Consider the following 124404-nt stretch of genomic DNA (forward strand, 5'->3'; position numbering starts at 1 on the left):
TATACTCGTGAAGTTTATGAATTATATCAATTTAAATCTTAAACTAATATCTGTGTTCGTTTGAACTCGGAACTTTGAAAGTTTTATCCATTTAAACTCTAAACTAATAGTTGTATCAATTTAAACCTTGAACTTTCATGTGTATATCAATTTAAACCCCTCAAATTTTATAAGTGTGTTTAAGTAAAACATAATAGAGAGTTTAAATTGATATACATTTATACAAATTCAAAGCCTAAGTTGATACACTTGAAAAAGTTGAAGTCTAAATTGATATAATTATTAGTTTGGGGTTTATATCGATACAACTTTAAGTTTAGAGTTTAAATTTTAAATTGATACAAACTTCGAGGTTCATGGATATAAATTGAATTTTTTCCTATTGATTTTTTAATCTCTCTTAATCATACTTGTCATCATAATCTCTAACATTTGAACGTGAATTCAGTCATGTATTCCTACATAACTTAGGGTAAACATAGTATAAGTTTGTTTTTATTTACTCGTCTTTCTCTGTATTCTCCACTTATACTGAGGATACTATGCTCTTTCCATATCAATTATTAATCATAAGAACATAACAAGTGCAAGATGTTAATATAATTACTAATAAAAATGATGTCCTCAACAAATATTCGGATTCAAGAGAAAAAAATGGGAATCCATTCATTTATGAGCTTGATGATCTTGGGTGAATCAAAATAACCTCTAAATAGGGATTAGACCCTCTTTTAGACTCAAGATGCTATATTATTCGCCTTCTTTTATGTGAACTCCAGCCACTCAAAAGCCCCAAATGTTTATGATCACAAACAATTTAGCCAATACTTCGTAACCATGTCATATCAAAATTGAGTTTCCAACAACTAACAGTCGGTAGGGCTCCAACGATGATGAAAGGGAAAGACAAAGAAGTCATCGCACCAATCGAACTACCCAACTCAACCATACACAACTTCAACAAGCTTTTGATTTCATTATGAAAGCTTCACAAACACCATAGGATAATTAGCATATTATCAATCTCATCTCTCAAACAAAAACCTCACTATAGGTCCTAATAATGTGGTTGAGACATTCAACCCCTACCCATACTAAACAAACTAACATAAGACGACATAAACAAGACTCAAATAATTTGAGAGAACTCACACTTGACTTGTAGTTTCTGCGTTTAAGCATTGTAAAAAGGACAAAGAGAGTTAGTAATAATTCATTGAAAGTAAATTATAAACTATGAAGATAAGATTGTTAAAGATTAGTGTTTGAGTCTTGGTTTGACCCTAGCCCCATACAAAGCCTTCCAACCCTTGAAAGGCTCTACAAAGTTAGAAGAAGATGGATCAAATATCTCACACTACTCTAAGCCTAGTTGATAAACACTTGTAACGGAAAATTATCATCTTTTTATAAAATTGTGAAAAGATCTCATCTTCACAAAGTTTTAAGCGTGTTAGGATATTACTAATATCAGCACCATACTTATGGAAAAATAGACCTTTAATAAGATAAAATTAACACAATGATTGTATATTTAACAATGGAAGAGATTCGACGTTTTAAACATTATTCATGTAAATTGACGTAACAATTAATGTGTAAAAACTTATTATCTATCTTATTTATTTTGTAATGAAATAAATATTAACGACTAACTTAATTTTTCTAATTTTTGCACACCACCATGACACATCATTTATTTTAACAAAAAACTAATTGTCTTAGTACAAATGCCAAAATTCAAAGATAAAAAAAAAAAAAAAAAGATCAAAACGCAAGCTTGGTGACAATTGAGTTGGATAGTTGCACCCTTTCTACGGATTCGTTGATTGTATATTCATATCGAGTCAACTAATTCTAATCAATCTAATTATATCGAGTCAACTAATTCTAATCAATCTAATTAATAGTGATAGCTTTAGGCTAGTTCTAACTTAGCCTTTCTCGGTTGTATGAAGATGGAAGACTAACCTCACTCGCTGGCTCTTCTTGTCTTCCTATTATGGGCTTCTCCAACTCAGCACCCTAGAAATAGCTTCTAAGTACCCCATTTAGTTAACACTTCTGCTTTTCCAAACTGTATAATAATAGCTTGACTCACCTTAGTTTTTGAAGTTTATAGATGTTACTCTTCTAACGCCAAGGCACATAATTCAAACGTTTGTATTAAACTCGTGTTGACATTTTTATAGATTTTGTTAGAAACATTTTACATATTTTTTTAAGAAAAAAATTCATTAAATTAAAAGCCGCCAAGCATATTACAATCAACCGTAACGTTCTTGAACTGAATAAGAATATGGGAAACTCAATTATCTTAGACATATTTTTTCATGGCCTGTCTTGTTAAAGAATGGGTCACCCAATTTTCCCATTACAACTAAGGATAATGTAGCAATTGTGAAACCCGTTTTTTAACTTGAAAGTTTTGGCTAAGTGTTTAGATTTAGGCGTTTTGTGTGGTCTTTGCGAGGAAAGGTGGATTTCTCTGCGAAGAATGTTTCACAAGGAAATTTCTGAAGGGGTTAGGCCATAAGAAGGTTGCGTTTAAGGTAGTTGGTAAAGTGGACTTTTAAAATGTAATTGTAACTACGCGTTAGGGGTGTTTGCAAGAAAGGTTGGGCGAGTAAGGTTCTTCGCATAATGAAGTTTGGTGAGAATAAGTAAGAAAAGTTCGAAGGAATTTCTTAAGTGTGATTAATGGCCACGTGTGGAATTCAAGCTAAGTATGATTAAGGACACATCTTAAGTTTACACGTGCTCCATTAAGAAGCAGGAACTGACAATCTGAGAAGAGTTTAAATATGACTAAGTTGGTTTAAGACCTCAGTCATTTGTTTTGGTAATTTTTTTAAAGAGAAAAACTAAAGTGTTGAAGTGATGTTGGTTTAGCTACGTGAGAAGAGGCTTACGAGAAGAAGAATGACTTCTTTAGTAAAGTTTGTGAGTGATTTTCTTAAATTCTTTCATGTTAAAATCTTTCTTGTGATTCCTCTTTACTATTCTGAAAGATGATTTCAAATAAGAAAGTGTTTCCAAAGGAATTTCTCTAAAAGACTTATATGTTTTCAAGCATAATTTATGATGTTTAAAATTTGAATTTGATGACTATGATTTTAGTATATTTGGTTTTCAAACCATTAGTTGTTTCCTTGAGATGATGCTAACTTTTATATGCACATAAATAGTCAAGGGCACTATGGGGCGTACGAGGCTACATGGTGATAAAAAGTTGGCTTATGCGTTGAAAAGAGCGTATAAAGCTCAGTGGCCTGAGCAACAAGGACGAATCTGTATACTCTTGGATGTTGAAGAACTCAGTAGTCTAAACGCGAAGTTAGTTGACCTAGCGTAAAGAGTGATTCGGGATCCTTGGCGAAATGAATGATTGTTAACTAATGTATGTTTATTTGAGATGATTTAGTTATGCGAAAAGATGTGTTATGCGAAATGATATAATTATATGATTTGATATGATAACTTGTTCTATTGAACTGTTTTGCAAAATGATATTTATGCAAATGTATTGCAAAAAAGATTTCATAAAACCTCACTTAAGTCTTTTAGATTTATTCTTTAAAATTTATCTTCCAGAACTTAGGCATTGAGACCAAGAGGAGAGGGAAGTTTGGACTTATGAGGCAAAAAAGAGCTACTAGACGTTTAGTTATAAACTTAAATGTATTATTTGTATTTTGGTTTAAGTATTGTATCGGTATATTCTTCTACTAAAACACCCTTGTTGGTAATAAAAGTTAAAGTTTGTTTTATCTTTTCCACGTTAAGTTCATATTGCCTAAAGTACTTTTGTTAAGTTAATTAGTGTTTTGGCGATTAAGTTAAGTCAAGAAAGTTAAGACGGGTGTCTTTAGCATATAACCGCGTCAAGGATACTTAAGTCTCACGAGACAAGCAAGCAGGTTTGCTGGACGAGGTGTAACAACAATCATCTTTAATGGAGAATTTATGTAACATATCAATAATCTCATCTAAAATTCCTCTCCAAATAGAAGAACTACCAAGCTTGTTTGGATGAATGAATTTGATTAAAATTGGAGAATCACATTCAACTCAAATATTATTCAGACCCAACTCAAAAGAGATATGAAGCCCATATAACAAGGCAAAGCTTCTCCATGCCAAAACCTCCAAATTCCATGGCCTTCACCACCTTACCCTGCGAATCATGAAGAACTTCGCCCAACCTCTTTCCCTTACTATTAGATTTAGAAGCATCCATGTTCAATTTGTACTCCCAAACTTTTGAAGGCCTTTAATGTTCAGAAACCAATACGACTCTTCCCACTACCAATGCAATCGCACATCTGTCAAAACCCATCGAACTTGGTTGTTGTTGCATAGAATTGGAAATTGGCAATTATCCTAGCACCTCCTCCGCACACAGTTCTGTCGATCTCACCTTGTAGCCCCAATTCAAGAGAGTATATATGGTCTGTCTACATCCTCCAACAACCTACTAAAAAACCTTGTCATCTCCTCCTTCACAACCCACTCAAAAACCTTGCCATCTCCTCCTTCGACATCCTAGCCACATCGCAACAAACCTTCTGGATAAGCAAACTCTCGACTCAGATAACAAAAGGTTAGGGAGAATCAACTTCCAAATGGTCTTCGTCTGTTTACATTCAAATTAACAGGTATGTTCAATAGATTCCTTCTCTCTTCTATAACACACACCATTTCATGTTAGAAGCATTTTTATAGTTTCGACATGAAGAGGAGTAAATAAACATTTCCATTATCTCATACAAAATTCATGAAATATAGAAAATAAGCAACAAAATCGTATAAATATAATATAAATAATAAATATTTTAATTTGTGTAAGAATCATACAATATTTATTATTAATTGAAATATTTTACTTATATCTTTTTAAATATCTATTAACATTCATTTTTTAGGTTTTTTTAAATATAACAATTTAGTAAAATATTTAGGTTGCAACAACAAGGGAAGGGAAGGGAAGACTCAATTATGTGTAATTACAAGAAAGTCCTTTCTTTAAATGAAAACATGGATTATTATCCAAATTATAGATATATTTCTCTCAATTTGAGTGATAGTGATCTATCACTTTCTTATTCAAAACTATCACAACTGTATATCAAGTTTTTTTAAATTCTTATCTTACATGATATGCTTGCTTGCAGATGGATGAAGTTGAAGATGGTTTGAAAATAATTGGAACCACAAATTTAGAAACACAAAGACGCAATTGTTAGCTAAGGTTTTAATCTTTTTGAAACTATAATCTATGATTATCTATTTAGGATAGCGTGTGGCCGTCTATACCTGTATAGGATAGACATCGATAGTCCTATATTTCTATCTATCTAGGATATATAGAGATAGTAGTCTATAATTGTTTATCTAGGATAAAAAAATTGATAGTCTTCTATCACTATTTTATACTAAATTACTGTACAAATTTTTAAAAATTCCAATTTCCATTATATGCTTGAAGATAGAAGAAATTGAAGTTGAAGAAGATGAAAAAGGTGAAATAGAAGAAGAAAAAAAAGAGGAACATAGGTAGAACTTTACCTCGCGTATTTGACGTTTTATAGATAGGAGGTAATGTTTTGAAGACATCATATTCAACTCTCCAATCCAAATGAACTTGAAGGGGTGGATGAAGTTTGATATTTGTAAATTAACCTTAATAATTTTATGGATTTTAAATTGAGATAGGGACATTTTGATGGACTTTGAAGCTTTTAAACCTCAATTAAACCTACTCCAAAATTCAATTTGTATTTATTTATTTATTTATGTTTTTAAGAACACACTTTTCAAAATCTACACAATTTGGGAAAACCCCATTCCATTGAGAACTACGTCACCGGGGGACAAAGCTCATCGACTCACCGCCGAGACACAGAGATAGCCTTCTCCTCTCCTCCTCCACTTTTCCCTTCCGTTCTTTCAAACTCTAAATCGGACCTCTCTTCTCCTTCCTTCTTCAATCTCTCAACTTGCTTCTCACCAATGGTAATATTCTCATTTTCATTTCCTTCTTTCTTCACTTTCTTTAGATCCAACTTCAGTTTTCTCACTCTTCTTCCATGTTTTTACTTTGAATCCCTTCTTCCATGTTTTTACTTTGAATCCATTGCCTCTCTTACCCAATCATTTTTTACTGCATGTTGCTGTCAATTGTTTTGTGCACTACTTTGAGAGTTTACTTCCTTCTTGAATATTCATATAGTTGTCTTTTTCTTTGCCGTGTTATAGCACTTGGGCCGATCTTCATTTTCCTTCGTCTTTTGATTCCTGGGTGTTTGGTTTCTAGAATTGGAAAGTTTTTGTGTTATTTTAATTTGAAAATGGCCGGATAATTTTAGAAAAGAAAATGTTGAAAGATGTAGAATCTAGTTCAGCAACTATACATTTGCAGTTATAAAATTTCCATTCAAGACAAATTTTTTAGCTCTTCTCTTTTAAGTTCAACCAGCAACCTTAGTTGGACTTCCACCTAAGGAAGTGACAAATCAATTTTTTTCTATTATTGTTGGAAAGTTAGCATCAGTTTTGTAGCAAATAAGTGTGAATTCCTCCTTTCGACAATGTCTTGATTATGAAGTACTGATTGCAACTTAGCAATGTAGGAGTTGTTTTACCACTTTCCCAGTTACCCCAATTTGCCAATAATATGGTATTCTCAAATGTCATAACCACCCTCTGAGAATGCTGACATGGGAGATCCTTGATTTAGTTGGAATGACTTTATGTTTCAAAGTCCATACCTATCCTCCTGCAAATTTGGCATTCAGTCCAACTACCAGGAATAAAAAGACAAGTCAACTCAGAAACTGTCATTTTATCTGTTTTCTAGTGAAAATCACAAGAGCCAACCTCTTCATTCCAACAATAAGCCACTGAACTCATTTGAAAGTGAAGTGGTGGTTGGCAGAATTAGGGAGTTAGAGATTTAGTCAATGTAGGTTGTGGACCAGTTGTGATGTTTTCTAGACGCTAAGCTAGTATTGTAATTTTGGTAACTAGACCACTGAATCTCGATAGTTTCATATTGTAATTTCACTAAGATATCAATAAACATAGACACTATATCAGTGTTCTATCAAATTGATCTTAGAGCAATTTGATAGAACCTTTTTAGGAGCCATTCTAGAACCTTGTCTTGTTGGCAGCTTGATCAATGAAACCAATGTGCTTTTAAGTGAAAAAGCATTTATCCATGTTCACACGATGGAACTTAGTTTATTCATAACTTTGACATCCCTTAAAGAGTGGGATCTTAGTTATGATATTTTCAATGTAGAATCTGTTGAGGTCCTTGTGGAACACCCCGTAGATTTTGATGTCCCTTAAAGACTAGTGTGGGGCATTGGGTTCGGCCAAAAGGAATAGCTAGGAATTGGAATGATCTGAACTTTCATCCTTTTCTACTTTTCTCACTTTGATAATTTTGGTAACTAGATAGTAGATCTAACTTGACGAAATAATCATACTACGTCTAAAAATGTCAAAAAGGGTTGTGGAGTGTACTTGCTTCAGGATTTGATCGTCAATACATATTTTGAGGCCCCCATCCTTTTTCTTCTAGAGTAGGATTTGGCTGGAGGCATCTGTTTTTCCTTTTGGAAGGACAGAGGGCCTGTGTACAGCCTTGACTAAACCTTGCAAGCAGCTCGTCTTTTTGTCAGTCTGCATGACATAATAGTATTTTCACTCTTTAGGTTGTTAAGGATCGTTGGGTGATTCTATGGTTGCTGGTAGTTGTTACTAAACATTTTATGAATGTCATTTTCATAAAACCACATTAAAGTAATCCATTTATATTATAACAAAGTTAGCACCTTCATTTTAGGTTCCTTACTGGCCATTCACCTCTTTTGTTATTCCGACAAGGCAACAATGGCGCTAAGGCCTTCAATTTCAGAACTTACATTAGCATGTATGATGTATCTTTCTCAAACTTAAAGCCTAGTTGATGGGTCTCTGCTTCAATAAGGAAGTTGTGGGTTGTCATCAGTATCACCTACTAAATTGATCTTAGTGCCCTTTTCAAAGTTCTTGTGCCCCCTGACATAAAAATACGGGAATCATCTCTATGGGAAAATCTTAGCCCCATTAATTTTCACATGTAGAGCTGATAAAATCTTGATTTTTCCATCCTTGCTGCTGCATGTATGTTAGGGGCAACCTAGTAACTTAGAAACAAGAAACAGCCAGTGATATTCACAAGTAGTGTTGAAGATGAATTTAGAGTTGTCTCCTGGAGATGTGAAGCGACATAAAGAAAAATGTGCACTGAAATAAAAATAAGTCGAAAGGAACCAGTGATGACTTTGTTTTATAACCAAGCTATCATAGTTATAGATAACGGTCCCAACATCATTACTGATTGAAATAAGGTTGAGACAGATCATCACCTGATGAAGGTTTAGAGATTGAAGTAAAGTTTCATTTCCCTCATCTACATGCCCACTTGCCCACAAAGATGTAGATTGTAGATATCTTGACCATCTCTGCCAAGGATATTTGTTGATGATTTGAAGGCCAGGCTAGGTTTTAACTGACGTGAGTGATACATCCTTTTTCACCTTGAACCCAACATCTTATCTTTTTACTGTTTTTTTTATAAGAAACAGATATATTCATAGAACAAAAGAGAAACAACCTAAGGGTAAGGGACAACAGGGCCCTCCCCCAAAAAAACTAAAGAATAAGGGCCTTTCAATTGTTTAAAATTCATAGAAATGCTGTAATTACAAAAGTGTTTGGTGTAGTTCGTATTCCACCAAGAAGTTGTGTGTTGCAACACAGTCCAAAAAGAATGAAAAGAATTATGTCTTAAAATTTACTGTTATCTTTGTATTTATCCATCCTTTTATTCTCCCCTTATATACTCTAGTGTAATATAGATGTTTACTTTTTTTTTTTCTTTTATTCATTCCTTAAAAATTTTAGGCTGTTGGGCTTTCTTTTCTTATGCACACAGATAGCTTTTCTTTAAGTTTGGGCAGTGCACTTTGGTTCATTGGATAAATAATAAAAATAAAATACAAAAATACAAAAAAAAAGAAAAACAAATAAAAACAAAACAAAAACTTAAGCAAATCCTTGACCCTAAATTCTAAGCCCTAAACCATTGTTTATATATGTGGATACACTTGGGTTTGTGATTCCAAGGTTTAAAAAGCACATCTTCAATTGACTTTCTGGTCACACTCGGAGAGGAAAAGTAAGAGTTCCATGAATCAACATTGTTAAATATGTGGGTTGGGGTATATGTTTAAAGAGAATGGATGATGTTCTGGGAACAAAAATGTTCATTGAGAGGAAATATTTCATACGGTTAAGCTCTGTGTGGCTTCCTGGTCTGCTCTTTCCAAAGATTTTTGCAACTGCTTGTTTTATTAGATGGTTTCTTGTTGGAGAGTTTTCTTGTTAGTATTATTCAGATTATGTTTACACTTTAGATGCTGCTCTCATTACTTTGGGACTTTTGGAATGATTCACAACTCATGGAGTCTTTTATCCTACCACATTACATCTGCAGAAAACTCATTTTTCAACCATGGAAATCTCAATTTTCATCAATAAATTGATTGTTCTCATTGGCACTCTCACATCCCGAAAAAAAAATGGACTCTTTTTTCTTCATTGCTCCTATCGTACTGTGTATAAAATGGAGACTTCTCCAAGTTGTTGAAAGTCTATTGATTTTCTGTTTTAAATGACGGGCAATTTTTTGTATTTCTGTTTAATGTAGGCCTTGTTAAACAGAACACTGAAGGATGCATGAAATGCAAGCTCATTGGCATGTGATCTTTCATGGACAACTCGGTAAGATACACAGATGTTAATTGTTATGCTCATTTTCTTTGTCTTCAATTATTCACTTCATTTATAAGAGGCGCATCTGGACATCCCATGACTGAACACCATACGATACTTGGCCTTTCCCTTTCCGCGCAACAACTCTTTGATTCAAATCTTTTCAACAGTTAATTACAGTTTAGCTTCTAAGATGTGGTTTTCCTGTAATATTGCACATTTCGTTTACTGTAATTCCTCTCTCCTGCAGAATCATAAAGGTAGATCACACTGCCAGGTTGGTGACCGATCGACCAGTGACGTTGTTGTGAGGCTTAGAACAAAAGATGGTCGAGATGAATGGTTATATTGTCACTCTCATATCCTAACTGCACAGAGCAAGTATTTTGCTGATCGTCTTTCAGAGAAATGGCCAACATGCCAGATTCTCGACTCACGAAACTGTGTTGAGGTCTTTTGTCTAGAATCAACCTTCGATTACCATGTAAATCTTCTGCGTCTTCTCTATGTCATCACAGATATCCCAACTGATGACTTATGGAATGATGTTCGAACTGCTCTTGGCATCCTTGGTGTGGCTTTCCAGCTTGAGTGCAAAACTATTATTAGTGCTTGTGTGAATTACTTGGAAGCAGTACCATGGGAGGAGGATGAGGAGGAGGAAATTTTGAAGGTTATACCTCATATGGGACCAGAAGCTGAGCCAATTCTTGCTCGTCTTCAGCCGGTCAATTCATCTCTTGTTAGACAGATATTTCTTTCCGCTCTTCGATTGGCTACATCATCTCCCTTTTCTAACATAAATGATCTCAAGCCTTCGGCTCAGGAACAACTTGAGTACATGCTAACTGAAGATGATGATGCTCCACTATTGATGGCTGATGCTGAAATAAAATTGGAGATAAATGAATGTGTGAAGAGCCTAATACAAACTTTTAACAATCTTCTAGACATTATACTTGATCCTTTACATTTGGATGGGAAGGCAAGGAACGTGCAAGTTTTAGTTTTTTGTTTGACAGATTTAGCTTGGACATGTCGGATTTTGAGAAGATTAGAAACTATGAAAGACTTCGTCTCTAATTGGGTTGATGCATCAGATAAGATTGTCCAGGTTGTTGAGCAAACGAGTGTAGCATCAGAAATTATTGATACAAGAATAGGGATTATTGAAGTGGTGGCAAAGGTGTTAGAGGCAATTAAGCATGGCTCAGTGATTCTCCAAACTTCAAAACGGCTTCACATGGTTAAGGTTTGGCTTCCTTTCGTAAGGACAACCAGGTCCTTGATCGATAGTCTTGCAAACAATGGCGTTGATGATCTGAAACTCAAGATTGACAGTGATATTTGGGAGTTGCTAGAGTCAGCATTTGTTTCAATCATCCTTGCATTGCCATCAGGGGAGCAAGCAGAGATTATAACCGAATGGTTACAGAACCAACATGTTATTCGTTATCCTGATCTAACAGAGGCATTTGAAGTGTGGTGTTATAGGTCAAAAGTGGCGAAGAGGAGGCTATCCCTGGTGGGGGATAACCCTGGCACAACAACGGCAAGCTTCCAGCCCTCGGCTTGAACTCGAGTGGTTTGTAATTATATTGTGAATCATCCTTCAACCCACAGTTGTTAGAGCATGGGTTATTTTGTGCAGGTTTCTAGGCTAGCCTCCCCTTTTGTTTTATTGTAAAATTTTAGTGTTAGCTGTTGCAAATAGCAAGTTGGAGGCATTGTGCATTTGTCAAATTGAAAAAGGAGAGAGAAATTAAAAAGATGGGGGGGAAAGTGGCTATGAAGAAGTCAGCCAGCTTCATTTAGCCACTAATATCGAAGTGTATTTATGGTGTAGCTCTCACTAAAAGGTGTAATTCTATTTTGTAGTTTGGGTGGCAATTCTGTTGGGTAATGGTAATGGTAATGGTAATGGTAATGGTAATGGTAATGGTAATGGTAATGGTAATGGTAATGGTAATGGTAATGGCTGATCCTTTGACTCTCGGTTTCTAATGATTTAGAATCTTCCTTACGGAATCAAATGCTATTTAACAGCTGGAAACTCATGTTCAAATGCTATTTAACTGCTGGAAACTCATGTATGAGAGTTGGCCCAACTGCTCTCTAGTTGTGACCAATCCAAAGTATTCAAGATAAAAATATATATATATATATAACCGTGAGAATGATAAAATACTAAATAACAAATTGGAAAATAACAAATTCTCAGAATATTAAGATTTATATCAACATTGTTTGTTTTTTACCTTTTTTTAAACCAATTTATTCCTTTATAGATATAGTGTGTATAGTGTAAAAATTGAGGCATAACATCGTAGGTTCACGAATACAGTATATTTGCAAATAACATTAAGTTTTTAATTAAATATGATATTTTCAAACTTAAATATGATATTTTCGATAAGATTACACCAACATCCTCTTATTTCTATAATTCATAGTACATATCTCATACCCTCAAATAATGACTAAGATTAAGATAATTTCAGCTGTTTTTGTTTAATTATATTTCATAATAATTTATTAAATATAATAATTTATTCGAATTTTTTTAAACGATCATATCCCTAAAATGATGACAAACATAAATTCTAACATTTTCATATTATTTATAAAAAAAATTGAATTTAAATACCTTCTTAATAACCATTTCATTAGTTTTTGGTATTCTTTCATAACAGGAAAATATTTTATTAGTTTTAATTTGTTTTGTTAATTTTTAAATTTATTTATTTATTAACAAGAAATTAATGAGTTATTTAATCTAAAATATTTTATTGAGCTCCTTACAAATATTTTTATGGCTAGTAAATAAATATATTTTATTAACCTAACTTGAAAATATTTGTTTGGAAAATATAAATTTGAATATATTTAATTTGTTCCATTAATTTTATTGTTTATTTTTTCTTAATTTAACAAAATCTATTTATCGGTAAAATTGACCAGGTTTGACTACATTTGAATGTCTGAACTGAACGCGCACGATTTGAAAAAGATATGAAACGGTTGCAGAAATTATGTGGAGGTTTGATGATGATAGGTGTTAATTGTGTGTTGGTAGTTTGATTTTAGTTACAGGGTATTTATGGTTTCTTGAATAGTTATATTTATGATTCAATTTTTTCACTTAGTAGGGGCATTTAAGGCATTGTTCTAGCAATTTCGATTTTGCTATTTTATCAATTTAAATAAAAATTTATCATTTATCCAAAGTAAACCTTCTATTTTGCTATTATTCTTCTTAGTCCAAAAATGAATCATATCAGTTCAATATGTAAGGGTCAACTCAATCCAACCAAAAAAATCCAAGTCGGGTCGAATTGGGTTGACAGGTTGGTTTTTTTTTTCATCTCTCCATAATTTAGATAAATTTTCATATTATTTTTCAATATACATGGTGAATAAATTGTCATTCAAAGTGCAATATGTCATATATGTGTTATACGTTTAAATTCAAATTCTACAATATCCATTCAATAGGAGGTTTACTTTTAGATTTTATGTTTATATGTTCTATACATAATCGGGTTGAGTCGAGTCAACCCAATCCTTTACTTGCACAACCTGGCTACTCGACTCAATTTTTTTCTTTAATTTTCTAACTCAATCCAACCCAATCCAACCTTATGGTTTAAGTTGATTAATCTGCAGGGTTGGTCTCTGTTTGGGTTACTGACTTTTTTTAACACTCCTAATTACTTGTTTACATTTTATAAAATAAGATGAACAAAGGTCTTGTAAATGGATGAGATTGAATATCAATTTCTAGAGTTGAGGAAGAATTACAAATTCTTGTGATTCGGTATGCTTATCATTTTGGAAACAAAAATGCTCACAAAGATAACTCTACAAACCATATTTCAGGTAATCCTACTTTCTTGATGGTTTAAGACAGATTATATTAGGGTTACTTCAGTGTAAACACATGCAGTAGTTTGTCAATGTTGGCAACGAGAGTAATTAACTGACATGGTTAACTAGTAGAGAAGGGTTAGTTCCATTTGAAAAAGAAAGGAGTGATTTGGGTGCAAATGAAAGTTTACTGTTATGATGATTATTATTTTCTTGAAAGAATTAACAAAGGAAGGTGGTTTCCTTGGTTATTTACTTTATAAAATGACAGGGTATATAGAAAGAGTGGGATTTCATGGCCATGGTTTTTGACCCACAAAGAAAAGCAGAGAAAGAAAAGTAAAGAGGCCACTAAAAGTAGTACCACTACCCAACTTGATGTATTGTTGGCTAATAGTTTTTTGGGTTTTGGAAGAAATGTGGTGAAAGGGGAGAAGAAAGTGTTCTTTGAGATGGATATGAAGATAAGAAGAGGAATAGATGGATATAAAATAAATTGGGTGATTGTTTACATTTTAGAATGAGTCCCACGTGAAGAGAGAAAATCAAACTCACTTAGTACCAAAAGTTTAGATATAATATGCACACAGGAGTTATTGACTAGGTGTGAAGAAAAGTACAGTGTTTATGAAACCCTACCCAAATTGAAAAGTACTTTAAAGTTACCAATTCGTAATAAGATTTGATGTAATCGTCATAAATTTTTTTTGATAGATCAATCATAGTGGGTCTTATTCACAAACGTAATTATACTACTTTTGAACTTTGTCAAATTTATTGTTATTGTTATTGTTATGGTACCTTTACCTCTATGGGTCAAATCGTAACGGCATCAGTAACAATAATAGCAAATGTGTTATAATACATAGATTTTTTTCTCTAAGACGTAACAAGATGACATAATTTTTGGATGCAATTTGATTGATTTGCTCGCTGTTCAAATTATATTTCTTGATTACGAATTTCCAATCGGACCACATATTTCAATACGAATACGGAACTATAGCAAACACTAATGAATGCAAAGAAAAGAATCCACTTCTAAATTATCTTTCATTTATTACGATACATCCTTCCTAAACGTTTCCTAAATAGATTCAAGTAGATTCATAGGTAAGCTTTTTTAGTTAAGATGGGTGGTTGATATTATCTTATTTTTCATATGTGAGTTATTTTAAATTTATTAAAGCCATTCATATATTAATTTAATATGTCGTTAAGAGTGGTTTTAACCATTTTAGAATCACTTTCAAACTACATTTTCATAAGTTCTTCTTGATCGATCTTCATTTTGTTTTAGTTATATAACATTTGAGTTAGGAGCAATGTCCCCAACCTTATATATTATTCATTAATTTTACTAATGAGTTATTAGTACTTATTTTTAGCTATTTCAGTTTCAATTAATCAATCCACACTTAAGTCTAATTTTCATGTGTATGAGTAAAGTTAAGTAAGTTGGTGAATGTTTAAATATAGTCTTCACAAAGAACTTTTTTCTTTGGTTAATATTTTAGATAAATAAGATTAGTTGAGAATAAGATTGATTGAACATTGGCATCTGAAATTGAAACAATACTAATGTTTGTTTCAAATGAATTTCATTAATAATTAATGTTGAGTTTATTGATTTGGTTTTGGTATGATTTTTCTCTACAATTTATTTATTTGATTAGATTGTGATTGAGATTAATTTAAGAACAAGTCAAATCTATTTGATTTCATGATGTTTTCTTGAACCAATATCCTTTTAGATTTGAATGGATTTTTTTTCTATTAAAATATACAGACATTATTTAAACTAAAATAATAAATAATTTCATACAAGAAAAGAGTTTGCAATAATTTTATATGGTTAGGTTGTTGAGTAAAACACACATTTTATTAATTGTTGATGTGCCCCATAGATATAGTGCAACATGCCTTTTGCCATCAAACTTCTTCTACCTGACTTGATCATGATTGGTCTTAAAGAGAATTAAACTATAGTCCCTATCTACTTTTTTTTCTTCTACCACTTTTGGTTTTATCAAATTTAAGGCGATGTTTTTTCACCCTCACTAGTACTTAACTATTGCAAAACTAAGTTTCATTTGGCTCATACACATGACTCGTAAACTATTCTTCTTCATTCACGACTTTAATCAACTTACTCTTCTTTAAGCCAAGTTTTTCAAGCTCAATCCTACGTGTGCCTACCAATTTAATGGTTGGGTTGCTAATATTTATCAAATTTAGTTTTCCAACTCGAGGTTTCTTTCTTTCTTTTTTTCTTTATCCATCCATCAAAGAGTTTGAGAATGATGGAAAATGAGACACGAGCAACGAACAAAATCAATTATATCCTAACTGTATCTAATATTATTAGAAATTAACATGTATTACTACCCTAATTAAAATGAAATTAGAGCTTAAAATCTCCACTTGATCTCAAACTGGACCAACACTAGTGTTGATCCACTATTATTCAGCCTTAGAATCAGGTTGTGGGTTATGATGAGTGAAGGATTTAAGAGAGGGAGATGAAAATTGGATTAGGGTTGCGAGAATTTAGGTGAGTTTTTCACTTTTTAATTTTAAAGACAAACTAAAAAATGTAATTTTTTTTTTTTCAAATTTGAAAAATAAGCCTTTAAATAGACAAGACATGCAACTATAGCATATGTAAACTCACCAAAGTCCAATACCTCATATTTCACTAATCCTTAATGAAATTTATTGAGCTAGGTGTTTACATCTCATATAGTCACTTATCTCATTAAGAGTTAGTTGGATTATTTCACTAACTTTAGTGAAACGACAAAATGGTCATTTGATCATTTAAGCCAAAATCAAACTTTGACTTTTACCATTTTTTTTTGACATAATTAATTCCAACCTTCCGATCATGAATTCTTATTCATTTTTTCAAAATTCAAATCACATTTGAATATAAACTCAGTCAAAGTTGGACTTTTTATAGTTAAAAGTCAACCATTTGACTTTCTACAATTTTTATCATTTTCATCACTTTTTAGCTTCTGAATATGAATACATATTCTTTTTTTTATATATATATATATTTAAATCATATTTAGATATAAAGATCTATCTTTAAACTAATAATCAACCACTATATCACATATACTTGTCCGTTTCTCTTTTCTTACTTAATTTGAACTAATCCAACATATTCTTATAAGTGAATTCCATATGGCACTAGTAGAAAAATGGTCTACGACGACAGTTATTTACTGTCGCGAACAAAATCCATGACAGTTATTTTCAATCATAGAAGCGGGAGTCATGGAAAGTCCTTCCATGACAGTTTTCAAAAACTGTCGCAATAACTTATTTCATGACATAAAATAAATGTCGTTAGTTAGCATTCTACGACATCAAATAACTGTCATATTTTATTATATGATAATAAATAACTATCATCATTTTTGTATTAACGACAGTTAAATAAATGTCGCGAATTCGTTTATTGTGACATGTTTTAAATGTCATGGATTTGTCAATCGCGACAGTTTTTTTTTAAAGAAATGTCATTATTTTGCTATTGACGACATTTTTTTTCTGTCAAAGATAGGACAATCGTGACAATTAATTTTGTAAAAAAAACTGTCATTGTTTTGGTATTCACAACAATTAATAATTCATATATTACGACATGTTTTTTCTGTTGCAAATTACTCGATTACTACAATTTTTTTCTGTTCTCTTTGCCACTCCGTCATTACACGAACCATTTGAATGACAATAATGTAGCCGACAATGACAATTTTGAATTTATAATATTGACACCCATATAGAAAAAAATAGCCGACACTTTAATATATATACGCTATAATACAATTTATAATATTCGTACATTTCCAATCAACTTCCAACAATTTACAAGTACGGAATCCTAGCCCTTAATCAAAAAATATTTTAAATTGCATCAGAATACATATAACAAGATTTTCTGCTAAAACATAAACGACCAACCGAGAATGTTCGTCTCTGAAAGTGTTCTTTGAAAGTAAACTCATGAAGTTGTCGATTCCAGTTGAACCTACAAAGACAACATGAATATAAGCATCCATTATAGGACAAGAGAGTAAAACTCGCTTCATTTTTTTTTTTTAAATATGACTTAGGATTCAAATGTGTTTTCAAGGAAGGTGAAAAGTTCACCAAAAAGTTGTGATAAAAGAAGAACAAAAGGTATAGATATAGAAATATAGTCACGAGAAGACACAAGAGTATACATGGAAAGAGGAAAGAAAACATAGAAGAGTAAACATGGGACGATGATGAAAGAAAACATAAAAGAGTAATCACGGGAAGAGGAAAGAAAACATAGAAGCTACCCGAGGTTTTCAGAATTGAAAAGAATCATGGGGGAAGGGGAGAAAAAGGTTGCTTATGCATACAAAAATTGCATAAGAACTGTCCTAACAATCACCTAGTCATTCCACAAAGAATTATCTCACAAAACTTCCTACCAAACAATCCACAAGTGAAGAATGGTGAAAAACTACAATAATGAATGGTAGCAAACAAACATATCAACTAAACTAACGATATGCCAAGAGAACTCTAAATGAAAGAAATGAAGATTTCACAATTAACTTTAACTTAGCTGAATGTCAAGCCAAGAAGATTGTAGCCAAGATTCTTAATTAGTAAGGATTTACATCAAATCATCATTACATAATTCCATGAACAAATGGAGGAATGAGTTAAAAGCATTGATAAAATTTGTTGAGTGAAGAAAGAGTTTTTAAGCACCAATATGCATCCTAGCCCAACAAATAGTGGTATTTGCTAATAACAACCTAATGAATTCCTCCCCCTGCATCCCAGCCCAGCCATAGAAATTTTATCTCAGCAAATTTAATCCAAATAAATACCTGGTTGAATATTATTGGTAGAATTGGAAGGTAGAATTCAGTAACAAATTAAACAAGTTAATGAGCGAAAAACAAAAATCCGAGAATTATTTGAGAAAATCGTACCTGATACGACCATCTGCATCGAAAAAAAAAATATCAAAATCCTACATGAAAAATTTAACAAAAAAGATATACCTCCAACTAAAATGTTGTATGATTCTCTATTGAACTAAAAAGTCTCAGCTGAAGCATATCTAACCTATAAATTCAGGAAAACAACATAACAATTAAATCATAAAACCCAAAGAACACATAAATTACTACAAAAAAAAAAAAAAATCAGCATAAGCAAAAATATTGATGACAGAAGGAATGACTACAAACAATGAACTATGCATGCTTTACTCTCACATGTGCAAGAAAGAATAATTGATGCCACACATAAAGTCAAAGAATTACAAGTTAATTAAATTTCTAAAACGACATGTCGTGGAGGAGATACAAGTGGTTGTTTTGACATGACATAGAGAAATCAACAACACTGGTGTGGTTAAGAATCACGAGTCAATTCATCTGAATCTGAATCACTAGCATTATAGTCTATCGCAATCAATGTTAGCTTATGAAATTAGCAAGATATGTTGAAAGAGGATGGATAAGATAAGGAAAAGACATTAACAAATAAGAGATTTATATTGTAACAATCAACCTGGATGTTTATCACTAACTTTCCAGACCGACGATCGACTTCTTGATGCTTTTGTCATCTGAATTCTTCCCCAAAATCAAAATACATCAAAATACACTTGACACCTTTAAAATTAGCTTGCTGTAAAATAGAGTAATACAAAAGAAACAGGAAAAAAAAAGAAAGCAATGTCACAACCACATATTACTATACAAGTACAAACAATAGAAATAATGAAACTTTGGTTAAATACGTTCATATTGTGGGTAAAATCAAAGCATTTGAAGAGAGGAGAAGAAAATGGCAGTGGAAAGGAGGGGGGAGATTATCTGAGAAGTAGAATGGGGAAAAATCTGAAAACACGCTTATACCATAATATAAGGCATTGTATATTCATATTTGAAAACACCAAAAAGTCCAGTCCTATAACAGTTCTCAAATGTACACTTCACAGTTCCACATTTGTTTCTATATTTTTTTTTATAGAATATGAAAGCTAACCTAAACAGTAAAATGTAAAGAGCAGGATAGAAAATGTGGAAGCTTTAAGAGCCCATTCAATAACATTTGCCTTTTTATTCTTCTGTTCTAAAAGACTCCTCCAGTTGACACTGATTTTTCTCTACTTTCGAATTAATTTCAACTCTAAGATTTTTTAATAATATCTCATATAAGCAAGCACAAAGCAAACACAAACAGTATTTATCAACTAAATTTCTAAAAAAAAAAAAAACAACAAATTGAGGAATTGAGGAACATGACTAAGAAGTAAAGTAGAGGAAAAGTAGAATACGTTGGAGGTTACGCCAAGATTGGAATAACGGTGCTTCCATTACCACAACCCAACCTTCAAAACTTTACAATACTTCTTACAAGAAACCAGTTCACGGAGGAATTCCTTCAACAAATACTGCCTTTCCTGAACCCCAAATATAAAATACTCAAATCACAACCAAACTAAGAGAAACAACAAAGTTAGGTTGCTACGAATACAAAAATGTTCAAATACTAAGGAATACATACCTATAATTATCAATAATCACTTCCCTCTATCCTTCAATCAAAGCAACTCAATAGCAACCATAAACAAAATATCAATAGAAAAATCAAAAGTACTAAAATTCACTTGGAAAATGCATAGACAAACAAAAAGACCCTACACACCATCAAAGTTTAAGATCTCACATTTTATTTTTCATTCTTTTTTTCTCAAAGCTTCAGCCCATAGCCATGACATCTCCTTTGGCCTTGATTTCCTAATTCGAACGAACAAAAATCAATCAAAAATCAACCAAATGCTTCATTGAGGCATTTCATCAAACACATTGTAAGCTACCAAAATGTTTCATCACCAACCTACACAAATTCTTGAAAACAAAAGAAAATAATTTTAAAGATTGCAAAGAAATCGGCACTAGCCATGACATCTCTTTTGGAAATGAGGATAAGATCTTACCGGCGAAACAATCCAATGAAATTGGGGATAAACTGAAACTCACGAAACAATCATCATATGGAGACAACGAAGAACTTCATAGAGAGAGAGAGAGAGAAAGAGATAAGGAAGAGAAGCTTACCGGCGGAGGGGAGGGGTGACGACCGACGCCCACGATTTGAAGCTTCGGGTTGATTGGAGAGGTTTGGAGAAGACGGGGGTGGTGGCGACGGGTTGGTGGTGGCGACGAGTTGGTGGAGAAGGTTTCGACGGACGGGCAGGAGGGGGGTGGTGGTGGCGACGGGACTTCAGACGGTCAGAATTGGGAGAAAGCCGACGGGACTTCACGCGGATATGAGGAAGAAATTGGGGGAAATTTGGGGGAAAGTTAGGGCACGCGGATGGGAGGAAGAATTTGGGGAAAATTTTGGGGAATTTGGGTTTTTTTAAAAATATAAATATGTAAATTTAATTTTTTAAATATAAAATAATAACTTTTTTAACCCTAACATTCTATGACATTAAATAACTGTCGCGAAAAGTGTTTTCCGAAAAATTCCGTCTTTTCCCGCCAAAAACGCGAAATTTTCTATTTTGTGACAGTTTTTTTTTTTTTCCATTCATTTTTTGAGATATATAACTGTCATAGTAGACAGGTTTTCTTCTAGTGTGGGCTTGTAGAGGAACCTAATGAACCTTATAGATAATGAACTCCAACAATTCAAGATTAACTTACTAAACTCTTTTAGACTGAGATAATCAACATTTGTTAACTAACATAAGTCATTTCACTAAAGTTTTGTAGTTGCAGTCCTCTTACTATAGATATATTAATGTCCATCTGATATAACCATGATTAGTAAGCTAATCCTTCAAAGGTTATTTGTAACCTTGGTTGAATCAAAATATCGTTTTACACCCGAATTAATCTTGCTCCTTAGGTCCCACTAATCCACTATTGAACAATTGATTTTTAAAGTTCAACCTATAAAACTAAATCCCTTTCGAGCTAATGAAAGGGTGGGGCCCTTTGTTCAAGACCGGTATTCAGTCCTTAAGGGAACAACCTATCTACTAACCCTAAAGTGGGTAGGAGCAAATTCCGTCTTGCACCCTATGTGTCCCTAGCTATTCACTCGGTCTTATCCTTGAAATTTTTGTGGTTATAGTTTTATATAAACTCTTTACATAGAATGTCTTCCATTTTATTTCCCAACATGAACGATTCAAGATCACATTGTTTGTACTAACTACAAAGCGAGTTGCATCCATAGTGTCACTAGAATAAGACATCAAATCTTATTCATATACTATAGACCGCTTAGGCTATATACTTGCACTTGATTCACGTTTATGTCTCTACATAAAGTTTAAGTCTAAACTAGATAGTTTCATAACCTTAGTTTATATATAAGAATAAAAATCTGATTTTTTTTTTATTAAAAGTGAAATGATCCAATAATAATACATACAAATCCTAACTATATCCATAAATAAATACATTAACCGTAGTTGAATTATGAATGAATGATTTACACAAAGCATATGTACAAATTTTCAAAATATACAATTCAATATCAACGAACTCAACTATTATATGCACTTAGAAACAAGTAAAGAGAAGAAAAGAAAACGCTAATAACGTTATTGTGGATAAGCTGATCGCAAAGTCGAAGGCAAACACGAGGAATTCCGCCATGTCCGACCATGAAGCTTCAAAATCTCTTTAGCTTTCTCCTTCGCTTTCACTCCGGCCCCCACCACCTGAAGCACAAAACAAAGCTTCGTCACAACACCAATCCGCACCATTTCCTGAACCACGCTTTGACTCCCCGAGAATTTCGCAACAGACCACAAGATCCCAACCGCTTTCTCACTTCCAACCGACGAAACTCTCAGAATCTTCTTCGACACCACGGCGATCCCCGCCGCGTGATTCAACAGCTCCGCCCTGCCATCGGCACAGCTGCAAAGCAGATCCAGCAGTACGAGAATCATTTCGCACAAACGCTTATTCTCGGATGAATCGAGATCGAGGAGGAGATCGATCAGAACCGGAACCGCACCGGCTTGAACCGCCTTTACTCTGTTTCTGAAACTAGAAGAGACGGCGATTAGCAATTTCAATGCCGATTTGGAGGCTTGTTTGGATATCTGATCTTTGAGGATTTGGATGATTTCGGTGAAGAAATCGGCGGTGAGATTTTGAATTTGAATCTGATCTGCGACTTGGAACATTGAATTAAGAAGCATTACTGAATATGATCTAGAGGAATAGCTTCGGTTTTGTAAGATTTTGGTTAAAGTGGAGACGAAGATGCCGCCATTGTTGGAGAGGAGAAATTTTAGAGAGGATTCGGAGACTTGGAGTTTGTGAAGAATGAGCAAAGCCTCATCGGCTGAATTTGCGGACATGTCGTCAAACGCGTAATCTGCATCATCAAATAAGCATAAATTAAATAACCAATATTATTAAATTCTCATACCTTATATATATTATACATTATAAGGACACATTTATTATTGGCAATGAGGGGTATGCAAAATAAGAAACTTTAAATTTGTTTTGAGTTTTGAATATTACCTTCTAAGCCATACTCCATGTTGGTGGTAGAATTATTACACACAACCCCAGCCAAGAACTCCACAACTCCAGCAGATTCCATGCAACGTTTATTACTTTCATTTGCCGTAGCAATAGATCGAAGGCGACAAAGAGAATTCTTTTGAGAGAATGGAGATAAGTTAGCATGGGCAAGAATCCGAACGACTTGCTCCCGGTCGACTGGGGGCTTCGGCGTGGGTATCCTCTCTACGCCTTTAGAAGCATTGAGAGTGCACCAAGCTTGAATGACTCGTCTTAAGGTATGGTTGGGAGTGATGTGGAAGTGGGATAAAACTATGTGTGAGACGGGGCATGTGTTGTGTTTGTGAGAAAGCAACCATTTCTCGATGCTTTCACGGTCGTAGGTTATGCCAGAGGCGACTGTAACGGGATCTTTCATGATTTGGAAGGAGATGGGACAGAGAAAATAGGGAGGAGGGTCAAGTACTTGATCTAATTCTGCCATTGAGGAAGAAAAAAGTTGTAAGAGAGGGAGAGATGAGAGAAAAGAGTTGTTGGGAAGTTGTAAAAGTGTTAGGTTTTGAAATGAAGAGAGGATGTTGGGTTTGGTTGCTTAATTTATATTGTTTTCCAAATTGGGTCGGCCATTATATATTCAAAGAAAGAGAGAAAGTCAAAAATGGAAAAAAGAAAGAAATGAGAGAGAAGCAGACTTTTTTGTTGTTGAAGTTTTGAATATGAAAAAAATAGTATTGCGGCTCAAACTTATCTAATACTTATACCCTATGTTTTGGTCAAATTTTAGAATGAGATACACATGTCACAAATCACGTGATGATATTACCTAACCTATATACAAATGCCAAAATTCTCAACAATACTACAATTTTTCTATCCAACTATCTCTCTTCACACTACAATATCTCTTCATCTTCCTTCTTTTTTTAAAAGCATATTCATATATCAACACTTTTCATAATACTACTCTACTACTAAACCTTTTCTATTTCTTTTATGCCTCAAAATAATCATTTCTCCTTAATCCATTTCACACAAATTCTCAACAAAAATTTGAACACTAAATTTCATTTATAATTTACGCAAAATTATATTACAAACACGTCTCAATTTGTTTTTTTTATTTATTTATTTCTATTATTGTTCCTTATCAAAAAGTTATGATTATTAATACTTGAGACATATTTTAATAGACATATATTAAAAAAGTATTGAGAGTTGGAAATTTCATTGGTTTACATTTATTTTCCGGTGGACTTTGGCACAAGTTATTTAGAATTGGACAATTCCGGTGGTGGAAAGAGACGGCGGCGGAGAAAAAGGATAATGTAAATGACGCATTCCGTAGGTTTTATTTATTTATTTTTGTATTAATGTATTGTATTATTATTATTATTATTATTATTATTACAATTTTGTTAAAGCTGCCTTATTTTCCCAATTCCAGAAAAACTGATAATATAAATTGTCAACGAAAGGGAGTTTTGAATGATTGAATCTCATTATTATTTCACTTCTTTTCCTAAAAAAAAAATAAATAAATAAAAGGCTTTGTGATGTATGAACCAATCAAAACCCATATAAAAAAAATGTCTTTCCACATCACAAGAACACAAGTGGAGGACATGATCATAATCATGGAGAAATGCATTTGTATCAATTTCTACCCCTCTTATTTTCTAGTAACATAATCATCAACAATGTCTATTTTACCATAATCTCTCATGTGGTTCTTTCATATTCCATTTGGTTTAATTTAAACCAATAATCAAAATCAATATTTCAAACCAAGTATATCAAAATCTACTCAAATCTTCAAATGTAACGTACACATATACAATACTCTATATTAATTCTATAAAAGGTCTTTGCACATAGTTATAAATTAATAATTAATAAGTAAAGGGAGAAAAGGAGAAAATAAGGATGATATTCTATAGTTTGTTAAACAAATAAATGCATCAATTACCCATTTTTTTAAAAAAAATATTTTTTCACACATATATATATATATGATATTTTTTTTATATGAACCTTGTAATATATATTTTAGTCGAGAGGTGCGTAAGCTAACTCGAACATTCACGCATATTAAAAATAAAATTAAAAAGTTTTGTGTTAGCTAATAATTTTAGTCTCATGATGTCGAGATAATTTTTTTAATAAAATACTTGAGAAACAGATTAGAACATTTGAACATTTTAAGACAATTAAAACAATGTCAATGCCACGAAGTCAAGATGAATTTGAACATTCTAAGACTAAGCAATTTATATTTATTTTGGCCTCTATACTTTAGAAATTGGGAATTAGATCGTTGACGTATTCAACACTTTCAGTTTCACACGATCCAACTAATAAATAATTAGTTGAAATATTAGGCCTTCTTTAATAACCATTTGGTTTTTTAATTTGTTTCTCGTGAAAAGATGGCACAGTTTATTTTTTTTTATGGAAACTGTTAAAAGTTTGTTTCGAAAATACCCTTAAACTATTGAAAAGTTTTAAAAGTACCATTGAGCTTAAAAAAAGTTGAGAAAAAAAAAATACTTTCATTGATCCAAATTTTACACCATTTTTCTCATTAATAAAAATTAAAATCAAAATTTTAAGTTAAAACCATAGTTTTAAATTTATTTATTGCTAAAATACAATGATAAATCACGAAAATAATCAATCTCACTAGTTATGGTTGTAATTAACATACAGTTAATTGTCAAATTAAAAAATGTATTTGACTATTCACGTGAACTTTGTTTTTACTTTACTAGTTATTCTTTTAAGTATGTGTTAAGGAGAATATTTTTTAAACTTAGTGAGATTTTGTGGAATTTTATGTATTATATTTATATTAGTGTTATTTTCATGCTTTTTTTTTTTTTGTGATTCGCGGATTTTTCTAGGATGTAATGAAAATATCAATTCACCCACGCTCTTTGTATAGAATCCATGAAAAATGTGAAAATATCGATAGAAGTATTAATATATTGATGGAAATTTAAAACTATAGTTTTAATTAAAAATTTTTGTTTTTATTTTGAGTGCCGAAAAAATTTGATGTATAAGAATTAATGAAAATATTTTTAAATTTTTTTTTATAAATTTAAGGATATTTATGAAAAATTTTAAGAGTATTTTTTAAACAAAACTTTAACTATTCCCATCCAAAATTACCGGTAAGAATATTTTTTTAACCATTTTGTAAAGTCATTTTTGAAACCTTTGAATGTTTACGGGTATTTTTGACGCCGAATTATTTTAGAATTTAGCGTATTTTGAGCTTTTAGCCCAATTTCATTGGAAAAATAAATTTTTTTAGACTTTGTTTGTTTACAAATTTTGGTTTTTGAAATTCAATTGAGAATTCATTTGCTTTTGTTTACAGAGTTGAAAACTAGAAAAATTGGAATAGATGACTATTTTAGCAATAATAATTAAGAATATAGCAACATGTTTAAAAAATGGCAAATATAGTAAAACTATCACTCATAGACTTTATCGCTGATAGATTTCATATGGTATATCAATGATAGACCAATATTTGCAACATGGTCTATCAGTGATAGACTTATATCATTGATAGAATTTAACAAATTTTTTATAAAAACTTTCATTTAGATTATAGAACAAAAAACCTAATGAAATGGTAAAAATCAGTTATGTTATATCAAAACCATCGTGAAACTAAACACGTCTTTAATTTAATTAATTTAGAAAGTGAAAGCTGGGTTTGATCATTCAAAATCATCGGCAATTATGCTACCAATAGTATTTGCAATCTTTATTTTATTTAAACTTGAAAATTCCTTTTTTAGAAGAAAAAAAAAAAGTTGGATTGGAAAGGTAAAAGGTGTAAAATAAAAGGCAAAAGTATTAGAAACAAACCAAAGGTATGTACGTAATGGTCAAAACTCTCCAACTTGGGCTGCGCAACCCTTTGGGTTTTGTTTTCTTTTAACTTATTTGTGTATATATTCACGTTTCTCCTTTTTCTATACTTTGGAAATTTTTAACTTCAATTAAAATATCATTGTCATCCTTGTATAGTTTGTATTTTAGTATATCTTATATCGTTTTCTTTTAGTACAATTGTGGTGGGAGATTTAAATTGTTCCAACTCTTTGGTCCTCAACATATATTGGGTTAAACTCTTGTTGACTAATATACGTTATTTTAGTTATTCCACTTTCAAATAATTTAAATTCATAGAAATGAGGTTGCTTTGTATTGTTTAGTAGTACAAGTGTTAGGATATTTAGTTTTTATCTTATGATTGTTTTTTCTAAAAGAAGTTGCATCAAATAACAAAAAAGTTTAGAAAAAAAACAGTCCATAAATTTTTTTTTTTTTTTTACATATTCCAAATATGACAAGTAATTAGATATATCAAACGGCTATCAGAGAGTTACCAAAAGGTTATTAGAGTGTTATCCGCTTTTAAATTTGCTACTTTTGCAATTTAGAAAAGGTAGTGATATAAGTTCTATTATCATAATTTTTTTTGTTATTTTTGTAGACGTCCCTTTTTCTAATGTATAAGTGTTTTGTAGTCTTTGAGAGCTAAACTTATTGATTTTTTTTTTTTTTTTATGATTAGTCTATGGATTTGTTGTTCTTCTTGGATGATCATTTGGGATTTGATCTTGATAATTGACTTGAATTGACCTCTTGATAGTTGATAGGACTTGGATGAACCTCTGGCTTGTTGATCAACTTGAACTAACTTCTTACATGTTGATCGAATTGAATTAGTCTCTAGTATGTTAAACTCTTTGGATTTGTCTTTGACTTGTTGATAATTGGCTTGGATCATCCTTTAGCTTTGTTGATTGATTTGGATTGGGTTTTACCTTACTGATAGACTTGGATCGACCTCGGAGTTGTTGATCGATTTGGATCAATGTAACCTTCAACTTATTGACCAATTTAGATTGATCTTTGACCTTGTTGATCAACTTGGATCAACCATTGACTTTTTTAACGACTTGAATCTGTCTTTGGCTTGTTGATTAGCTTAGATGATCAACCTTTTGGCTTAATGATATATTTAATTGAATGTTTGATCTTAGATTTTTTTTTTTATTATTATTAGTTTAGATCGTCTTTTGACCGCTTGTTGATCGACTTGGATAAAACGTGGTGATTTGTTGATTTATTAGGATCAAGATGTGAGTATTGGCTTGAGTTTGGAGAGATGGAATCCATGAACTTGTAGGGTTCTTGTCCTTGAATCTGAATTATAAATCATGGAATTTTCTAGATTCTGACTCTTGTAGACACTGACTAAAAGCTCTCTACCCTTTGCTTCCTTTGAGTAACTCAATCAAATTCAACAAATATTTAATTTTGGTTTCATGTTTGAATTAATTTTAATATTAATGTTGGCTTTTCAAAAAATAAAAATGACAGAATATTTTGATTTGCCAAATAAGATCTTACTGATGATTGGAATTTTTGTAAATCAAAACTCAAAGAATTTATTTGATTTGCCACATTCTTATATGTCTTATATTTCATTTCATTGCATTAAGTTAAATTTAATAATTATTTAAGAATATTTTGGATTTATTTTATTTTTGGTAGATTCCCTCAAATATTGATATTTTGATCAGAGGTATAAGAATAACTTGAATGACGACAATCCATACTACCCAACTCATATTATATGAGTTGAGTTGTGTTAGTTTAAAATGTGGATCATGTTGAGTTGAAAATTTTAATTTTTTTTCGAGTTGGGGTTGAAAAATTCGATTCAACCCAACCCAACCTGAATTAATAATATATATATCTATATTTATATATATATATATTATTGTTTATTTAATATTTATGGATAATGTTTGGAATGTTGAACTTTTATGGATGTTTGAAACTTTGAATTTATGGATGTGTGTATTTATCGATATAACACGTACAACAATTTTAAACTTTACAAACATTAAAAATTGAAAGAAAACAATAGAATATGATAACCTAACCCAATCCATATTTTAAGAGTTGTGTTGGGTTTGCAATACAATTAGAGGTATTCGAGTTGGGTCAACCCAAAAGTATGGATTGAATTGGGTTGACAATACAATTCGGATTATTCACCCGAAAATATGGGTTGGGTTGGAAATGTCCCCAATCCAACCCAACTACATTTCGTTTACCCCTCTAATTTCATTCCCTTTTTTTCTCTCAACTTATTTTCTAGAATTTCCTGTTTTTTTTCCGGTTGCAACATTTTTCCTTTGCCTCACTTTAACTCCAACGTCTACACATTTTCTGAAAGCTTCATTCTCTCACAGAGATATTGTATCTTTTTTTTTTTTTGTTGGAACACCTAGAAGGAGTATGACTTAGACAGAATGACATGCTTTCTCACCTTATATCTCGCCTGAACAGAATGCCTTCTCTTATTCAACTTGCCTACTGGTCAAATTGTCTAATGATCAACTCACCTGGTCAATTCACCTAATGACCAATTCGCCTACTGCAAAATGAAAATAAGTTAAGAAAATAAAGGATGAGTCGCGTATCTCAATTTCTTTAAAACGTTTCACAACTCTGCTATTTTGTGCACAAATTTTGGTTTTATTAAATCTTGTTAATTATGATGTTCACTTAATAAATTTAGCTTCAAACTTGGTTTTTCACTACTCTTTTTTACCATGCATATATATGGTACAGGTTTTTATTAAATCTTGTTAATTAGGATGTTCATTTCATAAATTTAGCTTGAGTCTTGGTATATATGGTACCTGAAATACACATATTTTCTTAATTTTATTTCAATAAATCTAGTTAAGTTTGATTTTTCATTTGATAAACTTAGCTTTAATTTATGTTTTTCACTACTCTTTTTTTTTTTTTTTGCCATATACTTGAATCCTAATATGATATTATTAAATTTTATTAATTAAAATTTTCACATGGTAAATTTATGGTTAATCTCCACAAACTAATTTTCTCATATCTTTAGATTATTATGTTTGAAATTAGTTTAAGCAATTTGCGTATGAACTTAGTTAAGAAAGCAAGACAAAAAAACATTTTCCCGTTGCTTTTCATCGGTGTGCTTTTTAAAATATAAAATATAAATTCTTTACAATAAAAAATAAAAAATAAAAAAATAATATTTGGATCACATAATCCAAAAATCTATTTAGAAATTAGGTTGGGGCCAAACTATATTTCTTGTTTTTTTTTTTTTTAATTGTGTTGTGAACAATTTATAACTTCTAGATCATAGATTATTTTTTATGATTGATTGAAACGACGCGTTTAATTTATTCGATTTTAAATTAAATATATATTAGCTACTCCTTTTGTAACCTTGATTTAATTTTCTGACTAATTTTATTTTTTTAATAGCAAATTTAGCCTTAAGTAACTAAGTGTAGTAAAGCTTGACATTAGTTTTATAACAAAAAGTAAAAAATAGTTTTGATTTAAATTTGAGTATCTCAACTATTTATTTTCTTTTATTTTCGATTCATCTCGTGATTATGGAGAATGAAACACGGTCAATTGGAAGATGAAAATGGAAACTAGAAGGATTTCACTATTAGCATCTAATGCTAACAGTTTGGTTTGTATTTCATGATTGATTTCAAGTTCACTTCAAATGGAGTCCTTTTAAAAATAGATATCTAAACCTATTAGAAATAATATTGTTAAAAGTTAGTTTCTACTTAGTTAAATCAAATTTCACCTTGTTATATTATTGTTATCAACTACATATGTATATACTACTACAAATACTCCTATTTGTTAATGAATAAGATGAGTGAAATTATTCTACAAAATCTGTTCAATATGGTATCAGAGCGTTAGCTTTCCTCCTAACCTTTCTTCTTCCCTTTCTTCTGTCGGCCATCAACTCACCTTCCGCCAAAAAGATTCCAAAAGAAAAACGCACCGAGGATCTTTCAGTTAAAGCGTTCCCTTGCCACCTTAGCTCAAAACCAAGATTTGTTGGTATTTACTAAATTCAAAACTCTCATTGATGAGTTAAATACTTACAGACCAGCCTACACATGTGGAGCTTGCAACTATGATTACGTGAAATGACAGATTTTCTTCAAATGGAATACCTCATGGATTTTCTGATGGGATTGAATGAAAACTTCTCTCAAGCAAGAGCTCAGATTCTTCTCATGGATCCTCTTCCATCAATAAGACGAGCCTTCTCCCTTCTTCTACAAGAAGAACAACAAAGATCAATTGGATCTTTTTCATCCACAACACCAGCAATGGCTTTTGCAGTTGCCTCAAGTACCTCCAAGAACAATTCCATAAATCGACCACGAAAAGACAGACTCGTTTGCACTCATTGCAATATTCCTGGACATATAGTAGACAAATGCTATAAAATTCATGGATACAAGACAAAGCAACAACAACAACGACCTAACAATTCTATCAATTTTGTTTCAACACAGAATAATGAAGACACATCTCAAGGCATTATTCAGTTAAATCAGATGTTAAATACTACCAACACCTCAGAAGCATTGATTCAATGTCAAAACCTTCTCAACCAACTTCAACCTCAAATAAATACTTCTAATCAAACAGCCACCTCACATATAGCAGGTACCACTTACTCATCTTCTCTATGGATAATTGATTCTGGAGCTTCGACTCACATTTCATGCTACAAGACTTTATTTACTTCCATTCAGTCTTGTTACACATCCATCTGCTTGCCTAACAAGCAAGTTTTTTAAGTTAAAAAGTGTTGGTACCGTCAAATTATCTAAGTTCATAGAATTGAAGAATGTATTATATATTCCTCAGTTTTCATTCAATCTAATATCAGTAAGTGCATTGACAAGAGAACTACCAGTTAAAGTTTGTTTCTCTACTAAAAGTTGTATGCTTCAGGACAAGTTCACTTTAAAGAAGATTGACAATGTTGATCTTTTATATGGGTTGTATGTCTTCAATCTGAAAAATATCTTCGCTACACATTCATCAATATGTGTTGTCACTATTGATAACAGTTTTTCATGGCATCAAAGACTTGACCATCCTTCTACTGATGCCTTGAAGTCATTACGAAACAACTTACACTTGAAGTCTTTTACTTCTTATCATCATTGTACTACATGTCCTTTAGCAAAACAAAGAAAACTTTCTCTTATATCAAATAATCATTTATCTTCCAACCCTTTTGATCTTATTTATGTTGATGTTTAGGGCCATTTGTCTACTGCCACTAATGCTGATTATTCTTATTTTCTTACCATAATTGATGATGCCACTCGTTTCACATGTGTTTTTATGCTTAAACATAAATCTAATGTCAAACTAATCATTCCTCAGTTTTTTAAGCTCATTGAAACTCAATATGGCAAAACAATCAAACAAATGCGTTCTGATAGTGCCCCAAAGTTAAAATTCATTGATTTCTTTAAGGAAAAAGGAGTTTTACTTCAGTTTTCATGTACTAATTGTCCTCAACAAAATTTTGTGGTAGAAAGAAAGCACCAGCATATAATCAACACAGCCTGAGCATTGTTCTTTCAGGCAGGTATTCCCCTAATCTTCTAGGGAGAGCGTATACTAACTGCCATATATTTGATCAACGTAGTTCCATCAAGGCTGTTGAACTGTAAATCTCCATTCCAATTACTCAACAATAGTCTCCCTGATTACAAGAACTTAAAGGTGTTCGGATCCCTATGTTATGCCTCCACTCGAACATAACCGCTCCAAATTTCAACCAAGAGCTTCACCAACTGCATTTGATCCCCAAGGTATGAAGGCATATAAACTATACAACATTGATCAACATAAGTTTTTTACTTCAAGAGATGACATTTTTCATAAAGATATTTTTCCTTTCAAAAACTCACACACCCCCCAACATATGGAAGATCCACTACCCGATTTTTCCCTACCAAAAGCCTTCTATGACCCTTTAAATATCCCCTCAAATACATCACATCTTCCTCTTCCCATAACCACAAGCCATGAAAATATCCTAGAAGCCATAATTCAACCCACTTCCACCTTCACCAACCCAACTGTCCATACCTGAAGAAAATACCCTTGAAATTTCTAATAATCCTCCAATAAGAAGATCCACCCGAACCACCAAATAGCCATCTTATCTTCAAGTGTACCCATTGTAACCTTCTTACTTCACAACCCTATACCCAAACCTCTACAAAATATCCCTTAAACCAGTATTTGTCATATCAAGCTCTTTCATCTTTTTTCAAACATTCTATACTTCAAGTTTCCACCCTACATGACCCAACCTTTTACTATGAAGCTGTCATTCATGAGAGTTGGAGAAAGGTCGTGGAAGTTGAACTAAAAGCTATGAAGACTAATCCTACATGGAGTTTGTTCCATTACCAACCGTCAAGAATACTATAGGATGTTGATGGATATACAAAATTAAGCATAAAGCTGATGAGACTGTTGAACGTTATAAGGTGAGGCTTGTTGTTAAAGGGTATACACAACAAGAAGATCTTGATTTAGTTTGAAACCTTTTCTCCAGTAGCCAAGATGATTACTGTCAAAACCCTGTTGATTGTAGCAATATCAAAGGATTGGCACCTAATCCAATTAGATGTGAATAATGCTTTTCTTCATGGAGACTTGTTTGAAGAAGTATACATGAATATGCCTCTTGGTTATAAACCAAAATTTGTTGTCCAGGTGGAGAAAATGGTATGCAAACTCCACAAGTTCATATATGGCTTAAAACAGGCTTCTCGCTAATGGTTTGCCAAGTTTTCACATTTTCTCACTTCACTTGGTTTTCAACAGTCAAAGACAGATTACTCCCTATTTGTAAAAGACCAAGGTAGTGATTTTCTTGCATTACTTGTCTATGTTGATGATATTATTATCACTGGAGCAAATATTACTCTTATCCAAAGCCTAAAAAACATGCTCAATCATAAGTTCTTTCTTAAAAATTTGGGGTCTCTCAAGTTCTTCCTTGATCCTGAGTTAGCTCGATCCTCAACTGGTATTTTTTTATCACAAAGAAACTACACTTTGCGATTATTAGAAGATGTTGGATTGCTTGGTGTCAAACCAATAACAGTGCCAATGGATCCCACAATCAAACTAAAGAGTGTAGAGAAAGACTTTCTTCAAGACCCAACTGCATATCTAAGGCTTATACGGAAGTTGCTCTACTTGACTGTTTCAGGCTTGAAATTACTTTCGTAGTACATAAACTTAGTCAGTTCATGGCACGACTGGACAAAACGTATTTGAATGTAGCAAATCACCTCTTAAGGTACATCAAAGGGTCTCCAGGCTAAGGAATTTTCTTGTTCAAGACAGATGCTTTATCCATAAAAGCATTTGCAGATGCAGATTGTGGATCTTGTCCGAACACTCATCGTTCAGTCAGTAGATTATGTGTTTTCCTTTTGGAAAGTCCTTAATTTCATGGAAGTCAAAGAAACAGCAAAGTGTTTCACATTCATCAGTTGAGGCAGAGTACCGAGCATTAGCAACAGTCACTTATGAAGTAATATGGCTCAAGATCAGTCTCCTCAAATAACTTCATATCTCATTGGTCATACCAGCTGTTGTTTTTTGTGACAACTAAAGCTGCCATTTATATTGCTAACAATTCTATGTTTCATGAAAGGACCAAACACATTGAACTTGACTGTCATTTTATTCGAGACAAAGTCATTGATGGATCCATCAAACTACTTCCTATACGCTCGTCAAATCAACTTGCAGATGCACTCACCAATCCCCTTAATGCCACCAATTTATCTCTTCATTTACACAAGATGAGAGTAAATGATATATACTCTCCATCCTGAGGGGGAGTATTAGAAGTAATATTGTTAAAAGTTAGTTTCTATTTAGTTAAATCAGCTTTCATCTTGTTATATTCTTGTTATCAACTGCATGCATGTGTACATACTACTACAAACACCACTCATTGTTAACAAATAAGATGAGTGAAAGTATTGTACAAAATCTGTTCAATAAAACCAATTGAAGTATGTCTAACTTTGTACAACTATTCAAACAAACTCATCAAAACGGCATAGTTTATGATGATGCCTAATAATACATATTTACACATTATTAAAGCTATTACATACTACACAACAGCCACACCAAGATTCATAAATCACTAATTAGACCTTGACAGACACCCACAATACAGACTCTAACCCTGAATAGCTGTGAAAAAAATATAGAATATATACAATGCCGAACTGTTTAGTTAAGAACGTTAACTTGTAAATGAAATCTCAGTGCATACAGCACCTTATTGATTATCAGCTTCTTCATCTTCTTCAAATTGAGTTGCCTCCAAATTGAGCCAAATTGGGGGAGGCATTATCATTTAACTTGAAGAACCCTTTCATCATCTTTTTTGTCTTCAAGCTCAAATTCATGAGCGTTATAACATTCCACCAATTTGACAAATTCTTCAAAATCAATTCTCCCATCTTTGTTATAACCAAATTTACGAATCTATTTGGTAACCCACCTTCTTTTCAAATTGCAACACTAATTTAAGTATAAACTTAAATTTAATGAAATTGAAGTTTGACAGTGTTTGCTTTCAGATTTTCTGTTGTATGTTTGGGAAGTAAGGATATTTAAAAAGAAAAATTACCAAAATATTGTACGGTTGTTTCAAATATAGAAAAATGAACTAAAATAAATTTATGAAATAAGTTGGTTTATGAAAAAAACTTTAAATCAAATTTCAGATAAGAGGTGAGCTACGAAACATAAATACTTCACAACGGATTTAAACCTCCTACCTCGAAGGTCGAAACTCATATCAATTATCATTAAACTATGTTTATTTTAATTGTACATATAGATAAATTATATTTATGTTTGGTATCCATAATTACTTCGCCATGATTTCATGCGAATATAAAACATAAAATTAATTAGTTTAAATCATTTATTTTATTATCTCACGTTATTAAAATAATTTTGATTAATTAGATTTTATATTTATTTAATTTAGGGGCACTTGCAAAAGTAGAAAAAAAAAATGATGATAATAAGGTCATATCACTACATTTTCTAAATTGCAAAAATAACAAATTTAAAAGTTGATAACATTCTAATAGCTCTATGTTACCCGTCTGATAGCCGTATGATATCACTAATTTTGTCATATTCACAATATGCAAAAAAAATAGGTACCATTGTCTGTTTTTTCTAAATGTTATTGTCATCTAAAAAGTTACACAAACCTTTGATGACCCTAGCTATACGAATGAGTCCACTTATAGTTGTGTTACATTTTAACATATAGTAAAATTAATCAAAATGTTTACTAAATATAGAAAAGCTCTATATTCTATCAATGTCTATCAATGACATCGATAGACAATGCTAGACATTGATAGAATTAGATAATCATTGAATTAAATTCATAAGAAATTTCACATCTAACTAATATAAGACGAAAATGGGAGAGGAAAACAAAATTGCTATCAATCTATTGGAGAGCTTGGTGAGTTAGGTTTCATGGAGTCTCTAGAATGCTAGGTAAGGGTTCGTGTAGTTAAGGGTTGGTGGGGTTGAGTTGGGTGGTTCGTGACTCTTTTATATCACCAATTTGTGTGGGATTCAAGAAAATACCAATCAAGGTTACGAAAGCCTAAACTTTGTTAAAGTGGTCAAGAGTTTGGTAATTGAATCCTCACCCCCTTAGTGTTTATTATATTAGTAATTGAATCAAATGGAAAAAAGTGGTGTATCTAATGAATAAATCGAAGATGGACTCACCAAATTGAGAAACATCATTGATGAGATCGAAATAGGTGGTGATTAGCTTACACCCATGTTGATTTCGTACTTCTTCTATCATAGGAACGAGAATCGATCAAGTTGCCTATAGCTCGTACACCAATTAACTTGGATTTTTCTTTATGCAAAATCAATCTCTCCCAATTCAAAAGTGTTACTATGATTGGTTGACTGATCCTATTTTACTAAAGACAAAACTTGAGAACATGTTGTGCAATATGTCAAAGACATTGTCAAGAACCTTATATTAGGGCCATAGTTAATACATAATATACTTTCCATTTATGATAGTAGGATTTGTAGATTCGTGGAATATATTTGTCTTACTTTATTCTCTTTAAAATATATTTTCAAAACAAGTCATATCTATATGGAGCTTAATTTATTCATTTTTAGGGTTACCCGCCTCATTAGAAAAGTTTATACATTGAACGTCTTAAGCTTAGAGGGTTGTCTAAGCCTCAACTTTCATGTATTGCTATTGAGTATCTTTGTATTTTCCATTGAGGTTGTTTTTCAGATAGTCATTGTAGATCCTGAGAGACGTTGTTCTCTTTTGATATAGTTTTTAGGAGGACCCTAAATATAGTGAATGTGAGGGGACCTCACTCTTACGAATAGCCCAAACATATTGAATCAAGGGGACCTCATATAAAACTTGAAAAAACATATTTTTATCTAAGATGATTTAAAGTGAATGTGAGGGACCTCACTCTTGCGAATGTGACGTTCTTCAAGCCTTTTAGTTTAACGAATTTATTTTTTTAAAAATAATGTTAGATATTGTATTAAATTTACCTTTACCTATTAGCTTAAGTTTTTAGGTTGATTGATTATTTACAAAATAAAAAATAAAATTAAATACAAAAAGTGAAAATGGTTTAAAATTAGTACATAAATAAAACAGTGAACCAATAAGAAGAGATAGAGAACTCAAATTATATTTCCAAAGTATAGTAAAGTAGAGTAAGAAAGCTTATACCGAAAGTAGTAATAATAAATGCACAAAAAGTGGATAACTTGAAATGCATTAACCTCCAGCCTAACGAAGACAACTGATTTGTAGGGTACTTGAATACACTTATTAATGATAAAAAGGATCGTACGATTATTATTGAGTCGTAACTAAATTTTGCAATACCATTCATTACATGCATTTCTTATATTGTAATATCATTCATTACATTCATTGATTGAAACCTTTCATTTACGTGCCTTTTTTTTATATTAAAAAAACATGAACAAATATACTATTATTAGAGAGGAATAATAGTATATTTTTCTATATTTTCAAAATATTTTCAAAAATTCTATTAGGTTTATTTTCATAAATATAACACACCCACATAATGTTTACGAGCCAAAGTTTTAACACAAGAAAGGCGAAGTATATATTGTATTCGATACAAATTCTTTTTTTTTGAGGATCCTCTGTAATAATGAGAAAGATTTCTGGATATACGCAAAAATCGATCAATAATATCAAAATCCGACGAATCGATACTGTCCAGGTAACATAATGAAAAATATATGAAGTAGATTTTTTTTTAATGTTTCAAGTTTGTCCTAATTTTCATCCTCTTTCTTCTTTCCTCCTACAAATGTTTTATTTATTTCCATTGGTTTTTTCTGTTATTCATTTTTTTCAAAAAATTATTTTTATATTTTTTTAAAATTGTTATTTGGTATTTCTAATATAAAATATTGTGAAAAAAAAATAGTTTATTTTTGGTAGGCAAAACAATTGTATAGAAAAGAATAGTCCAACATAAAGATTCGTGCTAGATGTCAATTGATCGAACCATTTTTTATATTTTCAGGGTGGGTTGTGATTTTTTCCATTTTAAAAATTGTTCTAAATATTTTACCTATTTTTTAAAATACTTCATTTTGTTATCTAAAACAAGTTTTATTTTAAAGGATAAAAACGTTGATCATATTTTCAAATAGAAAACTGATTTTTTAAAATTATATTTGTATATAAGTTGGTCATTTGCTATATATTACAAGAGTTATATAATTAATAGGATTTTATACCATCATTTTTGTATTTAGTGAGTTTGTAAATCTAAAAAGATGTAAATAGATAAATGGTCCATTGCCACAAAATTAGAAATTTAGATATATGTTAAATATTTTAGTTTCTATTTAGCATTAACGTTTAAAATGTTATTCTTTTGCTCTCGAGTTTGAATGTAATTTTTAATTGGTCTTTTAAATTTTAAGGTGTTAAATTTTTATTTTATAGTATAGAGTTTCGTTTGAACTTTGGTTCATAGATTTTAGGATCTTTAAATTTTATTTTTTAACTTAAATATATTCACTTCCAACTCTTGCGATGAACGTCTGTTAGTTCATTTAAACAAAGTAATATTAATTAATTCCCACTGATCTTTTAATTACAATTAAAGTAAATTTTAAAATTTCACTTCATAGTATTTTAATTAATTTAATAAAAATTAATGTCGGAGACTAAAGTGGACACTAGCAAACAATCAAGTGTTAAAAGCCTTATTTTGATTTGCGAGTTTATGATGGACAATCATTTGAAGCATAAGATAGGGAGAGTTGTTTGATATGTTTTATATATCATATTTGGCATGAATGAAATTATTAGGTTTTGTGATTTGAGATATTTCCTCATTGTTGGAAGTAGCAATATAAAGGTTTCTATTGAGGGGAGTCGACTTCCTTCTCCTCAAAATCTTTTTCCTTGAGTTATTCTTGCCTTTTTCTTTTTTGTTTGTGTTAGTTCTTGGTGTTTTTCATTTGTGTTTTGATCTTAAGTTGTGGGGTTAATTCGATTTATTGTAATTCAATACATGTGAAAAAGACATTAAAAGATAAAATTGTAACATTTTAAAATCAAGGGAATAAATGAAAATAAAAGGCTTTTTCTTTATACAAATGATCTATTCTCATTCGCTTAAATAATTAATGATTTGCCCCTTACAATTGAATAAAATCTAACATACAAAGTCGTCTAAGTGATGACTATGACCATGACCATGACCATCGTAGCTGTAATGTGATGACTGTGTTTACCATAGTTTTCATTTTCCTCGTAAAAAACAATAATCTACTTGAAAAAACGAGTCCTATGTACATAGATGTCCAGAGAGAAAGAAAATGTAAAGACATGTTTAGTAGGCAATTAGAAAATAAAATTTTGAAAAGAAAGGATTAAAAAAAGTAAACAAAGTTGTATTTCATATTTTCAAAATATATTTATAAACTCTAAAACTAATCATAATTACCACTAAATAGTAGGTTGAATACAAACTATTACTAATTAATTTGTAAATATATTTTATGCTAAATTTTGGTATAATTAGATTAACAAAAAGAATATTTAATAAAATAAAATACAATATTTGCTATGGATTTAATCATAATTTAAAATCACATAAAAGGTTTGGGAAAACATTTATTTTTGGTTGACTTGTAAATCTAAAAACATAATATCTTACAAACTTGAATTAGATCCTTTATTTAATTTTCGAGACTAAACTAATTTAATTTAATTATTACAAAAAATAATTTATTATAGAAAAGAAGGAAAAAGAAAAAGGAAAAGAAAGAAAATGAAAAACTCACGATTGTGAATCCGGTTCAAGTCCTTCTCACTCGCGACTGCTCTTTCGTTTCACGAACGAAATCCCTCCCAACCCACTTTCGGGAATTCGTATCTGATCCATTTCACTCAGCGATGGAGCGGCAGATTTGAGAACGGAACACATTGGACATTCCAACTTCCTCTACAACAACCCTCAATTCTTCGCATTACTTGCAATACTGACGCGGTTTCATTCAATTTTTTTTTTTTTTGATGAACAGTTCCTGTTTCATGATCTATATAAATCACGACTTCCCCGCTTGAACTTTAGCGGAGATCACTTCCATAACAACAGGAAAATCGTGGAAAGTGAAGGCAGGGAGAGAGAGATTTCGGAAGAGGAAGGTTATACATTGTCAATCATTAGTGGATTGAAGAGTGTGTAGTGTGGCGGAGATGAAGGGCGGTGGTGGTGGAGGGAGCGGAGCTTCTGCTTACGGATTTCCGGCGAAAAGGAGATGGAGAGGACTCGTGATCGGAGTTCTTGGCCTCGTTATTCTCTCAATGCTTGTGCCTCTTGTGTTTTTGCTCGGTCTCTATAATGGGTTTCACACTGCAGGTAACTTGTTTGCTCTTCTTTCTTTTGTTTTAATTGAATTGGTCGTTAGCTATGTTGAATCTGACGTTACTTGATCGGATCTGTTGGTAGCTTTTACTCTCTCAATTGGGTTTGCCACATCTTGTACATTCTCTGTCCTTTGTTTAATGCTCTGCTAGATCTCGCGTCCCTCCATCGGTTTACCCTTTATTAGTCTCGTTTGATGTCGAATTCAATTATGTTTCGAATCGTTTTACTTGTATTTTTGGTGCCCATTGCATCGTATGTGGCCAAGTTATTTAATTTTGATTTCTTTCGCCATTTTCTTGTTCAAGTGCTACTTCTCCCTCCAGTTTTATACCCTTTCAGATTTTCTTCGGTGGATGCCGGTTTAATTAGGATAAGATGCAACTCAGGCCTCTTCTCACTATTAGTTTTCCATCTGTCTGTTCTTCTTCTTTTTTTTTTTTTTTTGCTCCGGTGTCTATAATTGGGCTTGACAATATTTCCTGTTCTTTGTTTCTCCTTTTCACGAAGAGAATTTTTTCCACCAGTACATATTTTGTTAAAGAGAAGTATTTGTCTAACACCATTTATATTCTTCTTCTGCAGGATATGCTTCTGACCCGCAAAATTCAAAACCAGTAAGGACTAATCTTTGTTTCTGGGACATATGATTTTTCAACTCATCATATAAACATTATACTGGTTTTGTAAATTTCCGGTTATGGGTATGATTCTGTATATATTTATTATGGTGAGGGATGAAAATGTTTGAAAAAATCATTTTAAGTCGTTTAATACTTGAAGAAAGCAATATTAACGGATTAGGTCCTTCTCCATTGGGAAGTTTACTTCTCCTGTTCAGTTGTTTTAGTTTCAATGAACTTTTATGGCAGGGATTTCAACCTAGTCATGTAGATGACGTTATCAGAAAATTGGGACCAACTCTTCCAAAGGTCTATTAACATTCTCTTAGTTCTCTTTGCATCCCATTTTTTTTCTTGTATCAGCAGTAGATAGTGCTTGGTCAGTTGTAATTTATTTATTGGTAATTAATGTTGTGATTGGACCACCAGTTGAAGATGTACACCGTTGACCTTTATGTGAATATGTTGTGCTTGTAACCACATATAATTTGGAATAGTATTTTACATTTGTTTTCATGAAAATGCATGTAATATATTACCCAAAAGTGAAGGCTTTAAAGTTTTGATTTCTTAATATGAATGAGTATTCCACAATTAAACTTTTGAGTAATTTTGGAACTTTTTAGCTGATCTGAAATCCAAATTCCTAATAAGTTCACACTTTATGGCCGCACACAACAACATAGACCTCTTAATTTGCTTAATGTTTCCTCTGATTAATCTGCTCTTTTGGTACTTTTTTTCCTTCTCTAAAGTTAATTCCTTGGTTTGTTGACTTTTCCTTTTCCATTTTCCCTTTAAGGCTTTTAAATCTTTCAAAGATTATGAAACTTATAGAATTGGAAGTTCAGGGAAGGTATTTGATTGCATTAGATTTTCCTTTAAGTCCAGGGAGTTAGAACATGATTCAAATGGCTATGCTTCACATTAGTGGCCATTTCATACGGAATGTTTCTACTTCTCTACCATTATCGTACCTTAAATTCTTTGCTTGTGTTATTGAACCAACAGAAGAATCCCTGATTCCCCTTATCTGTAGTGTGCTTTCTCCAATCACTTGTGGGGTATTTGTTGTCCATTGCTGGCTCATTGTATACCATTTTTTCTCTCTCTAGACACTTCTCTCGTTTAAATGGCCATTGGCCAGTGACCTTAAGGTTGAAAAGGAAATGGGAACCTTGATATGGTCCTGTCTTAATCTGTTCTTAAAAAACTTTGGGAAGAGTTGAATAGAAGTCTCTTTTTGGGACAAAGTAGAATATGGAAAAGGTTTTAGAGCCACATTGTTTTTCAATCTCTCTTTCTTCTCTTACTAAAGGTGGCGCCTCCTGAGATGAAAGGGACTTACTGGAAGTACTAAATTGGGTGTATCCTCCTTGCAGAGGAGAAGAATGGTGTGGCCCCTCTCAAATTTCACTGTTGAAGTTAAACCACTCTTTGCACATAAATAGTCACTAATATAGTAAAGAGCAGCCCTTGGCACTTTGGAAAACTAGGAGACAAGAAAGTAAAGATCTTATGGTTCACCTGCCCGGAGGAAATGAATATTATTGGAGGCTTTCAGAAAAAATCTTAAAGTGTGGTTCTTAAACCGAACTGCATTTGTAGGGATGCAGAGGAGATTTAAGGGCATGGGTGTTGCTCTGTTCCTTGTTTGGTATAAAGTGATGGATCTACAGCGTTTCTGAATTTTCTTGGGTTTTGATGTAACCAAGGGAAATACTATCCAGTTACATTTCTGCCAGGAACTCTTAGAAGAGCTTACCATTTTGGTAAAGGTTGCAAAACTACATGAGTGAAAGGGAGTGGAATGAAAGCTTTTGATAAGATAATAGAATGCTAGTTTATTGATGGAAATGAGATCCTCAATACACAATTCCAATCCAAATTTTGTAGAGAATTGGAAAACAATCGAATCCCAATCCTAATTAATCAAAGAAACTACCTAATTCTAATTAGCAAAGAAAAATAATCCTGACGCAATTCAATCATAAATACTAATCTCAATCCTAATCAATTAAGGATTTGACCATATGACCCCCTAATGTACTCTAGTCCTACTACATCAATACATTCTGTGGGGAATAACATGGCTTATTGGTGGGGTTGAGAACTTTAATCTGTTTGACTACTAGTTTGAATAGGCAAGGACTTCATTAATTCTTATAATTTGGATCCTAGCATCTTAGTATTAGAGCATTGATTTTGGCCATAAGTCTTGATGTTGAAGGTGTAACAGTTGCTACTGGAAATAAAACAGGAATTTGTGCAAAGATGGACTCAGGAATTTGGAATTCTTAGGATTTAAAGAAGATTGTTAAAAAAAAAAGAAAGAAAGAAAAAGGAGAAGATAAGCCGTAGAGTCCTTTTGAAAAAATAAACAACCACACAAAAGTGATGAAAGAGATGAAAGAACAGAATCTACGGGAGGAATAATCGAGTTTGGTTGTGACAAAAAAAGAATAACCCAGTTTGGAAAATTATAGGTTGAACCAGATTAGATCTACTTGTTGTCAACGCACCCAGAAGATATCGGGGAATTTCAAACAAAGTTGGCTGACTAGATGGTGGCAAGCAAACCATAAAACACTAGCCTAAGCAAATAGACTAATCATGAGTCAAACAGGTGTTGGCAATCTTTTTTTTTTTTTGCAAAGGTATTGTTATAAATGCTGGGGTGAGGATTTGAACACGGGACCTCTTGTCCACAGGAACATACAGGTGCCAGTTGAGCTAAGCTCATGTTGGCGTGTTGGCAATCTTTTGGAGGCTTTGGTTCAAAAGATACACGAGCTTTTCACAATCAAAAGTTCAGTAGGGACGTTTTTTGGGGAATTGGTTGCTTTATTTGCTTCTACTTGGTCTACTCCTAAAATCCCACTTGGCAAAATTGATATGAGAGTTTCCTATCAAAAAGATGTCTTTTAGGAAATTGATTGTATTAAATATGGCAATGTCACTTAGAAGTCAAATAAAGTTCCTCGATGTCAAACCAAGTGTCAATCTAGTGTCCTACAAAGAAACCTTAGAAGAAGCGGTGTACTACCAATTATGAGAATAATTTCAAAGTGAACTCTCCCTCAAAATGAGAGGAGGATTTTGTTTGCAGAGGAATGAAGTACAAGTTGTTAACAAACTTACATAACAACTATCACCTAATTCAACTAACTCTTTGGTTAGCATTTTACAAAAAAAGGCCGTTTTGGCACTTGCATCGGGAAGAATATTGAAAACAGAAGAGTTTGATCTGTTTTTTTTAATACAGTTATTGCAGGGTTGGGGGATTGAACCTCCAATGTCTAGAAATAAAAATTATGTCAATAATCGTCTAGCTAAACCCACTTTGAGAATTTAATTTATAGTCCTATTTTCAACAAAGTTGGATTGGGGGATTTAACGCTCTTCTAGGACTTTTCGGACTGGGAAGTAAGTATGTCAATATGAATTCCCCAACTTCTTCACATTAACTCTTGACAAGGTAGCCTTCATTGCTATCTTATGGAATGTTGAATCTAGAACTTGGTAGTCCCTGTTTGAGAACTTTTAAAGAAGATGAAATTGATGAATGGACTTGCCTCACTACTTTGGTATCTTAATATTCAAAGAAAGACCCACATATCACCTGAAAACATAATGAGTACTTATATATGATTGGTTGGGTAGATAGTAGTGTTCATTTTTTAGATATTTTTCCCTAACTGATTAACTGATGCTAGTTTTATGCAAGCCAACAATGTACTCTTTATATCATTCACCTATGAAATAACAAATAATAGCATCAGGTTCGGGTTTCAGTGGTCACATTTAATTATTTCTCTTTCTTAATTTTTTAATGGAGTTGGAGTTGTCCTCTACTTCAGTGTGTGTATTGTTCATGCCTACATGCATACATCCACTTAAATATTTGACCATGCTACCAATCCTCTGGTTGGTTTTATTATTTCTTAATAATTATCTCAGTCGTAAAACATTAATAATATATTGACATTTTGATGTATGTGATCTTATATTCTCTTATGTAATTGATGTTTAAGATAAATTATTATGATAAAGGTTTGCCATTTTGGCATTCAAAAATAGTCTTAGGAAGATGATTTGAGTTGCCTATGTTCTGTATTGTCAGGACGTATTTCAGAAATATGCCATTGAACCTAAGAAGGAAACTGTAGATTTCATACACGAGAGTCAGGAACCAAAAGGTTGGTTTAATGAATCCTTTCATCCAAGTATTTAGAAAATATTTTGTCTGGCCTTACAGTACACTTGAATCTTTTTGTATGATAAGCTACAGGTTTGCCACCTCCAAAAGTTGATGCCTTACCAAAGCATACCCACGAAAATGTATGAATATATTAGTCTGTGATGGAACGTGTACACTGCTTCTGTATTTCAAGGGGGTTTTGTGATTAATTTTCATGTCTTTTCAGAGTACTAAAGTTGGCGGTAGAGTTCAACCTACCGATCGTATGACTGCCGTGGACGAAAGTGGAAAACCATGTGAATGGAAGTTTGGGAGCTATTGTATTTGGCGACAGGAACATAGAGAGGTTATTAAAGATTCTATGGTAAAGAAATTGAAGGATCAGCTTTTTGTTGCCCGAGCATACTATCCTACCATTGCAAAACTTCCAACACAAAGCCAGTTAACACAAGAAATGAAGCAAAATATTCAAGAGCTGGAACGTGTCTTGAGTGAATCAACTACAGATCTGGATCTTCCACTACAGTAAGTTGTGGTAGTGTTTATGAATTTATTGATGAAAAGGATTATAAGTGGAAAGTTAAAACTCAGGATCCAAATCTAAGAAAAATGAAAAGGGACCAATGTTCAATTTTTCCATTAGCAAGGAAGGTTTTTTTTCTTTATTATTTGCTAATACTTAACTATGACTATAGCCTGGCTCTACAGCTGATAATTGTGGTATATAATCAAGTTTTGTGAGTGTGGTTTATCCTTCACATAATCACATTTGCTTCTCACTTTTGAGGTCATTGCTGCTTGCAGTTTATCCAGCTTTGTTTTTGGAGGGATCTTTATATTTTGGGTATTTTATCACTAATGAGCCTAAGCCACTCTTATCCAAAAAAAGTTAGCCGAATCCTCAAATCTATCGCTAGCATTGTGTTCATTGTACTTGTTAGTGACTTCTCTAAAATTCATGCTAATGATCTAAGGCTACTTAGATAGCAGATAGATGGGATTGTTTTTAACATTTTTCATCACTCTGATCTCTTAATTCTGTAGTTGGGACACTTTGTAACCTGAGGTTTTGAACCATCCCTGAACGTTACTAGCTTGTCTGCTTACATGCTTGCAGATATTTTCAAGGAGATGAAAATTCATATTGTTATGGAAACTAATTTAAACTACAATCATATTGGAAAATATTTAGCCTCTGTTGTATCTGATTGCTCCACTTTATGACACTTTTTTTATCTTTTAGTTTAAGAAATCCTTATATTTAAGCCCTTGAAAACATTCCGGGTCTTCAATTTCTTATTCAGGATAGAGAAAAAGTCGCTGAAGATGGAAGCTACAATAGCCAAAGCTAAATCATTCCCTGTGGACTGTAATAATGTGGACAAAAAGTTAAGACAAATATTTGATATGACGGAGGATGAAGCCAATTTTCACATGAAACAGAGTGCCTTTCTCTTCCAACTAGCTGTTCAGACCATGCCAAAGAGCATGCATTGCTTGTCTATGCAGCTAACTGTTGAATATTTTAGGATTTATTCAACCAAATTGGAGCTCTCTCAGGCCGAGAAATATTCAGATCCCACTTTGAACCATTACATAATATTCTCGAATAATATACTTGCATCATCAGTGGTTATCAACTCAACAGTTTCAAATTCAAAAGTGAGTCAACGGTTCTTCTGTACTTTTAACCTATATATTTGCATTTCTTATCAAAATGATACTGATTAGCTACTCTTTGATGCTTTAGGAAAGTAGGAATCAGGTTTTTCATGTATTGACTGATGGACAGAATTACTTTGCCATGAATCTCTGGTTTTTGAGGAATAGTTATGAGGAGGCAGCTGTTGAAGTAATAAACGTTGAACAACTTAAACTTGATGATCATGAAAATGTGACTTTTGTATTGCCTCAAGAGTTCCGTATTTCCTTCCGTACTTTAACTCACTCCAGGACAGAATACATTTCAATGTTTTCACATTTGCACTATCTTCTTCCTGAAATTTTTAAGAACCTGGACAAGGTTGTGGTCCTTGAGGATGATGTTATCGTTCAGCGAGACTTATCAGCGTTGTGGAGCCTTGATATGGACGGAAAAGTTAATGGTGCTGCACAGTGCTGCCATGTGAGGTTGGGTGAGCTGAAAAGTATTCTGGGTGAGAATGGTTACGTTCAAAATGATTGTACTTGGATGTCAGGACTGAATGTAATTGATCTGGCGAAGTGGAGAGAGCTTGATCTTTCTCAAACTTTCCGTAGTTTGGTCAGAGAGGTAAGTCTCATAGCATTAAGTATTAACTGTGCTAAATTATGAAGGAAAGATAATTTTACAGTTTTAGATGTTTACATTTGCGTGCACAAACATGCTTCCTTGCATACCCACTGAATCACACTCAAAAAATAAATTATAGGATCTTTTTTAAGATTTCCGTTATATATTCAGTTTAATTTGAGTAAGTCTTAATCTTCCCTCATGAATTCTTTCATCGAAGATGGATATAACATGTCTACATTACAATACCGCAGCCAATGCTCAAGCCTTTCTATGATTGCCACGTCTTTTTTATGTCTTTTTTTTCAATCTTTTCTCAATAAAAGCAGTTGTTTCTAATTTTTTAAAAAACAATTTTCAATTCTATGATATATATCCACCGATCGTTTTTGTTTTCATGTATCATACTCCAGTCTGTCCATCTAACATTTTTTATGATATCCAAGGATAAATTTGAAATTTCTATTGCTTTGAACTATCGCTTCCTTTCCCTTCATAACCATTAATGAACAGAAGTTGACGATGCAGGGCGGATCGACTGATGCTGTTGCATTGCGTGCAAGCTTGCTAACATTTCAGAGCCTTATCTATGCCCTTGATGATTCATGGTCTCTATATGGATTAGGTCATGACTACAAGCTTAATGTCCAAGATGTCGAGAATGCTGCAACGTTGCATTATAATGGGTATTTGAAACCTTGGTTGGAGTTGGGTATACCGAAATACAAAGCTTACTGGAAGAAATTTCTAGACAGAGAAGATCCGTTCTTGAGCAAGTGTAACATAAATCCGTGATAAGATGATGATTCTACCACACCATCTACTACATAGATTCCATGAAATCTGGAGCTCAACTCATCAAGTATAATTTTCATTGACAAATGGGATTCCCCTCAATTGATAAGTTCCCAACAGAGAACTCATTTTTTTGGTAAATAACTACTAGCTTCTTCCAGATCAAGTTTGCTTGTGGTGACTTCTGATAGCATGAGTTTTGTGTTATTCAATTGGGAGTTGATGAAGAAGAAGAGAAAGTTATAGAGGTTTCTTTCTGTTTGTCTCCTAGTTGGGTTATTGAATGAGAATCTGAGTTGGAAAGTGTGGCAAATAAGAGAAAGATGCACAAAGGCAAGGTTGGCTTGGATTACTGTGCAAGTTTATTGAGAATATCTTGTTCTTATTTGTCTGTTGATGTCACTCATATTAATATATAAGATATATATATAGTTAGACTAGGTTCTCATGATTCTAGTGAAACAAAGATTCTTTTTGACAATTCTTATTCAATTTGATTATAGTGTTATTTGGGAGGCACTTTGCCTATTTTGGTCAGCTCTTTTCTACACTTTGATTGTGCAGCTATAATGATATACATGGGAAGTTGTGGCAGCTGAATCTTCTCAGCCTAGTAAAGTTCCAGGTGCCAAACCAGGTATTCTCTTCTCCTTTCTTCCCTTTGAACTTCTCAGCCTATATTATACGAGGTTTGTGGAAATTGTTAAGTCAACAACTTTGATTTTGGCCCGCGGTGCTGCTTTTGGTATTTATCCCAAGTCCCCTCCTGTCGAGGATCTTTCTTGGAAAACCTGTTAGGATTTTAGTTATCATGGTTGGGCGTTCTCTATTCTTGATGTCTTAGTTGTAGTTAGTTTGTTTCATACCGAAGAAATGTTGATGCTACTACTACGATAAGAATGTTCTTTTTTCTTTTGCCTAGTGGTTAACGTGTAGGGGTTTTCTTGAAGTTGTAATAAAAGATTGCGCGTTTTTTAATGGAAATTTGGTGAAATCATGTTTGGATTAACATTTCTAAGTTTTATTTTGTTTTAAAAAACATACGAAGTGACAAATTACTCAATGTGTATGACAAGCAACTTTCTAATTGCTAAAAAAATATGTAACAAGTCATTTTAAAAGGGATCAAAGCATCTGGACTGATTTTATTTAAAACCTGCTAAATAGGAAGACAACAGTCAATGGCTTGAAAAACAAACTAAACAAAATGGATGCTATTTTTTGTTTTGTTTTGTTTGATTGCTCTTGCTTTTTTAGGTTTTTTTCCCGTAAGATGGATGGATGTTATGATTAAGTTGTAATTGGCACATTCATTCTTGTAGCAAATTCCTATAATGTTGTGACCATTTTCTACATGGTACAACCAATCTTCGAAGTTCTAACATTTAATTTGAGCAAAGCTCAATTGGTTAAAGTACGTTCTTTATTAACATGTCCATTCTTTTTATATTTTCCAAGTACACAAGTCTTCTTTAACACAATGAGCAAATCAACATATTCATGATATTGTTAATTCATGGGTTAAGGGAGTATAATAATTGTGAGAATGAGGTATCAAACCTCTTACCTCTAGAATGAAATGTTGTGTCATTTATCATCAAGTTAAACTTATTTTGTCATAGTAATTTTTTTTATTGTTTGATCGCTTGGATGACAACTTCTATTTTTCGACATGCCTAATTGCTATTTTTTTTTTATTGCTGTCTAATTGTTATTGTATATATAATTGTCATGTTTGATTACTATCTTATATGGAGTCTATATATATATATTTATTTGTTTCCTTCACTTCATGTGACTTCAGTTTTCTTTTGTCAACATTATGAAACCGTAAACCGTAAGTCTAGTATCTAATATATAATGAAAATAACTTAAAAAATCAAATAGCAATTGAAAAGAATTTATAACGTACATAATATCATACAATCATATAGTAATTAGATAGAAAACATATAGCAATCACACGACAATCAAATCAAAATTCCAAGATTATTTTGTTTCAACGAAAATGGATCACACGTCGCATTCTCTTTCTTTCCTCATCCTTCTCCTTCCTCTTCATATTTTCAAATGGAAGGGAATTTCAACTGCCATGGCACGACTATAATGAACTTAACTAACATCGCACTTAGACCAGCAATGGTAGAATCTACGCTAGCACTCTATGATCCTCCGCTATCAACTTCTACGTTGACTGCAACTCCGATTCGAACCGACCCCAACAGCCGACCAAAGAATGGTGGAGAGTGAATCAATAATCAGTTGATTAGTTGACGAAGAGAAGAAAAGGAAAGGAAAAATAGTTTAAACATCTTCTTTTAGTAAAACAAGGATAGAGGAATTTAAACCTCCAATTTTAGGAGAAGTACTACATGTCAATTACGGCTAGACTAGATCATTAACAAAATTGCTTGCCAACATGCCACATGGTGTTTTTTGGCATGTAATGGACTATCAAACTAAGAAGATATTATATATTTACAAAGATTTTTATATGATTGACGATTTTGAGTCCGTCAATGATTTATAATCCATCCAAAAAAAAAATTAAATGCAAACTAACCTTATGCTTACATAATGATGCACTTGAGGGTTTTATATAATATCGCGTTAGGGACGTCTCTTCTATCATATCCTTAACCAATCATGTTTATTTGTGAATCTGTGATCTTCATTTTTCTCTACTCTACTGCAATACTTTTATGGTGAAAGCACATAAAAGTTGATAAAGTATGAGAAAAATGAAAATTGTGATAAACATGACTATCGAGTTAGGGATACAACAATTTTACGATAGGACAGACCAAATGCAATAATACTATATATATATATATATAATGCAAAAAAGTGGGCTTTAACAAATGATAGTTTTTATTTGTTTTTTTAGGGCTTTAACAAATTGCTTTAGAGTCATTTACAACTAAAATAGATTTTGAACTTCAAAGTACACAAACTCCAAACCAAAAGAAAAAGAAATGTATTTTTGCCATTATTTTATTAGAAAGTTTGGAGTGTGTTTGGTTGAGATTCCAAGGTGTTTAGTTTTGCAAAAAAAACTATTTTGAAAAAAATGGTAGTGTTTGGACAATTAAAATAATACATTCTTTAAAAATTTATTTATAAAATAATCTATTTTAGAGAAATCTTTAAAAACCAAACTCACATATAAACACTTATAAAAAAGTCTACCCAAACATTAAGTGTTTAAATTTTAAATTCATTTCCAAAAAAGTGTTCAAAAGGAAATGTATTGTTGAAAAACATTTTGTTGTTAATTCAATCCAAACCGACCCTTAATTTACATTTAACGTTTCAAAAGATTGTTTCGAAGTATTGACAATGCTAAAAATTTGATTTGGCGTGCTAATGAGCGAGTAGTTGATGGAAAATTACGACATCTTGCAGACTCTCCAGCCTGAAAATTAGTAAATTTGAAGTGGTCAAACTTTGGTTCTGAACCTTGGAATATTTGTTTAGCATTGTCAGCCGATGAAATCAATCCACACGGTAGTGACATCAGTTTTAAATATAGTTGTTGGCCCGTAGTAATTGTTATTTGTAATCTTCCATCATGGTTGTGCATGGAAAAAAAGTTCATGATGTTATCAATGTTGATATCGGGTCCAAGACAACCAGGGGATGACATTGGCACGTACTTAGCACCACTAATTGAGGATTTAAAACTATGGTGGAAAAGTGGTGTTGAATGTTATGATGCTAATCAAGATGAATTATTCAATTTAAGAGTTGTTTTATTATGGATAATAAATGATTTCCTTGCATATGGAAATCTTAGTGGATGTAGTGTGAAAGAGTATAAGGCTTGTCCAATTTGTGGATATAATATATGTCCTCTATCAGATTAAAATATGAGAAGAAAATGACATACTTTGGACATTGAAGATTTCTAGCACGTAACCATCCATATCGTCGTCAAAAGAAGTCATTTAATGGTGAAAAGGAGCTTAAAACAATTTTCCGAACCTTTGTCTGAAAAGACTATATATTTGAGAATAAAAGACCTTAAATTTCCAAGAGAAAAGAAGAAGACAAAAAAACAACCTAAGAAAGGAAGTGAAAGGAGTTGTTGGAACACAATGTCTTCGTTTTTTTGAACTACCATATTGAAAGGATCTTCATGTTAGATATTGTTTAGATGTGATACACATTGAAAAAAATGGTTGTATGAATATATTAGGTACACTTCTTGATATTCCCAAAAAAAGGAAAAATGGTTTGAATGCTAGACGAGATTTAACTCATTTAGAAATTCGACCAGAGCTTGGAATTGTCAACGGTGAAAAAAAAACATTTATTCCTCCGGCTTGTTATACTCTTACAAAGGAAGAAAAACGTTGTGTTCTAAAGACATTGTCAGAAGTAAAGGTACCTGAAAGTTATTCTTCCAATGTTAAAAACTTTGTGTTAATGACTGATTTAAAACTTAATGGTTTAAAATCTCATGATTGTCACGTGTTCTTCCAACAATTGTTTCCTATTGAATAAGATCTATGCTCCCAAAACATGTTATGTATGACATCACTCGGTTGTGTATATTTTTCAATCTAGTATGTAATAAAATCATCGATGTGCAACAACTGAAAACGTTGGAAGAAGATATTATGGTGACTATGTGTCTGCTAGAGAAATATTTTACTCCTTCATTTTTCACCATTATGATGCATCTCACTGTGCACATTGTTAGAGAAGTCAAACTTTATAGGCTTGTATATCTAAGATGGATGTATCTCTTCGAAAGATATATGAAAGTTCTAAAAAACTATGTGAGAAATAGACATCGTCCAGAGGGTTGTATTGCAGAAAGTTATATAGTAGAAGAAGCTATTGAGTTTTGTTCAGACTTCTTATCTGGGATTGATCCTATTGGGCTAGCCATTAACAGATTAGATGCATCTTTAGACAATTCAAGCTTTGGTAGACCATTGTCTTCAAGAGTTTCCTTCAGACCTGAACAAGATCTTCTATACCAAGCTCATCGGTATGTTTTGGCAAATACAATTGATGTGCAACCATTCATAGAGTAAGTTAAAGTTTCAATTATCTTGTCTTCTATTTTTTATTTAATTTTATGACATAAACTTAACTTTATGTTACAATGTTTCAATGTTTAAGTAAACACGTGGGGGTATTACAATTGAAATACCCAAAATAAGGTTCTTCATCAAAAATGGATTTCAAAAGAACACAATTGAACTTTCATATCTTGGTTAAGAGAAGAGGTGAAATTTTAAACTTATTGATATTTTTTTATGGTGAACATTGTAATTACATTAAGGTACTTATCATGGTAGGTTGCATCTGATATTGGAATGAGAAATGTTGAAGTTTCAGATAACTTGAGGTGGATTGCTCATGGCTCTCATCCTTTTGTCATTAAGTATAACAGTTATGTCATTAATGGATATCGCTATCACACGAAGTCTCATGATCAAAATCGAAATGTACAAAATAGTGGAGTAGTTTAGTGGCGAAAATAATGCAAGTGTCCAGTTCAAAAGATAAAAACCCCATCATTGGAGATATGTCCTTTTATGCAGTGATTCAAGACAAATGGGAACTTAATTATAATACGTTCAATGTTGCAGTGTTTAGATGCGATTGGGTTGAGAACAATAGTGGTATGAAGATCGATGACCTTGGTTTTCAGTTAGTTGATTTAAAAAGAATAGGTCACAAGTCTAATTCATTTATAATGGCAACCCAAGCAAGGCAAGTTTTTTACGTTGAAGATCCAAGTGATGCTAGATGGTCAATTGTGTTTACTCCACCACAGAGAGATTGTGAAGATCAATCAAATAATGATGAACTTGGAGATATCATGTTACATAGTCAAGTACCTAGTGATATGTCAAATATCGATGAAAGTATTGATTTAGATGAGAATATCTCAACATATGTACGATCAGACTGTGAAGGCACATGAGTTCCTAAATAACACGATGTGAATGGTTTTCTACTTATTATATATGTATGCTATGTTTTATTTGAATATGCCTAAACCCTAAACCCCAATATAATCTACACTAACAAATTTCTTTTTAATGTTGCTTTGATAGGATATTCTCCTTACACATGGAGCCAAATATAGTAAGTGATGATCAAGACAAGGAGGTTGGTGGATTAGTTGTTGGAGGAGTTGATGAACAAATTGTAGAGAAGCCCAAAAAACAAAGGAAGCGGGGACCTACTATTATGTTTGATGTGACTCGGGTTCAAAGTGAAGGTGAGAGGAAATTTATGGAATATAATCAAGATGGCGTACCCATTGGAGAAAGTGGGGTGAAGCTAAACTCTTTTATTGGATCGTGTATACACTACCACATCCCCATTAACTATCCATCATGGACCGATGTGCCTATTGCATTGAAGGACAAGATCTATACCATAGTTGAGGTAAAATTGCTTATAGTTTTTGTACAAGTTTATTTCAATTGACAATGTGACACTAACCGATATTCAATATTTGTTAAATTAGACGACCCTCAGACATGTATTCTTACATTAACCAATGACACTGGAAAGAATTTGTTAGATCTAGACTATGTCCACATTTTGAGGTATCAATGCATTTATTTAGATATTTAGGTTTTATTTGTTAATAAACCTTATAAAACTCCAATACAATGTTATATATGTGTAGGACAAAAAGAAAGTTCAACAAGAGAGAAGGAAGAAGAATAAGTATAACCATCGACTTTCAAGAAAAGGTTATGCTAATCTTCGAGAGGAATTGGTAAGAAGTAGTTTATGTTTGAATTAGTCCTAAAAGCTTCTTAAGCAATCTAATGCATTGTATATATTGAAATGTAGAAAAATAACTCTTTAGAAGAAGGTGATCTTGATCAAGCTAGCATGTGGAAGAAGGCTTGTGTAGATAAGATGGAAGAATATGAGAATGAATACGTTCAAGAAATTGTGAATCGTATAGTAAGACATATTACAATTTTACATTCTTTAATGTTTCTAAGTTTTATGAAATTAAGCTACATTTTTTTTCCATTTGTAGGATGAGATCTCAAAGATTTATGTTAACAAAGAGTCATCTCCAAACGATGTTTTGGCACAAGCTTTGGGTACAGAAGAACGCAGTGGACATGTACGTGGAGTTGGCGGGTTTATCACCCCAACTGCTTACTTCCATACAACAAAACACTCAAAGAAACGAAGTGAAGAAATTGAGAAGCTTAGCCAAGAAGTTTGTGAGTTCAAGAATTAGAGAGTATTCACATAACAACACAATGTACACCAACGTCTGCACATGGATCTTGCTCTAGATCAAGAATAGAATATGATATTCAATGTAAAAAAAAAAAACCGCAAGATGAAAAAATGAATGTCATAACAAAGGTGGTTATAGAGGAGGTGAATGTGGATGATGAACATAAGGATGCTATTGAGGTAATAGTTAAAATTTAATGCATGAGTTTGATCTATATAAGCCTGACGTACTTTAGCATTATTGTTGGGTTTATGACTTTCTTAGGTTCCTAATGAAAAAGAAGATAGTTGTGAGTCTAATATCAACATGCCACTACCTTTGAAGACACTACTAAGATTTGTTGAAAAGGCAATGGACAAAGATTCAAGCATTCAATACCAACTACCAATCTCATTGTTTGGTATCGGTAGGAAGACTTTTGTTCTCCGTGAAGATATTATTGGTTTCTGTAACATGCGAGAAGTTAAGACTTTCGTAGTCTTGGCATATATGGCGTAAGTACTCATTCTTCAACTCTAAACTTTTTATATAAGTGTTCCTTTATTGACTTTTCCATCTTTCTTAGGTATTTGCATTCACAAGATGTTTCAAATTACATCTTCGTTGACCCATCCCTTATTTTTGTTGGTCACAACACCCAAGAAGTTAGAGCTCGCAATCTATGTAGTAGATTAATGGCTTCAAAACAAAACCAACTCGTTCTGGCTCCTTTTAATCTCGAGTAAGTAATAAAATATACTAATAAATTCATTAAATTGTATTGCTTCTTCTTTCGTTGATATTGAACACATAGCTCATAATTTAATGTGTTCTTCGTTTAAATTTGTCCATATTATGTTTATTTAGAAAATAAAATAATTAAGCTAGAGAGATGGAAAGAAACTAGTCTGAGGTTTGAATTTTACTTTGAATTGAATCTTAGGATACTTTGATTCCATCTTTTTCTTGTCATGAGATATAATTTTATCGAGATCTCTTTACTGTCGTTATTTGCTTTAAAAATCTTATGAGCAGTCATGTTCATGATTTTTTTCTAGAATATTCATATTCTTAGCTGAGTCATTAATTGACTACATCTTTTTCTATGATCTTTATCTTTGAAACTCATATGTCTATCATGCTTCAAGCGTGTAGTAGAGACAATTTGTTGCACTGAAATATCATTCTTAGATGATGTTTTTGTAACTATTATAACTTGGTTACTTTCTTACAATTGTAAATGTTCTGTAAATGCATTTGATTTTTGATTTTTAACATTTTATAAATAAGTTATCTTTTGAACTTCTAGTTCAAAGTAATATGTATGATTAACAAAATAAGACAATACTTATGTATTTTATGCCGTTTATTTTTTCAACTTTTTCTTAATTTCTCTTCCTAATGTTGAAAAAATTGTCTCATTAATGAGAACTAACAAATTGTATAATAAATACAACTAATCAGATGTTTAAAGTATTTATGAATTGATATGATATTAATTTCAATCCAGAGTTTAATTGTTCCATAATTTTAAATATTGATCTGATATAGATTTAGAAGTTTTGTTATTCAAACATAAGCAACAAAATATTCATCACATATTCCAAACAATTATCAAATGTTTGGGATACAAATTCACTAGCCTTCTCAAAACAAAATAATAAGTATATCTATGATCATTAATAGGATGCACCAACAAGAATTAATAAATCATGAGTTTCTTCCAAAAGAATGAGAGATTGAATTTCAATTTTCCCTAGTGAGATTTTGATTGTTAATCTCTTGAAAAGAACCTTGATAATTTATTACATGAAAGAATCTTATAGTTCTTCAATGGATGTCAATGTATATTTTCAATGATTAATTTCACTATTGACCCAAAATGACTCATCATGTCAAATAAAATTATGTTTGGATCAAAGAACTTCAGGTTTATTGTTGCATATATTTTAATTACACAAATATGTATGTAATGTAATTTAGAAGTAAAATTAGACAAATTTTCTATATGCATTTCCTATAGAAGATTAATTATAGATATAGTATATGAATATCATATATTACTCTTATTATTAATCTCTCTAGATGATATAACAAAAAGGATGTATGAATAACTTAAATAACTCAACAACTTGGACTACCCAACCCATATTACATGGGTTGGACTGGAATTTTTTATTTTTTTCGTGTTGGGTTGAGTCTCAAGTTGGAATGTTGAAAAATTCGGTTCAACCCAACCTAACCCAAATTAATATATTTTTTATATTTATATAATTTTTTACTATTATTTATGGATAATGTTTGGAATGTTGAACTTTTATGGATATTTGAAACTTTGAAATTTTGGATGTGTATATTTATGAATGTGATATGTATAACAATTTTAAACTTTACAAACATTAAGAATGAAAAACAAAAGAAAATTTCATTAGATAACAAAATCATTTAGAAAAAATAGCTCATAACACATCTTTTTTGCATATTGCGAAAATGACAAATATGACAAGTAATTAGTGATATCAGACGTTATTAGACGACTATCAAAAGGTTATCAGAGGGTTATCGATTTTAAATTTGCTACTTTTACAATTTAGAAGATGTAGTAACATGGACTCTATTATCATAATTTTTTTTTGCTATTTTTGCAAGTGTCAAAAAAAAAAAAAAAACAATACAATCTAACAACTCAATCCATATTTTAAGGGTTGGGTTAGAAATACAATTTGAGTTTTTTGGTTTCCCAACCCAACCCAACCCAACCTATTTACACTCTTAATATGACATACCTTCCAAATTTACTGAAGGGTCTTTAACTAAGATAGCCTAAAATGATATAACATATTACAAGATTGATTCAAATTTCTCAAATTTTTCAGAAATGTCCTAGATTGACTAATATTTTACATAAATATAAGGGTCAAATGACCAATTTACCCATCTTTATTATTAATAATATATTAAAAAATAGAAAAAGAAAGTGGACCATGATTAATATTTGCATTTATTAGATATTCTATGTAAATATGGTAAATGATTAATTCTATTATGGTAATATTATAATAAAAAATTCTTTAATTATTTTTATTTTGGTGATTTTTTTAAAAAAAAAATCTTCTCTCTCACTTTCCAATCTCTCTCTCAATTTTTTCTTTTATTTTACATTATTTTTATATATTCCACCTAATTATAGTATATATTGAATAATACTGTATATATTTTATGAATGAAAGGTTCTTATATCAATTTGTTTATAGAAGGTGGACCAACAATGAGAGAAATCAGAAACGTGGGTTACGGTTTAGAAAATTAAAACAAAAAAAAGGTAAAAGTTTTCTTTTTCGAATACGTTGAATATTGATTGTATTTTCTTCACAAAAGATGTTGAATAATAGAAGATTAGAGGAAGTATAAACGGTGAAAAAGAACATTGGGGACCGACTAGTAAAATGATCTTTCAAAAAAAGTTTGGCAAAAAAGGTTAGTAAGAATTTATATTTCGTATTCGAAATACATTAGGATATATTGAGTATATTCATGATAACATCATTTATGTATTATTGAATATATAAAGTAGTATATATGTAAAAAAGCACAGAAAATATATGTATTATGCAATAGTATATATATAAGAATTCAAAAAAAATATTGATCGGATACATAATCTGTGTATGTATTATTGAATGTATGAAGTAGTATATATGTAACAAATCACAAAATATAAATGAATTATTCAGTAGCATATATGTTAAGAAATAAAAAAAGATATTGCGTGAATATACAATCTATATATATACGCAATAAGAAAAAATCCCAGAACATGAAAAAGAATATGTGTATGTGTTATTGAATATATGCATTAGTATATATATGACAAGTCACAAAACATAAATTTATTATTTAGTGGTATACCATAGTATATACAAATGACGAGACATTTAATAAAAATTCTATGTCGAACATGAAAGGAAGATGAACCGAATAATAAAAAATTAAACAAAATAGAAGGAACATGACCAGAATATATGTTATGGAGCGAAAGAAAAAAAATTTAAGGAAAAAAAATATGTGCTACGAAACGGAAGAAGAAAAAACATTTACGAAACGAAAAATGAAAGAAAAAAAAAGACTAACCGTATATTATGTAACAAATCGAAAAGGAAGAAGAAAGTAATTTTTAAAAATAAATTAGAGAAGAAAGGTGACACTCGAATTGATGGAAGAATTTAACGAAATTGAAGCAGGAAGAAGACGATGTTGTTGCCGACGCCAGAATAAATTTCACAGATTCAATACGTGGCGATGAAAATAATGATATACAATTATATTGATTATTAAATTATTTCATATTAGAAAAGATTTCATTTTATATTGAATTTACAAACTATTTTCAATTAATGTTCATAACAAAGTTATACATTAATTAATATCATAAATAAGAAAGTTGTCCTTTGTCGTTTAGATAATAAATTGAATATAATGTAATTAAGAAAATAATTTGAATTTAATTTCAAAACAAAATTTTTAACCAAAGACTATCGACAAAGTCTTCAAAAACTTGATATTGTACTTCGCTTCCAACATTTAAATTTTGGATGTATTATTTATTTTAAGTATAATATGAATAGATATACTATATACAAAACATAAATGTTAATTGTTATTATTCTTTTTGAAAGATTCAAAAGAAATCAAAATATCTCATTACTACTAGAAATTTGGGTTTTAACGTTGCAAAATTTGCGTCATACAGGTTTTCAACGACACAATTTTTGTGTCATAGAAGCCCCTGTCAAGAAATGCTATTTAAGAACACTTCAAAAAATGTGATGTTAAAGATGCTTAGATGACGCCAAGATTGTGTCATTAATACTTTTACGTTGATGTAATAAATATGTCACTGTTATCTATAACTCGACACGAATATATTGTCATGAATACCCTTACATTGACATTTTAAATGTGTCATCTTTATCTATAACTCGACAATAATATATTATCATGCTTAAATGTTTCGTTGCACACAATTCTTGTCATGAAAAATGTGATTTCACATGTCCGAGCCAACTGCCTTATATGTCAACACTTGCATCGTTATTTTTCAAGTCACAACACATATTTTTTGACATATAAATGATAGATATAAATAAATTAAATACAGGATTCAACTTACCCACATATGTTTAGAAAGATTTCTTTTATTGATAATAAAAAATGTACCTTACATTGTCGTAAAGGTTTTACAATAGTTCATAAGATAAATTAATTGTAATACATGTATAAATGACCTACAATCTAAACAAACTAACTCATAAATGGACTTGATCGATCTCATGGTCCACAAATTCTTCAACTATCTGCAAATTTGGTGAGCTCCTTCAAACAGTGGGTGGAGAGCTTTTGAGTGAAAAGGAAAGTCGTGAAGAGTGTTTGCGAGAGAGAGGGAAGCGTTGCCAGAGAGCGTTTGTGACAGAGAAAAGCAGCGCCGCCATGGAATAAAGTAAGAATGTTTTTTATCGTGGTTCGCGAGAGGGATGAAAGCATCGAATTATTTTTTTTCCAAAACAGAAAGCATATGAATGAAGAAAAACATTAATTTTTTATTAGGATAATTTTTAATGATACATAGTTTATGTTGTTAAGTAACACACAAAAATTGTTTATGTAGTGTCACTAAAAACCCATTTTTCTAATAGTGCATTCATATACAATTGGATCAAATAAATAAATATCTATTCAAGAGATTGTAATGAACTTGTAACATCCAAATGATATTATATATATAAGAGGTTAAAATGAAAGCTATGTCATGATTTTGACATGGTTCTCGGAATGGAATTCCTTCTCGAACATCAAGTGATCATAATGCCTGCAACTAAATGTCTGGTGATCACGGGGTCTACCCCCGCCGTTGTGCAGACAGACCTTCGACAACCCAAAGGACTGAGAATGGTCTCGGCCATGCAACTGAGAGAGGGCCATATTCAGGAAGACACAAAGCGTGTCGTGGAGAGACCTTGTGATGCGAAACGGGATAGTTTGCCCATGTCAGAATCGCCTACGAAGAGTGATTATCGTATGGTGCAGTCAGAGTCATCTGGACTCCGGAGACAGTCAAGGAGACTGTCAGGTGCAGGATTCACTAGACCTGTAAGAGATCCGTATCAAGCACAAGACTTCTTACGGAAAGAAGAGAATGGACGATTGTGTGTCAACAATTGTGTCCTAAAGCAAGCCCCGAGGAGAGGGCCAACTGTTGGGTCCGTGAGTGGGACTCAGCCTGTTGAAGCTTACGCTAAGGCGTATGGTCCTGTATCAGGTGGCATCCTAATGCAGAATGGACACCCTGTCACAGTTGAGAGTCAGAAGAAGAGTGTCACAGAAGGCAATTATACGGTGTTTGAAGAAGAAGCGTTGGCCATAGCAACCAGTCTGAGGGATGGAGACAGTGTTCCCATAGATCAACGGTTGTCAGAGAGATGAACAACGACATTGCCCGCCATTTCGGTACTCGGTCGAATCTGACTTCAAATCAAGCAAGGAGACGAAGAGTCGTGCTCAAACTTGATTTCGAGTCAGAACGTAGGAAGAGTAGTCATGGGGTTCCACATGTGTCGGCTCGTACACAGGTCTGTCAAGCTGATGGCCCAAAGCGAGACGCGTCAAAAGAATCCATGAAGGAAAACTTTGTCGCTCATGATGGCATGAGTTTGACGAAGGCCAGCAAGTTAGCGCAAAAGAACGGGGGTCGTTCGTTGGAGGCAACACAACCGGGTGTTACAGCTATGAAGAAATCATCAATTGACAAAAGTCCAACAATGTGTGTTGGTGACGGACAATATGTATTGTCGCCTCCTGTTGATTTTCCCTGCATGAAGAATGAGCCTCAGACTCGTAACATTGCAAAGAAGTGGAAGTGAAGATCAAACACTGTTCGGGGCAATCTAGAGAGGGTCTTGAAGCGGCCGAAAAGATGGGCGGATGGGAAGCATCGCCTCTTGGACCTTCATGTGGAAGGTCAGGATATCGTGACACCGAGACCTGAACAGATGCGGTTTTCAAAGATGCAAAGATCTCCACCTCGTGAGAAGAGGGACAAGCAGAAGTTGAAAAAGTCCTCGCTAAGGAAGTGAGGACAATTAGAAGACCCATGGGGAGGATACACAAGTTCGTGGTGAAGGAGAAGAGCCTCCTCATGGAAGAAGTTTGTGGAAGACGTACCAAAGACCGTGAAGCGTGGAGGCAGAAGATTAAAGGATTCCATCTTTGCCAGTCGACGGGGACGTCAACTGTTTAAGTGGGGGAGTGTGTCACGGACATATTTTTCCAAAGTGTGTTTACCTTTGGTTATATGCTCTGATTACCCCCAGTTTATCCCATCTTTACTTTGCATAACTAGTTTAGGTGTTTGCTTTCCATTCTACGTCATAAAGATTGGGTGTGACGTTTCGGCATTTTCATATGCAAGTCTGCCAGAGAAGAAAATGTTCAAAATGTACTATAGGGGAGGCATACCAGTTGAATCCCCGCCCAAGCATTAGTTGTACTCTTTGCAAGCAACCATTTCTCCTTGCAATTGACACTCTTTAATGCTTATTGTAACGTCTATTTCAATGTATTTCTTTCTTTTCCGCGTTTTATAAATAAAATTTCCCTAAAACGCAAAGGAAGGTTACGACTGTTGGAATTTTTTGTCCTAAAACTCGTAGTTTGTAAATCATATTCTATTCAATAAAGTTGTTATTGAGAAATTAAAATATTATAATCTTAAATCCAATAAATCAAAGTTCCAAGGCTATTTTTTGAATAAACTTGAACTTTATGTGTAAACATAAACGTGGATCAAGTTCGAGTATATAGCCTAAATAGTCTATAGTATATGAAATAAAGGTTGGGCGCCTTATTTTGAGAGACTATGGATGCGGCCCACTTTGTAGTACAAACGATGTGATCCTAATCGTTCATGTAGAGACATGAAAGTGGGGGCATCCTATGTAAAATGTTTACATAAGACTGAACCATGAATTAGTCATTTTTACGTTATAACACCGTTTACTGTTTAAAACTGACTATCTCAATTATTGATGACCTAGGTAACTTAGTCTTAATCCTGAGTTAACTATGAACTCCTGTTCATACGAGATTATCCTTAGATCTGCATAGGTGAGGGCAGCTCATCAGCGTTGGCCCAATAAGCCTCCCATTTCAGGGGTAAGATCGGGTGGATAGCTGGGAACATAGGGTACAAGATGGAATTCACTCCTACCCGCTTTAGGGTTAGTAGATAGGTTGCTCTCTTAAGCACTGAATCCAAGTCTTGAACAAGGGGCCCCACCCTCTCATTGGCCCGAGAGGGATTAAGTTTATAGGTTGAACCTTAAACCAATTGTTCAATAGTGGATTAGTGGGACTTAAGGAGCAAGATGTAATCTTGGGGGTAAAACGGTATTTTGACCCAGCCAAGGTTACGAGCAACCTGTGAAGGATTAACTTACTGATTATGGTTTTATCAAATGGACACAAATATATCTATAGTGAGGGGAGTGCAACTACGGGACTTTAGTGGAATGACCCGTTAGTTAACGAATGTTGATTAACTCGGTTTAAAAGAGTTTAGCTAGTTAATCTTGAATCGTTGGAGCCCATGATCTATAGGTCCATTAGGTTCCTCTGCTAGCTCATATGGATTAAACTTAGAACAGTGTGATGAAATAAGTCGAATTGTTCGAATAGGGAGAAGAAAGGAAAACCGACATATACAGTGATATAATCGTCGGTCTTCTAATTAGAAATAGAGCTTTATGTTTTACATACTATAAGTATGAATGCGGATTCATACTAAGAAGCTCGGAATTGGTCAAAAATAGTAAAAAGTCAAAATGTTGACTTTTGACTTTGAAAAGTCAAACTTTGACCGGCCTTATATTCAAATGTGATTTGAATTTTGGAAAAATGAATGCGGATTCATGCTCGGGAGGTTGGAATTAGTCAAGACGGACAAAATGGTAAAAAGTCAAAATATTGACTTTTGACTTAGAAAAGTCAAAGTTTGACTTTTGACTAGAAAAATCTAATGACCATTTTACCCTTGGACTAAGTTAGTGGGAAAATCCAACATTTTGTTGGATAATCCCACTAACTCTTAGTGGGATATGTGGCTATATGAGATATAGACACCTAGCCCACTAAGTTCCACTAATTGTTAGTGGAATATTAGGTGTTGAGATTTGGCAATTGAATTGCATGCATTTTTGCATGTAATTAGGCTATAAATAGAGATGTTTTCAAATGTTGAAGGACTTTTGCCTCTTTTATCATTTTCATAATCTCAACAAAAGAAAAAAAAAAGCTTCCAATCTCATTTTATCTCCATTACTTTCTACACCAAAATTGGGTCCCACAACCCGGTTCTTTGTCTAGAGGATAGCAGTTGAGTACTAGTGGTGGTCTCGGGTAGAATTGGTAAGAAGACATCAAACCTTTTGAAAGCTTCAAAGGTAATACTTCTTAAAACCCTAATTTGATTAGTTTATGGTTACATGTTAATTGTGGCAATTAGGGTAGAAATTCGATTCTTTTTCCGCTGTGCATGACTTAGTTCTATCAACGACATACATCGATGTTACCCATAACTATTGGATTTTGATCGACTAACTTGTTCGTGAGTTAGAACAAGTGCTGCACAATCGTCCGTCTCGAGGTTGAAACGCTACGATTGTGACACTTAGCATGTTGGGAGTAAGCTAAGGTGAATAGAAGGAGAAATGGTAAAAAGCTTATCATTGCATGAGAGAAAATGAAGACACTTATGAAGGCAAGATTTATCCCCCTAATAATGAGCAAACACTTTATAATCAATACCAAAGCCGTCGACATAGAGGTCAAACACTATAGTTGATTATATTGAAGAATTCCACCGTTTGAGAGCGCATACAAATCTAATGGAGAACGAGCGACATCTGATTGTCCATTTTATTGGCAGACTACGTTTTGACATCAAGAAGAATGTTAAGCTTGAACCATTTTTTTTACTTTATTCGAAGACATTACCTATGCATAATATTTTGAAGAATTGATTGAAGCTAGTTCAAAGAAACCTACTAGGGTGAAGTCCATGAGACAACTAGAATGGTAGAAGATCCATGACATCAAATAATGAGGCTTCTCATCCAACAAATGGGAAAGAACAAGAGAAGGAGAAAACTCTTAATCTGAATGGAAAGAAGGCAGAAAGTAACTCGAAGAAGCAATGGAAGAATCCCTATCAACGGTCCAACTTAAGCAAGTGTTTTAATTTTAGTGTGGCAAAACAAGACATCTCTCCAATTCTTGTCCTTATCGAAGAACTGTAGCATTCTTGAATGAAGGGGATGATTCAAATAATGATCAAGACGAAGAGATCCTTGAACTAGATGATGGGGAGAGAATTTCTTGTGTTTTTCATAAGGCCTTGATAGCACCAAGGAGAGATAATTTTCACTAACAAAGGCATAACTTATTCAAAACCAAATGCACCATTCAGAATAAGGCCTGTAATGTGATTATCGATAGTGGCAGCGATGAGAATTTTGTAGTTAATAAATTAATTTTTGCATTTAACCTTGAAACAGAATCTCATCCAAACCCTTATAAGATTGACTTGATCAAGAAAGGAGAAGACACACGAGTGAATGAAATTTTCTCGGATCCACTATTAATTGGAGGAAGCTACAAGGATCAAATTGTGTGTAATATACTTAATATGGATGTGTACCATATTTTAATTGGAAGGCCTTGGCAATATGACACTAATCAGTCCATAAGGGAAGGAAGAATATATATGAGTTTTAGTGGATGGACAAGAAGATAGTCTTATTGCCAATAAATAAAAAGAATGAAGATGACATCAATACAAAGCAATCAGGCAACCATTTCTTTATCACTATAAGTGGAAATCAATTTGATAAAGAGAGAAATCGATATTTTGGGTCTTGTAATTGCATACCATGCTTCAAAAGAACATTTCTTTGGAAATATTCCTCCAAAAATTAAAGATCTATTGGATCAATATCCAAGAATCAAGGAAGAAACTTTCAAGCTCCTTCCTTTGCGTGACATACAATATAACATTGATCTTGTTCCTAGATTCTCGCTTCTTGATCCTCTTCCTCATTATAGGATGAGTCCAAATGAATAAGTCATCTTACACCAACATATTGAAGAGCTCTTAGAGAAAGGACATATACAGCTGAGTATGAGCACCTATGTAGTTCTAACATTAATAACTCAAACAAAAATGGTAGCTGGAGGATGTGTGTTGATAGCAAGACCATTAATCGAATAACAGCCAGCCAGATACCAATTCTCTATCCCTCGAACCAATGATTTACTAAATCAATTAGGAGGAGCTATTATCTTTTCAAAGGTGGATTTGAAGAGTGGCTACCACCAAATATGTATTCAACCATGGAACGAATGAAAAATTGCCTTTAAAATAAATGAAAGGTTGTTGGAATGACTTGTGATGCCTTTTGGTCTCTCTAATTGTAACGCCTCAGGTCCAAGATTCGAACTAGGATTTGGAATTCGGATCTCCACTATTCTCTTGCGACCTGACAACATCATCCTTACTATCCTTCAAGACTTATTAGAGTGAAAGTTCTCCTTACAAACCAACACGAGTCCTTTCAGCATGCTTTGTCCTCACTCATATGCATCCTAGGAAAATTCTCAAGAGGTCACCCAACATAGAATTACTCCAAGCTAAGTACACTTAACTTTGAAGTTTCTATGATCGAGCTACCGAAAAGGAAGGTGCACTTTGTTGGTATAGGTATTAACTTTTAATTCTTTTAAGTCTTTCTTAACATTACTTTCATATCCTCATAATCCCTCTCATTCAGATGTGATATCGGTTCATTCATGTTTCCCTCCTGATCTCGAGCGTTACATGCTCCAAGCACGTTTATGCATCTAATGCACCAAGTACTCCACTCCTTAAATAAATTTGTTGTTTATTTTGATGATATTTTGGTGTATAGCATAAGCGAGGAAGATCATTATCAGCACCTAAAGCTAGTATTCAAAGCTTTGGAGGAGAATGGGTTATACATCAACATGAAGAAATGTACAATTTGTACTAAAAAGATATCATTCGAATGTTTCATCATTAACAATAGTTTTGGTGCTTCATCATTAACAATAGTTTTGGTGTATAGCATAAGCGAGGAAGATCATTATCAGCACCTAAAGCTAGTATCCAAAGCTTTGGAGGAGAATGGGTTATACATCAACATGAAGAAATGTACAATTTGTACTAAAAAGATATCATTCGAAGGCTTCATCATTAACAATAGTAAAGTACAGAGGAATGAAGTAAAAGTTGAAACTATTACTGATTGGCCAATTCCAAAGTCAAAAAAAGAAGTGCAAGCCTTTGTGGGATTGACATCCTTCTACATAAAATTCATAAAAACCTTCAGTTCTATAACAACTCTCATAACAAATTGCTTAAAGAAAAAAAGGTTTTTGTAGGGAAGTTGTCAGCAGAACAACTTTGATGTTATTAAACTAAACTCACCAGTCTTCAAGTCTTGAAGCTACCCAAATTTGATAATCCCTTTGAGGCTACAATGGATACTTGTAGAGCTGGAATATGAGCTGTTTTGTCTCAAGGAGGCCATCTAGGGGAGTTCTTTAGTGAAAAACTGAGCATTCCTAGATTGGAGTACCTATGAGCAGAAATTATATGCTCTAGTAAGGGCTTTGAGGCAATGGAAACACTACCTTTTATCCAAAGCATTTGTCTTGCTTGCATACCACTTCTCCTTGAAATGCTTGTAAGCCCAAAAATTATTAACAAAATGCAAGTTCGCTAGATAGCTTACATCCAATGATTTGAGTTTTCTATCAATCACCAAGTCGAGAAGAAGAATAAAGTAGTTTATGCTTTGAGTAGAAAAGTTATCTTATTAACCATTCTCTCGGCTGAGATTATTTGATTCCTCTTCAAAGATGCATTTGATCATCTTCTAGAACTGTATGAAGATGATGAAGATTTTGGGAAAATATGACATGACTGCATTAACCATCTCCATAAGGAATACTTCCCATAATATTGAAGGTTTCCTTTTCAAAGGTGGTCAACTTTGCATTCCTCAAGCATCCTAAGGAAAGCTCTAATCAAAGAAGCTCATGTTGGAGGTTTAGTTGGCCACTTTGGTTAGGATGAAACTTTCCACATAATCAATAAAAGATTCTTCTAGTTGCAAGCAAGAAGAAATACTAATAATTTTGTGAAAAGATGTGTCGTGTGCCAAAGAGCTAAAGGGGTCTTCAACTAATGTCAACCTGTATACTCCCCTACCAATTCCTATGAGTATCTGGGAAGACTTTTCAGTAGATTTTGTTGTTGGATTGTCCAAAACAGAAACTGGATTCAATGTTGTAATGGTAGTATTGGACATATTCACCAAGATAGCCCATTTCCAAGCTTGCAAGAAGACCAATGATGTTGTTAATATTGCTACTCTTTTCTTTAGAGAGGTTGTGAGACTCCATAAAATTCTTAAGACTTTTGTTCTGATAGGGATGCTAAGTTCCCAAGCCACTTTTGGAGAACACTCCGAAACAAATTTGACATTACACTCAAGTTTAGTACTACCTCACACCCTCAAATTGACAACCACATTGAAGTTACTACTAGATCTTTGGGAAACTTAATTCGATGTTTGAGTGGAACACACCCAAAACAATAGAACATGGCCCTTGCCTAATATGAACTTTCCTTCAATAATATGAAGAACAAAACCATCAACAAATGCCCCTTTGACGTTGTCTATATACTAAAGCCCCTAGACTCACTTTTGATTTAGCTAACTTACCTACTAGTGTGGATATACAAAATGAAGCAGAAGAGATGGCAGATCGCATACAGAAGCTTCATAAAGAAGTTCATGACCACTTACTAATAATAATAAATAAATAACATCATATAAAGAAGAGAAAGATAAGAAGAGAATAGAAGTTCACTTTTAAGTAGAAGATCTTGGCACACTTAAGAAAAAAAGATTTTCATCTAAAACTTATGGAAAGCTAAATGATAATCAGATTGGCCTTTCCAAAGTGATAGCAAAATATGATCCTAATGCCTACAAAATTGAACAATCGGAAAAACTGAATATCAATCCAGTTTTTAATGTGGTCTGACCTAGCTCGACGAATATTACGCCCCAAATAATTTCAAGCTTGCTAACCCAATTTGAGGACGAGCCTAGTTTTAGGGAAGTGGATTATGGTGTAAACAAAGTTGTATTGTTTAGGTACTGTAGTTAAAGATTGATTGTTAGTTGTTGTAGTTAAAGATTGTTTAGTTATTTAGTTAGTAACTAACTCTTTTTGTATTAAATCTTCCTTCTAAATAAAGCTCTTCTCTCTCGTTGTGGGGTAGAATACTATTCATACAAAATATCTTTTGGTAGTTTATGTCATATTCTTAATAGTAATTTAGAATTATATCTTTGGGATAAAATAAACATATAAAATGCAATATATTTGATTTCAGACCACCAAAAATATTTACAACAAAAATGATAATACAATAAATGACAAATTATAAAAATTGTTACTTCCGCAAACTATCCATCTTAAAATATTAGATTCATGAACTTTTACAAGAATTAAAATTGAACGCTTAACCTCGTAAAAAATTGTACCAAAAAATTATAAAATTCAAACTCTTTGAATGTTCATGAATTAAAATTAAACCCTTAAGATCAATTTGACCCAATCTTAATACTTACTAAATTTGAGAGTTTAATTTTTAAAATTAAAAGTTTAAACATATAATTTACAAGTACCCAGACGTGGTAGACTCATTTTTACAATTTACTCGTGAACATAAAATCACAAAATTTATTCTCCTTACTTTTTAACTCTTTATTACAGTAAACCCATTAAATTAGATTTTATCTCTCTTTGGCCTAATGTTTTTTTACTCTCCTTCTAATTAACGTATCCAATGAAAAAATGTCTTACTTTGACATAAAATCTAAAATATTATTTTTAAAAAAGACTAAAAAATAGTTGGTCTAACTCTATCATAACTTACTGTTAAATAACTCGACTCATTTTGATAATGCTCACTACTAAAGTTTGTACATTAATCGAAAAACTTTACATTTTTTTTCTCTCGCTTTCCCTTTCTCCAATGTTTTCTAAGTCGAGACCAAACAACTATGCATCCTAAACACATACTCCCTAATTCCAATATATTAATTAAAACTCTAAAACTCAACTGAGAACCCTAAACTATTGCAAAGAGAACACAAATAATGTGCAAAAGAAAATAAATCTCATGGAGAAGGCAAAAGGGGTAAACTTGACCTAAAATTGGATCTAAATTTGAAAAACATGTGAGGATCATGCCTAGAAAGTAGAAAGATAAGAGAGAGAAAATGATTTATTTTTCTATGGATGGGATTTGATTGAAATACATTGTCTTGATGTATTTGTATGTAATTGGGTAATGAGAAGACAACAAAAGGAGTAAGTTCACAATAGGGAAACTCATTTGTGCACCTACTCCCACTATATCCAACTAATCAATGAAGTTAGACATGTGGCCTTGTTTGTTCCAATATGAGGATCCAATACTTACTCCTATGAATCAAAAACTTTTCCCAAGGAGACCAAGAAGGTTAAGCAACGACAACTTTAGGCCCATTTATATAACTAAATTGACACACATGATGTTATTTTATTGTAGTGGCGGACAAGTGAGAAAATGTCAAGATTCTAGATTTAGGGTTCTAAGTTTAAAGTAGGATCTAAGAACATACTTAGCTAAGACTAAGTTTAAAGTAGAATCAAGATACTCATTAAATACATTTTGGCTATCAAAGGCCTTGTTAATGTTGTTTGTTTCTATCATGTTCCTCGAGTGAAAAACAAAGTCACTCATGCTTTAGCGTCTTTCACATCCTCTTGAAGTTGTTATTTCTTTTGAAAATATGTTTTTCTAGATTGGCTCCTCCCTCTTTGTGAAGAGGTGTTGTGTGTAAATTTTATTGATTGCTTTTGTTCTTTGGCCTAAGAAAATAGGATAAAAATAGATAGATATATTTGTTGATGTATCCATAAATTAGTTGGTTCAACTTCAATACTAAAGTTTAATAGGTATATCAAATATTTTTAATATGTACATATAAATCCTACAAAATATCATTGATTAATCTCACTATGAAAATACACCTTAATCACCAAATCTATTGCTTACTTTGAATGTAAAAACAACTTAATTATTATTTAAATATTTTTTTTTTATAATTTGTTTATTTACATAAATATATGTTGATATACCTCTACCTATCCATATATCTATAAAACTTGATATCGAAATTGACGTGTTGAAGGTTTCTCTAGGCAAGGTCTAAAAAAATTGAGTAGGCTTAAACTCAAGGAAAATTGAGAGGAGTAATAGGTAAAACATAAATGCATGTCCCCCAAAGAGAAAAGGCAAAGCTTTCGCCTTTTAGTCGATTAGCTGAACGAATGAATGTATACCAATTTTGATAGAAATTTATTCAGAGCTAAAACTGGAATGTTGAAACCTTGAGTGCCAAAACAACCCTAATATCATTAGAATTATACATAACCACAAACATGCGTTAGAGGGTAAGGATTTATAAATATCCTCGTTCGACAACCCCATATGGAAGGAGTAAGTAATCTTCTAAGGAAAGCCCTAACTTTACTTTTATGTGCTTCTAACTTAAGAAATCAAAATGTGTAGTAAGCTTGACACCAGGTCAATGTGAGGAACTCTCATGGAAGTTAGCAACTTGCAAAAGCAAGATGAGATTAGAAGAAGCAGACAAGTAGATAATTTGATTGAAGGCCACGACATCCACGAAAGTGTGTGAGTTTCCCACGCCAACATCAAATATTTCAATACTTAGCTCAAAATTGAAGTTGGTATTTAAGTCTAAAATCAATCCAAAAATTAATTGATATTGGAAATATAATTATATACTATAAATGTAAATATTCATACTATACATAGGTTACGAATTATTATATTACTCTCATTCAATTCCATGCTACATTCATTCTATTGAATTTCATAGTAACATATATATATATATATATATATATACTATGACATGTCCTATAAATAAAGGTGTGATACCTTTGTAAGATAAACCACAATTAAGTTCAATTGTTATTATTTATTTTCGATCTTCGATACTTTTCTCTCTTGTTTTACTTGAGTGTTATTATTTATATTATTCTTATTTTATAACACGTCGCACAAGTCTCTACAACTATGAAGGTTTTATAGAAATTGATTTTAATTCATGCTAAAGACATGTTAGAATTTTTTCCATATTTTTTAAGGTATTTAGAATTTCGTTCAAATATAATAAGTATTTAAAATTTTTCCATTTATGAGTTAGGAAGGGGATCTAATGGACATACAGATCAAAAGCTACAATGATATGAGATTAATTGGCTAAACTCATTAACCACATTAATCAATATTCGTTAACTATGTGTACACTCCACTAAAAACTCACAGCTGAAGAACTCTTCTCACTGTAGATATATTTTGTGTCCATAAATATAGACCAATAACAGTAAGTTAGTCTTTCACGAGTGTCCGTAACACCAACTGGGTCAAATTATCGTTTTACCCCGGAGTTACCTCTAGTCCTTAAATACTAGTGCTTCTCTAATGAACAATTTGTTTATAGTCCAACCAATAAAGAGAAACTCATCTTATGACACATAAATGGTAGGGTCATTTCTTCAAGTTCCGAAGACACCATTTAAGGGAACACTCATCCACTTACCTTAAAGTCGAGAAGGAGTGATCTTCATCTTGTGTAATTATGTTTCCAGCTTCCCACTCAATCATGTCTCCAAAATGATAAGTATATTGAGTCAGTGATCTGGCCACTCTCACCCGTACAAATCAAAGGACAATCTCTCGAAAACAGGAGTTCATAATACACTCAGGATTAAGACTAAGTTACATGGGTCATTTTAATGAAATAGAAACCGAACTAGTTAACAGAGTTACATCTAGTGGTTTCTATTTCGTAGTTCGATCTTATGCAAACTCATTGCATAGGATACCCTCACTCGCATGTGACCTACACGAACGCTTTGGATCATTGCGTTTGTATTGAATACAAAGTGATTTGTATCCATAGTGTTACCAAGATAAGGTACCAAACCTTATCCGTACACTATAGACCTTTCAAGCTGATCTTTAACACTGATTCCTGTATGTCTCTACATACTGTTCAAAACTCATCAAACAGCTTATGATGTTAGTTTATTGGATTTGGGTTATTAAGACAAAACTAATAATATAATCAATAACATTTATTAATAACAGTCAATGAATTATATTTACAATCTACGAGTTTTATGACATAAATCTCAACACATTTAACACTTAGTATAACATTCCTTTAAAAGAAACAAGATACAACTCAAAACACAATATGACTCTTCTTGCTTAGCTTTTACATGATATGTGAGTTGCAAGTGGCTACTACTAAAATTATGTGTTTCACGTATGACACAATAGGCGATCAAGGCTACAAGTTCAACTTTGGATGTCCTTTTCTATCTGAAGGAGAAAGGAGGATAAAACAAAACATTTGAAAGATTAGAAGAAAATTTCTAGTGAGTGAGATCTTTTATCAACACCTTTAATAAGTTCAATTTGCCTTAACTTGTTACAAACTATTTTGTCAAATCATGCAATACAAATAATATGTGTTTCAATAGTAAAATATTGAATCTAAAAATCAATCATTTCGATGTTTTAGGCGATTCAACACAATTCAAATTTAATCATCAAACATTCATAAATTGGATAGAAATCATTTACGTATAAATCATGTATAAAAGTTCATATCGCACAGCACACATTTTATCAAACTCATTGTATCATCATAATGCATAATCATTATGCATAGTTAATTGCATCACTGTACTCTTCCTCAGCTCAAGCATTTACCACACTCTTTTTCTGAGTTGCAACTATGTGAAGAGTCTCAACTAATGTGTCTTCTAATGTCAGATCATATAACAAGCAAAGGGCAACCCATACCAGATCACATTGCAAGTATGAGACATTCTATTTCAAATCACACAACAAGAATAGACCATATTATCACAGATCATATAGCAAGTATGAGACATTCTATTTCAGATCACATAGCAAAAAATAGAGCATCTTATCATAGATCACACCACATGGATAAGGCATCCCACACCAAAAGACACAGCAAGTGTGTGAAAATCTCATCGCATAGGTTACACAAGATCATCTCATTTCATTTCATCATTTTAATTCATGTTAAATCCCATTAATTTATAAATCACATTCATTTTAAGAAATGAGAGAGCATAAGCAAAACCACGTAACTAGAGTTTCCATAAAAATACATTTAAGGATTTAAACACATTAGAAATCCTTTTATTTTTGGAAAATATTTTTAGAAAGAACCACTCACAATCAATTGACTTTTTCGCCTAGCTCCTTATCTTTAATTATGGTAACTAAACAATACAACTTTGTTTCCACCAAAATAAAATAAAAAATACGGGATAGTGTGAATTAGGGGTGTTACAGTTCAGTTTGGTTTCAAGCTGAAAACGTACCAAACCACAATATGCAAAAAAAAAATCTCATATGAAATTGAACCGAACCGCACGTTTGTTTCAAACCGAATCAAAATCGAACTGCATATACGGTTAAGTTTCGATTCAGTTTTAATTTTAGAGAATCCCAGACAACCAAAGCATCGAGTTCGATAAAATTTGCCTTTCTGTTTTAAATCTCAAATAATCTTTGGCCATCAAAGCTCTAAGTTCGATAAATTTACCGCTCTGTTTTAAATTTTGGACAATCTCGGGCCACCAAAGCACTAAGTTCCAGAAACTTTGCCATTATGTTTTAAGTCTCGAAAAATCTGAGGTTATCAAAGCATCAAGTTTGATAAAATTTGCTTTTCTGTTTTAAATTCTGACAATCTTGGGCCACCAAAACACTGAGTTCTATAAAAATTTTCTTTCTATTTGAGATCAGTGGATCTTAGGTCAACATATTTAACCGAGTTTTATAAACAAAACTTTTATGAACATTTGTTTAAATTTATTAAATTTATTAACTTTTTTAAATGAAGCAGTCCGATTCGGTTTTAGAATCGGTTTAAAACATTAAACCGAACTAAACCGCATAAGAAACAGTTTAACACAAACCGCACCTAATCACATACAATCAGTTTCGGTTCGATTTCGATTGGGTTTGGTTTAATTTGTCAAATCGATTCGGTTTTTAAATATTTTATAAACACCTCTAGTGTGTATAAAGCTTTTAAAAGAGGAAGCCAAAAATAGTATAAATTTGATAATTGACACTTATATATATATATATATATATATATATATATATATATCTAGTAAGATGAACCAAAATATTTATAAACATAACAATATTTTAGTGTCTACTAGCGATAGCTAGTAATTAATGTGTACTAATAGACATGAATAATGAAATAGTAGTCAAAGATTGTAATATTTTGTTGTACATATAAATATTTTTAATAGTTTTATTATTTAGAACAATTTCTACATGGTGCATGATTATAATAAATGGGTTTTTAACAATAAACTATTTACCTTTCATACGGAAAAAATTACTAAAAGACAAGGGTAAATATTTTTTCTTTTTGTTGTTTTTGACAATTTCTCATATATAATAATTGTATAATATTTATTTTATTTGACAAGTTTTATTTAACTATTGTAGTTATTTTGGAAGTTGAGCTAGTTACAAACATACCATTAACTTTTCACACTTAAAACTATTTTGCACATCTAAACACAAATGAGAGAATCCTTTGTTTTGGTCAATAATCTACGCTTGTCTCGTGGATGTTAATTGTACATCATTATCACCTTTTATCAATTCTATTCATCATCAATTATAATAGAGGCCAAAAGGAACGCAACAATTGAATTATTTCATTACAACTTAAATAAGTAATTATCTTTTCGTCATCTCATCTTTCAAACATTGAAATTGAGTTGCTCATAATTGATAATGATAATTGATATTTTATCTATCAAACTATGTTCGGATTCACATCTTATTATAAACGGATGAAAAAAGAAATTCACATGATAGTGAAAGTATAATGAAGTAACTGCTTGAGATGCTCATATATGTGTACTTGTCCACAGTAGTGTCATAATTTTGCACACTTTTATACATTGTTTTTTCAATCATTTGAAGGACCTTCTTCCATTTTTCTTCCTATGCTTTATATCTTCATGTTTCAATACTGTTTCTCTTCTCATAGTTATACTTTCCTTTTAAAATATGTGGGTGAAAATTATATCCAATACCAAAGACAAATGACAAAGTTTTACGTTACAGACTTTAGGTCAATTTCTAAAACTTATGAAGATAAAATAAACGTTGATACAACTATCACCAAGTATGAAACTTACTATCAAATATAAATTTCCACTGCAGATCCATTGGTTAGTTCAAGAATTAAATTTGTAAGTATTAAAGTTTAAAACAATAAATTCAAACTTCAAAATTCGTTAACTAAATTTGTCCAAAGTAGTGTCATAATTTTGCATACTTTTTTTTTCTATATATTTGGTTTTTTCAATCCTTGGAAGGATCTTCAAAATTCCAAATTTTGCAATATAAAAGTACATAGTTAAAAAATATAACACTATTTTTTTTAATTCAATAAATGAACTCATTCAAATCTCCAAACATAAGCCTCTCTTATAATTACGTTTGATATTGTTTATTTGTGTACTACACATGCAACTCACATCCAATTTTGTAAACAAAAGTCGCAATCCAATTGAAAAGCCAAAGGGTAATCAATGCTTTGAAAAATCACAACTTAAACGTTACCTTTTGGATTTAAGTTTCTGCTACACAATAATGGATCTATCAATGAAATCTAATTACAATTAAACCAATTTTCATTACTAAAATAGTCCCTATAAATTCAATTCATTTTCAAATATATAAATTAAAAAAAAAAACTAAAATATTTATCAATATAATAAAATTTAAATTTAGCCACAAGGATATGATGTCACTTTTATAACTTTTAAAAGTGAATCTAAATTTTGTTCAATTAAGGGTAAGATACTACACATTGCCATTATGATTACAAAATGTGAAGGTGAGAATTGGCTTTTAACCGATATAATATCTTAACCCACTGGAGTATGGTAAAGTTAGGGTTACATATTTTTTTAAAGTTGATCCACTCACAAACTCAAATAAACAAAAAGAATTTGAGAGCAAAAAGAGAATTATTTAAAAGGCAAAGATAATTTGGTATACAATGGACATGAGAAAAAGGCTATAATCATAACAAGAAGAATATCAAGCTCAAAAGCTTTGACATTATGATTGGTGGGGAAGGCCATCAAAGAAAAAGGGAAAAATGATAATAACACAAAGATGATATTATCAAAATCAAAAAACAACACTATATAGAATTTTTATTAAAAAAAAATCATAAGGAAAAAGAAAGAACCTCAGTAACGGGGAATATGGTTGTTGGTGACCGCCGCCGCCGCCGCCGCCGCATGATGATGAAACGGCGGCTTCCAAGCTGAGGCCGTGAGCAAACAAAGATCCTTCCACCCAAGTTTCAAAGTACCATTGTCTTCTACAAGCGTATACCCATCGGAAGGGAACATTCCGAGGAGGAGAGTGGCCTGAGTTGCAGCATTTCCGGCGAGGGAAATCCCCTTAAACCCAGATTGCTGCAGTTTTTCTCTCCAGTTTTGGAACTTCACTTCGCCGCTCCTCGACGGCCCTCCGACAGCCAACACGTTTCTGATTTCCCTTGATAACAGTTGCTGCTCCACTAAATGTCTTTCTTCACTCTCTTCGCCATAGCTCACACCTAATGAGTCAAACAGTGCTGAATAGTAATGAATGGCTTCAACGAATCTCCCCAAGAAAGAGCCTGTGTGGCTCAGATCTTGTTCCACCACCGTCACAACTTTCGGAGCCAATCTGATAAATCAAATTCACAAACAGATATAGCAATGTTTGAATATATACTTCGTAAGCAACATGTAAACAAATCAATTATTCAGTCAAATGTCAAAGTTTTGAAAAACTGCAGCCTTTTCCTGTGGATTTCAGAGATAACAATGAAATTAACGTAACCCACATACCAATGTTCCAAACCCACATACCAATGTTCCAAACCCACATATCAATGATCCAAACCCACATGAAAGATTTGAAAGAGAAGATGAAAAAAGGGAAAGCTGTCTTTCTAAGCAAATTTATACTTGTTTTATGGACTTATATGGTGTGCTGAACAACTATTCATCATTTTAAACAAGCGACAAGGTAAGAATTAGAGTAAGAATCAGTATTGATCATGAACAAATACTTACCAAAAATAATTTAATTAATGGTGAAAACCCCAGGAATATATGAAAGTTGAATTACCAATTACCTTTGCAAAAGCCATAGCGTATTGGAATCGGAACCAGTAACTTCATAAAGAGAATGCTGCATCCAATGAACAGCAACGGCTTCTCTCTTGCTCACGTTGAGCCTTTCCAAGTCTAGATTGCCAATTTTATCAGCCACGGGAAAGAAATCAAACGGAAGGCCAAGCTTCTCAGCAAATTCAGTGAGGCGTTTGCCAGTGGCTTCAAGAACTTCCTGAGAGGTCCCCAGCCCTGTAAGGCGGACGTACGGCGGCCCACCGGGTCTAGACGCCAAGATGTGGAACAGGCCAGGCCATTGAAGTCCTTGCATGATGTCTAGATCTATGATGTGAACTCTCTCTTCTCTTTCAAAAGCTTCTTGTATGGCTTGATTGGCTGTGAAATGTGAGAATTTGACAAATGGGCTTATGCCATTGAAGATTTGGAAGGCCGAGGCTATTTTCTGGCTGTGTGTATGGGGCACCAACGACGGCGGCAGAGCTGCATATATGCCCAAACAAGAGCTCACAAGCCTCGCCGACATTGCTTCAGAGAAATACGCCGCCACCCTCTGGGCCGATGTGCCGAACGGTGTCGATAGCTCGGAGATTTCCAAGAGCATCTTGTTGGCTTCTTCTAAATTATCAGCTGAAACGGCTTCTGCGCATTGAAGAAGCAAAGTCAAGAGATGTAGCCCTTCCTCGTCTCTCTTCTGCTGCCTCATCTCCTCTTTTATCTCTCTAATCAGCAAAGCAGTCGCTGAAGGGTTATTGCTCGTCGATGGTGGTGCTGGAGCTGGCTGTGCAGCCGCCGCCGCCTTAGTACAAGAGTTCTGCTGTTCTGATTGTGGCTTAGAAGGGACATGATTTAAAGAAACAAGCGACGACGGTGTAACGGACGATAGATTAAGTTGATGATGACCAGGGAGGCGCTGTAAGGCATCCTCGCCGGCGGCAGCGGCGGAGGGAGTGGGGACAGGCGGAGGGGTCGCCCCCCATTGAAGGTACGGCTCATGAAACGGCGGCTGAGAGGGAAAATTAGAAAGATTATGCAGAGAAGTAGAATCGAGATTAAGCTTTAGTCCAGAACAATCATGTTCTTGTTCATGCTGCTCTTGGTTAAACTGCCTCTGCTGCAACCCCAGTCCAGCAACCGGCGCCGGCAACGGCAAAGGGGACTTTCTCACTCGATGATCCTCAGTAGCGAAGTTAGGAACACTAGGGTCCGTCAAAGTACGAAGACGAAACTCAAGAAGATTCGCAAGATTTGGGTTACACGGGTAGATAATCTCACGAACGTTCTGAATGAGCTGAGGAATGGATATGGCAGTGGAGCTATGGATTAAGTCCTTAATGATACCGTCGATCCAAGCAGTGGCGGAGGAATCGTCCATAGGAGAAGAAGCGGCGGCGATAATGGAGGTAGTAGCAGTAGTAGGAGGATTATGAAGAAGAACCTGAGATGGATTAGGAAGAGGAAAAGGGTTATTACGAGTATTTAACTTATTATGGTGGTGATTTGATTCCGGTGGAAACAAAGGCAAGCCAGAAAAACCACAGACTGCAGGATTCTGCAAATGGTGATGGTGGGGTTGAGGACGAAGAACAGGAAGAGTACTATCAAGAAGATTGTTGTTGGAGGTAGTGGAAGAGACCGTGGCATCAGAACCAGAAGGAGGGTTTGATAAATTTGACCCTTCGATTACAACTGACGTCAGAGCGGTTAAATTATGCACAACAGTGGAGTGGTTGCCGCCATGGCTAGGGTTTGAAGAAGAACAATAATTCACATTCGTCTTATTTTCTCCAAAAGGACGATCAGAGGCTAGAGTCCGCCGGCAAAACCGTGGATGAACAGCAGTAGTACCTCCACTACCGCCGCCGCCGCCGCCGCCGCCGCTGTCGAGTCCTTCAATCTCCATCTCCGAGGCGATTCTCTTCCTCACCATTTTTCCAACCGGCAATCTTGGTTGAGGAACCTGAACAATCTGTTGATGATTAAGTTCGTCACTACCGTTGCTATTAGTGGAAGCACTAGTCAAAGGACTATCATCAAAACCGCCATTAACACCACGGGGGGTGGAATCGTTGAGCAAAGCGTAAGCAGCCATTGAAGGAAAGAAGGAAGTAAAATGTAAGAGTAAGAGGTATGGCAATGGTGGTGAATGTTGCTCTTCATAAAGAATGAAGAAGAAGGAGTAATGGGTAAGAGTAACACCATTAACGCGGATTTTGAAGAGTGATATTGAAGATCCAAACAGAAAACGGCACGAAGATTGGGACAGCAAATTGAGGATTCTTCTCTCTCTCTCTCTCTCTCTCCGATGGAGGGCAAGAACACGAGACCCTATGAGGGCTTGATGCTTTTTAATAATGCAAAGTACGCGGAAGCCATGGATTTTGGATGCATCTGATTGAGAGATTTGAGAGAGCTTTTTGAAATGGGGGAAAAGGGGAGAAAATTATTAAACAATATCGAGAAGAGGGAACTGAAAAAGAAATAGTATTAAAATGAAAGATGAGAGAATTTTCAGATTCTTTTATTTATTTCTTCTCCTTAGGGCTACAGTTTAAAGCAAGAGGTTCTTCAATGTCGTATCCATGGCGGAAATGGAGAAACAGAACCGACCCACCACCGTAGAAGCTTGAAAATTTATTTCCAAAATATCTATTTGAAAATCACTACTCAACCTCCCATTTCCCCCAAATATTTGCTTTTTGAGTTTTCCTTTTCTTTTTTTTCTCTCTTTAGTTTTCAACCCATTATACTTTTAATCATCTATTCTCAAAACTTTCCTATATGCATGATGGATTGAAAAATTGAGTACATTTACGTCATAAAAAAGCTTAAAAAATTCAAATATTTTTAAATACATATATATTAAAAATTAAAAATAAACTCTTCCATGATCGAGGTATATTTGAACACCTACTCAACTTGGAAACAGTTTAGTTATAAAACCAAACCTATCTATTACACTCAAGGTATACTAAATCTTAATTTTCGCATTAAAGTTAATTTTTAAAATTAATTAAATGGTAATAAAAATGAAAAAAGTATTCTAAATGATAAAAGTTTTGAAAATATCTACAGATATAGCAAATTCTTACCATTATGATATAGACAAATACATTATTATAATTTATAAATATTTTGATTTAATTTGATATATTAATAATAAGAATGCTAATAATTAACAAAGTCTTTTTAAAATGAAATAGACCAACAATCACCACTAAATATAAGATTTATTGAAATTTGAACAAACAACTAAATGTGGACTATCATACTTAATATCAATTTAAGTGTGGATGACGTTCTAAAAAAATTATTGTTGTGGATAAAAAAAATACTAATTACAAAATATAATAGTTTTATATAAACTCCCTTCTTTTCGATTTAATTCTTTTAAATTTATTTATATTTATAATTTTTTTAAAATGATGTTATATACTTAGTTATCTAATTGTCACATCTACAATTATCTCATAAAAATTTGAAACAATATATTACATCTTTTTTGTTTGATTCCATTATAAATGTTTATAGATTAAATTTATAATCAAACTATTTTCAAATATAATAAAATACATAAAATATATTAGTGTCTATTTTTTATAAAATCTAAAATCATATTATATTTCATAAATATTTTAGTAATTATCCATTACAATCATTTTTATTTATATTTTTAAAGAAACAATATCTTTTTCGGATTGTAATTCCTACAAGAAATCACCAAAGGAAACAAAACTAGTAAAAGGGATGTAAAAGAACAGTGGAATTGATAGAAATGGGCTAGTAACTTTTTTCTAAGAATAAATTAGTAGTGAAACATTTGGACCATTCATCATTTGATCTTTTGATCTTTAATCTATGTTGTTTTGGAGTTGAGCTAAACTATATTTGTTGGGTATGGTTAGAGGGAGTGGTTTTTGGCAATTAATTTAATATGAATTTGGTTAATATTAGTTGAATTGTTGATTAGGTATTCTACCAAGTTGGTCTTAACATTTACTCATGTGCTCAAATTATACTTTTCTTCGTTAATGCTTTTAATATGGTTGAGATTACTTTATCAAACATTCCAATTGAATATTGAAAAATATATATATATTTCAAAATAATAATTATTTTAATTTTTTTTAATAAAAAATTGTTAAAAGTTAAGTAAGAAAGGATATTATTTTCAAACGAATTAATTTTAAAATTAAATACTTTCCAACTAAATGCATTACAAGAATTTTCAAACTATAAGTAATTTATTGGAATTGTGTGACATAAACTTGATCTCACATCTAATAGATATGTTTGAATGAGATAAAAGAATTAAAGTTGTATTAAGTAAAATATATATATATATATAAAAAATCCATTTTATTATTATTGTTTTTTAGAGCATGTAGACTCAAATTTGAAGCTTACATGATACAAGTTGATGTCAATTGAGCTATTACACATGATGACATCGATTTTTATATTGTGAAATTTTGAAATGTTTTATTTTAACTCTTTTAATTTCCCTTGGAAAATGACTAGCCAACTATCTAATTAGTACATGATTAGAAGATAGATTTGGTTTTTACAACACCATTTTCATGTAGTTGATATGAAAAAGAATGTGTAAAGAATAATTACATGAATGAGGATGTACCCAATAGCTTTCAAGTAAAAAGTGACTAACATAACTTAATTTTGTTCAACGTTTGGCAAGACATTATTAATTTGTATTGTAGGAGTTATAAGAAGGAAGGAAGATTTTTTAGAGATATTTCCAAAAATGATACAAATTCCAAGGTGTTTTGAGTGAAATACACAGAACTTAGGTGTGTGTCTGTACTTTAGTATAAAAATGTAATAAAATGTAAAGAATAATAAGATGTTTGGATGTTTATTCCTGGTTACTTCATTAATGAGATGTACTAAGTTTATTGATTTTTTTTTTCTTTTAAAAAGAAAACATATTAAGGTTTAGAAATATTATTCTAAGAAATTCTGAATTTGACTTCTCAAAAAGAGAAATTAAAAAAAAAAAAAAAAATTCCTTCCATTAGACGATATGATGATAAAGGTAGCAGACCAGGAACTTGGTCTACTCAACTCTCCCCTTTTCTTTACCAATAGATTTTTTCAATAATAATTATTATTTATTTTAATTATTTTATATACCACAGTCTATTTAAATAAAGTAAACGGTCATATTTGCTATATTTGTTGTTGTTTTTTTTATAAGTTTATCACTTTAAACAAAATAAATCAAAATATTTATAAGCTACATCAAAATTTTAGATTGTATTATTTATAGTCTTCTATCACTATAACATATCAATAACTATCCGTCATAAAATTTGCTATAGGTTGTAAATATTGTGTAACATCTCTTACTTTTAAAATTTTTTCATTTTTTTAAAAAAAAACTAATTATACTTCATACAAAAATGACAAAAATTCATTATAATTTTTTTGTATGAAATATAAATATTTGATCTATTTTGCAATTTTGGACTAATTTATTATTATTATTATTATTATTATTATTATTATTACTATTATTATTATTATTATTATTATTATTATTATTAAACCACAAAACTCTTATTTCTTTTTATAATTTACCCTTTTAATTGTGATTGTATTTTTTTTAGATGTATTGAAAGTATAAAGGAGTAAATTGGAAAGGGAAATTGCAATAGATAACAAAAATATTTAGAAAAAAACAATGAATGACATCTCTTTTTTTTTCATATTAATGAAAAGTAATTGGTGATATCATACGGTTATCAAAACACTGATAACCACTATTGATTTTTAAATTTGTTACTTTTGCAATTTAAAAAATGTAGTGATATAAAATCTATTATTATAAGTTTTTTTTGCTATTTTTGCACGCGGTCTAATTTGAAATGCATGAGCTTAATATTTGATAGTACAAAATTGTGTGTTTAGTGAGTTGTATTAATTTTGACAAAGTATTACTAATTTTGAGAAAGTTAAGCTACATTTGTAATATATTTGGTCAACTTTCTAGATTTTGTTCTTATTAACTAATGTTGTTATCCTTCATAAATAATTTAATGCTTGTACTGATAAAACCTGTAAATGAATAAATGAACTCTTTACAACCTGTTTATAAGTACCAAAGTCCAAATTGATAAAGGAACATATATATATATATATATATATATATATATTCCATTATATATGTGTGTGTATGTGAGAAAGAAAAAGAATAGTAAATATAGATGATGGAGGGATTGGAATGATACATCAATCACTGTTTACAGAGAAGAGGTTAATTTAAAATTTAGAAAGTAAATAGTGAAAGTAATGTAATTGGAAGAAGAGAAGTGACATAGAAAAGGGAAAACTAAGAAAAAGCAAAAGTGCATTGGAAAATCCCCATATAAGTTTGAAAAGGTTAAGCAAAAAGGGATAGGTAAAAAAGGTAGCATATAAAATAAAATGAATTAAATATGAATAATAAGAAAAGTAAAGGTGGGGGCGATTGGAATGCGAGAAGATTGACATTATATAATATCTACACAACACATTACTTTCTTTTATATAAATATAATACTCAAAATCTAAACATTGTGAGAAGAAGTCAAATATATGGGGAAATGGAAGCCAAAAGTATGTTGGAAAGAAAAATAAAACATTTAAATACTATAGTTCTTTTAGATCTATACTATATAAATTAAAAAGAATTGATCATTAGAAAATAGTAAAGAACGTATTATCTTTTACAAATATTTATAAAAGATGGTGAACCCGAACCATACACAAATATACGAACATATATACGGATGTTGTATATATTAAAAGAGAAAAGAAGGAAGAGTATGTGAGTGGAAAATGAGAAAAACATTTAGAGGTGCGGAAGGGCAGAGCAGAGCAGAGCAGCGCAGCGCAGAAGAAGGGGCGGCGGCATGATCGAGGAAGAAGGAGCTGTCAATATATTGAAAAATGTGCACAAATTCAAAGCTTTGTGTTTGACATTTTGCTTACTTCTTCTCCTTATACTCTTTTCATTTTTCTTTTCACCATTTTCTTCTTGATCTTTTATGCATGTGACTTCATTCTACACTTATTATTATTATTATTATTTACCATTTTCAATTCCAAAAATATCAAATATCAAATATCAAAAGTGGGTTAACTTTCCAACATGCCTTGCCAATGCTACCTAATGTCCTCAACTTTACTTTTAATTGGGTCTACTCTCTATATCTTACCTACACACTTTTTTCTTTTTACATCATTTTGTCATATTTTAAGCATTATGTTGTTTTTAGATTAGTGAGTGTTCTAAATATGGTTCAATGCTATTGTTTATTATATTTATGGTAGACATAACTATAGGTTAGTAGTCATTTTGGTAGATTTTGAATATCATCTATCTATGCATCTCTTCTCACTGCTCACATAAAAAATATTGAAATACTCTAGAAAAAAAAAAGTAAAATTTATCATATGACAAATTACCAGACAGTTTGGTATGATGAATCGACATATGTGATGTTCAGAATATACTTACATTTTTTTTTTATTTTGGTATATGAGTTTTAGGTTCAAATTCTCATTTGTTATACTAAAAATGTTACACTATAGTAAAGAAGGAGGGAAATAAAATAATAAAAGGTAAAAAACTAATTTAAAACAATGGTTTTAGAAGTTTAACTAAGGTATGTGAATTTATTTAAACTTATGAAACTATTTTCGGTCAAATTTGAATTAAGTCAACATTTACCCATTCGTAATAAAAAAAAATAGTTTGATTGTACTGTCTTAATGAGCCACAATCTCTAACAAAGTCACGTCACTTTCTATCTATTTATTTATAATTATTAATGTCACATTTACGGTTAATATTTAGGATCAAAATGGTATCGATAAAAATAAATATAAAAGATTCATATTTCTCATATTGTAGTTGCACCCATGACTATTTTAACTGGTGGATCTTATATAAATTCAAAACATAATTAAATTGATTACGACAAACTTGAGATTATGAAACACATGAACAGCAAAAATAAGGTAACGATGTAAATCAAAATTTCATATTACATTTAATTTACTATTTTGTTTTTGAGTAGGCTAAAGGTGACCTAAGTTCTAAAAACATGGAATTATAATTTGGTCCCAATAGTTAAAAAGAAAAAAAAGAAGTTTGTATATGGTCCCTAAAACCTAGTCAAAGTTGATAGGTCAAACCTATAATCATGATATTAAATGCGAAAACCCATTCTCGATTGGCGTGACAATGAACTATGCCTATCATTCCAAGGCATAATCCAATCTGAAAAAAGGGAGAAACGTGTGGGTTTTAGGTTTAGGGTGTGTAAAAATATATGTGTATGGTTTGTGAGGGTTAAGTAGGGAGTAGATTACAAGGTATACATTGAAATTAATCAAAACATCTGAAGATGCCATATTACAATAGTTTAAATATACTAATTTAATCTTTTCATATTTTTGCATACACAACATAGTATAGATGATTGTTTTAATTTTAAATTTTCATCACTTTCCCTTATGAAACTATTTCTTGTTCTATTATTGATCTAAACAAATCCATTTGTTTAGGTTACAGATTTGAACATTAATTTGAAAAGACCAATATTGCCCAAAAACAATAGATTTTAAAATTGGATGAAATATTCCTTTTATAAAATTGAAATGTCAATTTATATCAAAGTTTCTATTACATTTACATAAACTATTCAACAATTAAATGTAAGTTTGGGAGTGAATTAGGAGGAAAGCCACTTTTTTCCATAGAGTATTATTTTCTTTTTCTTTTTCATAATTGATGTTCCACAAAGGTTGAAATTTATCTTTAAAAAGAAATGGAAACTCAATTAGACTTGACTTTTCAACAAGCAGATGGAATGTGATTTAGTGAGATGGTTGACCAAGAAGTGTCCTAAATTTAGCCCCATAAATTGAAATCACCTTTTCTTTTATATGCATATCTTCTTTTTTAAAAACATATACACTGGAAACTAGGAGGATTAACATATTCAAAGCTTGGGTGTGAGACACATGTGTGTGTGTGTGTGTATATATTGAAAGTCATATCCTGGTAGATTAAAGTATGTAGGAATGATTAGGGGATGGATGAAAGTACGGGGACCAAACATATTTTTGAATTTATGTAATAATTAGGCCTTTGAAAAAATAAAAAGGAGAATAGAAGAAGGAGAATGACAAATCAGAAGAAGAGTAGGGATAGAGATTTTGGTTTTGGCGTGAAAAAAGTGGAAACCTTTCCTTTTTCTTTTTTTTTTCTTTCTTTCTATTTTTTTTTTTAATTGCCCAAACAGCAAACCTCTGACGCTGTCGCCGACGTTTCTATGAAAAATCCAACACGTGAGACTTTCGGATAGGTACCTCACGTTTCTTTTCTTTGCAAATTGGCCCCTCTTCCATATCCTATCATTGTGTTTCTTTTTACTTTCTCCTCCCCTCCTCCCTCATCTCTTCCAATTTTCACGTCTTAATAAATATATATATAATTAAAAGGAAAATCAATTTTCCTTTTGTATGTTTAAATTTTTTAAGTCTAATTGCCTTTATTTAAATATTTTACAAATTTACTTAAATCTCTTCAATTTGTTACATCACGTTTTAACGATTCACATACTTTATAGTTCTAATGGTATATTTGAATTTGTCATATCATGCTTTCTCTTTTAACAATCAACAATTTTCTCTTTTAGGCTGTGGATGAAGGTAACGATATATTGTTAGTGATGAATCTCTACGTTGATTCTGTATTATTTATGGTTTTGGTTTTGTTTATATATTTGATTGTTGATTCCTTTCCATGGTTGGAGATTTATAAATATTTTTCATTTGATTGTGTTTGTTTAATATTGGCTAAAACCCATCAACAAATAACTAAGTTTTCCTTTTTCTTGAAACCCACTAAGTTTTTTCTTTGTAAAATAGAAATTACTTGTATAAATGAGAAATTGCCACCGCATCCATTCAATTCAAACATTTCTCTCTAGTATTAAGTTAACTTTTGTGTTTGAACAAGTTTCGTACATTTGTGAAAATCATGAACTAATTATTGTAAAATGAAGTATTAACTGAATTTAACGTATAAATTGATTTAGGTTGGAATTTTTGTTTTAAAACTCATCGTTTGTAATCATATTCTATTCAATAAAGTCGTTATTGATAAATTTAATACTATAATCTTAAACAATAAACTAAGGGTCCAATGCTATTTTGAGTAAAAAAACTTTATGTAAAGGCATAAACATGGACCAAACTCGAGTATATAACCTAAATAATCTACAATATACAAATAGGGTTGGACACCTTATTTTGAGGACACTATGGATGTAGTATGTTTTGTAGTTAATATAAATGATGTGATCTTGAATCATTTATGTCATCATTTATGTAGAGACAAGAAAGTTGGGGACATTCTATGTAAAGAGTAAAACTGAACCATGAAATAGTTACTTTTACATTATAACGTCGTTTACTATTTAAAATCGACTATTTTGATTATTGATGACTTAGATAACTTAATCTTAATCCTTAGCTAACTATGAACTTAAATTGACATGAGATTATCCTTAGATCTGCATAGGTAAGGACAATTCATTAGCGTTGGCTTAATAAGCCTCCCATTTCAGGATAAGATCGGGTGGATAACTGGGAACATAGGGTGCAAGATGAAATTCACTCCTACCCGCTTTAAGGTTAATAGATTGGTCCTTTTCTTAAGGATTGAATCCAAGTCTTGAAAAAGGAGTCATATCCTCTCATTGGCTCAAGAGGGATTCAGTTTATAGGTTGGACCTTAAACCAATTGTTCAATAGTGGATTAGTGAGACTTAAGGAGCAAGATGTAGTCTTGGGAGTAAGACAATGTCTTTAAATCCACAACTCAAGATTTTAGTTTCAATACTCACATATAAAACGTTGTATGAGTTTTACAATTTGATTAAATCAAATGTAAAATTAAATATATTTTAACAATCAATTTGCAAACACATAAGTTACATATATGATTAAAGAAAAGCACCCACATTCTTTGAACTTTATGTTTAAATTCAGGAAAGATGAATGGCGGTGGTGAGAAAATAAATTATGAATACACCAAACACTAATCACATTGTAAAGTACATCCTCATCTTCTCTAGTCAGCATATAGAGTGAAAACCTGGAGTTTGAGTGAAGAAGAACCCTTCCCCATCTCCCCTTAACTTGTCATATCTTTTCGTTTTCTTCCATTTTTTATTTTTTTTACATTGTATGTGCTCATATTGTACAGTAGACGAAAGCCTTCATTCTTTAATACAATGTATATTTTTATACACTTTTCAATTCATCCATCTATGTACTGTTCATTTTTCTTTACGTTATTTGTAGTTTAGGTTTATGATGCATGCTTGATAAGAAGTTTTACTTCTAATGCTTATCATGTTAGCCGAGCTATTTTTATCACTTGGTCAGTGTATGTCGCTAACTGTCCGGGTAAGTAGCAAGAATGTGCCTAACACGCGCAAGGAAGAGTTTTATCAACCTTGCGAGATGACTTCCTTCATTTGGATCATGAAAAGTGAACAAGTGTGGACACTAGGCACCAAAAGGTTATTGTCCTTAAATGCAAAGTTCTATAAGTAGTATAAGTCATTTGGATCCTGAAAGGAGACCAAGTGTGGCATTCAATGACTCTAAGAGGAGCATGTATTAATCATAAGCTAATTTAGTGATTATATCGCATTGAGGTGGTTGTATAGCTTATTCACCTGATAATATTAGACATTTCTTCACCCCCTTCCTTTATGCAAGTTAGTTCGTTCACTCCTCCATTGACATAACCACTTTCATTAATTCAACTTCGCAGCAACTCTAGGACACTTATGTAGTTATGATTCTTTTTATATTCTTTTAACTCATTTGTCATAACGCCTAGCTAATGAGTAGATCCTAGAACTAAACTTTGATATTAATATTTTGTGTTCAACCCTAGTTTATCTGAGAAAACCTATTGTTTTTATTACACTTGGACAAACAATAGAAAAATTTGCACAAGGACTTGAAAATAGAGGTGGAGACACTGAGAGCATTTTGCATGCGATGATCATGTCCACTCACATGATGAAGAGAATATTGGAAAGCATTTTGCATGCAATGATCTGTATTCAATGACACGTTAGTACACCACAAACATACAAACTATAGTTAGATTGTACAATTTTAGTCTGATTAGATAAGTCTGTGTGCCATAATTCAAGGCAAGTTTTTGAAAATATTGTTCTAAAAGACAACATAACTTATTCCACATTAAGTCCTATGAAACACAACTCTAATTTCAAAACAATCAAATCCACAACCAATACATCTTTGGTGTGAGAATTTCATGAAATCCACAAGTAAGTTTTTAGCGTCGTTGTCGGGGAATTGGTTTTTCAAACATTAGAGTAGGGTTTTTACTTTGATTTTAGGCGAAACACTTGATTTTGGTGAATCACGCGTTTAGCTGAAGAACATGTGAAGAGATTCAAGGTAATTTGTGATTGCTGGAACCAGCCTCAAGGTTAAATGCATCTTTCGGTTTGTGATGTCAATGAATGCATTTAATTGCAAATGAAGTTAACAACTTTAAGATGCATGAATTTACAGATATCTGGTCTGATTAAAGGCGTCAAAGGAAGTGTCCCCGAGTTTAGTTCAATAGGAATTATATCTCAAACTGACAACGCGACAAGGACAAAAAACGATCATCTGGACATTGCAATATAATGAATGATCGGGAGTAGAGACTTATTGTGAGGAACAATCATGACACAAAGAGTCATATCGCAAATGATCAAGAAAGTTCATAAGACATAATGTGGATAGGAAAGCTATATAGAGCATAATTCGATGATACCACAACTCTTCCTCACCATAGAGTCTGAATGCAAGGATGCAACTATAACATGTAACTTTTCCATATTTTCTATAACTGCATCCATAATTATATATATATATATATATATATCATACCTGTAAATTCGTTGTAGTTCTTTTATACTTGTAAATTAGTTTTGAAGTTTAAGTTGTATATTCTTCTCAATATGAGGAGCATGAGTTATCCGAGATGTCTATAGGCTAGAAAAAAAAGATGTATGCGATAAAGCCATTATGCGAGAAGGTAGCGTCAAAACGAATGAGGCATTTTGATCTTCTTGCAAGGTGTGGCTAAGTTTAGGGTTTCATTGGGAGTCATTAGGGTTTTAGGGAACGCAAAACGTCTCATCTCTTTTTAAAATTTGAATTTAAAAAGTAATGATTAGCCTGACCATCGAGAAATGAATCGTTTGCATCAGACTTTCATTTCACATTGATTGACGCATGACTTTAACCCCACGATAACCACACCTTAACTCAATTAAGAACGCTTATTTAGACCACTCAAGAACCCTTACTCCTAACTTTTTTAGCCAAACACTTCTTAAGAATGTACCTCCCTTGCGTTCCAGGTGTGGTGGCGACTTGGACAGCTCCAACGCTTTTAAGCGAAGCGCTAGCACGCTTAAACTAATTAAACTTAGACTTTTCTCAAGCTTAAACTTAAACTTTAGTTAAAGGGAATGCTAGAACGCACTCCTTAAAACTTAGGCTCTATTTAGCAAGTACTTGCTATGCGACATGACAATGCACACAAATAAGCTTGGGAGAACTTAACAACTTTATTCATTTAATAAAAAACTTAGTACAAGTATAAGGCAATGGTTGATGAACTTATAAACTTAAACCCCAACACCTTGCACAACTCTTATCGCCTAGCACAACAAAGTGACTCACCTTCTCTATGTGACCTATTTGCTTTGTTTACTCGGGGAAGGGAAACTTAAAACGTAAGTCTAATGCTTAGTGAGTGACATATTAGAAAAACCTTTGGGGAATACAAGTACATGCATACAGTCACTTTACGAGATCAACTTCTCACCGCTTTAACATGTGCTAAAATACAATAAACACCATACCAGTCTCTACTTATTCCTTTCGCTTGGACATTGAATCTTCTTCACGCATAGACTACCGTGATGATTCTCATTTCACTACTAGCATCCATGAAGAATTCATGTTCAACTCTAGTTGCTCAGGCAGTCAGCTCGAATGCAGACCTCTCAACGCACCCAACCATCTTCTCGCCATGCAGACCAGTCAACGCATGGTTGCCTTAACTCTTATGAGTACATAACAACTAGCTCATAATAAGAATAAAGCTAATGCTTTACTCGCATAAAAACATTTCATTCAAGAAACATAAAATAAATACTTTTACTTAGAAACAAACTTTCAAACGATCATGTTTTTTTTATAAATCATAATAAATAATATAACAAGCACTTCACTATACATAACATGACTTTGAAATCTTTGTTCTCTTATTTGGAAGGGTCATTCATGTCACTCATAGAAACTAAAATGATTCCTCCTAACCCTCGTGAGAGTGGAGACACAACCACTGTGTTACAACCATACTTTGTTTAAAATAAAACATTATGTAATATATATTATAATTTGACACTTCAAAGTTAATATTAAAATACAAAAAAATGATAATTAATGTGAAGGGGGGAATGTGCCGCCCGCTGGCCTCTACGTAAATTTATTAGTGCTTACAAGTGTAAGTTTAACATTTCCTCTAAACATGCTTAACTTAAACTTAACACGTGTTAGCTGACTAATCCTTCAGGTTTAACACTTAACTGACTCCTCTTCGCCTAGCTCGTCACCTAACAATTGGTTAAGTGTTTGCTGCCACATTCCCTTCTCCACTTTCTTTTTCACCTAGCTCTTCCTCTCGCTTAACCCAAAACACCTACTATACATCTCTTCTTGTGTTACTTTATCATAGGGCATTGCGTAGCTTTATTACGTGTACTACTCTTCCTCATATCGCCTAGTCAGAACACACGTTTCTTCCTCAAATTGCGTAGGACTTCTATAGCTTCCTTCTTCACAACCTCTTTACTTTAGAACACGAGCTTTACGGTAGGCTTGACATTCTTGCTACTGAGGCACCCGACCTTATCCAAGTTAATCTTTTGTCTAGAAGCTTTTTTTTGTATAAACTCAGGAACGAATGAATATGCTTGCATTCATGAATCGAAGCTTTGAAAAAGATCAAACTATCATATGCAAAAAACACAGGCGAGAGACAAGAAAGGAGTGATGATTTATTTTGAAACCATGGATAAGAGAGAGATCCTTTCCTATGAATCAATGTGGTGAAGCCTTCAACACATGTTAGGAGTACAAGTTAATTTTTTTCATCTTTGATGACTTTTGAAATTGTATAAAATGATACTTTTTTTAGGATAGTATAAAATGATTTTTCACGTAAGTAATCAAAATCATTTAAAATATTTTACAGATAGTATAAGGATACACAAAAAGTGGTATATACATATACATACATATACATACGTGTATATATATATATAAAAGTATTTAAAATTAATTAGTTTAAAAGTCATTTTATGGTGTTTAAAATTAATTAGTTTAAAAGTCATTTTATGGTGTACTTTGTTTAACTTTTCAAGTATTTTAAACTTCTCTTAAAAAAAGTTTGAGTGATTCGTGAAAATAACTTTTAAAATATTAGTTTACAGAATACATGGGCTTAATTTTGAAAGAAACACTTGGAATAAACTTTTAAAATATTGGCTTAATTTTGAGAGAAACACTTCCGAATAAACTTTTAGAATAATGTTTTTTTTAAGTGTTTAAAAGTAAATCTCTCTCATTTGTATAATTCATAAAATTAACAAAAAAAAATGTCACTAGTTATCTACCTCACTCTCACCATGGTTGTTGCCTCACTACCATTGTTGCCCTCTTCCAACAACTTACTCGTGCGAGACTTCCAACAACCATCTTTGATGGCATCTATTGACAACCAACTTTGGTAGCTACCCTAACGACCACAAAAAAAATGACCTAACTCTAGTGATTAGCATTTGCAGCCACGACCACAATCACTCTAAATATTGACATTCTGTTTCTTAATCTCAAATTAATTAATTAATATTTTGATGATAAAAAAATTCAATCAATTTAGTAGTAATTTGAGTGTTTCGATGTGCCTATAATGTAGAACTTGAAACAACAATTCCAACGCAATATGATTCGTCTAAATCGAAGTTCAAATGAAGAAGTTATAACCAAAACAAGCTTAATGAAAAAATACCGAGCAATGACGTAGTGGCAAAATTATTCAAAGCAATTGAATTAAAAAGGTAACACTTGGAATCTTGAGGGTGTGACACTTAGTTGTTTTTTTTTTAAAAAAAATTGGATTTGAGTTGGTTTTATTTTAAAAAGAAAATGAATTGAAAAAGAAAACTTTAATATTATTTTATGTTTGTGTCTAATGGGGGATTTTTTAAAAAGGTGGTGAACTTGTTTTCGTTCGGTTTTAAAAGAAATTGTTTCGTGAAAATCTTTAATATTATATTTTTGTATAAGGACGACTAGTTGAGTTTAAATCTCATCATTTATTTTTCTTTTACCAGATTGAATGGATCAAATTGATTTTAGATTTTGGTAGATCATTTGAATTTAACATCTTTCCTCTCCCTATTTACACACATCTTTTTCTTCAAATTAATATACATATTTGAAACAACTTTCGTTATTTTCAATCCTCTGTAACTCATAATGCTTCTATTTTTGCTCTCTTTAAGCTTCGTTTTCTTAATTTTTTTTCATTTAATTCTTGAGAGATTTATACTCGATTGTGAGTTTGATTAGTTGTGAGTGCTTCAAATTTGTAAATCTACTCTTCGAGAGAGTTAATTTCATCTTGTTTTTCATCATTTCCAAATCTATTGCTAAAGGGATTGTTCTTAATCCTTAAAAAAGACCTTTGTGAACGGTTTGATCATGATCCATGGAAACGATTGAGTTTGCTTTTGATTTCATAAAAATAGCAGTAGCAAATAATTTTGATCTCTAATCCATGGAAGAGTCGGTTTGAAGTTTTAGTGACATACCAAATAGGAGCTTGGGAAGTGGACATAGGCTGGTTATGTCGAACCACTATCAATTTCTCTATCCCTTCTCCTATTTAGTTTTGCAATTAATTTGTTGATATTAGTTCATTACATAAAATTAATTGCTACAAACTTGTGCTTGAATTTTTTTATACCAATTTCTCTATCCCTTGTTAGGTGACATGAGCAACAAGGACGAATCTGTATGTTCTCAGATGCTGTTATTACAGTAGTCTAAAGTGAAGTAATGAGACCAAACGTAGAGAACGATTTGAGATCCTTGACGAAAGGAATGATTGTGACTAATGGGTGTTTATGTGAAATGTATATTGATGTGATTTGCGAGTTGATCTGATTCTATTGTCAAAATAATTACACGTGTTTCAATGTGTTTATGCAAAATGATGTGTTTATTGATAAACTGATCAGTTGAAATTTATGATTTGGTGAAAAAGATTTATCAAAGGGTATATTACTACAAAATCTAATTTACTTGACACTAGGTACTCTTACATTAAAAAAACGTCAAGTATAGTTTTAAAAAAGTGAAGTTTTCACGAAATTTTTTGAACTATTTTAAGTTAGTTTTTATATTTGTGTCAAGTATAGCAAACTTTTACTTGAAGCGAACAAAACGACAAGTATAGTTTGAAGAAAGCAAAATTTTTACGATTTTTTTTGGATTATTTAATGTTAGCTTTTACTTGATGGTTTTTTCAACGTCAAGTATAGTGTCGAATTTACTTGACGTTGTTTTATCGTCGAGTATAGTGCAAATTTTACTTGACATTTTTTTCACGTCAAATATAGTTAATATTTACTTGACGCAAAAACAACGTCAAATATAGTTAACATTTTTATTTTAACAAATATAAAAATATAAAAATACTTTTTATTTCCCTCATTTCATTAAATAAAAATATAAAAATACTTTTTATTTCTCTCCTTTCATTAAATAAAATTATTAAAACAAACTTATTAAAATATAAGAGAATTTTTAAACATGATATATTTTACAAAATATTTACAAGTTACACCAAACTGTATCACAAATGACCATTGATATCCTATAGTGATAGAATCGAGAATTTTGCAATGACTTGTAAATATTTTAATTTATTTTACTATTTTAAAAAATGTCTATGAAATAAATTTATTAAGAATTATTTTAATAAAATAAACCAATTAAAAATTTTCTCCCTCCTCTCCTTTCATTTCAACCCTCACACCCCATGCCATTTTCACCATCACCATCTCCAAACCCTCACGCCTACAACTGCGACTCTCCATCTCCACAGTATATACCAACTCTCCACCTTTTGTCGACCCACGACCCACGACCACTCCGACGGTGACTCACTGCATTACAGTGACACACGACACTCTGACTCCAACCCACAACGTTTTTATTTCTATCTAACAAGGTTTATATTGTTTGGGTTCACTTGAGGCTTTTCTGAAACGTTGGTGCTTTGCGAAGACTTCTTTGCATTTGAATCTTCATTAATATTGTTGACAACAATTTTGTGGTGATATTATTAGATATAAGAGTGATTTCCACCGTTCCCCAATTTTCTTTAGAAAATATTTTTGAACATCCATGCTATAGATGCATGTTTGAATCTATTAACTAATCTAAAATGTTGATAAAAGAAAATCTTTCTCCCTTTCATCACTAGATTTAAGATGAATGAATTTGAATATTTTCTCATGAATCCTCGATACCAACCTCTGTGATTTGGGTTTTGCAATCTCTTTTTGCTGAACTAGTAAACATGGTTTTTTAAGTTTGAAATTCTGATAAATCCCACCATTTCAAATTATAGTCAATTTTAAATTTTCAATGTACATTCAAACACATAAATTTATTTAAAATTCTTCCAAATTCAAATGTTCCAAACATGGGTCACTATTACATGAACACTTAAATCTCTTTTTCTACTCTTCCTTCTTCAATACCCTTTTACCTTTTTTTTCCCTTAAAAAAACTATTTGACATTTGTTTATCTAAAACAAACAAACAAAGTTGCATAAGATATATAAACTATAATATACTTTTTGTTTATTTGATTATTTTATTTGTGTGTTAGGGGAGATTTTGATTTTAGATTTTTGTGATTTGTTTTACATGAACAAGATGAGGATATTTATATAATTTGTTCTAAAATCGTGATTTTCGAACCTAAAAACTTGAAGCGAATAGGTCTTAACGTGTTTCAGCATTTTTTTTAACTTTTAACTTTTTTATTTTAAAGTTATTTTTCTCATGAATTATCTTTTTGTTATGTTGAAGAAACAAGGGACAATATGGTGCTAAAACAGTTGTTGTGGATTTTTGTTAGCTTAAAGTGTTGTTATATATGCGTTTTCTAAGTTGATATTGTATTTTTTTTTTGTAGTAGTTTGATGAATGCCATGAGTTCATTTCAGTCATCCTGATACTAGATTCTTTCTTCGATTGTTGGTGCATGTTAATTTGATGAAGAGTAAATTGCTTGTTAATTTTAGCTTTAATTTCGATGTAAATGATCTTAAGACTAGAACACTTAGGCTAGATTGGGATTTGCTTGTTGATAGGATAAACTACTTTGCATAAATTTTATTGTTTTGTTTGACTGGGAAGTGATTAAATTTTTTATGAGAATGACTTTTGATTATTAATGTCATGTAGATGATTTTTAATATTATTGATATAATTGAAGTTGTATATTCTCATGCAAATAAAGTCCTTATAGTATACACAATAATACAATAATGGTGTGTAGCAGTTAGCAAATAGGAGTTGAAGAGAAGGATATAGGAAGTCATGTTTTGTGTGTATGTATAAATGTAATATATAATATAATTCTGAATTAAGTGAAAGATAGTCTAATTTTTTTGACAGATTTGAATAGTTGTTTTGATCAAGACATTGATAAATAATAATAGGTTTGTATTCTTTCAAACATACTTATCCACCATAAATGTGCGTTATTTGATTTAATTCATAAATTTTATATAAAAACAACTTCAAATTATATTTTAATTTGAAAAAAAAGGAGGAATTATTTGAGAAAGAAAGCCACCTAACATGTGTGTTTGATAGTCGAGTAAGCTTTTTAGGAAGAAGATGAACTTATTTGATGAATAATTGTTATAAGGTAAGCCCTTGAAGGTTATTTCTCATTTAATTAAGTCAAAGAAAGTTTCCAAGAGGATAACGAATATGTAAGTTAAGTATGTTTATGTTTCTTTTTTTTTTTTTATCATTAAAAAAATTAGTTCATTTCAATTTATATATACTTTCGATCATTTTTCAATCTCATAAGAATTTGAAAAAGACAAAAAAAAAAAAAAAAAAAAAACAATATTTTGGAAAGCGGTAAAGGTAAATATATTTATAAATAGTTTATAATTTAATTTAGCACATAATATAATATACATTATTATTTGGTTTTGTGTTGTAGTGTCTTCTACAAGTAGATACTGTTGAATGTAAATATTATGTCATGAGATACATGCGCAAAATCGTGAGTAAAGACACAAGTTATTATTATTGATTTGGTATGTTTTTAAACTACTTACATTGTAATGTTATAAATAGTATAATATGACTAATTTTTAATTTTAATAAAGCGTCGACTCAACTTTTTATGTTTTATAAATTGATAGGAGAAGTTCGTACTCATAGGCCGAATTGGATGAAGTACGAGCAGAGTGGGCTGAATTTTTAGCTCGATACATATGATAGACACACCTAGATATGATCTTGTTAATTTTGTAAATGGTTAACATATAGGAATGCCCATAACTTTTTTTTTTTTATGTAAATGTTTTGTTTATAGTCATTACGCTTACATACATGAGGCAATAAATCTAACGGGATAGACATAAGTTTTGGTAAACCAAGCATGTTTTGGTATACCAAGCATGTTCTTTGTTATATAAGATAACTATTATTATTGTTGATTTAGAATAGGCCACGTATAGGAAATTTTAGTTGACTATATTGGATTGGAATTATGTAATTGTTGATGACATTGCTGAGTTAATGAAGTTATTGTTAGTTTACTTATTATATTAAATTATGTCATTTTTTGTTGTGTAACTACTGGTTGGAGAGTTTATATTGTTGATGGATATATTTTATTGAAACAAATATACGTAATGTAGGAAACATGAATTGATTTTTTTTTATAATAAATGATATAGATGATGTTAAATACATGTCAAATATACTCGAATCAAATATACAATTTTACTTGACACTTTTTTAGTGTCAAGTGTACTATCTCACTTGTGGGTAAATAGTGTCAAGTATATTATCTTACTTGACATGTAAATAGTGTCAAGTAGATGTTCTTACTGAACGTGCAAAAATCGTCAAGTATAGGACTTTACTTGACACGTAATAAGCGTCAAGTGCAATAGATTACTTGACATTAATACAGTGTCAAGTAACTGTATACTTGACGGTGTTTTAGTGTTAAGTAATGTGACTATACTTGACAGTCGATTACTTGATGCTTTTAAGAACGTCAAGTATACGTTTACTTGACATCATATTAACATCAAGTAAACCAATTTCTGTAGTAGTATATTGTGAAAATGTTTTCATAAAACCTCACGTAAGTCTAGTCTTTTGGACTTACATTTTAAAATTTCATCTTCCAGGATCAGGTGTTTAGACTAAGTAGAGAAGAAGGTTGAAGGACTTGCAACGAGTTGAGAAAACTACAAGGCGTTTAAAAGTTTTGATTAATGTCATTTATTTTGGTCAAGGTCTTGAATTGTATGTTCATGTACTAAACGTCTGTTGTTGAATATATAAAAGTTTAAGTTGACTTCTGTTGCGTTAAGTTTTATCACGTAAAACATGCATGTTGTTTAAAGTAAAACATGAAGGAATTTTTAGACCCTACACACATAATTCTTCGGGTTGTAAATTTCATCAACCCAAATAACTCTTATTAAGAAATGAACCCAACCCAACCGTTGAAAGTAAACATTTTGCGTTGGATTGGTTCGGATTATTTGGGCCATTTATTTAATTCTTTTGTTTTAAAAATAAGTAAAATGTTAAGGGTCAACAACAAGAATAGCAATCCACAGCTTGCTATTTGGAAAAATAACAAAACCGTTTTTTTTTAAATGAGGAATTTGCAAAAACCCAAAATACTCCTATACATGTAGAATGTTAGCTACTTCTTAACTCTAAAATAAACCACAATTACACATTAATAACTTTGTAAACACAATTACACTTACACAACCGTCTAATAAAAATTTAGCAGACCCTTCATCTCTAGTTTCCTTTTTTTATTCTCCATCTTCCACCCTCATTTTCTTAAGTCTAGATTTGAGTTACATTCTATTTTCTTCAATCGAGCAAATCCTAAAATTACACTTTGAAGCTGCAAACCCTAATCTACACCCTCGTTTTTCCAACTTCATTCTCCATTTACATTTGAAGTATCAATCTCATTTTCAACTTCATTATACCTTTTTAAGAAGAAGAATATAAACAAATTATAGTCTCATTTAATTTGAAGCACACATAAACACTCATCTTCATTTTTCATCTTCCATCTTTGATCTTCAAGTCTACAACCTGCAATCTTTAGCATTTGGGATTGAAGAACAAAACCCTTCATTCGGAAGAACAAAGGTACAAAAGTTGCGGCTTCTTTCTCTCTTAGGGGAGATTTTGGCCGGTTTTTTCTCAATTTTTTTTTATATTATTTATTAATAAAATGTAGACAAGATTAGGGGAGAGTTTATCTTTAAAAAGATAGAATATCTTAGCCTATTTTGTTGGAAAGAAACTGAATAATATATCTTTTTAATATAATTTTTTCGTATAATTAAAAAGAGACGAAAGAGAAGACAACCATGACAAATGCAATATGATTGCGAGCTACAAGGGTAACTGGAAAAGGGACTGAAAACATGAAACAATCGAAAATTTAATCAGTGAAGAAGTATTCCATTTTCTTAAAAAAAATGTAATTATTTCAAATGTAGAATCATAGTAAGGAGAAACAAGAGATTGAAAATGAGAGAATGAGAAAAAAAAAAAACAAAACAATCAAGAAATTGGATATGAGTTCAAAATTTAAATTAAAAAATAAATTGAGATTTAATACGAATACTAGTTTTAATTTCCAAATTATTAAGGATTGAGATTAAACTAATAATATGGTATTTTGAAATAAAAAAAGCGAATAAAGTTGTTAAAATTTACAATCAAATTGTTAAATTATGAGATATTAGAAAGAAGTTAGGATAGGGGTTGGATACGTTAGCCTGTCGAAATTAATTACACTAGTAAGTGTATAACATAGATTAATTACGTTGAAGAAACTTTTGATAAGAGCGCAAATATTGAAATAATTACAATTTACGAGTGTGTATTTTGGTATTTTATAAAATACCATGCATGTGTCACATGTACATTTTGCAAAAAAAAAATGATTTTGCCATTTTTCAAAATGACCCCAAAAACAACTTATTTTTATATATTTATCTAAGATTAACAACTAATTTCAATTTATATGGTAAATACTTTGTTGTTTGAGTAAAACATAATGTCCCTAAAACTTTCAAAAGTAAAAAAATGTCCTTGAACTTTACAAAATTGTTAAAAAAAATACACTTCCTTAGATTTGAATGAAAATCATTAAAGTTTTGTTTAAAAAATACTATGTATTATCGAAAAGTTTTATAAATATCCAAACTTAAAAAAATATAGATTAAAAGAATACTCTCATTAATCTACTATACTTACACCAAATTTCTTACCATTCAAATCACACCCCATTACATTAAAAAAAATAGAATGAATTTATCCTACAATATTGTTAATAATAAATTAATCTTTTCAAAATCTAAGGGAAGTTTAAAAAATTTGAATTTCTTTTCTTGAAATTTAGCTAAAAAGTTCAAATTTTTCCTCAAGGGAAATGAAAGGAATTATAAAGAAACGGTGAGAAAACAACACATTTTCAAAATCTCAAAAACCAAAAATAGAAAAATGAAGTTTTTTCCTTTGTTAACAATTCCTTTTTAGTCAAAGTCCATAAGTTAAAAATAACTTTTCAAAATACTTTTTTAGATTTCAAAATTTTGTTTTATTTTTAAAAACATGAATAACAAAACAAATAACAAAACAAACAAATAAACCTTTAAACAAATGTGGTATCTATAACGTTATTTTTCAAATACCCAATACTATAAACCAAAGTCTCATTTGATAAATATTATTTGATTTTTGAAAAGTAAGTTTAATAAACACTATTTCTATCTGTTCGTTTATATGCTTTGATGTTTACATTTTAGTAGTGTCTTGTGAATCCAAACTAAAATTTGAAAACTAAAAAAAATAAATTTTATTTTATATTTTTGAGAAACTCAGCTAAGAATTCAAGGATGAATGATTAAGGAATATGATCATTTAAAAAACACAAAAAAAAAAAAATGATTATCAAACAAGTTTAATCAGTAAATGAAATTAAGATCAATAATTAAGACTTAAACTTGTAAATTTGTATTCAAAATGTTTAAATTTGTATATTTTCTAACTTAATAAACATTTTCTAAAGTCACAAATTGATTGGATACAAAATTCACAAGTCCAAAACTCTATTAAGTTAAAAAATTAAATTTGTGTTAGATAAAATTTACCAATTACTTCAAATAATGTTAAATAGTTCAGATACTTAGTAGCCACAAAATATTTTGAAGCTTAAAAAACTTATTCAATACAAACAAGAATAAAATGCTAATTTGATGTGTGAAAATTAAACTCAATTTCTATTTCCTTAGGTTTTCAAAACTAACACTTTTGGTGGTTGGGACTTAAATTTAGCCTATTTACTTGGTCTTCTAAATTTCAAAAGCGACATACTGAGATCTCCAAAGTTTGAATTTGGACATTTTTTTTTTTTTGCTTGTCTATGAAAATTGACTAAACTGTATGTTATCCAATTCACATAATTGAAAGTTGAAGGACTAAACTTGTAATTTAGCGGTTAAATATTGTTGAAGAGAAGAGAAGAGGACAACAAACAAAAATAGTACAAACAACAAAGAAGAAAGGGGTTTGGGAGAAGGAAACAAGTGAATGGGAGTTGAATAGGGTTAGGCCAACAAGTTTGAAGCCAAAATCTCTAGAAAACACATTGACCATAGTGCTACCTATTGGGCATTCAAATACCAAATCCTTTTCGAATTTTCACTCACTTTTTTTGACGGGATTCGTTTGTACCTTTATTACACTTCTTTCCTCAAACATTCACATGTGGACCTCTCTCTCCCTCTCTCTCTCTCTCTATTATTACTCTCTTTTTTGTACTCAAAGTCTATGGATATGTTTTTCTTTTTAGGTTTTTGAAAGTTTTGGGATTTAGAGGTGGGGGATGGAATGAGAGCAACAGATCCATGAGATTGATTGAACTGAGTTGTTTTTGTTTTGATTTCGATTGTATTTGTTAGTTTGTTCAGGTTTTATAGAGTATGTATTAAAGCAAAAAAGTAGTTTTTGTTAGTCTCATTTGGATACTTGATAGGTTTTGTGTGAGTTAGGACCAATTTTATTGCTTCCGTTTTTCTTTGGTTTTTTTGAGGAGTGAAATAATTGGAAAATCGTTTGCTTGTTTTGATTTTGATGTGTTTCGATTGTTTTTTTCTGAGTTGATTGTTTATTCGATTTTGTCGGTTTTGAATGTTTGGATTCAAAACATTTTGATATGGCTTTTATTTATTTATTTTTAATTTATCATGTAAATTAATAGGTCATTTTCAATGAGTTCGATAAAAATATTAAACGAATTAACTTGTACTTCATACTCTTAAGTGAATGCTACTCTATTTTTTCGAACTATTTGCTCCTTTTGATCATTTCTTTGTCATAACATTTCGACTCACCACAAAGAAAGCTAGAAATTTTATTCCAATCCATGATTAATGTTTTATCTTAATTTGGTTTTATAACTTTTAAGTTTGATATCATTCAAGTATATATATACTTTTTTACTATTATTGAACCACGTGGATGTGATAACATTTTTTTAGGAATGTGAAAGATAATGAAATCTTAAACTTTTTACCTTACAGAAGTAAACTTGAACTATGTTCAACCCAACACATTATTTTTTCACAAAATATAAAATAAGAACTCTTGGATATTATATTATGTAAGTCAAATTCATTTTAAACCTTAAATTTAGTGAAAAAAAAAGAAATTTTAAACCCAACTCATCCCTTTTGATTTGAAAGGAAGATATTTCCAAGAAAGAGAGAGAGAGAAATGAATACCAATTGAAAAGAAATACCAAAGAAGAAGCTAAAAAGCAAAGGACAAAAAGAAAATTCAAAAGGAGTAACAGAAAAAGAAGACAGTCTAAGAAACTACAAGTCCTTTCTTTCCATCGGGCCAACATGCATCAGTCACTGGGGAATTGAAGCACCTTCTTCTATTCATTCAACCAAAAGATTATATACATGGGTGACATCTACTATTGTACACCTACTTCATCTTTTCCTTTTAAAAAAAATTACCGGGATATATCTTAGATATGTATAGTCTTACAACTCATTTAATTGCTCAATCATAATTTACATTGTTATTTGTTTGTATATATATATTCAAAATTTTTCTATTGGATGGTTGAAATGGGGTGCAAAAGGATACAGTACAAACTAAGAATACACTCGAGTGTAGCTGAGATAATATAATCTAAGTATTGCTAAAAAAAGAAAGCTACAGATGTAAGTAAGCCACTCTATAATTCCTTACTGTGATGAAAAGGGAGTTGAATATTATACATTTTTTTGTTCTTGTGAGAGGGGGAGGTAATTATACACTGAAAGAAAGACCTCACTCTGCGAACACATGAGTGCAATTTTGAAAAGCTATTTCTTTAGCTAAACATTTATAATTTTTTAATTTTACAGGTTATGACTGTACTGTGAGACTTCTATGTTCTCAAACTAGGGTTTCTCTAGTTTTTGACATACAATTCAAGGATGAATTAGCGAAAGAAAGATGGATTATTTGAAACTATAAATGAAGTAAATCTTGAAAATTTACAAAGGATACACGAATGACTAAAACGAGGAGGTAGAGATTGCAGAAGTAGGAAACAGATATATTATATTTTTGGGCCTCTTTAGCTTTGTGCTTCAGTAATTTATTAAAAATTAAACAGATCCAAAATTTATAGAGAGAATTACACATCAGGTGACTTTTTAGGACATCAGTATCCACATATGTGAGGACAACCATAGAAAAATAATTAGTGTTGATTTGTGGGGTATTGTCTTTAATTTCGAAAGTGATATAAGAAATTGTATAATTTCTTGATCAAGTTGTGAGAGAGTTGAAAGAAAAGATTCATATATATTGTTAGTACTAGATCCGAATTTTTAGGGTAGTGGAGCATTAGACAACAACTTGATAGATTTTACCATTTATTGTAAGAAAAGACATTGATGTTAGGTAGATAAACTTTACTACTTGATGAATTTCTAGCCTTATATGTTATGTTTCAATGAAAATCTTTTTACTTTTTTGTTTGATAGACATTTGCCCTACCACCTTCCTCTTTGGTTTTATTCTTTGTACCACCTTATATGGAATTTCGTCCCAAACTAATGTTATTTGTAACACTATGCATTCTTATTACCCAAACCCTAAATGTTTCAAACTTAGAAGATGGAAAGAAATACCATATATATATATACAATAATATGTGACACAACAATCAATATATTATAAGGTTTTGTTTGTTTTAGTGCCTTTTTCCATATAGGATTGAATTCCATTACCATTTTAGCCCACTATTTTAGAATTTCGTAAATATAGCAAAATTTCCACTTCATCATCTTAAATTTATTATTATTCCTAAACTACCCTTTCAATAACTTATTTTTCTTCCTCTTTTTAATATTCTACTTATTATTTATTTATTATCTCACTTTTTAACTCCCTAATTGTTTATTTATTCTTATACAAGAAAAAATATTTATTCTTTATGTCTTAATCTTAGTTTTAAAATATCAATAGTACAATAATTGCAATATGAAATATAATATAATGGTTGTTAATCGGAGTAATTTAATTTCATTTGTGGTTTTTTTTTTTTTTTTACTTTCTTCTATGTGTATTTTGAGTTGAATCTGATTCCAAATGATTTTGTTTTATTTTTTTACATTAATTTTTTAGTTTTACATTGTCTCAGTTTTGTATATCAGTGTTGTGATATACTTATATTATATGTATTAGTTGGTTAATATACTTACCATGTGATTTTCATTTTTTCAAATTTTATGCAGTTCATTAGAGTATTATTAAATATATGAATGATGTAACTCAGTTTATCATTATCAAGTATATCGACAATATATTGTTAAAGCATATTAGTAAAGTAAATCATTATCAAGTATATGAATCAAGTTTACAAGTGTATATCAATAATATATCAAGTGTATAAGTAGGACTTCAAGCATATCAAGTGCATTTAATCAATCAATTGTATAAGTGAAGAATACTAAATGTATCTGCAGTGTATCAGGTGTATCAAACATATATTAGTAATGTTTTAGGTGTGTATCAAAATGTATCGAGTGTATCAAAGAGTATCATGTTCATCAAGTGTATCAATCAAATGTATCAGGTGTATCAAGAAGCATCAAGTGTATTAAGGGGTGTATTAGATGTATTAGTATAAGGTGTATCAAACATATATTAGTAACAATGACATTTGTGACATTTTATCTCTTGATGTGTGAAATGAGTTTCGTTTTTGTCATTTTCGCAAATAACAAAGTGTGTATGCTATAAACTTAATTATTATAACTTATTTTTTCATTTTTGGAAGTGTCCATTTTTTAAATCCACAACTGAAAAGGAGAAAATGAAGGGGAGGGGAAAGGAAAGGTAGAGAAGAAAGAGGGAGATAATTTTCTTTCTTAAAAAATAAAATATCATATCTTAATTATTAATTCAATAAAGGGGTTGACTGCAAGCATCAAGGTATTTTTCTAAAATAATAATTAAAAAGAACAAAGTATTTACAATGGATAGAAAAACTACTAAAACACAAAAGTTTATTATACTTAATACAATATAAAGTGAAAATAATTTGTCCAATCTTGCTATCTTTCACAATTTTCTCAATCATTAACAAACATTAAGGTATAATTACTCAAATCAAATTAAAAGTTAGGTGTAATTAATTGTAACAAATACTTTATGAATATTTTATGTAATTTTCTCTTTAATTAATTTTTAAATATAAACATATTATTTAAACTTAATAAATTCCCACTTATATATCTACCATTAATATTTTATGCTAGCCTTACATATTTAATGTAACTTATATATTATTGTTTATTATCGGTAATCTAACTAATTTATAATAATTTAATTATTTTTTAAACTAATTTAATTATATTTAATTACAAAATTTTCATTGATTTTTATTTTATTAATTAAATCATTAATTAATGTTGAATTTAATCAATTTCTATTTAATTAAACACAAATATTTAACTTACAGACATCGATTATCATGCAGATCAAAACATAAATATTAATTATTTTAGATATTTAAAACTTAAATATTTAAATTGAAGATGTTTAATATTTATACCCATGAAGCAATATTTGCGATCCAAAAGACTCGTAATAGTATATAAATACTTGTCTTACTAAAGAGATGAGATCAAAGTTATCAATAACAAAACAAAGTAAACTCATTAAATTTGAGGACAAATCACTACAAGAAATTTGGGATCTTTCGACGTCGAGCTAGACCGTCAGAGATTAGGCATATCTTGACACATAAATTGGCATGTTAGAAGTTATGTCTCCCAACGCCCTACATACAGGCATTGAGAAAGGGAAGATAACTCTCAACTTTGTTTAATGGCATTGGAAGATAGAAGAGCATTCCTGATGCACAACCAATGGCGTTGGGAAGTTTAGGGAGAGTTGCTGACGCATACTTAGTGCGTCAAAAATTATGGGATAACTCCCGACGTCGTGTTGTGTGGCAACAGAGTTTCTCTTAAATACCCTTTTGTAGATCTCTTCCTTTCCTTTCGCAAATCTTTTCAACAATGAAGGAAGCTCACCCACCGCTCTGACACCAAGCCACTGTCGTCACTACAAGAAATAATGGATCTTCTGACGCATCACTGCATCAGATTGTATACCAAATGTGTCAAAAAAGGATCTCCTAATACATGAATGACCATCGAGAGACGAGTTGGAAGAATTGCATCGGGGGACGAATTCCCGACACCGGAACGAATCATCGTCGAGGATACCTTACTCCCGACGCAATTCGTATAACGGGATATTTGCAACTTTCAACGTACGCTTACTTGTGTCGGGAGATTATGGTTTTTCCATTTTTTTTCTAATTATTATGTTCAATTTTTTTTATCCTTTGGTAAATTTTTGAGTTCCAATTCGATTTAAATTCAGCAAACTTTTTAAATAGAACAAACAAAAATACCAAATTGACATTAATAGAATTTGAACATAATTTCAATAAAGAAAAGTGTCTTGATATTCGAATAATTACATATTGTTTGTTTGAAATTATTACATAGAAAAGAAAAAAAAGACATCATCTGTCATTAGCTCGAATTCCATCTTCAAACAAGTCAACACCTACAACAAAATATTGATCGTATATTTTTCTTCTCCCCTCTCGAACTTACTCCATGAACAAATCACACCTCATAAGTATCTAATCTCGTAGCTTTCACTAAAGCTAAGTTTAATCTAAAGGCTACCATAACTGTATGATAGGCAAAATAAATCAACCACAAATTACTTCAATCTTTTCAAGCTAGCTAACATACCCCACCCCAAATGTCACTTCCTGCAACCAGATGGAGGGCGTCCGGCCTAGACATTCAATGCATATCTCTTGAGAGACAACACATTAAATGCCTAGTAAGTGGAATAACAACTATTTTCTTTAGTCTCTTCGCAAAGTTCTTCCACTCAAGCCTTAGAGACCATCACCTCTTTTACAGCGAAAACAACTTAAGAAATTAACACAGCAGAATACTTAAACTCTTTCCTCTATTAACCTTTATTAACTTAATGCTCACATAAGTACAAGTTAAAAATTACACTTTACTTTGCACAAAAATAAACCAACTCTAGCCTTCTCACGTCATTCTTCTTTCTGATAAGAAGACTTTCTTTGGGCCAATGTGTTCTATGGTATAAGACTCGTCATTAGCACTCCAACCCAAGGACATCCTCTGAAGTTTTCTTTCTTGTTATTCGTCATTAATGCTCCTCCTTGTAGCGAGTACCTAGAGGTGTAAAGGTAGCACTTCCTCCTCCGCTTAGGTTGCCTAACTACCTCTCTTAGCAAACTGCATTTAGGTCTACTCTTCTCTTGACTCAGCTCTCTAGCTCACTGGGTTAGGCCTCACCAACTAGGGTATTGCTCTCGCTTCCTCATGAGTCGAGCCATCTGCGCTAAAGAGCAATCCTCTTACCAACTAGCTCCTTAGGCATATTAGAAATTTCCATGACGAACGTGTCATGTAAGACTACAGATTTAGTCTATCTTCCCTCCTTAGCTTGGCTACACGACCTAAGAACTAACTTTTACATGGACTCAACGCCTGATAACCTAGGAAGGGAAAACACTTCAAACATAAGTCAAACGAATTTAGTGAGTGACGAGTTTTATGAAAACCTTTGGAGAAATCATAAGGAATACTCATATTAATAAATAGTAAGCCAAAATACATGAGGTTCGTTACAGTGAACAACTCACACACATCGTATAACTACACTGCAAGACCAATCCATACAATAATTACAATTGAAAGCTCATTCTGAGACCTGGAAATCTCCCCTAGCGGAATTATGATTCACTTTCGTCAATATCACGCGAGTTACCTGGAATATCCAACAGTGTCTCGCCACATTCACATTCTTAGATTTAGGAGTTAAACTCCACCAATGTCTTATCGTCTTTCTCACAGCAAGCGCTACAACGTGATACGCGGAAATCGTTTCACAACAAGTCCATTATGAGACCTAGGAATCTCCCTTCGGATAGACCTGGGATTCACTTTTGCTAGTATCACGTGAATTTCCTGGTTTATCCAATAGTGTCTTGCGACATCTTTCTCACAGCTCGCTCCAACCTGAGAATTATCCCCTTGGTGACCTGGGATTCACTCTCGCCGGTATCACACAAGTTATCTGAGATTCCATCCAGCATCGTGCGTTAGATCAAGCCACAACCATACAACATATAGTATCACTGCTTATTCATAGCATATATTAGCACAATTAATAAGGTATTTCTTGATCATCAACACAAGAAAAGAATACTTAACAAATACATCGTGTATAAAACATCACTTTTCAAAACGAAGATCAACCAGTTGTTTTAGAAATCATACCAGAAATCAAATAATTAATCACCACCATTTATAAATCACATTTTACCATTTTTCAAAGTATGCTCGTAGAAAACATTTAGCTTTTCATTTATTTTTCGAAAATATTTATGAAATGAATTTTATCATTCATAGAAATAAGACTCATAATCCATATTTCATCGTTCACAAAAAGATAATAAATCACGTTATTACATTGAAACGAAGCTTGTAAAACAAGCAGTGTAGTATACAAAACAAACATATAAATTATTTTGTCACTCACCCAAAATACTTAGTCTTGACTTTTTCTTCTCGGCTTTCAGCTTCCTCTTTACATCTAACGGTTGGAGGATCCATCCATTAAGCATTCAAAATTCTCCTTTTTCTCTCATTAGAAAATATAACACTTTTTCTTTTTAGGAAAAGCTTCCATTTTCTTTTGGCTTTTGGCTCTATTTATAGAAACCTTTCACATCCAAAGGTCACTTCTGTGCTTTACACATGTCATCTTAACACACGCACCGTGTTATGCTAACAATCTGAACTTGACATGTAGTCTATATGTCAGCAGTGGTTTGACTTTCCCTTGAATAGCAAACCTTATCTCATTGTGAAGCCAAACTCTTAAATGTCCAACTATCCTCGTTCTCTTCCCGAAGAAGCTACCATCGTTTCTTTTCCCACAGTGAGTTATCGTGTCGCTTGATAAGAAATTTATTTCCTCCCCTCTGTTGGATCGGTATGGCAACCCTAGAGGGGGTGAATAGGGTTTAAATAAACTTTTTGACAAATAAAAAGTAAAATCAACTAATTAGATACTTTTTAAATTTAAATAAAGAACTTTGTAAACTTTGTTAAATAATAAGATTGATAAAAATATATGAATAGAAGTATGCAATCAAACTCAACCAATAAGAATATGTAACTAAAATTAAATTAAAAAATAATTAGAAAAGAGTTAGAGAAGAAGACACCGTAATTTTATAGTGGTTCGGTTAAACTCAACCTACATCCACTTTTCCAAGCACCTCTTGGGATTTTGATTGAAAATCTTCTTTGGACTCTTTCCACGGATTTGAGTCGAACCGATTCTTGCTCTTTTTTCGGGTTCAAGAGTAAACCCGATCCTTTCCACGGGTTAGGATCCAATCGTTACAATATGTTGAAGTTTTTAAATCACACAAAAGAAAACTCTCTAAAAGAGTGAGTATACAATTTGAAGCTCACAAATTTAATCTTCACAATACAATAAGAAGCTCTCAAGAATAAGATGAAAAGAATAAAAATTGGAAGCTTTAGAGAGAATAACAATGTTGGCTTTTTGCTTGACGACTTTAAAGATTTAATGATCTTATCTTTTAAAATTTGGAAAACATGAAGTATTTAAAAAGAGGGGAAAGATAAATTCAAAATCATTTTGGGTCATTAGATATAAGTAAAAGAAAAATGAATGGTTGAGATTTAAACTTAATTAGCTGTTAGACACAATACAAATAATAATATAATAATATGTCTTTTCAAAATATTTTGTTTAAAAAGAAACCAATAAAGCAACTTCACAATATTTTAAAAAAACTAGCCGTTAGACACAAGGAAAAATAATAATATTAAAGTCATTTTCTTTTTAAATTCATTTTCTTTATAAAAGCCAATAAAACATAACAAAAAGCCACATTTGTCACTCCTTCATTGCTCCAAGTGGCTTTCTCTAATTGGTTCAAATTGAATGTTTGGTCGCCACGTCACCATCTCGGGTATTTTTCCGTTAGGCTTCTTTTAGCAATATTTTCTTCATTTGAACTTCGATTTGGGTGATTCAAGAGGCGTTAGAATCATTTTTCCAAGCTCTACGATATGATCTATTCAAATTAATAAAATTATCAATAAAAAAAATCAGATTTGTTATCATCAAAACATAAATTAATTGAATAATTAAAATAAATTAATTTGAGATTAAGGGCCAAAAAACCAACACCCTCAATCTCTTGGGTACAGATTGTCGCCACGTGCCCGAGACGACGCGGAGCGGCCGACGTCCTCAAAAGAGCTTGTTTTAAAATAAAATAGGAGTCGCCACCAATCTTTTTTACGGTGTGATTGGACACCAAATAAAATAAACAATTTTTAAAAAATGGTCTACAAAAAATAGAATTGAGTTCGGGAGTCATTTGTGTGTGGGGAAGGTATTAGCACCCCACAACACCCATTTAGAAAAATTGTTGCCAAATTTAAAATCTTGAATTGAAAATATTTTTAAATTTATTTTAAAACTAATTTTTTATTTCATCCCTCATTACTCCAATATTTGAAGCAATGATCTCATAAAATAAGTGAAAATATATTCCATTAATTAGACTATATATTGAAGGAAAGTTTCTCACCTTAAGAAAATGAGATTATTACAATTTCTCAAAATCTATCATAGGCTAGTCTTTGAATAAAGATTTTTTTTTAAAACATTGATTAAATTCATTTTTTCTTGGAATCAAATCTCGGACTTCCAAAGATGTGATCCCTCACCTTAAGAATTCTAGGAAATCGGACTCCCAAATTTCCTAGATTCCATCATAGGAATATTTTTAGCGAAATAGAAGTAAGTTATTAAAATAGTTGATTAAGAAAAACTTATTAAATATAGATTTATATTTTAATTTTTTTTAAAAGAATTAAAAAGAAGTTGTAAAGTAAAAATTTATAAACAGTTAAAAAAGGAAATATAAGAAAAATCTTCAAAATTATGTCAATAAGAAATAATGCACAATGGAGTCAAATATATCACACGGTGGATTAAGCAAGTAAGATAAGATTTTATTTTTTAAAATCGATCTTGGACTCCCAAAGAACTGATTCCCTTACTTCAAGAATTTAGAAATAACGGACTCCCAGATATTTCTAATTCCATCGTCGGATTTGTTTTTAGAATGAAAAAATGTAAAAATAAATATGATGTAAGGAGAAAAAAATTAAATAATTGATATGAAATTCCATGGTAATATTGCAAAGTGAAAAAATATTCATAAATTTAATATTACATGATAATAATTATTATGCATGCAACAAAAGCAAGTTAAAAATAAATATAAAAAAGGAAAATACAAATGGTAGATAACCACAATAAATAAATATATAAATAATAAAAAAAAAAGAAGAGATAAAAGGAAAAGAAAAGGAAGTTTTTTTTAAAAAACTTACAGCCACCGATATATATAATAATAATAATAATAATGATAATAATAATAAAAAATAATAATAATACACAAAAAATTAACCGTAATAAGTTATATATATATATATATATATATATATATAAATATAAGTAATATTAATAATAAGCAAAAATTAAAAGAGAAAAAAAAGTAATATAAAAAAGTATCAATAAATAAAAGTATATTAATAATAATAAAAGAACAATAATAAATATAAATATAAGTACAATACCAATATTATATATTGTTTAATAATAATGACATAATCTTCTCTATTGCTCGTTCTTTTTTTCTATATTTTTAGAGAGAAGAAAATAAAGATCCAGATTTGAAAAAAAATATTAATAATAATAAAAAAAATCTTATGTTCGTTTTCTTTTCCCTATTTTTTTAGGGAAGAAAAAAGGACTAAAGATTTTTTTTTAAAAAAAATAACAAGGAAAGTAAAATAAAATAAAAAAATAGTAGAAAAATTCATATATGTTTCTTTTTCTTAAAAGAAAAGAAAAAAAAATAGATTTTCAAATCCCCAATAACATTTACTCGTCGATGAGGTGCAGATCCTTGAGAGTAAATCCCTACCACATGCAACTTCCAACAAAATGTATTTTAAAATGAGATTTGATTTGCTAAGGAGGAACAAAAACAAAAACAAAAAAAAGTAAAACACTAACATAATGAAATGAGTAAGAAAACTCACATTTTTAAGAGATTCTCTCTAAAAAAATTTCTAACGTTTTCTCTAGAGACTTTTTGTAAGAAAATTTTCTCAAAAGAATTCTTTATTTCCAAAAACTCTCTTTTTTTCTTCAAATGACAAGAGTCCCTATTTATAGACCCGGAGTGTACCACAAATTAGGAAAAAGTAATAAGAATAAAATCAAAATTTGATATTATATTAATAAAACAAATTTTCATTTTCCTAAAATAAATTAAATGAGATATTTTGAGATTTTGTGAAAAATAAATTAATACATCAAATGAATATTAAAATACTTTTATTTAAATTTGATTTTCTTTTTTCCTAAAATGATTTAAGTAAGTCAAAATTGATATTAGAAGATTTTATTTAAAACAAAATTCATTACATTTTTTCTAAAATAGTACAAATATGATACTAAAATATTTTTTTTAAAATAAATTGATTTATTTTTGTTTCCTAAAATGATAAAAATGAAATATTATAAGATATTATGTTATTATTAATTTTTTGTGTAGGATAAAAATAGGTGGCTACGCAGATACTTCTTGTGGTATTTTGCCAATGCCTCGCTCAACCCATTGCCCTTTCTCGTCAGCTATTCTTATCCCATTACTCACTTTCATGCAAGGACCTCTGGCTTACGCTTTTCTCTTCGCATCCATCCTTGTGGGATGTCTCAACACTTACTTGAAACAACTTTCTAACAAGGCTTTCCTCAACCATATATCTTTTCAGATCAGGGCCTTACATCCACCCCAAACAAAAAAAAAAAAAAAAAAAAATCACAAATACTTCAATCTTAACCAATCTTCACAGTTACCATCACCAATCCCATCAAATCACCATGAGTAAAACTAATAATTCATCAAACAAATTCAAGTTCTTAATAAAATGGTTTTCATGGAACTTCTACATTCAACAACTAATCAAACAAATCTCAAAACAAAGTTTGCAATTCATCAAACAAAGTAAGTTTGGTTCTTAACCTTTCTTAATTTTACTTCCGAATTCTCCGTAATTTTCTCTAAATCATTATACCCCTCTCAAATACTTCTAATTCATTATGTCTCTCTCTCTTTTTCTAAGCTCCATCTTCTTCATCACACGTTGTAAGCAACAATTTTACCATTTATTTCTAAACCCTAAATCCAAATAAAAAGGAAAAAAAAAAACATTTTCCTAAACCAACAAAATCAAGCATACCAAATACATCAAACACATAACATTAAGCAAACTAAATCTACAGGTTTTTATTTAACTTAAACCAAAAAAAAAAAAAAAAAGATCCAAAACCCTTACCGGAACGAGGAGTGGTGACAGCAGAGGATGACGAGCGCTAGAGGAACAGGAGCGAAAGGTGCCGGCAAACGATGATGATGAACGACGGTAAGAAGCTTCATTTGTTCATTCGTTCATTGGTCTCTCTCACTTAACCCTTTATTTTTCTTTTCAGATCTATAAATGACAGATCTATAAGAGTTTCTAATAGAAGAACTCTCGACGTAGAACAAAAATGTCGGGATTGTCCAACTATTCTCGACTCCACTAGTAACATGTCAGAAATAGCCATACCACTTCCAACGTGTAAATGCTTGGCATCGGGTAAAACACAACATTTAATTAATTGTTTTCTTTTTGCCGATGCCTTTCATGTACATGTTGGGAGTGGGATGGCTATTCTTGACGTCATATGCATGGCGTTGACAAAAGGACAACAATTAATTAAATGTTTTCTTTATGCCGACGTTACGTTGGGATTGGTATGGGTATTCCCGACATTTAACTAATAGCATCGAGAATAACCATCTCATTCTCAACGTCTTACAAGTGGTGTCAACAAAGAGTACGTCTTTTGACGCTCGTCGTACGGTGTCGATGAAAAGCTATCTTTTGAGGTGTCCTCTCTCGATGAGCTAATGAAGTGTCGTGATAGACTACTTTTCTTGTATTTATGACTTCATCGCCTGTCTAATCTCTTCTAGTGGTTTTGTCGCCTCTATCTCTTTCGATAAGTTATTTATTTAAATTAGACTTTTTCCCTAAAATTCTAAATCCTAACTTTTGCTGTAAACTGTTGAGTTTGTTTATTTGTGTGCAAGGTTTCTTAGCTCTTTCCTTTATTGGTACTTCAAGGAAGGTTTAGCCGTCGTTAGTCACTCTTCTTCTTCTTCTTCCTCATGCCCTCCTTGATTTTGTGACTGCCCTTCACAACTTGTCATCTCAATTCTTGAAGGTATTTCTTTATTCCTTCTTTCTTATGGTCAGATCCAATTAGATCTCTTCTGTGTTACCTCTTATTTTTCCTTAGTTTTGCTAATTTTTTCATACGTTTACTTAGATCTCGTTCTAGGTTTTGCGCTTCGATTGAGTTTCTTCTATTTTTTTAATTATATTTCTTGATTCTTATTACAATTTAGGATTTATGTCTTTTAGGGGACGTTTCGTTTGTGGGTAAAGAGGGTGGGAATAGGTATGGACTTACAAAGCCCACGTTTGGAGAGAGAAACAGAAGCTTTTCACTATTGATCATTTCTTATTTTAATCTTGTTTGATTGTGGAGGATGTGTGGGGAGGTGTGGGTCTTGTTGTTTCTTGTGGATCTGTGGATTAACGACTTTAATTTCGTTTTAATTTGAATGACTTGTTCAAAATCATTATCATTGTGTTTTCATTAAGTTTTGAAAGAGTATTTTGTTCAACAATGGTGTAGAAAGTCAAACAATTGTATGGAAAATTTAGCCGTTTGTGTAAGAAGTAAATGATTGTTTCAAGGTAGAAAGCCAAACAATCGCATAAGAGGGTAAAAAATTGTATAGAAAACTAAACAATCGTGTGTAAGTGGGTAAATGATCGTGCAAAAGGTTTGTGACGATCTGAACTTTTAAGCTAAGCTATGGTTACTCAAAAGATAAATATCAAAAGACACTTTCTTGAAAATGAAAAACTAAAATTTTTATAAAATTAATATCAATAAATGTTCGAAAACATAAAATCGACAAAACCAATAAAAATTATTTTAAAATGTGATCTGCGGGTTCTGACCATTCTAGCTTAAAAACTAAACATTCATAACTCAAATGAAACTATTTCCTTCTACAAAGTTTCTGGAAATTATCTTAACTTTCTTACCTTAAAATATCAGCTTCACATTCTAAAGGATGAGTTCTCTAGCCCTCTGAAAGCACACCTAGTCCAGAATCACTCGAAGACTGACCTTTCCCTCTTCCTTCAACTCAAACTCAATTTTCATTCACTCAAAATTAACTAGCAGCCCAAGCTTACAAAATAGACTCGAAATTTGATCTTTTGAGAGCAATTTCGCTCAAAACGCACAAGTATTTTAAGAGGAATGCCTCTTTGAAATAACCTATTTATGTTGAAGTCTGCATGAATCTTTATTAACATCTCCTATAGTAAAAAATTAACCTATGCATGCACATGACACTTGAAATCCACTTCATCCACTCCACCTCTTCAACATCTCACCTAACTTTCTTGAAAACACCAAACCAACATATTCAAGTGTCAAGGACAAGCCAAACCACCAACTAACCTCTGTAGTCTTATTGCAAACCTTCAAACGCATGGTCATACTCAAAATAACTTCTAAGACCATGTCTTCTCACCAATATTAATGTCTCACTAACTTCTCAAGCACACTTCTCACCTAGCCAACAACCAAAATGTCAACCTTTAGAGGTTCACTTTGTTCTTCTCGATCACACACAAATTGCAAAGAGGTTATCTTCTATTCCTTTACCATCTAGCAAGCATCTTCCAGGCCCACACTAACCTCTTTAGAGGTCTTCTTCTCCTCTTGGTCGCCCAACAAAACCTCTAAACGCCTAATCCATAGCCAAAACGCCAAACTTCCATACTTAGCCTAAATTTTCTCTTCTTTTTCAAACTAATCTCTTTAACTTTTAAACCTTAACAACTTAGCATTCCCTTTTTTCAGCTACCATGACACACAAAACTAACACTTCCTTGTATTAACATTACTTAAAATCAAATTCTTTCAAGCTCTTAAAAGGATCTAAGTTCCTTAGAATTCGGGGTTTACAAATAGACACTAATATACTTCCATGAATGTCTATCACAGGTAGACATCGATAGAAGTCTATCGGTGCCTATCGATGATAAATGTAAAATTTTGCTATATTTTGTAAATATTTTGGTTCACTTAGCTATATTTAAAAATGCTCCAAAAGTACTAATTTTGTTATATAGCAGAAGTTGTTTATTCTGTCTCACTTCTCTATTTTTCTCCCCTTTCTTTTCAACACAAACAAATAAATAAAAATTTCACAATTTAATAAAGTATATTGGCTCTAACAAAAATAAAACGAATAATGAAAACACCATGGAATTTTAGGACTTAATGTTTTAACGAAATTCAATGTTAATAGCTTATTATGCGTTAGAATAAGTTAGATAATCAAATACAATTATTTTTTTACTTATTATTGTTTAGATACGTTTTAAGTATAAATATTTTTATTTTAGAATTTTGTGATTATGGAATTTTATGTTTTAAGTTTAACTTAAAATTTTTAGTTTTATTTTGGATGGTGAGAAATTTAGTGTAAAAATTGGCTTAATAAGTTTTTTTTTTTTTTAGCATTTTTAAAGTTTTAAAAGTGTTTATAAAACTTTTCAATAGTGTATGAATACTTCTCAAACCAAATTTTAAAGATTTTTATCATAAAGTAACTATAAAGATATTTTAATTAATTTTTTAAAAGAAGTTTTAGGATGTTTTTGAAACTATTAAGGATGTGTTTGGACCCCATGTTATCACTATGGGCTTGGGTTATAATAACCCTAACCGACGTTTGGGGCCATGTAATGGAAACCCTAATTTTAGGGTTTCCATTATCCCGTTTGTTGAATAAACTCCAATCAGTAACTAACGCATGCACCGATCCACAATGGAGATGCTTCGAGGTCTGCATATTCTTCAATTTTGTTCCTTATCCAATCATGAAGTCTAACTACTTGACTACGCTATGTTTCATTAAGCATAACTGCCTTGGGGCACTAGATGACACGTAAAAGTGCCACAAAATGATAGGCCTAGGTATAGAACACGTAAGGGAGAAGTTGCCACAAACGTCCTCGGTGTGTGTGACACGAAAGGCGACTTCGTCTTCATCTTGGCTGGCTGGGAAGGGTCTGCAGCTGATTCGCACATTCTTCGAGATGCTATTGCATGACCAAACGACCTACATGTTCCTAAGGGTAATCAAAAGTTCTATGCCTCCAACATCTACTACCTACAAAGTTAATCAAATTAGTTAAATCTGACGCATTTGTAACAGGTTATTACTATCTATGCGACGCGAGATATCCCAACGCAGAGGAATTTTTGGCTTCCTATAGAGAACAAAACTTACAAGAGCGGCGAGGAGTGGGAAATGCCTCTACCACCGCAAAAGAGTACTTCAACATGAAACATTCCTCCACTAGAAATGTTATTGAACGAGCGTTCGGTGTGTTGAAGGGTCGATGGGCAATCCTTCACAACAAGTCATACTATCTCGTGCAAATTCAATGTCAAACCATTCTAACATGTTGTCTACTACAAAATCTCATAAACCGCGAGATGACGAATGTTGATTTCGTTGACGACGTTGACGAGAGAGACTCCACCTACGCGACAATCGGAGGTGATGACATTCAATTCATTTAGAACTTGAACAAATGGACGCAGTGGAGGGATGATTTGGCTGCTGAGATGTTCAATCAATGGCAGTTGCGTAATCAATAGACTATGTGTATCGATTTAGTATTCCTATATTTGTTTGTAGATAGTGATGGATGTGTCTTCCTGTATAGTTCAATGTATGCATGCATGACCAAAACGAATGGAATTGTCTCCCTTCATGCAATAGATGTTATTAATTATCATTTTAACAATTTTGCCTTTCTATGTATTGAAGTTACTGATTTCTATGCGTCATTGTATGATTGTCAGTATAGTAAGTTCGTCACGTGCACCTAAGCATGTGTGGACGAAGGAGGAAGAGGCAACCCTCGTGGAGTGTATGGTGAAGTTGGTGTCTGTTGGTGGATAAAAGTTAGACAATAACACATTCAGACTGGGGTATCTGGCACAACTTTTGAGAATGATGGCGGCGAAGTTGTCGGGATACAAATTAAGTCAATTACTTTAGGTGACATCGGATGATTTGGTAAAAAAAATTATTCACTTTCACTATTGGATTTTAAATATGAATTTGATAAAAAAAATTAATTAAATAATAAATCTATCGGATTAGTACCAACATAACACTTCCCCAAACACTTATCATAATACTATCATAACACTACCCACATAACTCTTTCCCTAAACACATCTTATCATAATACTGTCATAAACCTACTCATATAAACCTTCCCACAAACACCTCTTATCATAAAACTAGTTTTATCATAACTCTAATCTTTCCATAACTCAACCCTTCCCCAAATGCACCCTAAAAGTTTTAAGTTTATTTTTTACCCAAATATAAAGTCGTTTTATGATTTAGACAAAAGAATTATTGGTTTTGGTTTTTGGTTGTAAGTGTAAATATTTTATGTACAATTATCCAAGAAAGAAGGGAAATTGCCAAAAATAGGCCAAAAGTAGAGAAAAAAATGAATTTTAGGATTGATTTTGGAAAGGTTGAATTTTAGGACAAATTGTATGTGAAATATCTAGATTATCCTTCTTTAATTTTTCCTTCTCATTCCCTTCCCTTCTCTTCAAGGTAAAACTAGAACGTAAAGAGAGAAAAAAAAATCATCGAATGTGCAGCCTCTCAATCTCTCTAATCTCTTTCAAACTCTCTTCCTCTCAATCTCTTTTGTGATTTCATAGCTAATTTTAATCGAATTCTCGTGCTGTCTAGTAAGAGTTTATGTTTTTTATTTGATTCACTAAATTGAGTGCTTATATTGTAGTATTAGTGTCTCATTCCTCAAGTCCATTACCATTTTCACATATTCATCTACTTCCTTGTTATTTTTGTTGCCTTTGTTAAATTTTGTATTTATTGCTCAAAACCCTATATGCTAAACAAAAAAGTTGAATTCTGTAGGTAGTAGTATCTATGAGAAATTGTTTAGAACCACTTTAATCTTGCTTCTTGCTCTCAACGTTTTACGTTCATTCCAATTGCATGTAGTATGATGACTCCTCCTTCCTATTTCCATCAATGATTAAATGAAGAAAGCACATTTCTTTAATGCTTGAAAAAAAAACTACTAAGCAAAAAAAAAAAAAAAAAACTACTAAGCAAGAACAACTTATGAGTCTTTTGTTATTTTTTAGTTTGGTATTGTGAGAAACATGACTTGTCTTTGGTAGAATGGCTAGCAGTGTGCAGCGGAGCCCTCAGTTGGATTAAATACATGGTGAAATTTGTGAGTTTTTGTCCCATTCTGTATGTTTTTTTTATAACCACACACTCTCTGTTTAGAGATTGTTTTGATTGTATTGCCTTTGTTGTTATGCGTTTTCATTGAATGGTTGAATGACATTGGGTGTTGTCTTGTGTAATTATCAATTTTTATGTTTAGGGGAAGAGACCCTTTAAGTCTTTTTATATTCTGTTTGGTTTCTCACGCCTTCCATGGAGTGTGGTTTTGTAGATTAATAGACCCCTTTTATTTTTTCGTTAAACAGTGTTTTTTAGGGGGAGAAATATAATGCATTATAAGGGTGTGCAATACATAAATATAATGCATTATCAATAACCAAGTCTTTTATGTTGACTGGGGTATCCAAAATTTATGTCTTTTGCCAAAAAAAAAAAAGATAGAAAAGAAGAAAATTTTAAATACAGTGTGCTAGAGATATTAGTGGAAGTGATTGTGCTTAGTGTCTCGACTCTCAATTGGCTACCTTTAGGACAATCATTGGGAGTAAGAAAGATTGGGTAATATATGGATTCAGTTGCTTTATGTGGTATCATGATATCATCAGTTCTACTTCAAATTTCAACTAGTGCAAGTGAGTTCAGAGTTTGTACTTTGAGTTTTTTGCAAGACTACATTGTAAAAAAAGTTTATTTTTTCAATGCAAGTGGAAGATAGTCTTTTCCCTGATTTCATATGAGGATGGAAGTCATGAATCTACAACTTGAAGACTTTTCTTCTCCTTGATTTTGTTCTTTTTATTTTGTAATCTTTATTGTAAATCCTACTGGTATTTTTAACTTGTAAAGCTAACCAAAGTCATCTCTCTAAGGAGGGGAAT

The 124404-nt window shown here is 31.7% G+C and overlaps 4 protein-coding genes and 2 long non-coding RNA genes across 10 annotated transcripts; 2 read left to right on the top strand and 4 right to left on the bottom strand.

Annotated features, from left to right (window-relative positions):
• Positions 1 to 5794: 5794 nt before the first annotated feature.
• On the top strand, positions 5795 to 11881 carry LOC101218872 (BTB/POZ domain-containing protein At3g05675). Its single transcript, XM_004147475.3, has 3 exons — positions 5795 to 6015; positions 9764 to 9837; positions 10079 to 11881. Exons 2-3 carry the CDS (start codon positions 9826 to 9828, stop codon positions 11402 to 11404), a joined length of 1338 nt encoding a protein of 445 aa, XP_004147523.1. The 5' UTR covers positions 5795 to 6015; positions 9764 to 9825; the 3' UTR covers positions 11405 to 11881.
• Positions 11882 to 17600: 5719 nt separating this feature from the next.
• LOC116403229 lies at positions 17601 to 19969 on the bottom strand. Its single transcript, XR_004215879.1, has 2 exons — positions 19270 to 19969; positions 17601 to 18696 (listed from the first exon to the last, which is right to left on the bottom strand). It is a non-coding gene; the product is annotated as an uncharacterized LOC116403229 (long non-coding RNA).
• Positions 19970 to 20120: 151 nt separating this feature from the next.
• LOC116403230 lies at positions 20121 to 21091 on the bottom strand. The gene is made up of 3 exons (XR_004215880.1): positions 20826 to 21091; positions 20272 to 20504; positions 20121 to 20167 (listed from the first exon to the last, which is right to left on the bottom strand). It is a non-coding gene; the product is annotated as an uncharacterized LOC116403230 (long non-coding RNA).
• Positions 21092 to 22150: 1059 nt separating this feature from the next.
• LOC101205757 (E3 ubiquitin-protein ligase PUB22) lies at positions 22151 to 23854 on the bottom strand. Its single transcript, XM_011655173.2, has 2 exons — positions 23268 to 23854; positions 22151 to 23115 (listed from the first exon to the last, which is right to left on the bottom strand). Exons 1-2 carry the CDS (start codon positions 23752 to 23754, stop codon positions 22328 to 22330), a joined length of 1275 nt encoding a protein of 424 aa, XP_011653475.1. The 5' UTR covers positions 23755 to 23854; the 3' UTR covers positions 22151 to 22327.
• A 16768-nt stretch (positions 23855 to 40622) lies between these two features.
• LOC101218632 (probable galacturonosyltransferase 7) lies at positions 40623 to 50117 on the top strand. 5 transcript variants are annotated; one of them, XR_004216005.1, is made up of 10 exons: positions 40623 to 41209; positions 41801 to 41832; positions 42088 to 42147; positions 45962 to 46037; positions 46124 to 46179; positions 46266 to 46564; positions 47344 to 47701; positions 47790 to 48311; positions 48840 to 49444; positions 49671 to 50117. XR_004216005.1 is itself a non-coding variant. In XM_011655174.2 (9 exons), the coding sequence occupies exons 1-9, from the start codon at positions 41047 to 41049 to the stop codon at positions 49104 to 49106; spliced, it is 1833 nt and encodes a 610-aa protein (XP_011653476.1). In that variant the 5' UTR covers positions 40623 to 41046; the 3' UTR covers positions 49107 to 49643. The 5 variants fall into 5 exon arrangements, 4 of the variants coding, with proteins under 4 accessions (XP_011653476.1, XP_011653478.1, XP_011653477.1 ...); XM_011655174.2 differs by lacking the exon at positions 49671 to 50117 and having other exon boundaries at positions 48840 to 49643; XM_011655175.2 differs by lacking the exon at positions 49671 to 50117 and having other exon boundaries at positions 40624 to 41209; positions 46130 to 46179; positions 48840 to 49643.
• A 28595-nt stretch (positions 50118 to 78712) lies between these two features.
• Positions 78713 to 81928, bottom strand: LOC101205286 (protein SCARECROW 1). The gene is given in 6 exon segments (NM_001308858.1): positions 78713 to 79387; positions 79842 to 81545; positions 81548 to 81628; positions 81630 to 81653; positions 81655 to 81688; positions 81691 to 81928. Coding segments are annotated over 6 exon segments (2568 nt in total). The 3' UTR covers positions 78713 to 78900.
• Between the last annotated feature and the right edge of the window lie 42476 nt (positions 81929 to 124404).

The sequence above is a fragment of the Cucumis sativus genome, chromosome 4 (genome assembly GCF_000004075.3).
Source record: "Cucumis sativus cultivar 9930 chromosome 4, Cucumber_9930_V3, whole genome shotgun sequence".
Classification (NCBI taxonomy): Eukaryota; Viridiplantae; Streptophyta; class Magnoliopsida; order Cucurbitales; family Cucurbitaceae; genus Cucumis; species Cucumis sativus.

What these genes read in the sequence shown, in the direction of transcription:
- LOC101205757 (XM_011655173.2), bottom strand. Translation starts at nt 23,754, where the DNA reads ATGGCAGAATTAGATCAAGTACTTGACCCTCCTCCCTATTTTCTCTGT. An exon ending in CATGGAGTATGGCTTAGAAG is followed by an intron (nt 23,116 to 23,267) that starts GTAATATTCAAA and finishes TTGATGATGCAG; the next exon opens with ATTACGCGTTTGACGACATG.
- LOC101218632 (XM_011655174.2), top strand. Translation starts at nt 41,047, where the DNA reads ATGAAGGGCGGTGGTGGTGGAGGGAGCGGAGCTTCTGCTTACGGATTT. An exon ending in TAATGGGTTTCACACTGCAG is followed by an intron (nt 41,210 to 41,800) that starts GTAACTTGTTTG and finishes CTTCTTCTGCAG; the next exon opens with GATATGCTTCTGACCCGCAA. An exon ending in CGAGAGTCAGGAACCAAAAG is followed by an intron (nt 46,038 to 46,123) that starts GTTGGTTTAATG and finishes TTGTATGATAAG; the next exon opens with CTACAGGTTTGCCACCTCCA.